The following is a 121896-nucleotide window of genomic DNA, read 5'->3' on the forward strand; positions in this document are numbered from 1 at the left end:
AGAAACATGCCACTGAGAACAAGGTTTGGATTTAACAATCTATCTTGTACATCAAGTTTCATCTAAACATTACCCTCAATAACAACGTATTTCTTGTAAATTTAGGTGAAGAACCTGACTGAGGAGATGGCCTCTCAGGATGAGAGCATTGCCAAGCTGACCAAGGAAAAGAAAGCCCTTCAGGAATCTCACCAACAGACTCTTGATGATCTGCAGGCTGAGGAAGACAAGGTCAACACTCTGACCAAGGCCAAAACCAAGCTTGAGCAGCAAGTGGATGATGTAAGTTCACAAGTCCTTAAAATTGGCAAATAACATTGGTGTTGAATCCTGATCATTAAGCCGTATACTATTGTTTAGCTTGAGGGTTCTCTGGAGCAAGAGAAGAAGCTGCGTATGGACCTTGAGAGATCCAAGAGGAAGCTTGAGGGTGATCTGAAACTGGCCCAGGAATCCATAATGGATCTTGAGAATGACAAGCAGCAGTCTGATGAGAAAATTAAAAAGTAACTTTTGCTTATTTTAACAAAAGCATACACAAACGTTACTTTAACAGCATGAACTCTTACTAAGAAATGTATCCATGATTCTCACAGGAAGGACTTTGAAACCAGCCAGCTCCTTAGCAAGATTGAGGATGAGCAGTCATTGGGTGCTCAGCTTCAGAAGAAGATCAAGGAGCTTCAGGTGAAATATTGAGTTAAATTAAACAGAATACATATTGTTTGTCAAGTGAAAGTTTACTGAAACACATCATATCTACATTCTACAGGCCCGTATTGAAGAACTGGAGGAGGAGATTGAGGCTGAGCGTGCAGCTCGTGCCAAGGTTGAGAAGCAGAGAGCTGACCTCTCCAGGGAACTTGAGGAGATCAGTGAGAGGCTGGAGGAGGCCGGTGGAGCCACTGCTGCCCAGATTGAGATGAACAAGAAACGTGAAGCAGAGTTCCAGAAGCTCCGCCGTGATCTTGAGGAGTCCACTCTGCAGCATGAAGCCACTGCTGCTGCTCTTCGCAAGAAGCAGGCTGACAGTGTTGCTGAGCTGGGAGAGCAGATTGACAACCTCCAGCGTGTCAAGCAGAAGCTTGAGAAGGAAAAGAGTGAATTCAAGATGGAGATTGATGACCTCTCCAGCAACATGGAGGCTGTTGCTAAAGCAAAGGTACACAATGCATTTCATGCTACTTTAATAACCAAGAGAGTTCAGTAAACAAGGTCATTTACATTTTAGAAAACAAATGATTACTGACATGATCTCTGTTTCACATCATCAGGGAAATCTTGAAAAGATGTGCCGTACTCTTGAGGACCAATACAGTGAACTGAAGACCAAGAATGATGAAAATGTCCGTCAAAACAATGACATGAGTGCACAGAAAGCACGTCTCCTGACAGAAAATGGTATGTTAAAGTTATCAATGAAAGGCTGCAGTTGATTATTTCACAATGTAACACAAACTAATGTTTCATTATATTTTTCTCTCAAGGTGAGTTTGGCCGTCAAATTGAAGAGAAAGAAGCTCTCGTCTCCCAGCTGACCAGAGGCAAACAGGCCTTCACTCAGCAGATTGAAGAGCTGAAGAGACAGATTGAAGAGGAGGTTAAGGTAAGAAAACTTTCAATTATTACTGAGAACTTTGTATGTGTGATTTATTACATTTTCACACTGACAGCAATTTCCTACATCAGGCCAAGAATGCCCTTGCCCATGGAATGCAATCAGCCCGCCATGACTGTGATCTGCTGAGGGAGCAGTTTGAGGAGGAGCAGGAGGCAAAGGCTGAGCTGCAGCGTGGAATGTCCAAGGCCAATAGTGAAGTGGCTCAGTGGAGATCCAAGTATGAAACTGATGCCATCCAGCGCACTGAGGAGCTTGAGGAATCCAAGTACGTACATTTTATACGGCTCAGCTTAAATAACAATGGTACCGCCTGAACGGGTCGCACTCTTTCATATGTGAATCTAGTTTAAAAGGTCAAACTGTTAGAAGATTTCTTAAACATGCAATATTATGTGGAGCAAACATAATCAGTGCCAAAATGGATTGTTAAAGTTTTCACAATCATACCCTTTTCAAACAGGAAAAAGCTTGCCCAACGCCTCCAGGAGGCTGAGGAACAGATTGAGGCTGTCAATTCCAAGTGTGCTTCTCTGGAGAAGACCAAACAGAGGCTCCAGAGTGAGGTGGAGGACCTCATGATTGATGTGGAGAGAGCTAATGGCCTGGCTGCCAACTTGGACAAGAAGCAGAGAAACTTTGACAAGGTAACGTTTCCTTCTGTCAACTGTACTCTGTAATCAAAGACACCCTCATTTGATTTGCCTTTGTACTGATAAACAACTAAGCAAATAAATGGCTTTTTAGGTGTTGGCAGAGTGGAAACAGAAGTATGAGGAGGGTCAGGCAGAGCTTGAGGGAGCTCAGAAGGAGGCTCGTTCTCTCAGCACTGAGCTGTTCAAGATGAAGAACTCATATGAGGAAGCTCTGGATCAGCTGGAGACCATGAAGCGTGAAAACAAGAACCTGCAACGTGAGTTCTTACTACATACTACAGAAGCATTGTATTACAGTTTTTATTTCTAACATATTTAATACTTACTAAACATTTAAGGCTTAACAATACAAAACACATGAATCTCTCTGCAGAGGAGATCTCAGATCTCACTGAACAGATTGGTGAGACTGGCAAGAGCATCCATGAGCTGGAGAAGTCCAAGAAGCAGGTGGAGACTGAGAAGTCTGAGATCCAGACAGCTCTTGAAGAGGCTGAGGTACAGTTGTTCATGGGAAATCCGCTGAAAGACAATTTAAATCATGGACAAATGTATTTTAAAGAATGAAGATTTATATATCAATTTTTTACTTTCATTAGGGAACTTTGGAACATGAAGAGTCCAAAATCCTGCGTGTCCAGCTTGAGCTCAACCAGATTAAGGGTGAGGTAGACAGGAAGCTGGCTGAGAAGGATGAGGAGATGGAGCAGATCAAGAGGAATAGCCAGAGGGTGATTGACTCCATGCAGACCACTCTGGACTCTGAGGTCAGGAGCAGGAATGATGCCCTGAGAATCAAGAAGAAGATGGAGGGAGACCTGAATGAGATGGAGATTCAGCTGAGCCACGCCAATCGCCAGGCTTCTGAGTCCCAGAAGCAGCTGAGGAATGTTCAGGCACAGTTGAAGGTATTGTAGCACACAGATTTTGTGCAAAGATTGTCAGTTCATTTAAACTCTGGCATTCAAGGGAATATTTTACATTTTTCACTAGGATGCACAACTGCACCTTGATGATGCTGTCAGAGCTCAGGAAGACCTCAAGGAACAGGCTGCTATGGTAGATCGCAGGAACGGTCTCATGGTTGCTGAAATTGAGGAACTTAGAGCTGCTCTGGAACAGACTGAGAGAAGTCGCAAAACTGCTGAGCAGGAGCTGGTGGACGCAAGTGAGCGTGTTGGACTTCTGCACTCTCAGGTGATTTTGGATTAATATATGTACTGATTATTTTTTTCCACAACTTTACAGATCAGTCTTTTAATCTAATGAAACTATTCCCTATTATTTTAGAATACAAGCCTTATGAACACCAAGAAGAAGCTTGAGTCTGAGCTGGTCCAGGTCCAGAGTGAAGTCGATGACACAGTTCAGGAAGCAAGGAATGCAGAGGAGAAGGCCAAGAAGGCCATCACTGATGTAGGTTTTAAAATAAATGCTTTTTTACTCCTGCTTAATGTGTCTTAATAAAGTAATTCTTCTCAACATTAAATGCTGTCTCCAATAGGCTGCTATGATGGCTGAGGAGCTGAAGAAGGAGCAGGATACCAGTGCTCACCTGGAGAGGATGAAGAAGAACCTTGAGGTTGCTGTCAAGGATCTGCAGCACCGCCTGGACGAGGCTGAGAATCTGGCCATGAAGGGTGGCAAGAAGCAGCTCCAAAAACTTGAGTCTAGGGTGAGAAAATCCTGTTAATAATTCTTACAACAGGGTCAAGACTTTGAAAAATGTATATTTACATTTAATGTTAGCTTTTAACATGTTAGCTTTTAATAAACATATGTGTTTATTAAATGTTTTACTGTTTTCTAAAGGTTCGTGAGCTGGAGTCAGAGGTTGAGGCTGAGCAGAGACGTGGAGCTGATGCTGTTAAGGGCGTTCGCAAATATGAGAGGAGGGTGAAGGAACTGACCTACCAGGTACAGTCATTCTAAATAACACTTAGCATATCAAAAACACTGCATATTCATCATGATATGATTTTTTTTCATGAAAATGTATCTTCTATCATAGACTGAAGAGGACAAGAAAAATGTTAACAGGCTGCAGGATCTGGTTGACAAGTTGCAGCTCAAGGTGAAGGCCTACAAGAGGCAGTCTGAGGAAGCGGTAAGAAGAACTTATACATTTTCAAACCTGAATCTTGAATGGTTTTATTTTCCACTAAGTGAATCTTTGCATTTCTAATATTTTAAAATGTCAATCTTTACTTTTCTTTTAGGAGGAGCAGGCCAATGCTCATCTGTCTAAGTGCAGGAAGATCCAGCATGAGCTGGAGGAAGCTGAGGAGCGTGCCGACATTGCAGAGACCCAGGTTAACAAGCTGAGAGCTAAGAGCCGTGACTCTGGCAAGGTATGTAACATTTTTATAATGTAAGCTTAGAAAAATATGATATAAATAAATAAAGGATCATACTGTATGCATTGATTGCTTTTTATTTTGTTTTGACAGGCAAAAGAGGCTGAGTAAAGCACTCCAGCGGATGGGCTGTTTCTAATCATATAATATGATGTGAAATGTACCATAATAAAATATTCTCTGATCTTTCATTGCTTTTTGTTATATTTTTTTTATCCTATTGTGTGCTCAAAGAGAGCAAAAGTGAAAATGTCAATCATTTGTGAAACAATATAATTCTCAATTGGAATGGGTGATTAGAAGGTCATAGGGTTAAAGGCTTCAACTCTTTTTAGGTCCTAAATTGTCAAAACACTTGGGGGGGTGTAAATCTCAAACATTTAAAGAATGAAGTTTAAAAAACTAGCAAAACTTACAAAAATATATATTTCAGAGAAAGCAAAGGTAAATCATAATTTTCCCACTGAAAATTTTATAGTTCAACAAACCACACTAGGGTGTCTACATATGTGAAGTTAAATTTAAGACATTTTAATACATTTTTAATACTGCTTTGAATGAAATTTAAGACCAAATTTGCAATGGAAATACACACCATAAGTGAAAATATACTTTCCAATTAATGCATAGATGGCAGTTCAAAATGGGCAGTAAGGTAAAATGACAATAAATGGTTCAGTTTAGGAAAATTGTGCAAATGTGTTTATTCATGTAAAAGGGAAACAAATAAATATCATTGTTGTCCTAAATCATATTACAATATTCTCAGAAAGTTTCATTTTAGTGGACAATAACTCAGAAATGAAAATTGACAGTTATGTGCAAACCTAAGGTGAAAGTGCTTTTCCAGATTGTTCACCATGTATTGCCATATGGGAAGCCTCGGCCTAAAATTAGGTCCTGTGAAAAAATGCTAATCACATTAAGTAACCAGAATAATACAGTTAAGACAAAAATATAGAAAATAAATAAAAGCAAATAAATTCCAGCAGCTTGTGGACTGAAAGAAGTCAGTGTACTACATTACTTTCTTATGAGTTGTTATTGACCAGCTCACAATAGCAGTTTGATTTATGTCCTGGCTAAAGTAACCTTGTATTTCTATTATAGGCCTACCTTAGACATTTTTAACAATGTGAATGCACAATTTTCATTTGAAAGGTTGTGGAAACAGGAATTCTGGGGTGGAAAAGGTAAGCAGAAGAGAGTAGACTGGACATTATGGCATATGCGGATAAATTTGTGGCTTGGTGTGACAAATCTTTTCTCCATTTAAACTTAAAACTTAAGACATGATCATCATGATTTTAGAAAGTCCCCACCAAGCCAAATACCAACTGGTATCAAATCAGCTAACATTGCAATTGTGGAAAGCTACAAATATCTGGTTGTTGTTCTGGACAATAGGTTGTTTTTTGAAAATCATGTTGACGCTTGTTAAATGCTGTTATTTGATTGCACCCTTTACACACTGTATTTACGGTAAATACTGCTATGACGTCATAACGTTTACAGCATGCAGCGCGTCAGTCGTCGGATGACGTGAATGTTGTTTCTTTTCAGTCTGCTTGAGTCTCATGCATGTGTTCATTGAATAAACAAGGCTAAAGGCTAAAGAGAAGACACAGACTCAAGTTTGCTTATTCTCCATACGCAAGTAGAAGACCGCGCATCACAGCTTCAAAACGTTACCTCCAAGAAGGTTCAGCAAAGACTGTTCTTTTTAAGAAAGATGAACTCTTAATGTTTCTACGGAGATGATGACTCTGTTTTATAAAAGTTTTATTGAATCTGTTTTACATTTTTGCATTGCTGCATGGTATGGAAGCCTGAACTTGTCAAACAAGAATAGACTTGGCAGACTTGTAAAAACAAGCAGCAGAATCTCAGGGAGGTGTCAGGTTGGGCTTTTGATCTTGTATAATCAGCAGGTCCTGAGGAAAGCTAGGGCCATACTTGTGATCCCAGATCATCCACTTCACAGGGAGTTTGACCTTTTACCCTCAGGTCGTCGTTTTAGAGCTCCTGTGAGGAAGACTAAAAGACTCCAGGTCTCATTTTTACCAAGTGCAATTAATAAGTTAAACAACAATTAGGTATTTGTTGCTGTTTTTTGCACTTGAATTGCACATTTGCACACCTCCACTTTGCACTTTAATAACTTGAATTTCCATTCTGGTATCAACTCTTGACTGATTATATTGCGCTGTTTTTATCTGGTTTTATATTTTGCTGTGTTGTCTGATTTTTTAAATTTGTTTTGGTTTATGTTTTATGGTGATGTTGTCCTTGTGTTACTTGTCTTCTGTGTGCTCCTGTTGCAACGCAAATTTCCCCTTGTGGGACAATAAAAACTCTGAATCCAAATCCTGAATGCCTGAATTCCAGGCTGTTTGCTACTTCACTCAGTGTCTTCTTCCTTTTGAGCTGCTCAAGTGGTGGTCCTCTGCGACTTTTCTCTTTGTGCATTGCTCGCCTTCTTTCTCTTTTCCTGGTCCAGGTGTAGGCGATAATGAGGAGCTCCTTTGTCAGAGGTACTTTGAGAGTCCCCACACAGACAGAGAAATAGTCACATATAATTTGCTGAGCAACAACTGTGTCCTCTTGCATGTTATCAGCCTCCACCTCCTTATTTACAGAAAAGCCCCTCTCAACTGTTTCTAAAATATTAATTTATCAGACAAACCAAACACTGCTTTAATGTGTTGAGACTGAACAAGCTTCAGGTAGTTGTGACAGTGTACATTGTGCTAACTTCTGTAAACGTAAGTACCAGCAGAGACACCTCCTGACAGCTGGTTGTTTTGCAGAAAGTTTTGCCATCTGCCTCACAACTGGGTACTTGAGTGTGCACTTGTCTGGCATTTTCTGGACCATGTTAGTCAAACCATCCATGCAGTCCCTTCTAAACACCAGCACACTGAGCTCTCCTATACTGCTTCTTGGGCTACTCTGGAGTTCCTAACAGGAAGGGTGAAGGAGGGGGTGTAAGACTGACTTGATGTTAAAAGCAAAAAAATAATTTCATTTCCTTTACCCTAACCATTACTTGACATTTCCCACAAGACCTTTAGGACGGCATCTGCTCCTAAGCCGATGTCCACATCCTTTAGGCGAACCCTTGATTTCTTATCAGTCATGTCCAGTCTGACCATCTGCAGTGTAGTGATGTCATTCTTTATATCTGCCTTAAATGAACCTCTTCAGCTCTGAGAACATTTACATGTACATATACAGTACAAAATAAACAACAATACAAACAAAAAAGTGTTAGATTTAGTGCTATACCATTGAATTCAAATGGAAATACACACTAATCATGGCATGTTATTCATTAGAGCTGAACAATTAATCAAAATATTATCTAAATTGCATGAGTACGATATCCAAATCACAGAAGCTAAAATAAAGTTTATAAAAAGTATAATGAAGACGAAAAAGTGGGTGCACGTACCCAGAATTCTTGCAGGGACGTGAAACCACTGTTGCTAAAACATTTAAGACCCAGCCAATCTGAATTTAAGAAAATTTAACACATTTAAAGGCCTTTTATTAGTAAATTTGTATTTAAGGCATTTTAAGACTTTTTAAGGAACTGTGACAACCCTGCTTTAGTGCTCATTTTTGGAGATGAGGGTTTCTGTTGTAGTTTATAACAGAGAGCACTACCTTTCAGAGAATAATTTACCTCAACAATCAGAGATCAGTTTTTCTCTCAAAAACAGGAGACTAACCTAGAAAAATGCAAATTTTGTGTCAATGTTTTTCACTGCCTTCATAACTAATTGATATTGTTTTATGTTTCTAATTAATTTTGTGTTTGTTCAGGGTTCTGGACTCAATAGAATAGAATAGAATTACTTTGTTGATCCCAAACTGGGAAATTGTGGTGTTACAGCAGCAGGTTATCCAAACACACAATATTAGCAAATTTAAACACAATATATACTCTGGTGTCAGTAGGACCAGGTTGTGGTCTGATCTGCACAGGGGGGTAAGGGCAGTGGTACTGTATGCTTCCTTTACAGTTAAATGAACAAAACGTGTTACAATATATTAATTTCTTAGTTCTACATAATACATGGACAGTGTTTTTGTAAAACATTATTTGGTATCTACTAGTAAGATAAAGATTTTCAGATAACTTTCGGTGTTGTAGTTTAGGTTACTACTACTACTAGGTTTTTTTTATGAAAAAAGTCCTTACCATAGTCCTGCTCAAAACGTACTGAAGTCTAGGTTTTCCTGTTGAGGTAGTGATTCATAGTTTATTTTTGGTCACTTAAGTGTAGCATGTCCTTGTAGAGCTTATAGGCTGCACATGAGTTGTGTTTGAATTCACATTTTCCATTTACAGAGATAACTGGTTGTCTTTTCCTGAAGACAAACTAGGGTCTTCAGGTCAAATTGACCCGTTTTAAAATTTCAACATCAAGGAAAAGTATGTAAAAGTAATTTTTTCTCTATGAAACTTCTTCTTGCCTTATTTACTGTACTAAACATGTGATATGAAAATGGTACATTTCATGAATTTGCTACCCCCCCTGCATCAACATATAACACCCAGGGTCTTCAGGTCAATTAGACCCGGCCATTGAAAGTGGAGGCTAAAAGGGGTCAGAAGACAAATTTGGACCATTTCTTTCTTTTAAAAATGTTAGCTATAGTAAACATTGCATTTTGACACACACACACACACACAGAGAAAACCTACGACGTCAAGACAACGACATGTGTGACATGTGCAAAACATACATTTTCATCTTTCATAAATACACACAAACACTTTCTCTAAATGGAAGTTTACTTTTCAATAGAATTTCTCTCATTTTAGTTGCAGTGAGCAACGTACTACGGGTATTGCATCATTTTCTGTTCTGTTCTCCTCTGTACTGTGTTACTGTGTACCTACTCTTAGCTTAGCTTAGCAGTTAGCTTTACAATGGCTTCTTTTTCTGTCCCTCCCTCTCCTGCTCTCTCCTGCTCTCTCCTGCTCTACGTGTCAGATGTTAAGTTACTCCTCGTCCTCCTTTAGTGATAATGATACATGTAAGAAACGTAGTTTATTTTTAGCTTTGGATGCGAGGGTGTCTGAGTTAGAGAGACGGCTCTGCACCATTGAGTCAGAGTCATCATTAGCAGTAGTTAGCCAGCAACCTGTAGCCATTGCGGACCGACATCGCTTGCCTTCCCCCCTGGTAGCTCCCGAGCAGCCGGGAGGCAGTGGCTGGGTTACTGTCCGAGGGAAGCATAGTCGAAAATCGAAGCACACGGTTCCCCACCAACCATTTCACGTTTCAAACAAATTTTCCCCACTCAGCGACACACCCGCTGAGAATAAAACTCAGATTATTGGAGACTCCATAGTCCGAAACGTGAAGCTAGCGAAGTCAGCGGGCATAGTTAGGTGTATACCCGGGGCCAGAGCGGGCGACATCGCATCTCATTTAAAGTTGCTGACAAAGACTAAAGGTCGATTTGATGCAATCGTAATTCATGTCGGCACTCATGACTCCCGACTACGCCAGTCGGAAGTCACTAAGGTTAATGTGGAGTCGGTGTGTACTTTTGCTAAGACGATGTCGGACTCCGTAGTGTTCTCTGGACCGCTCCCAAATCAGACCAGTGATGACACGTATAGCCGTATGTCATCACTCAACCGCTGGCTGTCGAGGTGGTGTCCAGCACACAATGTGGGCTTCATAGATAACTGGCAGTCTTTTTGGGGAAAACCTGGTCTGCTAGCTAGAGACGGCATCCATCCCACTTTGGACGGTGCAGCTCTATTATCTAGAAACATAGCAGAGGTTATTAGTCCAAAACCTTGACAACAGCACAGAGTTCAGACCAGGAGGCAGAGCTGCAGTCTTACACGCTTCTCTGTGCCTCCCTTAGATCTGTCTCCCAGTCACTATAGCTGTAATTCTGAATCGAACTGTAGTTATACTACAGGCCTATATCCAACCTTTCTTTTTTCTCAAAGATCCTGGAGAAGGTGGTAGCTAAACAGCTGTGTGACTTTCTCCATGACAACAGTTTATTTGAGGAGTTTCAGTCAGGATTTAGAGTCCACCATAGCACTGAGACTGCACTAGTTAAAGTTACAAACGATCTACTTCTAGCTTCAGACAGGGGACTTCTGTCTGTGCTCGTCTTGTTAGATCTTAGTGCTGCCTTTGACACCATTGACCATCGGATCCTGTTGTACAGACTGGAGCATTTGCTTGGAATTACAGGGACTGCTCTAAGTTGGTTTGAATCCTACTTATCAGACTGATCTCAGTTTGTACATGTTAATGATGAGTCCTCTATGCACACCAAAGTTTGCCATGGAGTGCCACAAGGTTCAGTGCTTGGACCAATTCTCTTTACATTATATATGCTTCCTCTGGGAAATATTATGAGGAAACACTCCATACAGTTTCATTGTTATGCAGATGATACTCAGCTTTATGTATCAATGAAGCTCGATGGCACCAGTCAGTTATGTCAGCTAGAAACGTGCCTTAAGGACGTTAGGACCTGGATGACCAGACTGTTAGGAATCTAGGAGTTCTATTTGATCAGGACATGTCCTTTAGCTCTCACATCAGGCAACTCTCTCTCTCTCTCTCTCTCTCTCTCTCTCTCTCTCTCTCTCTCTCTCTCTCTCTCTCTCTCTCTCTCTCTGTGTGCGTGTGCACACTTACAGTACATCATATTACTGCATGTATCTATCTGTAAATCTCAGTCACTAACCACCTACTTTCCTGGGAGCTCTTGAGCTCTCTTAGGCTCCTCAAGATCGTTGGTTGACAGCCTGCCAGAACAGATCTCTCCCCCTATCCCTTTCCAAGCCTGGCGCAGTCTAGGCCTGTGAAGGCTGTTTCGTCATGAGCCGGGGATCTGGCTGAAGATTTCTGCCTTTTAATAAGGCAGTTTTTTCTTACCACTGTAACTTTTGCTGCTTTGCTAAAGTGCTCATAATGGATAGGCCGGATCTTTGTAACATAACAATGAGTAAGGTCTTTTTACCTGCTCTTTTGTAATGTTAACAGACAAAGAGTAAGGTATTTTACCTGCTTTTGGTAAAGTGTCTCGAGATAACACTTGTTATGAGTTGACGCTATACAAATAAAAATTGATTGTTATTTTTGATAACACTTTACAATAAGGTACACATATTTTGCATAGTTAATGGGAAACTAGCAACCAGGTAACCACTAAGTAGTGGGTAGATAGTGAGTACTTACTCATCTTCTAGAGTAGCTAATGATTAGTTAGTTGTAAACGAATGGGGTACTGACAACTTGGTGACAATTAGGTAACCACTAGGTAATGTTGGGTCTCCCTCTCCTCTCTCTCACAGATACGCGCACACACACACTACATTCTTACACCTCATTTACAAGTTTTGCTAGATAATGTTTGATTGCTTTAAATTAGCTTGTAATAGTTATTTATTTGATTGAGTTAATAATATTAGTAATTAACTAATTCAAGATTGATTTTGGTGATATTTGGTTATTTGTTCTCTGTGGTGCCCCGCATCAATTAAACTTAGTCAATTATTAAATATTGTTAATTTATATCAATAACAGTAATTAAGGATAAATATTGTTATTATAATCATAAATGGTGCCCCGTGAGGTCCTTGATAGAACCAGTTTTATTGCACTGTTAAAGCACAGTAATCTGAACTTTCAATCCTAAAAGGAATTCTTCTTAAGAAAATTATCTTTTCTTTGGAACATTACATTTTTGTTTGTTGTTTAGGCAAAGCAGATATTCATCTGAGGCTTAGTTGTGTTGTATGTTGTTAGTTAATGGTTAAAGTAATAATTGTTGTCCTCTTTGTGTCCATACCACAATTGAACATAATGATGCAGCCAGTATGATTTTCTCAATGAACTAGCTTTGTTGCTTTAATCCTGAAGTAATTTATTAAAGGAATGTATTTATTGTGAAAATGTACTTCTCATTTCAAGCAGGGCAGACATGAAGTTGTTTGTTCTGGTGAGTTGAGTAGTTTTAATTTTTTTGTTTGCTCTTTGTTGTTTGAGACAACAATTTAGCCATTTTTCCAGTTGAGAGTGTAACCTAATAATTGTTTCATAGCCAGCTGTCTGAGAAGCATGACTTTCCCCAATCGTTGAGGTGTGAATCTCCTGTCCTAGCTTTCTGGATTGCCTAGAGTGGTCAGTTTGGAAAGATTGGCTCTCCTTTTGATATAGTTTTTAGCTTAGCAGCTTTGCTAACAGTAATCCACTGGGGTTCTGTTTTACCACATAAAATGTGTACCAATACCCTATGTGAGCCAGGAGCTGAGATTCCTTTTGGTTTAGACCAGGCAGCACCGCAAGAAACTGTTGCTGGTCTGTCACACTTCTCCTCAGAGGAGAGTGCCAACCTATATAGCTATTCAATTAGCATTTGTGATAAGAAGTTGAAGGAGCTAGTTGATCTGGTCAACCACCGAGCCAAGATCACCCCTAACAAAGACAGAATGTATGCAGAAGACATGCATCAACCAGGGGCCAAGGCTCGCTGCGGCTCAGATAATTCACCCCTTCAAGATGGAGTTGCTGGGCCTATCCACCTCCCTTTAGAGATCGACAGTCTCGGACGAAGGATGGGATACTGAACCAAGTCCCTGGAGGAAGGAGTAATACATGTTGCAAGACCTGGCGGAAGGGAGAAAGGGCCGCCAAGTCGACCACGGCACAAGGGCACACTCCTCCTATAATGACCAAGTAGATAGTCTGGGTGTTCGGGATAAATACCATCCAACCTCTCCAGACCATGAAGCCCTGTCACGCGACAATGCCCCATGGTCTAGACACTCCATATGCTTTGAGCAGGGATGACCCCCACCCCACAGGGGGAGGGATTTTTCGCTCCCTAGAAGCAGGGAGGAGTCTCGGACTACATCAGACACCAAGCATTACTTGTCCCGCAATAGACCACCACGTCTGAGCTGGACACTAACCCCGCCACGGTTGAGTCAGTCTTACTACCCTGACAACCATAGGGTTTATGAGTCTTCAGACGACTTGGAAAACCCTCACCAGCCTGGTCTGCAGACCAGACTGATACAATCTGTGGCCAATGATGTAGAGCGCAATGACACAAATAGCCCAGACTCAAGTATCGACTACTACCTTAGAGAAGTTGACTATTGTCTCCTTGACCTGCCTCACGCATCCTCAAGTGAAAAACTGAAGCTGATCTGGAAGACTACCGCTAGGAGTGTCCGTGCTTTCATGGGGACTGATCCTCGCAGAAAGAAAACAAATCTCTTCGTTACCACTTACAAACTGCCAAGCAGAAAGTGTTGGACGTGTATTAGCTAATTCAGGATGCAAGATATATGGTCAGGATATGACTCTGATCTTGGACAGAGCCCCTTAAGAGATCAAACAAACCTGCTGAAAAAGCTCAGTAAAGAACCGAGCAGCCAGGATAACCCAAGGACTGAGGAAATAAGTCTAGTTTTCCCTGATTTTGACTGTAGAGCCCCTCTCTTTGGGGAAACGCCCCAGTCAACTGACAGCTGTGACACCTTTTCACACCTTCACAGTTTTGAATCACCACATAGGAAGGGGGGTGACTTCTCCGCCCCCAGAGGCAGAGATAACACCAGGCCCCCTCCTGCGACCTGTAAATTCTCACCGCATGTTTCACAGCTGAGGAATATCAAAACAGCAGATGACTTCTGCATCGATGATTACCTCGGAGCGATCAACCTTTGCCTCCGTGATTTACCGGATGCATCCACAAGAGAAAAACTCAGGCTGATCTAGAAGACAACTTCCAGGAGTGTCCATGACCCCATTACTACCCTTCAGCCTGAGTTCAGAGACCAGTACCCTGAGCTCTGCCATGCTTTGCGCCAGGAATACTTCACCTACACTGACCCTGCATCTGCCCTTCTTAGTGCTTTCAGTGTCTTGCACCAGAAGCATGAGCCCCCAAAGATTATTACCAGTGCCTAAGATCTGCATATTTCCAGGGACTTAAAGGCTCCAGGTTTGGAAGAGAACCAAACTTTCAAGTCAATATTCATGCACAATCTGCATGGCTGCATGTGGTACAATCCCACCATGCATAGTCGTACAAATCAGCTTAGTATGCAAGAGATCAAGAAATTTGCAAAGGAGGTTTGGAAGACACGCTTACGCCCGGGGTTTGTGAGACACGATAGTTACCTAACACATGAAGGCAACAAATGGCCTCATGCTAGGAATAAGCCAAGAGACCACATCATCGGCAGAATAGACGACAGAATAGACGACCTCTTTTCTAAACTATGAGCAGGCAGGGAGACTGGCAGGAGCTGCTGACCTGCTCACCACATTGTTAACTGTGCCCTCATTACCACCCTCCAAATAGACAAGTAAAAGCCTGGATCACAGCTACTGCACCAAGACCAAGCCTGGGCTGAATTCTGAGAAGTTTGTACAAAAATCTGTTGTGTTAATTTACACGCTAGTGCTGCTGTTCCTCTCAACACGCTGCTGCTGGAACAACCAGCTGATGTGGTCGGAAAGAAATGCAACACTGTTGATACAACCAGTCTCGCTAAATCCATGGAGCCAGCTAACTTCATACACTGCTATCCTACGAGATGGTCGGGCAACTGCACCGTACAAACAAAGTAACATGGTGAGAGACAAAGCTACGCGATCCCACAGAAGGCTGCTCATTTACCTGTGGACAACTCTTCTTCTGGCTGGTGACGTGCAGCTGAATCAGGGGCCTGTCTCCGTACACAGCCTGCAGCTCAGGCACTCTCCTTTCGAGGTCACATTGACCCACAAGGACACTTTTCTCCTCTGTGAAACAGTCACGGACCACGACACCCGGTCATCAGAAAACACTTTAACATTGGCCTCTTTCAAACTGTCCAGCACTCTAAAATTATCTGGAATTATTTGAATATCCGGAGCATAAAACCAAAAAGCGAACAGGTAGAAAAACTCCTGACGGACTCAAATCTGGACTTCCTGTGTCTTTCTGAAACTTGGCTGAATAAATCATCATCTGAGGCGTCCTATACCATGCTTCTGTCTTTGCGTTTTCAGAAAAGACAGAAGCACAGGTGGGCGGGTCGGTGGGCTGCTGATGTACGTGAGAGAGGATATTAAATGTAAACAAATTGACCTGGCATGCGCAATTGAGATGGAATGCATTGCTGACACTATCATCCTTTCCCAGCAAATGTCTTTCAATGTGATTGGCATATATAGACCCCCCACGTCTGATACCACGTTTTATACACACTTTGATAACTTGTTAAAGGAACTAGATACTAAGAAAGAATGCATAGTTGTTGGTGATTTCAATGTAAACTGGGCAGAAAAAACAACTAGAAAGAAGCTTAAAGCACTTACAAATAAATTTGAACTAACCCAGTTAATAGAAGGACCAACAAGAATAACAAATTTGTCAAAAACTCAAATCAATCTTATCTTTAGTAATAAGCCAGAGAGAATTATCAAATCCTATAATCTACTTACTGGGTTGTCTGACCATAATATGACACTTATTGTGAGAAAACTAACAAAAAACAGGTTTATTTATCAACAACATATAAATAAATGTTCCCACAAAATACCAAAACAAGACATGAGTAGATTCAAGGACGACCTAGATCAAATCGATTGGAGTGATTTTTTTGCTCACCTCTGACCTTGAGACCTCATGTGAATCCTTTATTGGCACTATTAATAATATCAAAGAAAAATACACAAAAACATTTATGAACAGGCGCACTAAGAAGAATCTACCATGGTTTAATGCGCAACTCTGGGACTTGATGAAAAAACGTGACTTTGCTATAAAAACAGCACTAAAGTCTAAATCAAGTAACGACTGACGTGTTTTCCAAAACCTTCGTAACAAAGTAGTTAATGAAATTAGAAAGGCAAAGGCCAACTTTTTCATGGACATTATTAAAGAGGCAAAAGGAAATAGAAAATTGATATGGAAGAACATTAATAATTTAACTAAAATTGAGAAACAGAAGCAGTTAACGGGAAATTAACTTAAAATACAAGGAGTTTTATCTACTGATCCAAATGAAATTGCCTTGACCAACAAATACTTCATTGATTCAGTGCAGAATCTGACATCTACGTTTGGCACAAGAATAAAAAAAAATAATAATTCAGCTCCTAACCCCACCAAAACGGCCTTTAGCATAACTGAAGTCCCAGAGGAAAACATTTCTAAAGTCCTAAACTCTTTAAAAACCTCAAAAGCAAAAGATATCTTTCAATGGGACTCACTTTTAAAAAAAAAAACAATACAGGGCTCTTCAGCACTCCCATTGCACATCAGGTTAATTTGTCAATTAAAAAATTGATTTGAAAACATTGAAAATTGAAAACATTATTTCCTAATACATGGAAGTCTGCTGTTGTTTTCCCCATCTTTAAGACAGGAGATCCAACTGATGTAGTTAACTATAGACCCATCAGTATTTTGCCAATAGTATCCAAGATCGCTGAGAAAGTAGTTTCAGAACAACTAACTGACTTTTTAAACTCAGGACAAACCTCGCTTCATCCCCATGCAATTTGGCTTTAGGAAAAAATATTCTACTGAAATGGCTGCTGGCTACCTCATTGAAAAAATCAAATTAAAACTTGACAGTGGGAATGCTGTAGGGGCTGTATTTTTGGACTTGAGAAAAGCATTTGACACGGTAAATCACAATGTTCTCCTCTCAAAGTTATCCAATTTTAACTTCTCCCTAAATGCAATCAAATGGATGGAGTCATACCTAACGAGGAGGCAATGCACACGAGTTGGAGATAGGACTTCATCTTTTGTTGACTGCTGTGTTGGTGTCCCTCAAGGCTCAATCCTAGGACCTCTTTTATTCAGTTTATATTTCAATGATCTGCCACTTGTATGCCCAGAAGTTGAAATCCAAACGTATACAGATGAGACTGTCATTTACACACATGGTAAAGACAGGGAAGAAGTTGCAAGCAAATTAATGTCAGCAATGTCTAAGATTGCAGATTGGCTCACAGAATCTTGCCTCACACAGCTTGCATGTATTTTTATATAAGGAAAAATGGATTTCAACCAGATATCAGTGTAAACGGTAAAAGGATACAGACAGTCTCACATTATAAATACCTAGGAATCCTAATAGACTCGCAATTGTCTTTTAAGAAACACATGAAACAACTATGTAACACTATAAAATTGAACCTAAGGAACTTCAGGTTTATCCGAAACCAGTTACCCATGGTTTCGGCAAAGCTAATGCAGCAAAGCTATATGTGCACTCAATGATTTTCTCACACATGTCATATTGTATCACAAGCTGGTCGCAAGCAGGTAAAACAACACTCGCCCCTCTCCAAACCCTGTTTGGCAAATCAGCTGTCACTATTAGAGCTACACACTTTTGGAACTCCATACCGGCTAAAATCAGAGAGTGCTGTAGCTTTGCTGAATTTAAATTCAAAATCAAATCATGGCTCAAATCAACTCAATCATGTCCTCATCACAGGGCGCGCTGGTGGCGCAATGGTTAGGGCATGCGTCCCATGTACTGAGACTCTCGTCTCGAGCGGTAGGCCTGGGTTCGCTTCCACCCGAGGCCCCTTTCCGCATGTCATTCCCAGCTCTCTCTCCCTGGTTTCCGACTCTATCCACTGTCCCCTCTCTGCATTAAAGGCACGAAAAGCCCCCCCCCAAAAAAAATCTAATCATGTCCTCATCACACATAAACACTTTCTCATGAACTATGTTTGATAAAGTTGTAATGTATTGATACAGTATGTTATTATGTCTTTGTTGTTGTGCTGTATTGGAGATATACAGTATGTTGCCGTATGGCTGTGTTTTTTTAGTGTAGTTTTTAAAGTCAAGTGCTCTTAGCCTATGATTTTTTTAATATAATGTATGAATTTCACTGTAGACTAGTGTAATGCCACTGTTAAGTGGTTGTGTACGGTCTTACTGTTGTGAAGATGTTGTTAGTCTATGTTTTGTTTCTTCACAGAGACGTTGTCTCTGTTTCCTGCCCAGGGACTACAGATGTAAATTAGCTTATAGCTAACTCTGGTACAGCTAATCTGCTGTACACTGTCCCTGTCAAATAAATAAATAAATAAATCAACTTATTATTAATAAGGATGTTTTTTCAAACTCTGGTATCTGGGTGGTAGCCACAAAACCCTTCTTTTGTCTCCCTGAAACATATAAAACTAAATAAAAAAATATTGATTGAATTGTTAGTAATGCATAACAAACTAAGATTAGTGGGATTTTTTGGGTACTTGGAAAGGTTGAACATGAGCCGGGTCAAATTGACCAAAAGACCCTGGGTGTGACTAACAAACAAAGACCCTATGAGGGTTAAGCAGGTCCTAAGCCAACATCTTAAAAGGCATGATCTATACCCGATGTTCTTTTAAAATAAAAAAAAGTGTTTCTTAATATTTGTCACATCCAAGTTATATTTAAAATTGTTCTACGTGCTTTAAACTAAAGAGTTGGATCAACATTTCAACTCACTAAATATAGTAGCCTAAATTCTAAATATCTTAGTCGGATGGTGATTTTCCTGTTGTCATACATTTACAGCTTGTTCTCGACAAACATATGTATGGAATGCCATTTTATTCAATATGAAATAAATAAATACATAAATAAATATGCCTATGAAATAAATAAAGAAAAATATAAATAAACACATAAATAAATACATTTGCTTATGAAATTAATTTATATTTATTAATAAATTTGGCTATAATTTATTATTTATTTCCAGGGAGTTTTATTTTCGTAATGCTACATTTATTGATTTCCCTGTCTTTTTATTTCCATTTCTATATGCAAATGAGGAGGCGTTGTTATCTCGCAGATTCAGACCAGCCGTATTTCAGACCAAAGCAACAGCACAAGGACAGCACTGAATTGCAAGAATTCATACTCTTATGGAACTCTATCAACTGTCCTATCTCCTAAATAAAAGCACAAAAAAGCCAAAATAAAATCTTAAAAAATAAAAAGATAGTGTTGTCTAAATCTAAATATACCTGCCTTTAACCTAAACCCCAGAACACTAAAATTGACAGCTGATACTATCCTGAAGCTATCGTTAGCTAACGCTAACTAGCGAATGTTAGTTAATTAGCACTCACCAATGCTTGAATGATAAAGCATTTCTTGCCCTTAACTTTCAGCAGCATTATTGACCCAGACACATCAAAAATGCATCAAGCTGCCTGGTTGTAAAATGTAATCCTACCGCGGTGTAAGGAGAGGGATTCTCTTCAGCATATTTCAGTGAAGTGACTTTCTGGTGTTACGGTTACGAGCAGATTGACAACCTCCAGCGTGTCAAGCAGAAGCTTGAGAAGGAAAAGAGTGAATACAAGATGGAGATTGATGACCTCTCCAGCAACATGACGGCTGTTGCTAAAGCAAAGGTACACAATGCATTTCATGCTACTTTAATAACCAAGAGAGTTCAGTAAACAAAGTCATTTACGTTTTAGAAAACAAATGATTACTGACATGATCTCTGTTTCTCATCATCAGGGAAATCTTGAAAAGATGTGCCGTACTCTTGAGGACCAATACAGTGAACTGAAAAACAAGAATGATGAAAATGTCCGTCAAAACAATGACATGAGTGCACAGAAAGCACAACATTTTCACACTGACGGCAATTTCTTACATCAGGCCAAGAATGCCCTTGCCCATGGAATGCAATCAGCCCGCCATGACTGTGATCTGCTGAGGGAGCAGTTTGAGGAGGAGCAGGAGGCAAAGGCTGAGCTGCAGCGTGGAATGTCCAAGGCCAATAGTGAAGTGGCTCAGTGGAGAACCAAGTATGAAACTGATGCCATCCAGCGCACTGAGGAGCTTGAGGAATCCAAGTACGTACAGTTTAAAAGTTAACCATTCAAAAACATGAAGTGAGAACAAATAAATATCGAGAAGTAACGCAATACAGCAGTCAACATTATCAGCGCCAAAATGGGTTGTTGAAGTTTAACTGAGACCAAACACACCCTTTTCAAACAGGAAAAAGCTTGTCCAGCGCCTCCAGGAGGCTGAAGAGCAGATTGAGGCTGTCAATTCCAAGTGTGCTTCTCTGGAGAAGACCAAACAGAGGCTCCAGAGTGAGGTGGAGGACCTCATGATTGATGTGGAGACAGCTAATGGCCTGGCTGCCAACTTGGACAAGAAGCAGAGAAACTTTGACAAGGTAACGTGTCCTTCTGTCAACTGTACTCTGTAATCAAAGACACACTCATTTGATTTGCCATTGTACTGATAAACAACTATGAATGGCTTTTTAGGTGTTGGCAGAGTGGAAACAGAAGCATGAGGAGGGTCAGGCAGAGCTTGAGGGAGCTCAGAAGGAGGCTTGTTCTCTCAGCACTGAGCTGATCAAGATGAAGAACTCATATGAGGAAGCTCTGGATCAGCTGGAGACCATGAAGCGTGAAAACAAGAACCTGCAACGTGAGTTCTTACTACATACTACAGAAGCATTGTATTACAGTTTTTATATCTAACATATTTAATATTTACTAAACATTTAAGGCTTAACAATACAAAACACATGAATCTCTCTGCAGAGGAGATCTCAGATCTCACTGAACAGATTGGTGAGACTGGCAAGAGCATCCATGAGCTGGAGAAGTCCAAGAAGCAGGTGGAGACTGAGAAGTCTGAGATCCAGACAGCTCTTGAAGAGGCTGAGGTACAATTGTTCAGGGAAAATCCTCTGAAAGACAATTTAAATCATGGACAAATGTGTTTTAAAGAATGAATATTTATATATGAATTATTTACTTTCATTAGGGAACTTTGGAACATGAAGAGTCCAAAACCTTGCGTGTCCAGCTTGAGCTCAACCAGATTAAGGGTGAGGTAGACAGGAAGCTGGCTGAGAAGGACAAGGAGATGGAGCAGATCAAGAGGAAAGCCAGAAGGTGATTGACTCTGAGAATCAAGAAGAAGATGGAGGGAGACCTGAATGAGATGGAGATTCAGTTGAGCCACACCAATCGCCAGGCTGCTGAGTCCCAGAAGCAGCTGAGGAATGTTCAGGCCCAGTTGAAGGTATTGTAGCACACATATTTTGTGCAAAGATTGTCAGTTCACTTAATCTCTGGCATTCAAGGGAATATTTTCAATTTTTCACTAGGATGCACAACTGCACCTTGATGTCAGAGCTCAGAAAGACCTCAAGGAACAGGCTGCTATGGTAGATCGCAGGAACGGTCTCATGGTTGCTGAAATTGAGGAACTAAGAGCTGCTCTGGAACAGACTGAGAGAAGCCGCAAAACTGCTGAGCAGGAGCTGGTGGACGCAAGTGAGCGCGTTGGACTTCTGCACTCTCAGGTGATTTTGGATTAATATATGTACTGATTAATTTTTTCCACAACTTTACAAATCAGTCTTTTTATCTAATGAAACTATTCCCTATTCTTTTAGAATACAAGCCTTATAAACACCAAGAAGAAGCTTGAGTCTGAGCTGGTCCAGGTCCAGAGTGAAGTCGATGACACAGTTCAGGAAGCAAGGAATGCAGAGGAGAAGGCCAAGAAGGCCATCACTGATGTAGGTTTTTTTTAAAAATGCTTAATTTTCACTCCTGCTTAATGTGTCTTAATAAAGTAATTCTTATCAACATTAAATGCTGTCTCCTACAGGCTGCTATGATGGCTGAGGAGCTGAAGAAGGAGCAGGATACCAGTGCTCACCTGGAGAGGATGAAGAAGAACCTTGAGGTTGTTGTCAAGGATCTGCAGCACCGCCTGGACGAGGCTGAGAATCTGGCCATGAAGGGTGGCAAAAAGCAGCTCCAGAAACTTGAGTCTAGGGTGAGAAAATCCTGTTAATAATTCTTACAACAGGGTCAAAACTTTGAAAAATGTATATTTACATTTAATGTTTGCTTTTTTCTGAAGGTTCGTGAGCTGGAGTCAGAGGTTGAGGCTGAGCAGAGATGTGGAGCTGATGCTGTTAAGCAAATATGTGTGCAAATATGAGAGGAGAGTGAAAGAGCTGACCTACCAGGTACAATCAATTAGACATTTGGCATCAAATCATTATCACCTATCTATTGTGTAAAACATTAAAAAAATTAAAATATATCCATCTTTTATCAGACTGAAGAGAACAAGAAAAATGTTACCAGGCTGCAGGATCTGGTTGACAAGTTGCAGCTCAAGGTGAAGGCCTACAAGAGGCAGGCTGAGGAATCGGTAAGAGAGTTATTCATATTCATAATTAATATAGAGATAAAATGACAGAAGTCTTTCAAACTAATTTAGCTTTTTGTACAGATTATATTAGTTATGTATAAGTACAAGAAATGTAGATGAATGCAACATCTATCACACTAAGCCATCATGGCACACATATTGTACACACTAGTTATATACATAAGAAGGTCACTATCATGCACCAAAAGTCTATCATAGTATAATCAGTGATCCTCTGAGTAAAATATTAAATAATTGTCACTAAAAGATGAACTTACTCTTGTTAACAAAATATTCATTTAAAAAAACAAAACACATTTAATATAAAATTGTAAAATGTTCAATTAAACCTTGTAAATGGTTTTCCAGGAGGAGCAGGCCAATGTTCATCTGTCCAAGTGCAGGAAGGTCCAGCATGAGCTGGAGGAGGCTGAGGAGCGTGCTGACATTGCAGAGACCCAGGTTAACAAGCTGAGAGCTAAGAGCCGTGACTCTGGCAAGGTAAATCAAACTTGTATTGAATATTTGGAGATACTGTTACCTTAAGTTTAATGAAATGAACATGCCTCAACACTTTTGTTTTTGTCTTCAGGGAAAAGAGGCCGAGTAAAGTTCCCTGGCTGATCATCTACTGTACATCACATCGTATAATATGATGTGAAACATGAAAATAAAATACACAAGCACTGGAAAACTGCTTTCTGTCTGATCCTTTTCTTCTTATTGCTTCCCCTGATAGAAAAGTGTGAAGACTGGTAATATGTGCTATCCAGAAATCAAATACAAATGAGAAATAGTCATCTAGACAGCCTTATCAACAAATCAGAGTGATTGGATTTGATAATACTTGTCAGACATGGTCTGAAATGTTTCTTGAATCACAGCGGCTCCATTTGAAACAAAAAAATTAAAGACAAGATACAAAGATTTGACACAACATTCAAACACAAAACAGTCAAGACACAACACACTCAAGTCCTGCAAATGAATACTGTTGTGGATGAAGTCACCAGGCTTGAGCAGGAGCGCTTCCACAGAAAGGCAGCGTCTCAGGGCCGTCAAGGAGCGTGACCCGATGGGATGCTACTGTGAACAGGCGCATCAGCTGGGCAGACAGCTGGAGGACACCACAAGCCAGACTCAGCTTCCTGTGAAGGGCCGCCTACGACACCCTCCCATGCCCCCAGAACCTCACTCTCTGGTTTGGGAGCGAAGTCGGTTGCCCTTTGTGCAAAAACGGTAAGGCAAGCATCCAGCACGTTATCGGGGTGCAAGGTGGTACTGACTAGGGGTGCAAACGAGTACTCGGGTAGGCCTACCCATTACCGGTAAATAATAATCGGTTACAAAAAAAATTTAATCGATTATCGTTTTGTAGTCCACATTTTTGTAAATGTTTCTTGTTGCATTGTGGGTTCTTGGATAGGCCTAATTCAAAACAGAAAAAAAGGAGCACACTCAAACAGAAATAAAACTTCAGGTGCACGAGTGCAAAAAGAAAATAGATGATAAACAAAGCGCTGATAAAGGCTCTGTGCTGAAACATGTCCGTTGTTGATCCGTACGCTGCTACCCTAACAAAAATATCCCTTTAATTAACCCCCCAATGAATTCACAATGAACAAAAAGTCCCAAACAAGCGAAATATGCAATATGATCTAAGAAAGTTCAGTTGAAATTGTCTTTTTAGTCCACAGAAAAAGAAGGACTTTGCGATTACCGCTTTACCCAGCCAAATCAATGATGTTTGATCATCCAGGACAGAGCAGCATAACTACATGTTTTTCTATATTTTAAAATCTTTTAATGACTACAAAATGGAACAACCTTATAGGGAGAAATAGCTCATAGCGGACGGACGAGCGAGATTGAGCGAGTGTATCATTACGCACAGAGGAGAGAGATGAAACAGTTCACCTTTTCTATAGTAACTTAATTTACCAGAGTAAAGTGTGCTCTACACTACCGACTGTAGTCTTTGTTAACAGAATGTTGCTGTCAAAACAGCTTCAACGTGCGATGAGTGCACATTGATGTCTGCACGTCCGTTAATACAAAGTAAGCCTATTACTAACAATTATTAAAATCCAGAAGATTCAAATGAATCAATAGATACAGTCGGAATCGCGTCATAGTTGGGGCCTCCTGTGGATGAAAAGAATCACAGAAAAAAAAGAACTACAAAACGATTACTCGAGTACTCGCTTTTACAATGGGAATAGTAATCGATGACAGAAAACTTTGCATTTCTGCACCCCTAGTACTGACCCAGGGTCGCTTCAGGTGGCTTGCCTGGCTCAAGACCAGCCAAGCTGGCTGAGATCTTGGAGAGATGTAAGGTAGCAGCAAACCGTATTCCAGAAACATCAAAGGTCTACCCTAACTGCATTTGTCAAGCCAGGCAACACTCGTACATCAGGAACACCATACATAGACCTGGCAAAGAATGGCACATGATGGTATACCTCAGAAAGCAGCTGGTCTTGCCAAGAGAGATCACAATAACTACTCTCCAGCCCGACATCGTAGTCTGGTCCACTGTGGAGAAAAGGATCCTCATCATTGATCTTACCATCCCCTGGGAAGAAGGCATGACAGTAGCCCATGAAAGGAAATATGAAGTTCTCCAAGCTGGCAGCGGAGTGCAGCAAGGCACGCTGGAAGGCTAGGGTCTATCCTGTGGAGGTCGGATGCCGGGGCTTTGTCAGCAGCTTGGTTGTCCAACTTCGAACCTGCGCAAAGCAATGAGGAAGCAATGAGGGAGTTCATCTACAGCAGTAGAAAAAGTCAGTTGTGGGCTGCTCCCCCGCCAGGAGATGTTCTGGCTTAAAGGTTGAAACATGAGTGAATGGCGGTTTCCAGCTGACGACCCTACTACGGTGGCCAGTAGGGGTCAAACGCGCAGCAAATGATGAAACGACATACATTTAGAAAAACGCGCAGCATATATAGAAACGCTGCACATCCAAAAGCAAATGTAAGATACCACAACAAATGCAAAGTCTGAAACGCACTGCACAAGAAACAAACGCGCTGCAAATAGGCAAAACAACTGCATAAGCATCAAACGTGCTGCAAGTACAGAAACAAAACTTAAGTCAAAACACACACAACCAGAAAACAACTGCAAACACAGAAAAGCTGCAAGTTCAGCCTTAAACGTAGCCTGTAGGGGCGCTGTGGATCTGTTCATTTACAGGATAGAAGAGAGACAGCTAGGATCAGAAAGTTATGTTTAGATAGGGAAGTTGTATCATTGAAGACACAGGATAACTTCAGTGTTACTGAAATGCGGAGAAAAAGCGAGTCCGACCGGGATTTTGACATCAGGGACGAGAGCCGAGTGTGGTTCCGTGGCGGCAGCCCCGGGATGCCTGGAGCTAGTGCTAGCTCTGGGGCTATGAGCTCCAGCTGCAACTTATCCCTCTGCAACCGCTTTACCAGCCTGACACTTTGTGCTTTCGCCATCCCCGGTGTACGGGTTGAACTCACTACTCATCTCTTTGCAACAGTTTAACATTACTCCCTGTCATCAAACAGTACACTAAATCAACAGTTCCACAGCGCCCCTACAGGCCTGGAGCACTTCAGTTTAAGGCTGAACTTGCAGCGTTTCTGTGTTTGCAGTTGTTTTCTGGTTGTGTGTTTTGACTTAAGTTTCGTTTCTGTACTTGCAGTGCGTTTGATGCTTATGCAGTTGTTTTGCCTATTTACAGCGCGTTTGTTTCTTTTGCAGCGCGTTTGTGTCTTTGCAGTGCGTTTCAGACTTTGCATTTGTTGTGGTAGTTTGCATGTGCTTTTGAATATGCAGTGTTTCTATATATGCAGCGCATTTTTCTAAATGTATGTCGTTTCATCAGTTGCTGCACGTTTGACCCCTACCGGCCACCGTACCCTACAGCTGAACAAATGCACCGTAGGAGGTGCGACAGGCTGGAAAAGTCCAAGCAGAAACAACATCTGACCTGTACAACAATCTTGAAGGCATTTTATGTAGATGTTCTCTATCTAATGAGCCTCAGTCTATCATTGAATTAGATTGTATATGGCCTTATGTAGATCAAACATCTGACACAGGTTTAGAATGAAATAAACCTTCAGAGAAGGAATTATAATGAAAACCTTCACAAGCATGCAAGTATGATATAAATGAATTCAGGATTATATTGTATGTATTTATTGCTTTTTATTTTGTTTTGACAGGTAAAAGAGGCTGAGTAAAGCACTCCAGTGGATGAGCTGTTTCTAATCATATAATTTGATGTGAAATGTACCATAATAAAATATTTTCATTGCTTTTTATGATAGTTTTTTATTCTATTGTGTGCTCAAAGAAAGCAAATGTCAATCATTTGTGAAACACAATATTATTCTCAATTGGAATGCAGTGTTTTCCATACATTAATTAATCCATAGCTGCCAGCCAGATTATCGCCAAAAACCGCCACGGATTAATTTTTAATTTATTCATAAAACTGCTGCGTGCACGAGAGAGCGAGAGAGCAGGGGAGAGCAGGGGAGAGAGTGCGATACTATAAGTATTAAGCGCGTTATAGCTGCAGCCACTTTTCCCTGCTCCTCTCACTGCTGTCATGACTGTGAGCATAACGGGGCACGCTGAGTAACAACAACTGCGCACGCACACACACACACACACACACACACACACACACACACACACACACACACACACACACACACACACACACACACACACACACACACACACACACACACACACACACACACACACACACACACACACACAGAGCACCAGCCACCACACGCACTTGTTTACTTTTCTTGCAACAGCACACAGTTGATCCGTGATCTGTACTGACCTCTCTGACCGTGTCTGAAATAAAATGACTATCCCCTGCACCCCCCCCACCCAAAAAATAATAATATGACGATCACCTGCACCCCCCCCCCCCCCCCGCCCTGAACTTCACCACCCAGATATCGTGTCATTCTGTGGGAAACAATGGAATGGGTGACTACAAGGTCATAAAGCTAAAGGTTGAACTGTTTTTAGGTCCAAAAATGCCAAAACACTTGGGGGGTGTAAATCTCAAACATTTCAAGAATGAAGTTTATACAACTGGTAAGTGTGCCCCCACTTACAAAAAAATCTATTTCAGAGAAGGGAAAGATGAATCACTTTGTCTTCCTTAGAAGCCATCTATGGTGCCGGACACTACAATTACAAATGTAGATAGCTCAACATGCCACACCTTTGGTGCTCACTTTTGGAGACGAGGGTTTTTATTTTAGTTAACAGAGAGCACAAACTTTCAGAGAATAATTTACCTCAACAATCTGAGATCAGCTTTTCTCTCAAAAAAAGGAGACTAACCTAGAAAAACTCTGAATTGGTATCAAAGTTTTTCACTGCCTTTATGGGTTTCATACCTAATTGAAATTGCATTATGTTTGTTATCAATTTTGTTTTTGTTCAGGGTTCTGGACTGAAAACAACAGTTATAAATGAAAAAAACATGTTTCAATATATTCGTTTGTTTGTTACCTCTACAATACATTGACAAAGTTTTTGTAAAACATTATTTGGTATCTACTAGTAAGAGAAACATTTCCAGATAACTTTCAGTTTTAGTTTAGGTTTCATAAAAACAGTCTTTACCATAGTCCTGCTCAAAACTTACTGAAGTCTAGGTTTTCCTGATGAGGTAGTGATTCATAGTTTATTTTTGGTCACCACTAAAGTGTAGCATGTCCTTGTAGAGCTTATATGCTGCACATGATTGGTGTTTGAATTCAAATTTTCCATTTACAGAGATAACTGATTGTCTTTTCATGATGACAAACTATTAAGAAACTTCCTAAGTGATCAGTTTAAAAGGCATGATCTATACCAGGTATACTTTCTAAAGAAACAAAGTGTCTCTTAATATTTGTCACATTGGATCAACATTTTAACTAACTAAATATAGCAGCCTAACTTCTAAATATCTTAGTCGTATGGTAATTTTCGGGTTGTCATACATTTACAACTTGCTCTTAAAGAACATATGGAGAGTGAACACTTGAGCAATGCAACCCAGACATGGATTTTACAGCTGGAATAGAAGTGCTGACAGTTTTGGCTCAGTAGCGATTTATAAAAAGAGCTCTTGAGAGTATCAAGAAAAATAAAATGATATTATCACTTAAAAAATGTGCATACATTTCTATCATATTTAGGGATGTCAAAGACATGCTGAACCTACTCTGCCTTCACTGCTCAGTGAACTGTCCATTATTGCCCTACAGGGATCAGGAACGGGCATTACAGGCAACTGAAGCATTATCACATGGACCGTGATGTGAGAAAACATCATTAACGCTCCCGGCAGCGGGTTAGCTCAAAGTTAGCTGACCTCGTAGCTGCCGTCCAAAACACGACACGCTCTGACTTCAGAAATGTTTAAGATGATGTTTCGCTTGTCCAAAGCCCAAGATGATTAAAATATACGGGCTGTTGCAGTGACTCGTGTTCAAAGTGACGGCTAAAAGTGCTCTAACTCCCCTCAGTGTTATTGAAAATCACCCCCAAAGTGTAATACCGCTAAAGCGCAGTCAAATCGATGATAAACGCATTGTATTTCCGGAAGTTTCTTCACAATAAAAGTCCTCCTACGTTAAGTGTATAAAATGTTTTTATTTTGATGAAGTCATATCAGACAATTGTGTGTTTTCAGGAGTAGCAACTTAACACAACTAACACGAGAGAGAGAAACAACTTTCTCGAAGCACACAGATTCAGTTTGGAGCTACGACGTACTGACAACTGAACACACATTGACTTGTAAAAATATCTTCTTTGGTCTCATAAACTGAACACAGTGAACTATAAAAAACTTGTATAGAATTGTTCCTAATGACCTTCTGATATTTTAAAGATACAAGACAAATCTAATCTAATTGACATCATCAAAGTGAAGAATGATTATTTATTCTTCTCTTTGACTCTTCAATCATTCAATCATTTAAATGTTCAAGTTGATTAGTTGAAAGCAGAGGGTAGATTAGTTTGGAGAAAGTTTCATTCATATTGTAGTTGGGTAAGGTTTAATTTATGTGACTGTTTAAAATCACATAATAAATGTGATGTATTGTGAACTTTTAATTTTTTTAATTTAAGAGGAAATGTGTTGCTCAATTTGAAGTTCTAAGTTGACCTTTAAATCAAAAAAGTGTTCTTTTTAATGTTGTCAACCATCATCTTGATTTTTGTTATTGCTTTATCCTAAAAGTATAAATTCAAACACCATTTAGGCACTGGTACCGTTTTATAAGTATCGATTAAGCAATGGTATCGGAAAAAAAAAAAACGATACCCAACCCTAATTACATCATTTAAAATAAGACAATTTCAATAACAAAATACTGTACAACTTTAACTATGACAAAAATAATTACTGATTAATAGTGATTAAATTATAGACTGTGTTCCTTTAGAGTACAAATGTATTTATCAATTTCCTTTTTTAACACCAGGAAAATACACAGGCCTATTTCTAAATAAATGAATTGACTTCTGTAGAGCATACAAGAGGCTGGAGAGCCTGTAGCTAATCTAAAGTAATGATCAAACAATAATCCAATGCTGGCCATACTAATGACACCTGAAACATTCGACCTATTCTTCCAACACATGCTTTAAGTGATCTCCTCCACATCACTGAGAACATTGCCATACCATATTTGGAATGCATTCCACATTTAACTTTGGAGGTGTCAACACCTCCCCATTCAATATAAGCAGTTGTTCAGGAACGGGTAGTTCACAGAAGACCTTGGAGTTCCTGCTTGTGGTACATCTATGTTCTGCAATGCTTCAGAAATTGATTCTGTGATGCTGTGATTTTTCATCTCTAACATATGTTAAACTGTTTTGAACAGGATTGGTGAATACTACCTACTGACAGAGAAGGGAGTCAGGTAAGTAATCTATCATTGATGTGTGAGACATATTAGTGATGCATATAATGAAAGCAGTTAGTTATAAAATGACTGTGTTGTAAATTTAAACTGTATCCTAGAAGTGTATCCTGTATTCTATAGATAGACAGATAGATAGATAGATAGATAGATAGATAGATAGATAAATACTTTATTAATTCCCTGGGGGAAATTCAGGAGTGTCCCATCGCTCACAAGTTAGGTAGATAGATAGATAGATAGATAGATAGATAGATAGATAGATAGATAGATAGATAGATAGAAAAAACAATAAAACAAACAGGGAAAACAAAACACCAATATTAGTTTAGCACAAATCACTAGGGTGTTAGAAAGACAAACAAGAAAAAGGCAGACAGTAATGTTCCACCTGCAGCTTTAGTCTTTGGTCTGTGTGTTAAAAAGCCTCATGGCTGTGGGGACAAAGGATCTCCTGAACCTCTCGGTCCTGCAGCGCAGTGAAATTAACCTTCCACTGCAGCTATAAATATAGCTATGAATCCACTTATTCTGAAATTACACAGAACTGAATATAGAAATGTGGTTTCAATGTGGATATGATTAATTCTCAGGAATATTTTAAGTTCAATTATTGTTTACTAACATGAACTTAAAACTCAGTCTGAGATGTCATTTCATTTATTGTATTAGATACAAACCGCCACCATGAGTACGGACGCAGAGATGGCCGCTTACGGCAAGGCTGCCATTTACCTCCGTAAGCCTGAGAAGGAAAGACTCGAGGCTCAAAGCAAACCTTTTGATGCCAAGAGTGCCTGCTATGTGACTGATGTGAAGGAGCTGTATGTGAAGGGAACAATCCTTAAGAGGGAAGGTGGCAAAGTCACCGTCAAAACCCTGGACACTCAGGAGGTTAGTATTATAAAGTCAGAGTACAATTCTTTAATGTGAACAGTCCTCATTGTAACAAGTGTCCTGTTGCAGGAGAAAACAGTTAAAGAAGATGACGTCACTCCAATGAACCCTCCCAAGTACGACAAAATTGAGGACATGGCCATGATGACCCATCTCAATGAAGCCTCTGTGCTTTATAACCTCAAAGAGCGTTATGCAGCATGGATGATCTATGTAAGAAAATGTGCCCTAATAAGAAACAAGATGTTGTTTAACATGGATTTACTTGTTTGAAATATTGAGGTAACTGTTGAATCTCTGTGCTTTCAGACCTACTCTGGGTTGTTCTGTGCCACTGTGAACCCCTACAAATGGCTCCCAGTGTATGACCAAGAGGTTGTAAATGCCTACAGAGGCAAGAAGCGTATGGAGGCTCCACCCCACATCTTCTCCGTCTCTGACAACGCTTTTCAGTTCATGGCTACTGGTAAGTCATAATGATACAGATCATTTATCAGTATATGATGTTTCTGATGCAAGAAAACAGAGTTAACTGTTTTATTTTTGAATGTCTATATCAACAGATAGGGAGAACCAGTCTGTCTTGATCACGTAAGTTTAAAATGTGTTTAACATATTGCTTATATACTTATACTTAAATATATCAAACAAGTTCTTAAATGTCTTTTCTATATCTAGTGGAGAATCTGGTGCTGGAAAGACTGTGAACACAAAGCGTGTCATCCAGTACTTTGCAACCATCTCAGTTGGTGGCCCGAAGAGGGACACATCAAAAGTGGGATAAATTACTATTTTAACAATTAAGCATTCTGCATGTATGCAATATTTTTACATTGGAAAAACTATTTTTATATCAACTCTAAACCTTCATTACAGGGTTCCCTTGAGGATCAGATTATTGCAGCTAATCCTCTGTTGGAGGCCTATGGTAACGCCAAAACTGTGAGGAATGACAACTCATCTCGTTTTGTAAGTATGGAGGGATTTCTGCATATCAGATGTCTTGCTACACATTGTCCATGTTCATTGATGTTAAAAAAAAATTGCCTTTGTTCCAAATAGGGTAAATTTATCAGAATCCATTTCGGCACAACTGGCAAACTGGCTAGTGCTGATATTGAGACATGTAAGTAACAATACTATTAGAATAGACAAATAACTAGAATGAAGAATTGGACAGTGTGATTTATGAACATTATTCATAGATCTGCTGGAGAAGTCTAGAGTGACATTCCAGCTTCCTGCTGAGAGAGGCTACCATATCTTCTACCAGATGATGACCAACCACAAACCTGAGATTATTGGTAAACACATTGACTTGTTCCTCAATGTTAAACTGCTTCGTACATTTTATTCATGACAATACATTGAACTTCTTACCCTGTTGATCTCCAGAAATGACACTCATCACAACCAACCCCTACGACTTCCCCATGTGCAGCATGGGTCAGATCACTGTTGCCAGCATTGATGACAAAGTTGAGCTGGAAGCCACTGATGTGAGTGAACTTCACAATAAAATATTTACATACTGTATGTTTTGTGAATAATTGCAACATTAAAAGTAATCTATCTACTCTTTGTAAATTGACAACATCTGGTTTGGACACCTCTTTCAAACACAGAACGCTATTGATATCCTGGGCTTCAGTGGTGAAGAGAAAGTCAGCATCTACAAGATGACTGGTGCTGTGCTCCACCATGGTAGCATGAAGTTCAAGCAGAAGCAGCGTGAGGAACAGGCTGAGCCTGACGGCACAGAAGGTGAGATCTCAATATTTATAAATGTATTTATTTATTATAGGTCAGGAACAACAAAAATATTACATAGAATATTTAACTGTGAATCACTTCACTTTTGTCAGATGCTGACAAGGTTGCTTACTTGCTGGGTCTGAACTCTGCTGACATGCTGAAGGCTCTGTGCTATCCCAGAGTGAAGGTCGGAAATGAGTATGTGACCAAGGGACAGACCGTACCTCAGGTAAATATAAAACGTAAAGAAATGTAAAAAATTGCACTTCAGTAAAGTAGTAACGACTCTAATATGACATTAGAATGGTAGCGTTCTATTTAAAGCTACTTTTTAGGAGTTGGATTTAGCACTATGTGAAAACCATCTTCAAAGTGGATATATTATGAGAAGAAGTTTACTTCATACCTCACTGACTTTAATCAAACTGTATTTGTGTTTTTATTTAGGTAATGAACTCAGTGACTGCCCTGGCCAAGTCTATCTATGAGAGGATGTTCTTGTGGATGGTCGTCCGTATCAACCAGATGTTGGACACCAAACAGCCAAGGCAGTTCTACATTGGAGTGCTGGATATTGCTGGCTTTGAAATCTTTGATGTAAGCTTAATTTCCAACAGTTCAGTACCTGACTGACTTTCAATGATAAAAACATTCTTTTTGTCTGCAAAAACTCATGCTGGTTTTATGTCTCCTTACAGTTCAACACTTTGGAGCAGCTCTGCATCAACTTCACCAATGAGAAACTGCAACAGTTTTTCAACCATCACATGTTTGTCCTGGAGCAGGAGGAGTACAAGAAGGAGGGTATTATCTGGGAGTTTATTGACTTTGGCATGGACTTGGCTGCCTGTATTGAGCTGATTGAGAAGGTAAAGATTCCATGAAATTGCTCTTAGTTATATTCAATGTACATATGTATGAAATGTATGAAATTGTAAATATTATAAACATATGTCTTTCCCTCTTCTAAAGCCCATGGGTATCTTCTCCATCCTTGAAGAGGAGTGCATGTTCCCCAAGGCAACAGACACATCTTTCAAGAACAAGCTGTATGACCAGCATCTTGGCAAAAACAAAGCATTTGAGAAGCCCAAGCCCGCAAAGGGCAAGGCTGAGGCCCACTTCTCCCTGGTGCACTATGCTGGTACAGTGGACTACAACATCGCTGGCTGGCTGGACAAGAACAAGGATCCACTGAATGACTCCGTTATTCAGCTGTACCAAAAGTCCTCAGTTAAACTGCTGGCTGCTCTGTATCCTCCTGTTGTTGAAGGTAAGAAAGCCAAATGTTTATTTACAGTATGAAATGTATTTTTATGTTCTACAAAATGTACATTATTCAAAAAACTGTAGCATTGGTTTATGTGAATTGTATTTTGAGTTCTAACAAAACGTCTCTACTTAAACATATCAACAGAGGCTGGCAAGAAGGGAGGCAAGAAGAAGGGTGGTTCTATGCAGACTGTGTCGTCACAGTTTAGGGTAAGGTTTAAAATGGAAGACTTTGCTATAAAATCACCTCTCACTCATACTCCAAACTGATATACATTTAATGACATCACTTTAAATCCTGGATCTACAGGAGAACTTGGGCAAGCTGATGACTAACTTGAGGAGCACTCATCCTCACTTTGTGCGTTGCCTGATTCCCAATGAGTCAAAGACTCCAGGTACATAAAAAAGATCAATTGTCAAAGAGTCTTTGAGGAATGGTTATATTTTGTGTTTACATGTTTCATAACTACAATGAATGTCTTTTTACAGGTCTGATGGAGAACTTCCTGGTCATCCACCAGCTCAGGTGTAACGGTGTACTGGAGGGTATCAGAATCTGCAGGAAAGGTTTCCCCAGCAGAATCCTCTATGCTGACTTCAAGCAGAGGTATCTATACATATTGTATATTATTTGATAAAAAAGGTTCAAAGGCAACACTCACACTGACAATGAACTCTCTCATAAAAGATACAAGGTGCTGAATGCAAGTGTCATCCCTGAGGGCCAGTTCATTGATAACAAGAAGGCTTCAGAGAAGCTGCTTGGATCAATTGATGTTCCTCATGACGAGTATAAATTTGGACACACCAAGGTAAGACACTACTTTTTTTCTAAGGTGTTCTACTACAAGGGATATGATGTTAAATCCATTGTGTGATAATGTTACATAACTTAAAGATGTCTTAACTGTATATGAGTTTCTGCAACATTAATTTTCATTTTTGTACGATTGTTTAGGTGTTCTTCAAGGCTGGTCTTCTGGGTACTCTTGAGGAGATGAGAGATGAAAAGCTGGCACATCTGGTCGGCATGACTCAGGCTCTCTGCCGTGGTTTTCTCTCGAGAGTGGAGTTTGTGAAGATGACAGAGAGGAGGCATGTTGAAAAAAGCTAGTTTTGAATGAGAATAATTTTTAAATAATCACACAACAAACTTGTAAATTATACCTTCTTCTTCTCTGCAGGGAAGCCATCTATACCATCCAGTACAACGTCCGCTCATTCATGAATGTCAAACACTGGCCATGGATGAAAGTGTACTACAAGATCAAGCCTCTGCTCAAGAGCGCTGAAACTGAAAAGGAGCTGCAGCAGATGAAGGAGAACTATGACAAGATGAAGACAGATTTGGCTGCTGCCCTATCCAAAAAAAAGGAGCTGGAGGAGAAGTTTGTGTCCCTTCTGCAGGAGAAGAATGATCTGCAGCTGCAAGTCGCATCTGTAAGTACACATTGACGAACTGATATGCTGTTTCAAAATGTACTATGTAGATTTGTTAACATCCTTTTTCAAACAACAAACTAGGAAACAGAGAATCTGTCAGATGCTGAGGAGAGATGTGAGGGTCTTATCAAGAGCAAAATTCAGCTGGAAGCCAAACTCAAAGAGACTACTGAGAGGCTGGAGGATGAAGAGGAAATCAATGCTGAGCTCACTGCCAAAAAGAGAAAACTGGAGGATGAATGCTCTGAGCTCAAGAAGGATATTGATGATCTGGAGCTTACCCTGGCCAAAGTGGAGAAGGAGAAACATGCCACTGAGAACAAGGTTTGGATTTAACAATCTATCTCGTATATCAAGTTTCATCTAAAAATTAACCTCAATAACAACGTCTTTCTTGTAAATTTAGGTGAAGAACCTGACTGAGGAGATGGCCTCTCAGGATGAGAGCATTGCCAAGCTGACCAAGGAAAAGAAAGCCCTTCAGGAAGCTCACCAACAGACTCTTGATGATCTGCAGGCTGAGGAAGACAAGGTCAACACTCTGACCAAGGCCAAGACCAAGCTTGAGCAACAAGTGGATGATGTAAGTTCACAAGTCCTTAAAATTGGCAAATAACATTAGTGTTGAATCCTGATCATTAAGCCGTATACTATTGTTTAGCTTGAGGGTTCTCTGGAGCAAGAGAAGAAGCTGCGTATGGACCTTGAGAGATCCAAGAGGAAGCTTGAGGGTGATCTGAAACTGGCACAGGAATCCATAATGGATCTTGAGAATGACAAGCAGCAGTCTGATGAGAAAATTAAAAAGTAACTTTTGTTTATTTTAACAAAAGCATACACAAACGTTACTTTAACAGCATGAACTCTTACTAAGAAATGTATCCATGATTCTCACAGGAAGGACTTTGAAGTCAGCCAGCTCCTTAGCAAGATTGAGGATGAGCAGTCAATGGGTGCTCAGCTTCAGAAGAAGATCAAGGAGCTTCAGGTGAAATATTGAGTTAAATTAAACAGAATACATATTGTTTGTCAAGTGAAAGTTTACTGAAACACATCATATCTACATTCTACAGGCCCGTATTGAAGAACTGGAGGAGGAGATTGAGGCTGAGCGTGCAGCTCGTGCCAAGGTTGAGAAGCAGAGAGCTGACCTCTCCAGGGAACTTGAGGAGATCAGTGAGAGGCTGGAGGAGGCCGGTGGAGCCACTGCTGCCCAGATTGAGATGAACAAGAAACGTGAAGCAGAGTTCCAGAAGCTCCGCCGTGATCTTGAGGAGTCCACTCTGCAGCATGAAGCCACTGCTGCTGCTCTTCGCAAGAAGCAGGCTGATAGCGTTGCTGAGCTGGGAGAGCAGATTGACAACCTCCAGCGTGTCAAGCAGAAGCTTGAGAAGGAAAAGAGTGAATACAAGATGGAGATTGATGACCTCTCCAGCAACATGGAGGCTGTTGCTAAAGCAAAGGTACACAATGCATTTCATGCTACTTTAATAACCAAGAGAGTTCAGTAAACAAGGTCATTTACATTTTTGAAAACAAATGATTACTGACATAATTTTTGTTTCTCATCATCAGGGAAATCTTGAAAAGATGTGCCGTACTCTTGAGGACCAACTTAGTGAACTGAAGACCAAGAATGATGAAAATGTCCGTCAAAACAATGACATGAGTGCACAGAAAGCACGTCTCCTGACAGAAAATGGTATGTTAAAGTTATCAATGAAAGATCTGAAGTTGATTATTTCACAATGTAACACAAACTAATGTTTCATGATATTTTTCTCTCAAGGTGAGTTCAGTCGTCAAATTGAAGAGAAAGAAGCTCTCGTCTCCCAGCTGACCAGAGGCAAACAGGCCTTCACTCAGCAGATTGAAGAGCTGAAGAGACAGATTGAAGAGGAGGTTAAGGTAAGAAAACTTTCAATTATTACTGAGAACTTTGCATGTGTGATTTATTACATTTTCACACTGATGGCAATTTCTTACATCAGGCCAAGAATGCCCTTGCCCATGGACTTCAATCAGCCCGCCATGACTGTGACCTGCTGAGGGAGCAGTTTGAGGAGGAGCAGGAGGCAAAGGCTGAGCTGCAGCGTGGAATGTCCAAGGCCAATAGTGAAGTGGCTCAGTGGAGAACCAAGTATGAAACTGATGCCATCCAGCGCACTGAGGAGCTTGAGGAATCCAAGTACGTACAGTTTAAAGGTTTACCATGAAAAAAACATTAAGTGAGAATAAATAAATGTCTAGAAGTAAAGCCAGTTGTACTACTTGAACTGACACATCTTTCAAATAATTTATATAAATATTATTTATTTATTTTTTTCATAAACTCATCAGGTCGCATTGTTTCATATTTGGGTCTAGTTTCAAAAGCCACCATGTTACAGGATTTCATAAATATGCTATATTATGTGGAGAAAACATTATCAGTACCAAATGTACGGTGGCCCTGAAGGTCAACTGTCTAAATATTTCACCTGCTGCAAATATATTTCACAAACCGGAAAGGGTATGCCCATATTACTTGTTTGTGATTTGACTGATGTCACGTCAGTACAGTCATGTGACCTATCTTCTGCTGTACTGCTAAGCAGGAGGGTAGGAAGTGAAAAATTTAGACAGTTGACCTTCATGGCCACCGTACAAATGGGTTGTTGAAGTTTTCACTGAGACCAATCACACCCTTTTCAAACAGGAAAAAGCTTGCCCAGCGCCTCCAGGAGGCTGAGGAGCAGATTGAGGCTGTCAATTCCAAGTGTGCTTCTCTGGAGAAGACCAAACAGAGGCTCCAGAGTGAGGTGGAGGACCTCATGATTGATGTGGAGAGAGCTAATGGCCTGGCTGCCAACTTGGACAAGAAGCAGAGAAACTTTGACAAGGTAACGTTTCCTTCTGTCAACTGTACTCTGTAATCAAAGACACACTCATTTTTTTTTTGCCATTGTACTGATAAACAACTAAGCAAATAAATGGCTTTTTAGGTGTTGGCAGAGTGGAAACAGAAGTATGAGGAGGGTCAGGCAGAGCTTGAGGGAGCTCAGAAGGAGGCTCGTTCTCTCAGCACTGAGCTGTTCAAGATGAAGAACTCATATGAGGAAGCTCTGGATCAGCTGGAGACCATGAAGCGTGAAAACAAGAACCTGCAACGTGAGTTCTTACTACATACTACAGAAGCATTGTATTACAGTTTTTATTTCTAACATATTTAATACTTACTAAACATTTAAGGCTTAACAATACAAAACACACAAATCTCTCTGCAGAGGAGATCTCAGATCTCACTGAACAGATTGGTGAGACTGGCAAGAGCATCCATGAGCTGGAGAAGTCCAAGAAGCAGGTGGAGACTGAGAAGTCTGAGATCCAGACAGCTCTTGAAGAGGCTGAGGTACAATTGTTCAGGGAAAATCCTCTGAAAGACAATTTAAATCATGGACAAATGTATTTTAAAGAATGAATATTTATATATGAATTATTTACTTTCATTAGGGAACTTTGGAACATGAAGAGTCCAAAATCCTGCGTGTCCAGCTTGAGCTCAACCAGATTAAAGGTGAGGTAGACAGGAAGCTGGCTGAGAAGGATGAGGAGATGGAGCAGATCAAGAGGAATAGCCAGAGGGTAATTGACTCCATGCAGAGCAATCTGGACTCTGAGGTCAGGAGCAGGAATGATGCCCTGAGAATCAAGAAGAAGATGGAGGGAGACCTGAATGAGATGGAGATTCAGCTGAGCCACGCCAATCGCCAGGCTTCTGAGTCCCAGAAGCAGCTGAGGAATGTTCAGGCACAGTTGAAGGTATTGTAGCACACAGATTTTTTGCAAAGATTGTCAGTCCAATTTTTTTTGGCATTCAAGGGAATATTTTCCTGACATATTTCACTAGGATGCACAACTGCACCTTGATGATGCTGTCAGAGCTCAGGAAGACCTCAAGGAACAGGCTGCTATGGTAGATCGCAGGAATGGTCTCATGATTGCTGAAATTGAGGAACTTAGAGCTGCTCTGGAACAGACTGAGAGAAGCCGCAAAGTTGCTGAACAGGAGCTGGTGGACGCAAGTGAGCGCGTTGGTCTCCTGCACTCTCAGGTGAATTTTCTTTGACTTTCTCCACTATCTAACTAATCTTGATCAATATTAAGGGAAAATAATAACCTATATAATTTTAATACTTTCAGAACACAAGTCTTCTGAACACCAAGAAGAAGCTTGAGTCTGATCTAGTCCAGGTCCAGAGTGAGGTCGATGACACAGTTCAGGAAGCAAGGAATGCAGAGGAGAAGGCCAAGAAGGCCATCACTGATGTAGGTTTTAAAAGAAATGCTTTTTTACTCCTGCTTAATGTGTCTTAATAAAGTAATTCTTATCAACATTAAATGCTGTCTCCTACAGGCTGCTATGATGGCTGAGGAGCTGAAGAAGGAGCAGGATACCAGTGCTCACCTGGAGAGGATGAAGAAGAACCTTGAGGTTGCTGTCAAGGATCTGCAGCATCGCCTGGACGAGGCTGAGAATCTGGCTATGAAGGGTGGCAAGAAGCAGCTCCAGAAACTTGAGTCTAGGGTGAGAAAATCCTGTTAATAATTCTTACAACAGGGTCAAGACTTTGAAAAATCTATATTTACATTTAATGTTTGCTTTTTTCTGAAGGTTCGTGAGCTGGAGTCAGAGGTTGAGGCTGAGCAGAGACGTGGAGCTGATGCTGTTAAGGGTGTGCGCAAATATGAGAGGAGGGTAAAAGAGCTGACCTACCAGGTACAGTCAATTAGACATTTGGCATCAAATCATTATCACCTATCTATTGTTTAAAACATTTTAAAAATTTAAATATATCCAATCTTTTATCAGACTGAAGAGGACAAGAAAAATGTTACCAGGCTGCAGGATCTGGTTGACAAGTTGCAGCTCAAGGTGAAGGCCTACAAGAGGCAGGCTGAGGAATCGGTAAGAGAGTTATTCATATTCATAATTAATATAGAGATAAAATGACAGAAGTCTTTCAAACTAATTTAGCTTTTTGTACAGATTATATTATTTATGTATAAGTACAAGAAATGTAGATGAATGCAACATCTATCACACTAAGCCATCATGGCACAAATATTGTACAATATAATATATATACAGTATTTACAAGTTATATACATAAGAAGGTCACTATCATGCACCAAAAGTCTATCATACTAAAATCAGTGATCCTCTGGTTAAAATATTAAATCATTTTCACTAAAAGATGAACTTATTCCTGTCAACAAAATATTTATTTAAAAAACAAAACACATTTAATATACAAGTGTAAAATTTTCAATACCTTTAAACCTTGTAAACGGTTTTCCAGGAGGAGCAGGCCAATGTTCATCTGTCCAAGTTCAGGAAGGTCCAGCATGAGCTGGAGGAGGCTGAGGAGCGTGCTGACATTGCAGAGACCCAGGTTAACAAGCTGAGAGCTAAGAGCCGTGACTCTGGCAAGGTAAATCAAACTTGTATTGAAAATTTGGAGATACTGTTACCTTAAGTTTAATGAAATGAACATGCCTCAACACTTGTTTTTGTCTTCAGGGAAAAGAGGCCGAGTAAAGTTCCCTGGCTGATCATCTACTGTACATCTCATCATATAATATGATGTGAAACATGAAAATAAAATACACAAGCACTGGAAAACTGCTTTCTGTCTGATCCTTTTCTTTTTATTGCTTCCCCTGATAAAAAAAGTGTAAAGACTGGTAATATGTGCTATCCAGAAATCTAATACAAATGATAAATAACCATCTAGACAGCCTTATCAACAAATCAGAGTGATTGGATTTGATAATACTTGACATGGTCTGAAATGTTTCTTCAATCACAGCGGCTCCATTTGCAACAAAAAAATTAAAGACAAGCTACAAAGATTTGACAAAACATTCAAACACCAAACAGATATGCAGAGACTTTAAATGAGCTTTGATCTGGGATTCAGCTCTACATTAAATTTTAGTATTGACTGGTGTACAAAAGAATGTTTCAGTCTGACCTTATTAAAATGTGGGACCCTGTATCTCCAGTTTGATGGTATAGTCCCTCATTTATTTCTTCAATGTCTGGTACTCTAACAAACATAAAGTCCTGCATATTAATCCTTTACTTTGAAGCCTTTTTTGTAGATGTTCTCTATCTAATGAGCCTCAATCTATCATTGAATAAGATTGCATATTAGACAGTTAAGATAAGAGTATGTCAAAAAAAAAAAATGTTGTTTTATGCTGAACGTTTTTTTTTTATATTGTGGAGATTTCTTTGCAAACCACCACAGGGAGCCCCATAGTTTGAGAACCACTGCTATAGACAGTTTAAGGGCCCACTAATGGTCCCCGCCCCCTCTGCAATGAGCCATAGGCTCCGTGCATGATATGGCCTTATGTAGATCAAACATCTGATGCAGGTTTAGAATTAAATAAAACTTCAGAAAAGGAATTATAATAAAACCCTTCACAAGCATGCAAGTATGATATAAATGAATTCAGGATTATATTGTATGTATTTATTGCTTTTTATTTTGTTTTGACAGGTAAAAGAGGCTGAGTAAAGCACTCCAGTGGATGAGCTGTTTCTAATTACCGTATATATGATGTCAAATGTACTATAATAAAACATTCTCTGATCTTCCAATGCTCTTTGTGATATTTTTTTTTTCACTGACTTTATGGGTTTCCTACCTAATTGATATTGTATTATGTTTGTAATCAAGTTTGTTTTTGTTCAGAGTTCTGGGCTCAAACTGAAAACAACAGTTATAAATGAAAAAAACATGTTTCAATATATTCGTTTGTTTGTTACCTTTACAATACATTGACAATGTTTTTGTTAAAGATTATTTGGTATCTACTAGTAAGAGAAACATTTCCAGATAACTTTCAGTTTTAGTTTAGGTTTCATAAAAACAGTCTTTACCATAGTCCTGCTCAAAACTTACTGAAGTCTAGGTTTTCCTGATGAGGTAGTGATTCATAGTTTATTTTTGGTCACCACTAAAGTGTAGCATGTCCTTGTAGAGCTTATATGCTGCACATGATTGGTGTTTGAATTCAAATTTTCCATTTACAGAGATAACTGATTGTCTTTTCATGATGACAAACTATTAAGAAACTTCCTAAGTGATCAGTTTAAAAGGCATGATCTATACCAGGTATACTTTCTAAAGAAACAAAGTGTCTCTTAATATTTGTCACATTGGATCAACATTTTAACTAACTAAATATAGCAGCCTAACTTCTAAATATCTTAGTCGTATGGTAATTTTCGGGTTGTCATACATTTACAACTTGCTCTTAAAGAACATATGGAGACTGAACACTTGAGCCATGCAACCCAGACATGGATTTTACAGCTGGAATAGAAGTGCTGACAGTTTTGGCTCAGTAGCGATTTATAAAAAGAGCTCTTGAGAGTATCAAGAAAAATAAAATGATATTATCACTTAAAAAATGTGCATACATTTCTATCATATTTAGGGATGTCAAAGACATGCTGAACCTACTCTGCCTTCACTGCTCAGTGAACTGTCCATTATTGCCCTACAGGGATCAGGAACGGGCATTACAGGCAACTGAAGCATTATCACATGGACCGTGATGTGAGAAAACATCATTAACGCTCCCGGCAGCGGGTTAGCTCAAAGTTAGCTGACCTCGTAGCTGCCGTCCAAAACACGACACGCTCTGACTTCAGAAATGTTTAAGATGATGTTTCGCTTGTCCAAAGCCCAAGATGATTAAAATATACGGGCTGTTGCAGTGACTCGTGTTCAAAGTGACGGCTAAAAGTGCTCTAACTCCCCTCAGTGTTATTGAAAATCACCCCCAAAGTGTAATACCGCTAAAGCGCAGTCAAATCGATGATAAACGCATTGTATTTCCGGAAGTTTCTTCACAATAAAAGTCCTCCTACGTTAAGTGTATGGAATGCTTTTATTTTGATGATGTCATATCAGACAATTGTGTGTTTTCAGGAGTAGCAACTTAACACAACTAACACGAGAGAATTAACTTTCTCATAGCACACAGATTCAGTTTGGAGCTACGACGTACTGACAACTGAACACACATTGACTTGTAAAAATATCTTCTTTGGTCTCATAAACTGAACACAGTGAACTATAAAAAAAACTTGTATAGAATTGTTCCTCATGACCTTCTGATATTTTAAAGATACAAGACAAATCTAATCTAATTGACATCATCAAAGAGACAAATATTCATTTATTCTTCTCTTTGCCTCTTCAATCATTTAAATGTTCAAGTTGATTAGTTGAAAGTAGAGGGTAGAGTAGTTTTTAGAAAGTTGCATTGATATTGTTGTTGGGTAAGGTTTAATTTATGTGACTTTTTAAAATCACATAATAATGTGATGTATTGTGAACTTATTGTGAATGTGTTGCTCAATTTGAAGTTCTAAGTTGACCTTTACATCAAAAAAGTGTTCCTTTTAATGTTGTCAACCATCATCTTGATTTTTGTTATTACTTTATCCTAAAAGTATAAATTCAGACACCATTTAGGCACTGGTACCATTTTATAAGTATCGATTAAGCAATGGTATCGGAAAAAGCCCAAACGATACCCAACCCTAATTACATCATTTAAAATAAGACAATTTCAATAACAAAATACTGTACAACTTTAACAATGACAAAAATAATTACTGATTAATGGTGATTAAAGTGTAGACTGTGTTCCTTTAGAGTACAAAATGTATTTATCAATTTCCTTTTTTAACCCCAGGAAAAAACACAGGCCTATTTCTAAATAAATGAATTGACTTCTGTAGAGCATACAAGAGGCTGGAGAGCCTGTAGCTAATCTAAAGTAATGATCAAATAATATTCCAATGCTGGCCATACTAATAAAACCTGAAACATTAGACGTATACATTCAACACATGCTTTTAATGATCTCCTCCACATCACTGACAAAATTGCCATACCACATTTGGAATGCATTCCACATTTAACTTTGGAGGTGTCAGCACTGCCCCATTCAATAAAAGTAGTCGTTCAGGAACGGGTAGTTCACAGAAGACCTTGGAGTTCCTGCTTGTGGTACATGTTCTGCAATGCTTCAGAAATTGATTCTGTGATGCTGTGATTTTTCATCTCCTCTAACATATGTTAAACTGTTTTGAACAGGATTGGTGAATACTACCTACTGACAGAGAAGGGAGTCAGGTAAGTAATCTATCATTTATGTGTGAGACATATTAGTGATGCATATAATGAAAGCAGTTAGTTATAAAATGACTGTGTTGTAAATTTAAACTGTATCCTAGAATGTATTCTATAAATAAACTTATTCTGAAATTAAACAGAAAAACTTTATATAAGGATATGGAAACATGGTTTCAATATGGATATGATTCATTCTCAAGAATATTTTAAGTTCAATTATTGTTTACTAACATGAACTTAAAACTCAGTCTAAGATGTAATTTCATTTATTATCTATTAGATACAAGCCGCCACCATGAGTACGGACGCAGAGATGGCCGTTTACGGCAAGGCTGCCATTTACCTCCGTAAGCCTGAGAAGGAGAGAATCGAGGCTCAAAACAAACCTTTTGATGCCAAGAGTGCCTGCTATGTGGCTGATGCGAAGGAGCTGTATGTGAAGGGAACAATCCTCAAGAAGGAAGGTGGCAAAGTCACCGTCAAAACCCTGGACACTCAGGAGGTTAGTATTATAAAGTCAGAGTACAATTCTTTAATGTGAACAGTCCTCATTGTAACAAGTGTCCTGTTGCAGGAGAAAACAGTTAAAGAAGATGACGTCACTCCAATGAACCCTCCCAAGTACGACAAAATTGAGGACATGGCCATGATGACCCATCTCAATGAAGCCTCTGTGCTTTATAACCTCAAAGAGCGTTATGCAGCATGGATGATCTACGTAAGAAAATGTGCCCTAATAAGAAACAAGATGTTGTTTAACATGGATTTACTTGTTTGAAACATTGAGGTAACTGTTGAATCTCTGTGCTTTCAGACCTACTCTGGGTTGTTCTGTGCCACTGTGAACCCCTACAAATGGCTCCCAGTGTATGACCAAGAGGTTGTAAATGCCTACAGAGGCAAGAAGCGTATGGAGGCTCCACCCCACATCTTCTCCGTCTCTGACAACGCTTTTCAGTTCATGGCTACTGGTAAGTCATAATGATACAGATCATTTATCAGTATATGATGTTTCTGATGCAAGAAAACAGAGTTAACTGTTTTATTTTTGAATGTCTATATCAACAGATAGGGAGAACCAGTCCGTCTTGATCACGTAAGTTTAAAATGTGTTTAACATATTGCTTATATACTTCAAAAAATATATCAAACAAGTTCTTAAATGTCTTTTCTATACCTAGTGGAGAATCTGGTGCTGGAAAGACTGTGAACACAAAGCGTGTCATCCAGTACTTTGCAACCATCTCAGTTGGTGGCCCGAAGAGGGATGCTTCAAAGGTGGGATAAATTACTATTTTAACTATTGAGCATTCTGCATGTATGCAATATTTTTTAATTGGAAAAAAAACAAAATATTTTTATATCAACTCTAAACCTTCATTACAGGGTTCCCTTGAGGATCAGATTATTGCAGCTAATCCTCTGCTGGAGGCCTATGGTAACGCCAAAACTGTGAGGAATGACAACTCATCTCGTTTTGTAAGTATGGAGGTATTTCTGCATATCAGATGTCTTGCTACACATTGTCCATGTTCATTGATGTTAAAAAAAAACTGCCTTTGTTCTAAATAGGGTAAATTCATCAGAATCCATTTCGGCACAACTGGCAAACTGGCTAGTGCTGACATTGAGACATGTAAGTAACAATACTATTAGAATAGACAAATAACTACAATGAAGAATTGGACAGTGTGACTTATGAACATTATTCATAGATCTGCTGGAGAAGTCTAGAGTGACATTCCAGCTTCCTGATGAGAGAGGCTACCATATCTTCTACCAGATGATGACCAACCACAAACCTGAGATCATTGGTAAACACATTGAATTGTTCCTCAATGTTAAACTGCTTTATACATTTTATACATGACAATGCATTGAACTTCTCACCCTTTTGATCTCCAGAAATGACACTCATCACAAGCAACCCCTACGACTTCCCCATGTGCAGCATGGGTCAGATCACTGTTGCCAGCATTGATGACAAAGTTGAGCTGGAAGCCACTGATGTGAGTGAACTTCACAATAAAATATTTACATACTGTATGTTTTGTGAATAATTGCAACATTAAAAGTAATCTATTTACTCTTTGTAAATTGACAAAATCTGGTTTGGACACCTCTTTCAAACATAGAATGCTATTGATATCCTGGGCTTCAGTGGTGAAGAGAAAGTCAGCATCTACAAGATGACTGGTGCTGTGCTCCACCATGGTAGCATGAAGTTCAAACAGAAACAGCGTGAGGAACAGGCTGAGCCTGACGGCACAGAAGGTGAGATCTCAATATTTATAAATGTATTTATCTATTATAGTTCAGGAACAACAAAAATATTACATAGAATATTTAACTGTGAATCACTGCACTTTTGTCAGATGCTGACAAGGTTGCTTACTTGCTGGGTCTGAACTCTGCTGACATGCTGAAGGCAATGTGCTATCCCAGAGTGAAGGTCGGAAATGAGTATGTGACCAAGGGACAGACCGTACCTCAGGTAAACATAAAACGTAAAGAAATGCAAAAAATTGCACTTCAGTAAAGTAGTAACGACTCTAATATGACAATGAAATGGTAGCGTTCTATTTAAAGCTACTTTTTAGGAGTTGGATTTAGCACTATGTGAAAACCATCTTCAAAGTGGATATATTATGAGAAGAAGTTTACTTCATACCTCACTGACTTTAATCAAACTGTATTTGTGTTTTTATTTAGGTAATGAACTCAGTGACTGCCCTGGCCAAGTCTATCTATGAGAGGATGTTCTTGTGGATGGTCGTCCGTATCAACCAGATGTTGGACACCAAACAGCCAAGGCAGTTCTACATTGGAGTGCTGGATATTGCTGGCTTTGAAATCTTTGATGTAAGCTTAATTTCCAACAGTTCAGTACCTGACTGACTTTTATTGATAGAAAAACTCTTTTGTCTCCAAGAACTCATGCTGGTTTTATGTCTCCTTGCAGTTCAACACTTTGGAGCAGCTCTGCATCAACTTCACCAATGAGAAACTGCAACAGTTTTTCAACCACCACATGTTTGTCCTGGAGCAGGAGGAGTACAAGAAGGAGGGTATTATCTGGGAGTTCATTGACTTTGGCATGGACTTGGCTGCCTGTATTGAGCTGATTGAGAAGGTAACGATTCCATGAAATTGCTCTTAATTATATTCAATGTGCATATGTATGAAATGTATGAAAATGTAAAGATTATAACATATGTCTTTCCCTCTTCTAAAGCCCATGGGTATCTTCTCCATCCTTGAAGAGGAGTGCATGTTCCCCAAGGCAACAGACACATCTTTCAAGAACAAGCTGTATGACCAGCATCTCGGCAAAAACAAAGCATTTGAGAAGCCCAAGCCCGCAAAGGGCAAGGCTGAGGCCCACTTCTCCATGGTGCACTATGCTGGTACAGTGGACTACAACATTGGTGGCTGGCTGGACAAGAACAAGGATCCACTGAATGACTCAGTTATTCAGCTGTACCAAAAGTCCTCAGTTAAACTGCTGGCTGCTCTGTATCCTCCTGTTGTTGAAGGTAAGAAAGCCAAACGTTTATATACAGTATAAAATGAATTTTTATGTTCTACAAAATGTACATTATTCAAAAAACTGTAGCCTTGGTTTATGTGAATTGTATGTTGAATTCTAACAAAACATGTCAACTTAAACAATATCAACAGAGGTTGGCAAGAAGGGAGGCAAGAAGAAGGGTGGTTCTATGCAGACTGTGTCTTCACAGTTTAGGGTAAGGTTTTAAATGGAAGACTTTGCTATAAAATCACCTCTCACTCATACTCCAAACTGATATATATTTAAAGACATCACTTTAAATCTACAGGAGAACTTGGGCAAGCTGATGACTAACTTGAGGAGCACTCATCCTCACTTTGTGCGTTGCCTGATTCCCAATGAGTCAAAGACTCCAGGTACATAAAAAAGATCAATTGAATAGAGTCTTTGAGGAATAGTTATATTTTGTTGTTACATGTTTCATAACTACAATGAATGTCTTTTTACAGGTCTGATGGAGAACTTCCTGGTCATCCACCAGCTCAGGTGTAACGGTGTACTGGAGGGTATCAGAATCTGCAGGAAAGGTTTCCCCAGCAGAATCCTCTATGCTGACTTCAAGCAGAGGTATATAAACATATTGTATATTTTTTGATAAAGATGATTCAAAGGCAACACTCACACTAACAATGAACTCTCTCATAAAAGATACAAGGTTCTGAATGCAAGTGTCATCCCTGAGGGCCAGTTCATTGATAACAAGAAGGCTTCAGAGAAGCTGCTTGGATCAATTGATGTTCCTCATGACGAGTATAAATTTGGACACACCAAGGTAGGATACTTTCAGGACTTTTTTTCTGAGGTGTTATACTACAAGGGATATGTATATGTATATGATATGATGTTTCATCCATTGTGTGATAATGTTACATAACTTAAAGATGTCTTTACTGTATATGAGTTTCTACAACATTCATTTTCATTTTTGTATGATTGTTTAGGTGTTCTTCAAGGCTGGTCTCCTGGGTCTCCTTGAGGAGATGAGAGATGAAAAGCTGGCATCTCTGGTCACCATGACTCAGGCTCTCTGCCGTGGTTACGTCATGAGAAAGGAGTTTGTGAAGATGACAGAGAGGAGGCATGTTAAAAAAAAAAAAACTAGTTTTGAATGAGACTCTTTTTTTAAATCACAAAAGAAACTTGTCAGTTACATCTTTTTTTTCTTCTCTGCAGGGAAGCCATCTATACCATCCAATATAACGTCCGCTCATTCATGAATGTCAAACACTGGCCATGGATGAAAGTGTACTACAAGATCAAGCCTCTGCTCAAGAGCGCTGAAACTGAGAAGGAGCTGCAGCAGATGAAGGAGAACTATGACAAGATGAAGACAGATTTGGCCACTGCCCTGGCCAAGAAAAAGGAGCTGGAGGAGAAGTTTGTGTCCCTTCTGCAGGAGAAGAATGATCTGCAGCTGCAAGTCGCATCTGTAAGTACACATTGAGGGACTGATATGCCGTTTCATAATGTATGTAGATTTGTTAACATCCTTTTTCAAACAACAAACTAGGAAACAGAGAATCTGTCAGATGCTGAGGAGAGATGTGAGGGTCTTATCAAGAGCAAAATTCAGCTAGAGGCCAAACTCAAAGAGACCACTGAGAGGCTGGAAGATGAAGAGGAAATCAATGCTGAGCTCACTGCCAAGAAGAGAAAACTGGAGGATGAATGCTCTGAGCTCAAGAAGGATATTGATGACCTGGAGCTTACCCTGGCCAAAGTGGAGAAGGAGAAACATGCCACTGAGAACAAGGTTTGGATTAAACAGTCTATCTCGTACATGAAGTTTCCTCTAAACATTACCCTCAATAACAACGTCTTTCTTGTAAATTTAGGTGAAGAACCTGACTGAGGAGATGGCCTCTCAGGATGAGAGCATTGCCAAGCTGACCAAGGAAAAGAAAGCCCTTCAGGAATCTCACCAACAGACTCTTGATGATCTGCAGGCTGAGGAAGACAAGGTCAACACTCTGACCAAGGCCAAGACCAAGCTTGAGCAGCAAGTGGATGATGTAAGTTCACAAGTCCTTAAAATTGGCAAATAACATTGGTGTTGAATCCTGATCATTAAGCCGTATACTATTGTTTAGCTTGAGGGTTCTCTGGAGCAAGAGAAGAAGCTGCGTATGGACCTTGAGAGAGCCAAGAGGAAGCTTGAGGGTGATCTGAAACTGGCCCAGGAATCCATAATGGATCTTGAGAATGACAAGCAGCAGTCTGATGAGAAAATTAAAAAGTAACTTTTGTTTATTTTAATAAAAGCATACACAAACGTTACTGTAACAGCATGAACTCTTACTAAGAAATGTATCCATGATTCTCACAGGAAGGACTTTGAAGTCAGCCAGCTCCTTAGCAAGATTGAGGATGAGCAGTCAATGGGTGCTCAGCTTCAGAAGAAGATCAAGGAGCTTCAGGTGAAATATTGAGTTAAATTTAACAGAATACATATTGTTTGTCAAGTGAAAGTTTACTGAAACACATCATATCTACATTCTACAGGCCCGTATTGAAGAACTGGAGGAGGAGATTGAGGCTGAGCGTGCAGCTCGTGCCAAGGTTGAGAAGCAGAGAGCTGACCTCTCCAGGGAACTTGAGGAGATCAGTGAGAGGCTGGAGGAGGCCGGTGGAGCCACTGCTGCCCAGATTGAGATGAACAAGAAACGTGAAGCAGAGTTCCAGAAGCTCCGCCGTGATCTTGAGGAGTCCACTCTGCAGCATGAAGCCACTGCTGCTGCTCTTCGCAAGAAGCAGGCTGACAGTGTTGCTGAGCTGGGAGAGCAGATTGACAACCTCCAGCGTGTCAAGCAGAAGCTTGAGAAGGAAAAGAGTGAATACAAGATGGAGATTGATGACCTCTCCAGCAACATGGAGGCTGTTGCTAAAGCAAAGGTACACAATGCATTTCATGCTACTTTAATAACCAAGAGAGTTCAGTAAACAAGGTCATTTACATTTTAGAAAACAAATGATTACTGACATAATTTTTGTTTCTCATCATCAGGGAAATCTTGAAAAGATGTGCCGTACTCTTGAGGACCAACTTAGTGAACTAAAGACCAAGAATGATGAAAATGTCCGTCAAAACAATGACATGAGTGCGCAGAAAGCACGTCTCCTGACGGAAAATGGTACGTCAACTACGTGACTGCGCCGTAGTTGAATATTTTAAATTGTAACACAAACTAATGTTTCATGATATGTTTCTCTCAAGGTGAGTTTGGCCGTCAAATTGAAGAGAAAGAAGCTCTCGTCTCCCAGCTGACCAGAGGCAAACAGGCCTTCACTCAGCAGATTGAAGAGCTGAAGAGACAGATTGAAGAGGAGGTTAAGGTAAGAAAACTTTCAATTATTACTGAGAACTTTGTATGTGTGATTTATTACATTTTCACACTGACAGCAATTTCTTACATCAGGCCAAGAATGCCCTTGCCCATGGAATGCAATCAGCCCGCCATGACTGTGATCTGCTGAGGGAGCAGTTTGAGGAGGAGCAGGAGGCAAAGGCTGAGCTGCAGCGTGGAATGTCCAAGGCCAATAGTGAAGTGGCTCAGTGGAGAACCAAGTATGAAACTGATGCCATCCAGCGCACTGAGGAGCTTGAGGAATCCAAGTACGTACATTTTATACGGCTCAGCTTAAATAACAATGGTACCGCCTGAACGGGTCGCACTCCTTTCATATGTGAATCTAGTTTAAAAGGTCAAAATGTTAGAAGATTTCTTAAACATGCAATATTATGTGGAGAAAACATAATCAGTGCCAACATGGATTGTTAAAGTTTTCACTGAGACCAATCACACCCTTTTAAACAGGAAAAAGCTTGCCCAGCGCCTCCAGGAGGCTGAGGAGCAGATTGAGGCTGTCAATTCCAAGTGTGCTTCTCTGGAGAAGACCAAACAGAGGCTCCAGAGTGAGGTGGAGGACCTCATGATTGATGTGGAGAGAGCTAATGGCCTGGCTGCCAACTTGGACAAGAAGCAGAGAAACTTTGACAAGGTAACGTTTCCTTCTGTCAACTGTACTCTGTAATCAAAGACACACTCATTTGATTCGCCATTGTACTGATAAACAACTATGAATGGCTTTTTAGGTGTTGGCAGAGTGGAAACAGAAGCATGAGGAGGGTCAGGCAGAGCTTGAGGGAGCTCAGAAGGAGGCTCGTTCTCTCAGCACTGAGCTGTTCAAGATGAAGAACTCATATGAGGAAGCTCTGGATCAGCTGGAGACCATGAAGCGTGAAAACAAGAACCTGCAACGTGAGTTCTTACTACATACTACAGAAGCATTGTATTACAGTTTTTATTTCTAACATATTTAATACTTACATTGCATTTAAGGCTTAACAATACAAAACACATGAATCTCTCTGCAGAGGAGATCTCAGATCTCACTGAACAGATTGGTGAGACTGGCAAGAGCATCCATGAGCTGGAGAAGTCCAAGAAGCAGGTGGAGACTGAGAAGTCTGAGATCCAGACAGCTCTTGAAGAGGCTGAGGTACAGTTGTTCATGGGAAATCCTCTGAAAGACAATTTAAATCATGGACAAATGTATTTTAAAGAATGAATATTTATGTATCAATTTTTTACTTTCATTAGGGAACTTTGGAACATGAAGAGTCCAAAATCCTGCGTGTCCAGCTTGAGCTCAACCAGATTAAGGGTGAGGTAGACAGGAAGCTGGCTGAGAAGGACGAGGAGATGGAGCAGATCAAGAGGAATAGCCAGAGGGTGATTGACTCCATGCAGAGCAATCTGGACTCTGAGGTCAGGAGCAGGAATGATGCCCTGAGAATCAAGAAGAAGATGGAGGGAGACCTGAATGAGATGGAGATTCAGCTGAGCCATGCCAATCGCCAGGCTGCTGAGTCCCAGAAGCAGCTGAGGAATGTTCAGGCACAGTTGAAGGTATTGTAGCCCACATATTTTTTGCAAAGATTGTCAGTCCAATTTTTTTGGCATTCAAGGGAATATTTTCCTGACATATTTCACTAGGATGCACAACTGCACCTTGATGATGCTGTCAGAGCTCAGGAAGACCTCAAGGAACAGGCTGCTATGGTAGATCGCAGGAATGGTCTCATGGTTGCTGAAATTGAGGAACTTAGAGCTGCTCTGGAACAGACTGAGAGAAGCCGCAAAGTTGCTGAACAGGAGCTGGTGGACGCAAGTGAGCGCGTTGGTCTCCTGCACTCTCAGGTGAATTTTCCTTGATTTTCTCCACTATGTAACTGATCTTGATCAGCATTAAGGGAAAACAATGACTTTGATTGACACTAATTATTTTATACTTTCAGAACACAAGCCTTATGAACACCAAGAAGAAGCTTGAGACTGATCTAGTCCAGGTCCAGAGTGAAGTCGATGACACAGTTCAGGAAGCAAGGAATGCAGAGGAGAAGGCCAAGAAGGCCATCACTGATGTAGGTTTTAAAAGAAATGCTTTTTTACTCCTGCTTAATGTGTCTTAATAAAGTAATTCTTAGCAACATTAAATGCTGTCTCCTACAGGCTGCTATGATGGCTGAGGAGCTGAAGAAGGAGCAGGATACCAGTGCTCACCTGGAGAGGATGAAGAAGAACCTTGAGGTTGCTGTCAAGGATCTGCAGCATCGCCTGGATGAGGCTGAGAATCTGGCCATGAAGGGTGGCAAGAAGCAGCTCCAGAAACTTGAGTCTAGGGTGAGAAAATCCTGTTAATAATTCTTACAACAGGGTCAAAACTTTGAAAAATCTATATTTAAATTTAATGTTTGCTTTTTTCTGAAGGTTCGTGAGCTGGAGTCAGAGGTTGAGGCTGAGCAGAGACGTGGAGCTGATGCTGTTAAGGGTGTGCGCAAATATGAGAGGAGAGTAAAAGAGCTGACCTACCAGGTACAGTCAATTAGACATTTGGCATCAAATCATTATCACCTATCTATTATGTAAAACATTTACAAAATTTAAATATATCCAATCTTTTTTCATAGACTGAAGAGGACAAGAAAAATGTTACCAGGCTGCAGGATCTGGTTGACAAGTTGCAGCTCAAGGTGAAGGGCTACAAGAGGCAGGCTGAGGAATCGGTAAGAGAGTTATTCATATTCATAATTAATATAGAGATAAAATGACAGAAGTCTTTCAAACTAATTTAGCTTTTTGTACAGATTATATTATTTATGTATAAGTACAAGAAATGTAGATGAATGCAACATCTATCACACTAAGCCATCATGGGACAAATATTGTACACACAAGTTATATACAATAAGAAGGTCACTATCATGCACCAAAAGTCTATCATAGTATAATCAGTAATCCTCTGAGTAAAATATTAAATAATTGTCACTAAAAGATGAACTTACTCTTGTTAACCAAATAAGTATATATATATAGATATATATATCTATATATATATAAAAAAAGACATTTAATATAAAATTGTAAAATGTTCAATACCTTTAAACCTTGTAAATGTTTTTCCAGGAGGAGCAGGCCAATGTTCATCTGTCCAAGTGCAGGAAGGTCCAGCATGAGCTGGAGGAGGCTGAGGAGCGTGCTGACATTGCAGAGACCCAGGTTAACAAGCTGAGAGCTAAGAGCCGTGACTCTGGCAAGGTAAATCAAACTTGTATTGAAAATTTGGAGATACTGTTACCTTAAGTTTAATGAAATGAACATGCCTCAACACTTTTGTTTTTGTCTTCAGGGAAAAGAGGCCGAGTAAAGTTCCCTGGCTGATCATCTACTGTACATCTCATCATATAATATGATGTGAAACATGAAAATAAAATACACAAGCACTGGAAAACTGCTTTCTGTCTGATCCTTTTCTTCTTATTGCTTAAGACTGGTAATATGTGCTATCCAGAAATCAAATACAAATGAGAAAAAAATCATCTAGACAGCCTTATCAACAAATCAGAGTAATTGGATTTGATAATACTTTATTGTCAGACATGGTCTGAAATGTTTCTTCAATCACAGCGGCTCCATTTGCAACAAAAAAATTAAAGACAAGATACAAAGATTTGACAAAACATTCAAACACCAAACAGATATGCAGAGACTTTAAATGAGCTTTGATCTGGGATTCAGCTCTACATTAAATTTTAGTATTGACTGGTGTACAAAAGAATGTTTCAGTCTGACCTTATTAAAATGTGGGACCCTGTATCTCCAGTTTGATGGTATAGTCCCTCATTTATTTCTTCAATGTCTGGTACTCTAACAAACATAAAGTCCTGCATATTAATCCTTTACTTTGAAGCCTTTTTTGTAGATGTTCTCTATCTAATGAGCCTCAATCTATCATTGAATTAGATTGTATATGGCCTTATTTAGATCAAACATCTGACGCAGGTTTAGAATGAAATAAACCTTCAGAGAAGGAATTATAATAAAAACCTTCACAAGCATGCAAGTATGATATAAATGAATTCAGGATTATATTGTATGTATTTATTGCTTTTTATTTTGTTTTGACAGGTAAAAGAGGATGAGTAAAGCACTCCAGTGGATGAGCTGTTTCTAATTACCGTATATATGATGTCAAATGTACTATAATAAAACATTCTCTGATCTTCCAATGCTTTTTGTGATATTTTTTTTTTCACTGACTTTATGGGTTTCCTACCTAATTGATATTGTATTATGTTTGTAATCAAGTTTGTTTTTGTTCAGAGTTCTGGGTTCAAACTGAAAACAACAGTTATAAATGAAAAAAACGTGTTACAAACTAATTTGTTAGTTCTAATCAAAAAAACCTCTACAATACATTGACAATGTTTTTGTTAAAGATTATTTGGTATCTACTATTAAGAGAAACATTTCCAGATAACTTTCAGTTTCAGTGTTTTAGTTTAGATTTCATGTTGAACTGTAAGGAGACACAAAACCCGCATGAGTTTTTGCAGACAAAAGAGGGGATAAGACACGCCCACTTACTCCTTTCGCACCGTTATCAGCAGCAACATGATACAATGTTTGCCCCACACACACAGTGGCCCTTTCCGAATAGCCACAGTTCAGTATGCAGTATGTACTATTTAGTAGGGAGTATCAGTATACTGAACTTTCGTGGTCATTCAGTATGTATTTTTTGGGTCCGCGCAGTATACTGAACTAACTTCCGGGTTTCATGCAGTATGGATCGGATGCGTGCTTTCAGGAAATGAATTGTATTCTAACTCCCACAATGCTGTGCGAGAAACGTAAATATAAAACGTCACTTCCTATGGTCACTTCACGTGCGATTCACGTGGATGCAGCTGGTTTGGGCAACGTGCCTTTCAAATGTGAAGTTGTTAAATTGTTTATATGCAATGTGACGTTTTGTATTATTCACTGAGCCACAGTGCATATCACGTAAAGTCTCTGCAATGAGTCATCAGTAGCTCAAAAACATTTACTCATGATTATTGTATGGATGTTGAAAACAAGTGCTTTTGCTGTACAGGGACAGATGACCACACGCAACAGCTGATCCGGTGGAGAGCCCGGAACGTCAATCTGTTCACCGCAAGGGTTTCGAGTAAGTTATACCATTTGCATCTGTAGATTTCATGGGTAGGTGCTGTCATGAGCTATGACAGGCTATATGGGCTCACAATCTATACTATTTTGCCTTAAACGTCGATGTCAGTGCTATGTTGTGTGATGATCTAACTCGAAGATAAGCTTAAAGGTGATTTTATCCTGGTATTAACCCATTACAATTACACTACACTTCTCATTAGAGCATGTGCAAAAGAGATGGGGGTGGAGGGGATAGTCCCCGTCCTCGCCCTGAAGAAGAGGTGGGAGAATTTGAAGCAGAAGTACAAAGTATGTAACTCATACAACTTGCACATTACATGATCAAGACTGACATGCTGTTTATTTGACCATTCATGCTACTGGTCCAGGAGGCTCTGCCAACTGTGGCAATTTTTGCTGCACACAGGATTCCTGTGACACATTTCACACTGTGCAACATTGAGAATATTCAATATGCCAATAGAATTTGAACTGAACAACATAAAATATACCTCATTGCTTAACATTACAATGGAAACATGTGGTTGTGTATTTGAATGGATATTGTTCACTAAAATATTGTGTTTTTCTCATGTTTCTTCAGGAGCTGTGGATCCCTAAAACAGAGGGGTCAGTACAGAGGGAGGGGAGATGACAGCTGCTTCCTGGAAGTGGTACAATTTAATGGATGAGGTGCTTGGGGCCAGCCACATCATCACCCCACTGGCCCTGGCATCTTCATCCTCCCAGGGAGCAGCTGTACTTTCCCTCTGAAGAGTGAGTTGCTGCCTCTGCCTCCACCTCTGCCTCCACCTCAGCCTCCATCTCCTCTCCTGCCACTGGCTCTCCTCCCAGACCCAGCACCTCCTCTCTTTCATCCTTCTCCCACTCCTCCACCTCCTCTCCATCTGCCAAAAGACGCAGGAGACCACCACCGTGGATGAGACTGTTTGAGCAGATGGAGAGGAGGGACGAGGAAAAGGAGAGGAAAGCAGAAGAGGGAGAGGAGAGGCTGCTCAATGAGATGAGGGAAAGGGAGGAGAGATTAGAGAGGGAGAGGAGAGAGGAGCAGGCGAGGAGGGATAGGGATGAGCGGTTTGCGCGAGAAGCGGCTGCCCGGGAGGAGCGCTTCTTATTTTGTCTAGATTTTTTAAACAATGTTTATGTTGGCAAGTTTGTTTGTTTGTTATTTGTGCATTTAAAGCCACTTTGTGTTATTTATTCATCCAATGAAACTGAAGAATTTATTTTGTCATTTTTTAAATAAATAATTTATTTTGTACACATTTTATTTGTATATTTGCATTGTATATTATAAATAACATCTCCAATAATGAAAGATATTGTACAAATGTAGAACATGCCAGTATTAGACTTTATGGTGAATCTCATTCTTTATCTTTGCTGGGGCATTTGTTCATTTACAGTAATGAAAGCAAATGTGTCAATTCATCTGGCACATTCATTCTTAACATGACATTTCTGAACAATGGTTGAACAGTGTTTCTGGACTGGTTATTATATCATTTGGGAGATATGTCAGGACCCTTTAAATCATTTTTGGAACTCAAGTTGGCTTTTTCTCCCCACAAAATCTTCATGTAGGAAGTAACACCTCTTGCATAGCACATGAAAAGTTGAGCTTTTGCTGTAGAGCTAAGCAAATCACCAACGTTCTTAATACAGACAGAATTCCTGCTGCCCAACAACCCAATCAGCATAATTAGATTCAATCTTTAAACAAAGGTCAATCCATGGTCCTTGTGATTAAGGTTAAGGTAAGTGGAATGCAAACTCCACATGATGAATGTCATCCTTGAGGAGGTAGATGACAATTGTAAATTAGGTTACACTGAAAATACACAATGACCATAAACTTTAAATGATTAACAGCAACACTCCATTCATGCAATTTCCTGAAAAAAAGTCTTTATTATCGCCCAGCCATGTTTTGTTTTGTTTACATACAATGTTAATTGTGTTGGATCATTAGCTTCCCTGTTGACAGGTACTGACAGGAGGCGCGACAAGAATGCTGATCCAGGGCCTCCCAAAAAAAATAAATAAATACAATGAAAATGTTGTGACAGTGATAAGTGGAGGGTGAATAGTGAATTGTGTAAATGTGTCAGGTGTAATGTGTTTACTGACAAACAATGTGCATGCGAGGTTCAGGTGTCATGGAGGTGCTCTTCAAGTGGTGTAGTCGTGATCACACAGTGCAGGAACACAGACTACAGGTGCTGAGACTGCAGCTGCAAGCCGATCTCGAAGGCCATCAGCCACCTGAGGATGAGCAGGAGCATCAGGGTCAGCCTCATCCACGTCCTGATCAGAAGGGGATTCCAGGTCCTCTGTACCCAGGCACAGGTTGTGCAGAACAGCACAGCACAGCAGGTTATCACCTCCACGGCAAATGGAATTCTCACTGCCATAGCCTTGAGGAAGATGGTCCGCCACCTTGTTTTCATGACCCCAAAGGCCTGCTCTACAACAAGCCTGGCTCTGGAGCGCTTGCTATTGAACCTGTGGTGTACAGGGCTCTGCACTGGCTCCCGATAGGGTGTGATGAGGGTGATGTGGTCTTGGATGCAGGGGTATCCAACGTCTCCAATGAGGAACCATGCCTGAGGGGGGTACAGCTGATGAACATACACATCAGAGTGCCTGAGGACATGTGCATCATGGACTGATCCAGGGTAACCCACAAAGACGTCCAGGAACTTCCCCCTGTGGTCACAGATGGCCTGGAACTGGATCGAGTGGAAGAGTCTGCGGTTTAAATATGCCTGCTCGTGTGCTGCTGGGGCAACCACTCTCACATGGCAGCCATCAATGCTGCCAGCCGCACGAGCAAACACTGCCGACCCCGCAAGGCGAGCAAAACCAGCACCAACTCCGTCCATCTCTGCAGCAGTGGGGAAACGGATCACCCGCTTCACAATGGCAAGGACCCTCTTACTGGCCTTGTGCACCAAGTCAAAGACTGTTGGCGTTGGAATTGCAAAAGCCTCTTCCACGACACGGTATGATGTGGCACTAGCCAGCCAGTAGAGGAACACCAGCATCTCCACTTCACTGCCCCAGCTGTGGGTAGAGTGGTCCTCCTCCAAAGTACCTCAGGAGTGGTACCTGGAGGTTTAATTGGCAGTATATGCCTCTAGCTCCCCTGGTATTCTGTGGGGAAAAGAAGGTTCTGAGTTAGAATCTGTGTAGTAATTCAGTTTACAATAGGCTGTTCAGTTAATGCAAGTATATCATATCAATGGCAAAACCAAATAACTTAAAACATTACATGGCTGGACTCACTCAGACAATAATTGCACATTGCGTTATTTTCCATTCTCTGTCAATTGCAAACAATTAATAACTAGAAACAGTTTTTCCCAATGCCACAGTATTAATGTGCATTTGGTGTGCATTACATGCATGTATGTATTTGGTAGCTACATGTATGTATGGTCAAGTACAAGATAAACACTATATAACTAACTGCATTATGGTTAATAATAAGATAACGAACTTTAATCAGCTGACTATATAGCTAACATGTGATTAGCTTCATGATACTTTATTTATATTCATTCTTATGTAAACTCATTGTATTGCATCTTCACTCACTCTAAACTCCCCCACTCACTCCTTTCGCGCCATTATCAGCCACAACATGATACAATGTTTGCCCCACACACACAAATACACACATACTCTCGAGTCCCCACAGTTCACCGAGTCGGGTGACGAGGCTTTTATAGGTTTGGTGACGTAGTAATTCACTCCTACGTAATAATGTACTCCACACAGCCGTTGAGTTTTTCAAACGGAAGGGCAGACACTATACACATTTCTAACACAATATTTCAAATTTCAATACTTTGTACTCAAATGTCGAGATTGCGACTTGGATTGATCCATAACACTACTTAATACTCAAATACAGAGGTTTAGAGTTGAAAAAAGTGGTTTTAGGGTTTAGTTACTCCTTAAGCTCACATCAAAGATTTCAAAGCCAGCAATATCCAGCACTCCAATGTAGAACTGCCTTGGCTGTTTGGTGTCCAACATCTGGTTGATATTTCAAAAACAGTCTTTACCATAGTCCTGCTCAAAACTTACTGAAGTCTAGGTTTTCCTGATGAGGTAGTGATTCATAGTTTATTTTTGGTCACCACTAAAGTGTAGCATGTCCTTGTAGAGCTTATATGCTGCACATGATTGGTGTTTGAATTCAAATTTTCCATTTACAGAGATAACTGATTGTCTTTTCATGATGACAAACTATTAAGAAACTTCCTAAGTGATCAGTTTAAAAGGCATGATCTATACCAGGTATACTTTCTAAAGAAACAAAGTGTCTCTTAATATTTGTCACATTGGATCAACATTTTAACTAACTAAATATAGCAGCCTAACTTCTAAATATCTTAGTCGTATGGTAATTTTCGGGTTGTCATACATTTACAACTTGCTCTTAAAGAACATATGGAGACTGAACACTTGAGCAATGCAACCCAGACATGGATTTTACAGCTGGAATAGAAGTGCTGACAGTTTTGGCTCAGTAGCGATTTATAAAAAGAGCTCTTGAGAGTATCAAGAAAAATAAAATGATATTATCACTTAAAAAATGTGCATAAATTTCTATCATATTTAGGGATGTCAAAGACATGCTGAACCTACTCTGCCTTCACTGCTCAGTGAACTGTCCAATATTGCCCTACAGGGATCAGGAACGGGCATTACAGGCAACTGAAGCATTATCACATGGACCGTGATGTGAGAAAACATCATTAACGCTCCCGGCAGCGGGTTAGCTCAAAGTTAGCTGACCTCGTAGCTGCCGTCCAAAACACGACACGCTCTGACTTCAGAAATGTTTAAGATGATGTTTCGCTTGTCCAAAGCCCAAGATGATTAAAATATACGGGTTGTTGCAGTGACTCGTGTTCAAAGTGACGGCTAAAAGTGCTCTAACTCCCCTCAGTGTTATTGAAAATCACCCCCAAAGTGTAATACCGCTAAAGCGCAGTCAAATCGATGATAAACGCATTGTATTTCCGGAAGTTTCTTCACAATAAAAGTCCTCCTACGTTAAGTGTATAAAATGTTTTTATTTTGATGAAGTCATATCAGACAATTGTGTGTTTTCAGGAGTAGCAACTTAACACAACTAACACGAGAGAGAGAAACAACTTTCTCGAAGCACACAGATTCAGTTTGGAGCTACGACGTACTGACAACTGAACACACATTGACTTGTAAAAATATCTTCTTTGGTCTCATAAACTGAACACAGTGAACTATGATAAAATCGTGTATAAGCTTGTAGAATTGTTTCATAATAATGGCCTTATGTGACATTTTAAAGAGAAGTTAAATCAAATCTAATTGATATCATAAAAGAGAAGAAAAAAATAATTATTATTCTCTTCAATCATTTAAATGTTCAAGTTGGTTAGTTGATGAGAGTAGAGGGTAGAATAGTTTGTAGAAAGTTTCATTCATATTCTAGTTGGGTAAGGTTTATTTATGTAATCTTTGAAAACCACATAATAAATGTGGTGTATTTTATGAACTTAAAGTGTTTTTTAATTTAAGAGGAAATGTGTTGCTCAATTTGAAGTTCTAAGTTGCCTTTAAATCAAAAAAGTATTCCTTTTAATGTCTTCAACCATCATCTTGATTTACCCAACCCTAATTACATCATTTAAAATAAGATGATTTTAATAACAAAATACTGTACAACTTTAACAATGAAAAAAATAATTACTGATTAATGGTGATTAAAGTGTAGACTGTCTTCCTTTAGAGTACAAATGTATTTATCAATTTCCTTTTCTAATTGGATTTTAACCCCAGGAAAAAACACAGGCCTATTTCTAAATATATTAATTGACTTCTGTAGAGCATACAAGAGGCTGGAGAGCCTGTAGCTAATCTAAAGTAAAGTAATGATCAAGCAATAATTCAATACTGGCCATACTAATGAAACCTGAAACATTAGACGTATTCTTCCAACAGATGCTTTAAGTGATCTCCTCCATATCACTGACTACATTTAACTTTGGAGGTGTCAGCACTGCCCCACTCAATATAAACAGTTGTTCAGGAACGGGAAGTTCACAGAAGACCTTGGAGTTCCTGCTTGTGGTACATCTATGTTCTGCAATGCTTCAGAAATTGATTCTGTGATGCTGTGATTTTTCATCTCCTCTAACATATGTTAAACTGTTTTGAACAGGATTGGTGAATACTACCTACTGACAGAGAAGGGAGTCAGGTAAGTAATCTATCATTGATGTGTGAGACATATTAGTGATGCATATAATGAAAGCAGTTAGTTATAAAATGACTGTGTTGTAAATTTAAACTGTATCCTAGAATGTATTCTATAAATAAACTTATTCTGAAATTACACAGAAAAACTTTATATAAGGATATGGAAACATGGTTTCAATGTGGATATGATTCATTCTCATGAATATTTTAAGTCCAATTATTGTTTACTAACATGAACTTAAAACTCAGTCTAAGATGTAATTTCAATTATGATATTAGATACAAGCCGCCACCATGAGTACGGACGCAGAGATGGCCATTTATGGCAAGGCTGCCATTTACCTCCGTAAGCCTGAGAAGGAGAGAATCGAGGCTCAAAACAAACCTTTTGATGCCAAGAGTGCCTGCTATGTGACTGATGTGAAGGAGCTGTATGTGAAGGGAACAATCCTTAAGAAGGATGGTGGCAAAGTCACCGTCAAAACCCTGGACACTCAGGAGGTTAGTATCTTTAAATCAGAGTCAAATTGTTCAATATGATGATTGCTCATTGTAACAAGTGTCCTATTGCAGGAGAAAACAGTTAAAGAAGATGACGTCACTCCAATGAACCCTCCCAAGTACGACAAAATTGAGGACATGGCCATGATGACCCATCTCAATGAAGCCTCTGTGCTTTATAACCTCAAAGAGCGTTATGCAGCATGGATGATCTATGTAAGAAAATGTGCCCTAATAAGAAACAAGATGTTGTTTAACATGGATTTACTTGTTTGAAACATTGAGGTAACTGTTGAATCTCTGTGCTTTCAGACCTACTCTGGGTTGTTCTGTGCCACTGTGAACCCCTACAAATGGCTCCCAGTGTATGACCAAGAGGTTGTAAATGCCTACAGAGGCAAGAAGCGTATGGAGGCTCCACCCCACATCTTCTCCGTCTCTGACAACGCTTTTCAGTTCATGGCTACTGGTAAGTCATAATGATACAGATCATTTATCAGTATATGATGTTTCTGATGGAAGAAAACAGAGTTAACTGTTTTTGAATGTCTATATCAACAGATAGGGAGAACCAGTCCGTCTTGATCACGTAAGTTTAAAATGTGTTTAACATATTGCTTATATACTTCAAAAAGTATATCAAACAAGTTCTTAAAAGTATTTTTTATACCTAGTGGAGAATCTGGTGCTGGAAAGACTGTGAACACAAAGCGTGTCATCCAGTACTTTGCAACCATCTCAGTTGGTGGCCCAAAGAGGGACGCATCAAAGGTGGGATAAATTACTATTTTAACTATTGAGCATTCTGCATGTATGCAATATTTTTACATTGGAAAATAAAATATTTTAATATCAACTCTAAACCTTCATTACAGGGTTCCCTTGAGGATCAGATTATTGCAGCTAATCCTCTGCTGGAGGCCTATGGTAACGCCAAAACTGTGAGGAATGACAACTCATCTCGTTTCGTAAGTATGGAGGGATTTCTGCAAATCAGATGTCTTGCTACACATTGTCCATGTTCATTGATGTTAAAAAAAACTGCCTTTGTTCCAAAAAGGGTAAATTCATCAGAATCCATTTCGGCACAACTGGCAAACTGGCTAGTGCTGATATTGAGACGTGTAAGTAACAATACTATTAGAATAGGCAAATAACTAGAATGAAGAATTGGACAGTGTGACTTATGAACATTATTCATAGATCTGCTGGAGAAGTCTAGAGTGACATTCCAGCTTCCTGATGAGAGAGGCTACCATATCTTCTACCAGATGATGACCAACCACAAACCTGAGATTATTGGTAAACACATTGACTTGTTCCTCAATGTTAAACTGCTTTATGCATTTTATACATGACAATGCATTGAACTTCTCACCCTTTTGATCTCCAGAAATGACACTCATCACAAGCAACCCCTACGACTTCCCCATGTGCAGCATGGGTCAGATCACTGTTGCCAGCATTGATGACAAAGTTGAGCTGGAAGCCACTGATGTGAGTGAACTTCACTATAAAATATTTGCATACTGTATGTTTTGTGAATAATTGCAACATTAAAAGTAATCTATCTACAAATTGACAACATCTGGTTTGGACACCTCTTTCAAACATAGAATGCTATTGATATCCTGGGCTTCAGTGGTGAAGAGAAAGTCAGCATCTACAAGATGACTGGTGCTGTGCTCCACCATGGTAGCATGAAGTTCAAACAGAAACAGCGTGAGGAACAGGCTGAGCCTGACGGCACAGAAGGTGAGATCTCAATATTTATAAATGTATTTATTTATCATAGTTCAGGAACAACAAAAATATTACATAGAATATTTAACTGTGAATCACTGCACTTTTGTCAGATGCTGACAAGGTTGCATACTTGCTGGGTCTGAACTCTGCTGACATGCTGAAGGCTCTGTGCTATCCCAGAGTGAAGGTCGGAAATGAGTTTGTGACCAAGGGACAGACTGTACCTCAGGTAAATATAAAACGTAAAGAAATGCAAAAAATTGCACTTCAGTAAAGTAGTAACGACTCTAATATGACAATGAAATGGTAGCGTTTTATTTAAAGCTACTTTTCAGGAGTTGGATTTAGCACTATGTGAAAACCATCTTCAAAGTGGATATATTATGAGAAGAAGTTTACTTGATACCTCACTGACTTTAATCAAACTGTATTTGTGTTTTTATTTAGGTAATGAACTCAGTGACTGCCCTGGCCAAGTCTATCTATGAGAAAATGTTCTTGTGGATGGTAGTCCGTATCAACCAGATGTTGGACACCAAACAGCCAAGGCAGTTCTACATTGGAGTGCTGGATATTGCTGGCTTTGAAATCTTTGATGTGAGCTAAATTTCCAACAGTTCAGTACCTGACTGACTTTTCTTGATAGAAAAACTCTTTTTGTCTGCAAAAACTCATGCTGGTTTTATGTCTCCTTACAGTTCAACACTTTGGAGCAGCTCTGCATCAACTTCACCAATGAGAAACTGCAACAGTTTTTCAACCACCACATGTTTGTCCTGGAGCAGGAGGAGTACAAGAAGGAGGGTATTATCTGGGAGTTCATTGACTTTGGCATGGACTTGGCTGCCTGTATTGAGCTGATTGAGAAGGTAAAGAGTCCATGAAATTGCTCTTAGTTATATTCAATGTACATATGTATGAAATGTATGAAAATGTAAAGATTATAACATATGTCTTTCCCTCTTCTAAAGCCCATGGGTATCTTCTCCATCCTTGAAGAGGAGTGCATGTTCCCCAAGGCAACAGACACATCTTTCAAGAACAAGCTGTATGACCAGCATCTCGGCAAAAACAAAGCATTTGAGAAGCCCAAGCCCGCAAAGGGCAAGGCTGAGGCCCACTTCTCCCTGGTGCACTATGCTGGTACAGTGGACTACAACATCGGTGGCTGGCTGGACAAGAACAAGGATCCACTGAATGAGTCTGTTCTGCAGCTGTACCAAAAGTCCTCAGTTAAACTGCTGGCTGCTCTGTATCCTCCTGTTGTTGAAGGTAAGAAAGCCAAAGATTTATATACAGTATATAATGTATTTTTATGTTCTACAAAATGTACATTATTCAAAAAACTGTAGCATTGGTTTATGTGAATTATATTTTGAGTTAACAAACGTCTCTACTTGAACATATCAACAGAGGTTGGCAAGAAGGGAGGCAAGAAGAAGGGTGGTTCTATGCAGACTGTGTCTTCACAGTTTAGGGTAAGGTTTTACATGGAAGACTTTGATATAAAATCACCTCTCACTCATACTCCAAACTGATATATATTTAAAGACATCACTTTAAATCTACAGGAGAACTTGGGCAAGCTGATGACTAACTTGAGGAGCACTCATCCTCACTTTGTGCGTTGCCTGATTCCCAATGAGTCAAAGACTCCAGGTACATAAAAAAGATCAATTGAATAGAGTGTTTGAGGAATGGTTATATTTTGTTGTTACATGTTTCATAACTACAATGAATGTCTTTTTACAGGTCTGATGGAGAACTTCCTGGTCATCCACCAGCTCAGGTGTAACGGTGTACTGGAGGGTATCAGAATCTGCAGGAAAGGTTTCCCCAGCAGAATCCTCTATGCTGACTTCAAGCAGAGGTATCTATCCACATGGTATATTTCTGATAAAGATTCAAAGGCAACACTCACACTGACAATAAACTCTCTCATAAAAGATACAAGGTGCTGAATGCCAGTGTCATCCCTGAGGGCCAGTTCATTGATAACAAGAAGGCTTCAGAGAAGCTGCTTGGATCAATTGATGTTCCTCATGACGAGTATAAATTTGGACACACCAAGGTAAGATACTACTTTCTAAGGTGTTCTACTACAAGGGATATGATGTTTCATCCATTGTGTGGGTATGTTACATAACTTAAAGATGTCTTTACTGTATATGAGTTTCTGCAACATTCATTTTCATTTTTGTATGATTGTTTAGGTGTTCTTCAAGGCTGGTCTTCTGGGTACTCTTGAGGAGATGAGAGATGAAAAGCTGGCATCTCTGGTCACCATGACTCAGGCTCTCTGCCGTGGTTACGTCATGAGAAAGGAGTTTGTGAAGATGACAGAGAGGAGGCATGTTAAAAAAAAAAAAACTAGTTTTGAATGAGACTCTTTTTTTAAATCACAAAAGAAAATTGTCAGTTACACCTTCTTCTTCTCTGCAGGGAAGCCATTTATTCCATCCAGTACAACATCCGCTCATTCATGAATGTCAAACACTGGCCATGGATGAAAGTGTACTACAAGATCAAGCCTCTGCTCAAGAGCGCTGAAACTGAGAAGGAGCTGCAGCAGATGAAAGAGAACTATGACAAGATGAAGACAGATTTGGCTGCTGCCCTAGCCAAGAAAAAGGAGCTGGAGGAGAAGTTTGTGTCCCTTCTGCAGGAGAAGAATGATCTGCAGCTGCAAGTCGCATCTGTAAGTACACATTGACTGACTGATATGCCGTTTCATAATGTATGTAGATTTGTTAACATCCTTTTTCAAACAAAAAACTAGGAATCAGAGAATCTGTCAGATGCTGAGGAGAGATGTGAGGGTCTTATCAAGAGCAAAATTCAGATGGAGGCCAAATGCAAAGAGATCACTGAGAGGCTGGAGGATGAAGAGGAAATCAATGCTGAGCTCACTGCCAAAAAGAGAAAACTGGAGGATGAATGCTCTGAGCTCAAGAAGGATATTGATGATCTGGAGCTTACCCTGGCCAAAGTGGAGAAGGAGAAACACGCCACTGAGAACAAGGTTTGGATTTAACAATCTCGTACATCAAGTTTAATTTAAACATTACCCTCAATAACAACGTCTTTCTTGTAAATTTAGGTGAAGAACCTGACTGAGGAGATGGCCTCTCAGGATGAGAGCATTGCCAAGCTGACCAAGGAAAAGAAAGCCCTTCAGGAATCTCACCAACAGACTCTTGATGATCTGCAGGCTGAGGAAGACAAGGTCAACACTCTGACCAAGGCCAAGACCAAGCTTGAGCAGCAAGTGGATGATGTAAGTTCACAAGTCCTTAAAATTGGCAAATAACATTGGTGTTGAATCCTGATCATTAAGCCGTATACTATTGTTTAGCTTGAGGGTTCTCTGGAGCAAGAGAAGAAGCTGCGTATGGACCTTGAGAGATCCAAGAGGAAGCTTGAGGGTGATCTGAAACTGGCCCAGGAATCCATAATGGATCTTGAGAATGACAAGCAGCAGTCTGATGAGAAAATTAAAAAGTAACTTTTGTTTATTTTAACAAAAGCATACACAAACGTTACTGTAACAGCATGAACTCTTACTAAGAAATGTATCCATGATTCTCACAGGAAGGACTTTGAAGTCAGCCAGCTCCTTAGCAAGATTGAGGATGAGCAGTCAATGGGTGCTCAGCTTCAGAAGAAGATCAAGGAGCTTCAGGTGAAATATTGAGTTAAATTAAACAGAATACATATTGTTTGTCAAGTGAAAGTTTACTGAAACACACCATATCTACATTCTACAGGCCCGTATTGAAGAACTGGAGGAGGAGATTGAGGCTGAGCGTGCAGCTCGTGCCAAAGTTGAGAAGCAGAGAGCTGACCTCTCCAGGGAACTTGAGGAGATCAGTGAGAGGCTGGAGGAGGCCGGTGGAGCCACTGCTGCCCAGATTGAGATGAACAAGAAACGTGAAGCAGAGTTCCAGAAGCTCCGCCGTGATCTTGAGGAATCCACTCTGCAGCATGAAGCCACTGCTGCTGCTCTTCGCAAGAAGCAGGCTGACAGCGTTGCTGAGCTGGGAGAGCAGATTGACAACCTCCAGCGTGTCAAGCAGAAGCTTGAGAAGGAAAAGAGTGAATTCAAGATGGAGATTGATGACCTCTCCAGCAACATGGAGGCTGTTGCTAAAGCAAAGGTACACAATGCATTTCATGCTACTTTGAAAACCAAGAGAGTTCAGTAAACAAGGTCATTTACGTTTTCGAAAAGAAATGATTACTGACATGATCTCTGTTTCTCATCATCAGGGAAATCTTGAAAAGATGTGCCGTACTCTTGAGGACCAACTTAGTGAACTGAAGACCAAGAATGATGAAAATGTCCGTCAAAACAATGACATGAGTGCACAGAAAGCACGTCTCCTGACAGAAAATGGTATGTTAAAGTAATCGGTGATTGCTCCATAGTTGAATATTTTAAATTGTAACACAAACTAATGTTTCATGATATGTTTCTCTCAAGGTGAGTTTGGCCGTCAAATTGAAGAGAAAGAAGCTCTCGTCTCCCAGCTGACCAGAGGCAAACAGGCCTTCACTCAGCAGATTGAAGAGCTGAAGAGACAGATTGAAGAGGAGGTTAAGGTAAGAAAACTTTCAATTATTACTGAGATCTTTGTATGTGTGATTTATTACATTTTCACACTGACGGCAATTTCTTACATCAGGCCAAGAATGCCCTTGCCCATGGAATGCAATCAGCCCGCCATGACTGTGACCTGCTGAGGGAGCAGTTTGAGGAGGAGCAGGAGGCAAAGGCTGAGCTGCAGCGTGGAATGTCCAAGGCCAATAGTGAAGTGGCTCAGTGGAGAACCAAGTATGAAACTGATGCCATCCAGCGCACTGAGGAGCTTGAGGAATCCAAGTACGTACAGTTTAAAAGTTTACCATTCAACAAAACAGAAAATGAGAACAATTAAATGTATACAAGTAACGCAATACAGGAGAAAAAATCATCAGTGCCAATATCGATTGTTCAAGTTTTCACTGAGACCAATCACACCCTTTTCAAACAGGAAAAAGCTTGCCCAGCGCCTCCAGGAGGCTGAGGAGCAGATTGAGGCTGTCAATTCCAAGTGTGCTTCTCTGGAGAAGACCAAACAGAGGCTCCAGAGTGAGGTGGAGGACCTCATGATTGATGTGGAGAGAGCTAATGGTCTGGCTGCCAACTTGGACAAGAAGCAGAGAAACTTTGACAAGGTAACGTTTCCTTCTGTCAACTGTACTCTGTAATCAAAGACACCCTCATTTGATTCGCCATTGTACTGATAAACAACTATGAATGGCTTTTTAGGTGTTGGCAGAGTGGAAACAGAAGTATGAGGAGGGTCAGGCAGAGCTTGAGGGAGCTCAGAAGGAGGCTCGTTCTCTCAGCACTGAGCTGTTCAAGATGAAGAACTCATATGAGGAAGCTCTGGATCAGCTGGAGACCATGAAGCGTGAAAACAAGAACCTGCAACGTGAGTTCTTACTACATACTACAGAAGCATTGTATTACAGTTTTTATTTCTAACATATTTAATACTTACTAAACATTTAAGGCTTAACAATACAAAACACACGAATCTCTCTGCAGAGGAGATCTCAGATCTCACTGAACAGATTGGTGAGACTGGCAAGAGCATCCATGAGCTGGAGAAGTCCAAGAAGCAGGTGGAGACTGAGAAGTCTGAGATCCAGACAGCTCTTGAAGAGGCTGAGGTACAATTGTTCAGGGAAAATCCTCTGAAAAACAATTTAAATCATGGACAAATGTATTTTAAAGAATGAAGATTTATACATTAATTCTTTACTTTCATTAGGGAACTTTGGAACATGAAGAGTCCAAAATCCTGCGTGTCCAGCTTGAGCTCAACCAGATTAAGGGTGAGGTAGACAGGAAGCTGGCTGAGAAGGATGAGGAGATGGAGCAGATCAAGAGGAATAGCCAGAGGGTGATTGACTCCATGCAGAGCAATCTGGACTCTGAGGTCAGGAGCAGGAATGATGCCCTGAGAATCAAGAAGAAGATGGAGGGAGACCTGAATGAGATGGAGATTCAGCTGAGCCACGCCAATCGCCAGGCTGCTGAGTCCCAGAAGCAGCTGAGGAATGTTCAGGCACAGTTGAAGGTATTGTAGTCCACAGATTTTGTGCAGAGATTGTCAGTTCACTTAATCTCTGGCATTCAAGGGAATATTTTCAATTTTTCACTAGGATGCACAACTGCACCTTGATGATGCTGTCAGAGCTCAGGAAGACCTCAAGGAACAGGCTGCTATGGTAGATCGCAGGAACGGTCTCATGGTTGCTGAAATTGAGGAACTTAGAGCTGCTCTGGAACAGACTGAGAGAAGCCGCAAAACTGCTGAGCAGGAGCTGGTGGACGCAAGTGAGCGTGTTGGACTTCTGCATTCTCAGGTGATTTTGGATTAATATATGTACTGATTAATTTTTTCCACAAATTTACAAATCAGTCTTTTTATCGAATGAAACTATTCCCTATTCTTTTAGAATACAAGCCTTATGAACACCAAGAAGAAGCTTGAGTCTGAGCTGGTCCAAGTCCAGAGTGAAGTCGATGACACAGTTCAGGAAGCAAGGAATGCAGAGGAGAAGGCCAAGAAGGCCATCACTGATGTAGGTTTTAAAAGAAATGCTTTTTTACTCCTGCTTAATGTGTCTTAATAAAGTAATTCTTATCAACATTAAATGCTGTCTCCTACAGGCTGCTATGATGGCTGAGGAGCTGAAGAAGGAGCAGGATACCAGTGCTCACCTGGAGAGGATGAAAAAGAACCTTGAGGTTGCTGTCAAGGATCTGCAGCACCGCCTGGACGAGGCTGAGAATCTGGCCATGAAGGGTGGCAAGAAGCAGCTCCAGAAACTTGAGTCTAGGGTGAGAAAATCCTGTTTATAATTCTTACAACAGGGTCAAGATTTTGAAAAATCTATATTTAAATTTAATGTTTGCTTTTTTCTGAAGGTTCGTGAGCTGGAGTCAGAGGTTGAGGCTGAGCAGAGACGTGGAGCTGATGCTGTTAAGGGTGTGCGCAAATATGAGAGGAGAGTAAAAGAGCTGACCTACCAGGTACAGTCAATTAGACATTTGGCATCAAATCATTATCACCTATCTATTGTGTAAAACATTTAAAAAATTTAAATATATCCAATCTTTTTTCATAGACTGAAGAGGACAAGAAAAATGTTACCAGGCTGCAGGATCTGGTTGACAAGTTGCAGCTCAAGGTGAAGGCCTACAAGAGGCAGGCTGAGGAATCGGTAAGAGAGTTATTCATATTCATAATTAATATAGAGATAAAATGACAGAAGTCTTTCAAACTAATTTAGCTTTTTGTACAGATTATATTATTTATGTATAAGTACAAGAAATGTAGATGAATGCAACATCTATCACACTAAGCCATCATGGCACAAATATTGTACACACAAGTTATATACATAAGAAGGTCACTATCATGCACCAAAAGTCTATCATATTAAAATCAGTAATCCTCTGAGTAAAATATTAAATAATTGTCACTAAAAGATGAACTTACTCTAGTTAACCAAATAATTATATATATATATAAAAAGACCTTTAATATAAAATTGTAAAATGTTCAATACCTTTAAACCTTGTAAATGGTTTTCCAGGAGGAGCAGGCCAATGTTCATCTGTCCAAGTGCAGGAAGGTCCAGCATGAGCTGGAGGAGGCTGAGGAGCGTGCTGACATTGCAGAGACCCAGGTTAACAAGCTGAGAGCTAAGAGCCGTGACTCTGGCAAGGTAAATCAAACTTGTATTGAAAATTTGAAATTTGAAATTTCATTGTATGAAATGAACATGCCTCAACACTTTTGTTTTTGTCTTCAGGGAAAAGAGGCCGAGTAAAGTTCCCTGGCTGATCATCTACTGTACATCACATCGTATAATATGATGTGAAACATGAAAATAAAATACACAAGCACTGGAAAACTGCTTTCTGTCTGATCCTTTTCTTCTTATTGCTTCCCCTGATAAAAAAAAGTGTAAAGACTGGTAATATGTGCTGTCCAGAAATCAAATACAAATGAGAAATAATCATCTAGACAGCCTTATCAACAAATCAGAGTGATTGGATTTGATAATACTTTCAGGGGTGCAAACTCATCAGGGATGAAAAAGGTGACATGGATCCAAACCTTCTAGGGGGATCTGGGGGCATGCTCCCCTGGGAAGATTTTTTTTAAATATCAGCTTTAAAATGTGAATTTACAGACGATTTTAGCATTCAGACTAAAGAAGCAAACAATAAGAAAAACACAATTGCTTGTCCATATCTATGTTCTGTTTTAACTTTTTGATAAAGCTTCAGTGAAACATGAAGAACACATGCTCCTAACCTTGAGTGAGGGTTGAGAATGAATTTGCAGAACAGGGCTTACCATGTTCCACTAAGGGCTGATGTGAAGGACAGTCACTATGCAGGTAGCTCTCAGAGTCTGAGAGAGCATAATAATACAGTCATCAAGTATGACAATATTTTATCTTCTATCATTAAATATGTAACATTATCAATATATTAACCTGATGTTTAGCTCCTGCTGATTTTCATTACGTTTATATTCCCTCTCTTATTACATGTGTTGACCAGCTGTCACTTGAATGTTGCCTGAGATAATAATGAACCAGAAAGCTGTATGAAGTTACCTTCAGCTAGCACACATTCCTCTCATCATCTTTACCTATGGCTACTAAACAGTAAATATGATCAGACAGGATGCTTAACAGAAATCTTTCCACAGTGTTTTCACGAAGAAATAACGTTATGTAAATGAGCCATGTGCTGCACATTGAGACTCATTGAGTCAGGTTTCATGCTTCTGGTCGGCGCGACGATATTGCGCAATCGCGAGAGGAGGGTCTGCGGAGGGTCTGAGGACCCAGCTGTGCACCTCCAAGATTCTGTCCCTCATTTATTTCTTCAATGTCTGGTACTCTAACAAACATAAAGTCCTGCATATTAATCCTTTACTTTGAAGGCATTTTATGTAGATGTTCTCTATCTAATGAGCCTCAGTCTATCATTGAATTAGATTGTATATGGCCTTATGTAGATCAAACATCTGACGCAGGTTTAGAATGAAATAAACCTTCAGAGAAGGAATTATAATAAAAACGTACATCAAATGTACCATAATAAAATATTCTCTGATCTTCCAATGTTTTTTGTAATTTTTTTTTTTTCACTGACTTTATGGGTTTCCTACCTAATTGATATTGTATTATGTTTGTAATCAAGTTCGTTTTTGTTCAGAGTTCTGGGCTCAAACTGAAAACAACAGTTATAAATTAAAAAAACGTGTTACAAACTAATTTGTTAGTTCTAATCAAAAAACTCTACAATACATTGACAATGTTTTTGTAAAACATTATTTGGTATCTATGAGTAAGAGAAACATTTCCAGATAACTTTCAGTTTTAGTTTAGGTTTCATAAAAAAAGTCTTTACCATAGTCCTGCTCAAAACTTAAGTCTAGGTTTTCCTGATGAGGTAGTGATTCATAGTTTATTTTTGGTCACCACTAAAGTGTAGCATGTCCTTGTAGAGCTTATATGCTGCACATGATTGGTGTTTGAATTCAAATTTTCCATTTACAGAGATAACTGATTGTCTTTTCATGATGACAAACTATTAAGAAACTTCCTAAGTGATCAGTTTAAAAGGCATGATCTATACCAGGTATACTTTCTAAAGAAACAAAGTGTCTCTTAATATTTGTCACATTGGATCAACATTTTAACTAACTAAATATAGCAGCCTAACTTCTAAATATCTTAGTCGTATGGTAATTTTCGGGTTGTCATACATTTACAACTTGCTCTTAAAGAACATATGGAGACTGAACACTTGAGCAATGCAACCCAGACATGGATTTTACAGCTGGAATAGAAGTGCTGACAGTTTTGGCTCAGTAGCGATTTATAAAAAGAGCTCTTGAGAGTATCAAGAAAAATAAAATGATATTATCACTTAAAAAATGTGCATACATTTCTATCATATTTAGGGATGTCAAAGACATGCTGAACCTACTCTGCCTTCACTGCTCAGTGAACTGTCCATTATTGCCCTACAGGGATCAGGAACGGGCATTACAGGCAACTGAAGCATTATCACATGGATCGTGATGTGAGAAAACATCATTAACGCTCCCGGCAGCGGGTTAGCTCAAAGTTAGCTGACCTCGTAGCTGCCGTCCAAAACACGACACGCTCTGACTTCAGAAATGTTTAAGATGATGTTTCGCTTGTCCAAAGCCCAAGATGATTAAAATATACGGGCTGTTGCAGTGACTCGTGTTCAAAGTGACGGCTAAAAGTGCTCTAACTCCCCTCAGTGTTATTGAAAATCACCCCCAAAGTGTAATACCGCTAAAGCGCAGTCAAATCGATGATAAACGCATTGTATTTCCGGAAGTTTCTTCACAATAAAAGTCCTCCTACGTTAAGTGTATAAAATGCTTTTATTTTGATGAAGTCATATCAGACAATTGTGTGTTTTCAGGAGTAGCAACTTAACACAACTAACACGAGAGAGAAACAACTTTCTCGAAGCACACAGATTCAGTTTGGAGCTACGACGTACTGACAACTGAACACACATTGACTTGTAAAAATATCTTCTTTGGTCTCATAAACTGAACACAGTGAACTATGATAAAATCGTGTATAAGCTTGTAGAATTGTTTCATAATAATGGCCTTATGTGACATTTTAAAGATAGAAGTTAAATCAAATCTAATTGACAAAATAAAAGAGAAGAAAATAATAATAATTATTCTCTTCAATCATTTAAATATTCAAGTTAAATAGTTGAGAGTAGAGTGTAGATTAGTTTGTAGAAAGTTTCATTCATATTCTAGTTGGGTAAGGTTTATTTATGTAATCTTTGAAAACCACATAATAAATGTGGTGTATTTTATGAACTTAAAGTGTTTTTTAATTTAAGAGGAAATGTGTTGCTCAATTTGAAGTTCTAAGTTGCCTTTAAATCAAAAAAGTATTCCTTTTAATGTCTTCAACCATCATCTTGATTTACCCAACCCTAATTACATCATTTAAAATAAGATGATTTTAATAACAAAATACTGTACAACTTTAACAATGAAGAAAATAATTACTGATTAATGGTGATTAAAGTGTAGACTGTCTTCCTTTAGAGTACAAATGTATTTATCAATTTCTTTTTCTAATTGGATTTTAACCCCAGGAAAAAACACAGGCCTATTTCTAAATATATTAATTGACTTCTGTAGAGCATACAAGAGGCTGGAGAGCCTGTAGCTAATCTAAAGTAAAGTAATGATCAAGCAATAATTCAATACTGGCCATACTAATGAAACCTGAAACATTAGACGTATACTTCCAACAGATGCTTTAAGTGATCTCCTCCATATCACTGACTACATTACCAAACTACATTTAACTTTGGAGGTGTCAGCACTGCCCCACTCATTATAAGCAGTTGTTCAGGAACGGGTAGTTCACAGAAGACCTTGGAGTTCCTGCTTGTGGTACATCTATGTTCTGCAATGCTTCAGAAATTGATTCTGTGATGCTGTGATTTTTCATCTCCTCTAACATATGTTAAACTGTTTTGAACAGGATTGGTGAATACTACCTACTGACAGAGAAGGGAGTCAGGTAAGTAATCTATCATTTATGTGTGAGACATATTAGTGATGCATATAATGAAAGCAGTTAGTCATACAATGACTGTGTTGTAAATTTAAACTGTATCCTAGAATGTATTCTATAAATAAACTTATTCTGAAATTACACAGAAAAACTTTATATAAGGATATGGAAACATGGTTTCAATGTGGATATGATTCATTCTCATGAATATTTTAAGTCCAATTATTGTTTACTAACATGAACTTAAAACTCAGTCTAAGATGTAATTTCAATTATGATATTAGATACAAGCCGCCACCATGAGTACGGACGCAGAGATGGCCGTTTACGGCAAGGCTGCCATTTACCTCCGTAAGCCTGAGAAGGAGAGAATCGAGGCTCAAAACAAACCTTTTGATGCCAAGAGTGCCTGCTATGTGACTGATGTGAAGGAGCTGTATGTGAAGGGAACGATCCTCAAGAAGGAAGGTGGCAAAGTCACCGTCAAAACCCTGGACACTCAGGAGGTTAGTATTATAAAGTCAGAGTATAATTCTTTAATGTGAACAGTCCTCATTGTAACAAGTGTCCTATTGCAGGAGAAAACAGTTAAAGAAGATGACGTCACTCCAATGAACCCTCCCAAGTACGACAAAATTGAGGACATGGCCATGATGACCCATCTCAATGAAGCCTCTGTGCTTTATAACCTCAAAGAGCGTTATGCAGCATGGATGATCTATGTAAGAAAATGTGCCCTAATAAGAAACAAGATGTTGTTTAACATGGATTTACTTGTTTGAAACATTGAGGTAACTGTTGAATCTCTGTGCTTTCAGACCTACTCTGGGTTGTTCTGTGCCACTGTGAACCCCTACAAATGGCTCCCAGTGTATGACCAAGAGGTTGTAAATGCCTACAGAGGCAAGAAGCGTATGGAGGCTCCACCCCACATCTTCTCCGTCTCTGACAACGCTTTTCAGTTCATGGCTACTGGTAAGTCATAATGATACAGATCATTTATCAGTATATGATGTTTCTGATGGAAGAAAACAGAGTTAACTGTTTTTGAATGTCTATATCAACAGATAGGGAGAACCAGTCCGTCTTGATCACGTAAGTTTAAAATGTGTTTAACATATTGCTTATATACTTCAAAAAGTATATCAAACAAGTTCTTAAAAGTATTTTTTATACCTAGTGGAGAATCTGGTGCTGGAAAGACTGTGAACACAAAGCGTGTCATCCAGTACTTTGCAACCATCTCAGTTGGTGGCCCAAAGAGGGACGCATCAAAGGTGGGATAAATTACTATTTTAACTATTGAGCATTCTGCATGTATGCAATATTTTTACATTGGAAAAAAAATGAACTAATTTTATATCAACTCTAAACCTTCATTACAGGGTTCCCTTGAGGATCAGATTATTGCAGCTAATCCTCTGCTGGAGGCCTATGGTAACGCCAAAACTGTGAGGAATGACAACTCATCTCGTTTCGTAAGTATGGAGGGATTTCTGCAAATCTGCAATTCTGCAAGTCTTGCTACACATTGTCCATGTTCATTGATGTTAAAAAAACTGCCTTTGTTCCAAAAAGGGTAAATTCATCAGAATCCATTTCGGCACAACTGGCAAACTGGCTAGTGCTGATATTGAGACATGTAAGTAACAATACTATTAGAATAGACAAATAACTAGAGTGAAGAATTGGACAGTGTGACTTATGAGCGTTATTCATAGATCTGCTGGAGAAGTCTAGAGTGACATTCCAGCTTCCTGATGAGAGAGGCTACCATATCTTCTACCAGATGATGACCAACCACAAACCTGAGATTATTGGTAAACACATTGACTTGTTCCTCAATGTTAAACTGCTTTATGCATTTTATACATGACAATGCATTGAACTTCTCACCCTTTTGATCTCCAGAAATGACACTCATCACAAGCAACCCCTACGACTTCCCCATGTGCAGCATGGGTCAGATCACTGTTGCCAGCATTGATGACAAAGTTGAGCTGGAAGCCACTGATGTGAGTGAACTTCACTATAAAATATTTACATACTGTATGTTTTGTGAATAATTGCAACATTAAAAGTAATCTATCTACACTTTGTAAATTGACAACATCTGGTTTGGACACCTCTTTCAAACATAGAACGCTATTGATATCCTGGGCTTCAGTGGTGAAGAGAAAGTCAGCATCTACAAGATGACTGGTGCTGTGCTCCACCATGGTAGCATGAAGTTCAAGCAGAAGCAGCGTGAGGAACAGGCTGAGCCTGACGGCACAGAAGGTGAGATATGTCAATATTTATAAATTTAGTTATTTATTATAGTTCAGGAACAACAAAAATATTACATAGAATATTTAACTGTGAATCACTGCACTTTTGTCAGATGCTGACAAGGTTGCATACTTGCTGGGTCTGAACTCTGCTGACATGCTGAAGGCTCTGTGCTATCCCAGAGTGAAGGTCGGAAATGAGTTTGTGACCAAGGGACAGACTGTACCTCAGGTAAATATAAAACGTAAAGAAATGCAAAAAATTGCACTTCAGTAAAGTAGTCACGACTCTAATATGACAATGAAATGGTAGCGTTCTATTTAAAGCTACTTTTTAGGAGTTGGATTTAGCACTATGTGAAAACCATCTTCAAAGTGGATATATTATGAGAAGAAGTTTACTTCATACCTCACTGACTTTAATCAAACTGTATTTGTGTTTTTATTTAGGTAATGAACTCAGTGACTGCCCTGGCCAAGTCTATCTATGAGAAAATGTTCTTGTGGATGGTCGTCCGTATCAACCAGATGTTGGACACCAAACAGCCAAGGCAGTTCTACATTGGAGTGCTGGATATTGCTGGCTTTGAAATCTTTGATGTAAGCTTAATTTCCAACAGTTCAGTACCTGACTGACTTTTCTTGATAAAAAAACTCTTTTTGTCTGCAAAAACTCATGCTGGTTTTATGTCTCCTTACAGTTCAACACTTTGGAGCAGCTCTGCATCAACTTCACCAATGAGAAACTGCAACAGTTTTTCAACCACCACATGTTTGTCCTGGAGCAGGAGGAGTACAAGAAGGAGGGTATTATCTGGGAGTTCATTGACTTTGGCATGGACTTGGCTGCCTGTATTGAGCTGATTGAGAAGGTAAAGAGTCCATGAAATTGCTCTTAGTTATATTCAATGTACATATGTATGAAATGTATGAAAATGTAAAGATTATAACATATGTCTTTCCCTCTTCTAAAGCCCATGGGTATCTTCTCCATCCTTGAAGAGGAGTGCATGTTCCCCAAGGCAACAGACACATCTTTCAAGAACAAGCTGTATGACCAGCATCTCGGCAAAAACAAAGCATTTGAGAAGCCCAAGCCCGCAAAGGGCAAGGCTGAGGCCCACTTCTCCCTGGTGCACTATGCTGGTACAGTGGACTACAACATCGGTGGCTGGCTGGACAAGAACAAGGATCCACTGAATGAGTCTGTTCTGCAGCTGTACCAAAAGTCCTCAGTTAAACTGCTGGCTGCTCTGTATCCTCCTGTTGTTGAAGGTGAGAAAGCCAAAGATTGATATACAGTATATAATGTATTTTTATGTTCTACAAAATGTACATTATTCAAAAAACTGTAGCATTGGTTTATGTGAATTATATTTTGAGTTAACAAACGTCTCTACTTGAACATATCAACAGAGGTTGGCAAGAAGGGAGGCAAGAAGAAGGGTGGTTCTATGCAGACTGTGTCTTCACAGTTTAGGGTAAGGTTTTACATGGAAGACTTTGCTATAAAATCACCTCTCACTCATACTCCAAACTGATATATATTTAAAGACATCACTTTAAATCTACAGGAGAACTTGGGCAAGCTGATGACTAACTTGAGGAGCACTCATCCTCACTTTGTGCGTTGCCTGATTCCCAATGAGTCAAAGACTCCAGGTACATAAAAAAGATCAATTGAATAGAGTGTTTGAGGAATGGTTATATTTTGTTGTTACATGTTTCATAACTACAATGAATGTCTTTTTACAGGTCTGATGGAGAACTTCCTGGTCATCCACCAGCTCAGGTGTAACGGTGTACTGGAGGGTATCAGAATCTGCAGGAAAGGTTTCCCCAGCAGAATCCTCTATGCTGACTTCAAGCAGAGGTATCTATACATATTGTATATTTCTGATAAAGAAGATTCAAAGGCAACACTCACACTGACAATGAACTCTCTCATAAAAGATACAAGGTGCTGAATGCCAGTGTCATCCCTGAGGGCCAGTTCATTGATAACAAGAAGGCTTCAGAGAAGCTGCTTGGATCAATTGATGTTCCTCATGACGAGTATAAATTTGGACACACCAAGGTAAGATACTACTTTCTAAGGTGTTCTACTACAAGGGATATGATGTTTCATCCATTGTGTGGGTATGTTACATAACTTAAAGATGTCTTTACTGTATATTAGTTTCTACAACATTAATTTTCATTTTTGTATGATTGTTTAGGTGTTCTTCAAGGCTGGTCTTCTGGGTACTCTTGAGGAGATGAGAGATGAAAAGCTGGCATCTCTGGTCACCATGACTCAGGCTCTCTGCCGTGGTTACGTCATGAGAAAGGAGTTTGTGAAGATGACAGAGAGGAGGCATGTTAAAAAAAAAAAAACTAGTTTTGAATGAGACTCTTTTTTTAAATCACAAAAGAAAATTGTCAGTTACACCTTCTTCTTCTCTGCAGGGAAGCCATTTATTCCATCCAGTACAACATCCGCTCATTCATGAATGTCAAACACTGGCCATGGATGAAAGTGTACTACAAGATCAAGCCTCTGCTCAAGAGCGCTGAAACTGAGAAGGAGCTGCAGCAGATGAAAGAGAACTATGACAAGATGAAGACAGATTTGGCTGCTGCCCTGGCCAAGAAAAAGGAGCTGGAGGAGAAGTTTGTGTCCCTTCTGCAGGAGAAGAATGATCTGCAGCTGCAAGTCGCATCTGTAAGTACACATTGACTGACTGATATGCCGTTTCATAATGTATGTAAATTTGTTAACATCCTTTTTCAAACAAAAAACTAGGAATCAGAGAATCTGTCAGATGCTGAGGAGAGATGTGAGGGTCTTATCAAGAGCAAAATTCAGATGGAGGCCAAATGCAAAGAGATCACTGAGAGGCTGGAAGATGAAGAGGAAATCAATGCTGAGCTCACTGCCAAAAAGAGAAAACTGGAGGATGAATGCTCTGAGCTCAAGAAGGATATTGATGATCTGGAGCTTACCCTGGCCAAAGTGGAGAAGGAGAAACACGCCACTGAGAACAAGGTTTGGATTTAACAATCTCGTACATCAACTTTAATCTCAACATTACCCTCAATAACAACGTCTTTCTTGTAAATTTAGGTGAAGAACCTGACTGAGGAGATGGCCTCTCAGGATGAGAGCATTGCCAAGCTGACCAAGGAAAAGAAAGCCCTTCAGGAATCTCACCAACAGACTCTTGATGATCTGCAGGCTGAGGAAGACAAGGTCAACACTCTGACCAAGGCCAAGACCAAGCTTGAGCAGCAAGTGGATGATGTAAGTTCACAAGTCCTTAAAATTGGCAAATAACATTGGTGTTGAATCCTGATCATTAAGCCGTATACTATTGTTTAGCTTGAGGGTTCTCTGGAGCAAGAGAAGAAGCTGCGTATGGACCTTGAGAGATCCAAGAGGAAGCTTGAGGGTGATCTGAAACTGGCCCAGGAATCCATAATGGATCTTGAGAATGACAAGCAGCAGTCTGATGAGAAAATTAAAAAGTAACTTTTGTTTATTTTAACAAAAGCATACACAAACGTCACTGTAACAGCATGAACTCTTACTAAGAAATGTATCCATGATTCTCACAGGAAGGACTTTGAAGTCAGCCAGCTCCTTAGCAAGATTGAGGATGAGCAGTCAATGGGTGCTCAGCTTCAGAAGAAGATCAAGGAGCTTCAGGTGAAATATTGAGTTAAATTAAACAGAATACATATTGTTTGTCAAGTGAAAGTTTACTGAAACACACCTTATCTACATTCTACAGGCCCGTATTGAGGAACTGGAGGAGGAGATTGAGGCTGAGCGTGCAGCTCGTGCCAAGGTTGAGAAGCAGAGAGCTGACCTCTCCAGGGAACTTGAGGAGATCAGTGAGAGGCTGGAGGAGGCCGGTGGAGCCACTGCTGCCCAGATTGAGATGAACAAGAAACGTGAAGCAGAGTTCCAGAAGCTCCGCCGTGATCTTGAGGAGTCCACTCTGCAGCATGAAGCCACTGCTGCTGCTCTTCGCAAGAAGCAGGCTGACAGCGTTGCTGAGCTGGGAGAGCAGATTGACAACCTCCAGCGTGTCAAGCAGAAGCTTGAGAAGGAAAAGAGTGAATACAAGATGGAGATTGATGACCTCTCCAGCAACATGGAGGCTGTTGCTAAAGCAAAGGTACACAATGCATTTCATGCTACTTTGAAAACCAAGAGAGTTCAGTAAACAAGGTCATTTACGTTTTCGAAAACAAATGATTACTGACATGATCTCTGTTTCTCATCATCAGGGAAATCTTGAAAAGATGTGCCGTACTCTTGAGGACCAACTTAGTGAACTGAAGACCAAGAATGATGAAAATGTCCGTCAAAACAATGACATGAGTGCACAGAAAGCACGTCTCCTGACAGAAAATGGTATGTTAAAGTAATCGGTGATTGCTCCGCAGTTGAATATTTTAAATTGTAACACAAACTAATGTTTCATGATATGTTTCTCTCAAGGTGAGTTTGGCCGTCAAATTGAAGAGAAAGAAGCTCTCGTCTCCCAGCTGACCAGAGGCAAACAGGCCTTCACTCAGCAGACTGAAGAGCTGAAGAGACAGATTGAAGAGGAGGTTAAGGTAAGAAAACTTTCAATTATTACTGAGAACTTTGCATGTGTGATTTATTACATTTTCACACTGACGGCAATTTCTTACATCAGGCCAAGAATGCCCTTGCCCATGGAATGCAATCAGCCCGCCATGACTGTGACCTGCTGAGGGAGCAGTTTGAGGAGGAGCAGGAGGCAAAGGCTGAGCTGCAGCGTGGAATGTCCAAGGCCAATAGTGAAGTGGCTCAGTGGAGAACCAAGTATGAAACTGATGCCATCCAGCGCACTGAGGAGCTTGAGGAATCCAAGTACGTACAGTTTAAAAGTTTACCATTCAACAAAACAGAAAATGAGAACAATTAAATGTATACAAGTAACGCAATACAGGAGAAAAAATCATCAGTGCCAATATCGATTGTTCAAGTTTTCACTGAGACCAATCACACCCTTTTCAAACAGGAAAAAGCTTGCCCAGCGCCTCCAGGAGGCTGAGGAGCAGATTGAGGCTGTCAATTCCAAGTGTGCTTCTCTGGAGAAGACCAAACAGAGGCTCCAGAGTGAGGTGGAGGACCTCATGATTGATGTGGAGAGAGCTAATGGCCTGGCTGCCAACTTGGACAAGAAGCAGAGAAACTTTGACAAGGTAACGTTTCCTTCTGTCAACTGTACTCTGTAATCAAAGACACCCTCATTTGATTCGCCATTGTACTGATAAACAACTATGAATGGCTTTTTAGGTGTTGGCAGAGTGGAAACAGAAGTATGAGGAGGGTCAGGCAGAGCTTGAGGGAGCTCAGAAGGAGGCTCGTTCTCTCAGCACTGAGCTGTTCAAGATGAAGAACTCATATGAGGAAGCTCTGGATCAGCTGGAGACCATGAAGCGTGAAAACAAGAACCTGCAACGTGAGTTCTTACTACATACTACAGAAGCATTGTATTACAGTTTTTATTTCTAACATATTTAATACTTACTAAACATTTAAGGCTTAACAATACAAAACACACAAATCTCTCTGCAGAGGAGATCTCAGATCTCACTGAACAGATTGGTGAGACTGGCAAGAGCATCCATGAGCTGGAGAAGTCCAAGAAGCAGGTGGAGACTGAGAAGTCTGAGATCCAGACAGCTCTTGAAGAGGCTGAGGTACAATTGTTCAGGGAAAATCCTCTGAAAGACAATTTAAATCATGGACAAATGTATTTTAAAGAATGAAGATTTATACATTCTTTACATTCATTAGGGAACTTTGGAACATGAAGAGTCCAAAATCCTGCGTGTCCAGCTTGAGCTCAACCAGATTAAGGGTGAAGTAGACAGGAAGCTGGCTGAGAAGGATGAGGAGATGGAGCAGATCAAGAGGAATAGCCAGAGGGTGATTGACTCCATGCAGACCACTCTGGACTCTGAGGTCAGGAGCAGGAATGATGCCCTGAGAATCAAGAAGAAGATGGAGGGAGACCTGAATGAGATGGAGATTCAGCTGAGCCATGCCAATCGCCAGGCTGCTGAGTCCCAGAAGCAGCTGAGGAATGTTCAGGCCCAGTTGAAGGTATTGTAGTCCACAGATTTTGTGCAGAGATTGTCAGTTCACTTAATCTCTGGCATTCAAGGGAATATTTTCAATTTTTCACTAGGATGCACAACTGCACCTTGATGACGCTGTCAGAGCTCAGGAAGACCTCAAGGAACAGGCTGCTATGGTAGATCGCAGGAACGGTCTCATGGTTGCTGAAATTGAGGAACTTAGAGCTGCTCTGGAACAGACTGAGAGAAGCCGCAAAACTGCTGAGCAGGAGCTGGTGGACGCAAGTGAGCGTGTTGGACTTCTGCATTCTCAGGTGATTTTGGATTAATATATGTACTGATTAATTTTTTCCACAAATTTACAAATCAGTCTTTTTATCGAATGAAACTATTCCCTATTCTTTTAGAATACAAGCCTTATGAACACCAAGAAGAAGCTTGAGTCTGAGCTGGTCCAAGTCCAGAGTGAAGTCGATGACACAGTTCAGGAAGCAAGGAATGCAGAGGAGAAGGCCAAGAAGGCCATCACTGATGTAGGTTTTAAAATAAATGCTTTTTTACTCCTGCTTAATGTGTCTTAATAAAGTAATTCTTATCAACATTAAATGCTGTCTCCTACAGGCTGCTATGATGGCTGAGGAGCTGAAGAAGGAGCAGGATACCAGTGCTCACCTGGAGAGGATGAAGAAGAACCTTGAGGTTGCTGTCAAGGATCTGCAGCACCGCCTGGACGAGGCTGAGAATCTGGCCATGAAGGGTGGCAAGAAGCAGCTCCAGAAACTTGAGTCTAGGGTGAGAAAATCCTGTTAATAATTCTTACAACAGGGTCAAGATTTTGAAAAATCTATATTTAAATTTAATGTTTGCTTTTTTCTGAAGGTTCGTGAGCTGGAGTCAGAGGTTGAGGCTGAGCAGAGACGTGGAGCTGATGCTGTTAAGGGTGTGCGCAAATATGAGAGGAGAGTAAAAGAGCTGACCTACCAGGTACAGTCAATTAGACATTTGGCATCAAATCATTATCACCTATCTATTGTGTAAAACATTTAAAAAATTTAAATATATCCAATCTTTTTTCATAGACTGAAGAGGACAAGAAAAATGTTACCAGGCTGCAGGATCTGGTTGACAAGTTGCAGCTCAAGGTGAAGGGCTACAAGAGGCAGGCTGAGGAATCGGTAAGAGAGTTATTCATATTCATAATTAATATAGAGATAAAATGACAGAAGTCTTTCAAACTAATTTAGCTTTTTGTACAGATTATATTATTTATGTATAAGTACAAGAAATGTAGATGAATGCAACATCTATCACACTAAGCCATCATGGCACAAATATTGTACAATATAATATATATACAGTATTTACAAGTTATTTACATAAGAAGGTCACTATCATGCACCAAAAGTCTATCATATTAAAATCAGTGATCCTCTGAGTAAAATATTAAATAATTGTTACTAAAAGATGAACTTACTCTAGTTAACCAAATAATTATATATATAAAAAAAGACCTTTAATATAAAATTGTAAAATGTTCAATACCTTTAAACCTTGTAAATGGTTTTCCAGGAGGAGCAGGCCAATGTTCATCTGTCCAAGTGCAGGAAGGTCCAGCATGAGCTGGAGGAGGCTGAGGAGCGTGCTGACATTGCAGAGACCCAGGTTAACAAGCTGAGAGCTAAGAGCCGTGACTCTGGCAAGGTAAATCAAACTTGTATTGAAAATTTGGAGACAGTGTTACCTTAAGTTTAATGAAATGAACATGCCTCAACACTTTTGTTTTTGTCTTCAGGGAAAAGAGGCCGAGTAAAGTTCCCTGGCTGATCATCTACTGTACATCACATCGTATAATATGATGTGAAACATGAAAATAAAATACACAAGCACTGGAAAACTGCTTTCTGTCTGATCCTTTTCTTCTTATTGCTTCCCCTGATAAAAAAAAGTGTAAAGACTGGTAATATGTGCTGTCCAGAAATCAAATACAAATGAGAAATAATCATCTAGACAACCTTATCAACAAATCAGAGTGATTGGATTTGATAATACTTTCAGGGGTGCAAACTCATCAGGGATGAAAAAGGTGACATGGATCCAAACCTTCTAGGGGGATCTGGGGGCATGCTCCCCTGGGAAGATTTTTTTTAAATATCAGCTTTAAAATGTGAATTTACAGACGATTTTAGCATTCAGACTAAAGAAGCAAACAATAAGAAAAACACAATTGCTTGTCCATATCTATGTTCTGTTTTAACTTTTTGATAAAGCTTCAGTGAAACATGAAGAACACATGCTCCTAACCTTGAGTGAGGGTTGAGAATGAATTTGCAGAACAGGGCTTACCATGTTCCACTAAGGGCTGATGTGAAGGACAGTCACTATGCAGGTAGCTCTCAGAGTCTGAGAGAGCATAATAATACAGTCATCAAGTATGACAATATTTTATCTTCTATCATTAAATATGTAACATTATCAATATATTAACCTGATGTTTAGCTCCTGCTGATTTTCATTATGTTTATATTCCCTCTCTTATTACATGTGTTGACCAGCTGTCACTTGAATGTTGCCTGAGATAATAATGAACCAGAAAGCTGTATGAAGTTACCTTCAGCTAGCACACATTCCTCTCATCATCTTTACCTATGGCTACTAAACAGTAAATATGATCAGACAGGATGCTTAACAGAAATCTTTCCACAGTGTTTTCACGAAGAAATAACGTTATGTAAATGAGCCATGTGCTGCACATTGAGACTCATTGAGTCAGGTTTCATGCTTCTGGTCGGCGCGACGATATTGCGCAATCGCGAGAGGAGGGTCTGCGGAGGGTCTGAGGACCCAGCTGTGCACCTCCAAGATTCTGTCCCTCATTTATTTCTTCAATGTCTGGTACTCTAACAAACATAAAGTCCTGCATATTAATCCTTTACTTTGAAGGCATTTTATGTAGATGTTCTCTATCTAATGAGCCTCAGTCTATCATTGAATTAGATTGTATATGGCCTTATGTAGATCAAACATCTGACGCAGGTTTAGAATGAAATAAACCTTCAGAGAAGGAATTATAATAAAAACGTACGTCAAATGTACCATAATAAAATATTCTCTGATCTTCCAATGTTTTTTGTAATATTTTTTTTTTCACTGACTTCATGGGTTTCCTACCTAATTGATATTGTATTATGTTTGTAATCAAGTTTGTTTTTGTTCAGAGTTCTGGCAATGTTTTTGTAAAACATTATTTGGTATCTACGAGTAAGAGAAACATTTCCAGATAACTTTCAGTTTCAGTTTAGGTTTCATAAAAACAGTCTTTGCCATAGTCCTGCTCAAAACTTACTGAAGTCTAGGTTTTCCCGATGAGGTAGTGATTCATAGTTTATTTTTGGTCACCACTACAGTGTAGCATGTCCTTGTAGAGCTTATATGCTGCACATGATTGGTGTTTGAATTCAAATTTTCCATTTACAGAGATAACTGATTGTCTTTTCATGATGACAAACTATTAAGAAACTTCCTAAGTGATCAGTTTAAAAGGCATGATCTATACCAGGTATACTTTCTAAAGAAACAAAGTGTCTCTTAATATTTGTCACATTGGATCAACATTTTAACTAACTAAATATAGCAGCCTAACTTCTAAATATCTTAGTCGTATGGTAATTTTCGGGTTGTCATACATTTACAACTTGCTCTTAAAGAACATATGGCGACCATAGACTGTAAAAATAATGGACGGGACAAGGTCCCCGGTCTAGTGAAGCTTTTATTTTTAGAGCTCCCCCTACTGACTGGCTGCAGTATAATAAACCCCGCCTCCTCAATGATAACAGACGGGATGTGGGTCAAACTGTAAAGTTAAAATACTCGTCACATAATTTTTTTCCAAACCTAAACTCTGCTGTGATTATTAGTTATTATCACCCTACATTGTGTTCAAGTGCTCATTTTTCTGTGAAGTTTGTTTTAAATAAGTTATTTGAGGTTGAAAAACGGGATTTTACGTTATATTTGACGATGATTGACAGCCGCGGATCTTGCGTAGCTCTCTTTGTGAATAGCAAAAGTTACGTAGTGAAGGAAAGCCGAGACGCCATTGAATATTTCCGTTCAGTTTTTTCGTCTTTTTTGAGTTGGAAAATGAGTTGTTCTGCAGTAAACTGTTCTAACCGACCTGTGGGAGATAAGGGATCTTTGCAGTTTTTTCGGTAAGTAAAAAAGTGTTATTCATGTGTCATTGGTTAAAGTCGTTATCTAGCTAGCTAACACATAAGCAGTCTAAGGTTAGCTGAAATGTTGTAAAGCTAGGTTACTTATCCGGCATGATTTATCTTTTTATTTTATTTTATGAAATGAGCAAACCTAATAACTGACATGCTATGTTTCTTGATATTGTTAAGTCGTTATTGTGAATGAAATTGTATTTAAAACCAAGAATCGTAATATAAAATCCGCTCATAGATGCGGTTCATTGACTGTACAGTTATTTTACAGCAAAAATAAAAACATCTGGTAAAGTCTCGAAAGTATCGAGGGCAAAAACAAAGTCACGTAATTGTAATCTGGCCTGCATCATTACTAATGTGTACATGTTTACAGTCTGAGTGATAAGTGGGCTAAACCGAGAGTAACAGGTTTTACTTTCACCGTGCAGGCTGAAATTCATAGGACTATATACGAGGGTAGAATATTTCTCTATGTATCCAGATAAAACTAAAGGTAAGATCTGATTTAATATAACTGTTACTGATTTAAGATCCAGATAAAACTAAAGGTAAGATCTGATTTAATATAACTGTTACTGATTTAAGAGACTAACCGAAACGTGAACGCAAACATCAACAACCGGCGGTGGTGTAATGTAATATTAACCGAGCATCATGCTGCTTAAACGTGATAAATATTCTGCATTGTCTTCCACACACACCAATTCAACAGTCACAAGTTGATCAAATTGTAAATTTAATGACACTCATTCAGAAATTGTTCTAAAAACTGACCAAACCTGACAAACATTGAGGTGATTGTGACTGTGTCTGTATTTAACACCTTTGAAAGGAAGGTGTTAATGCAGAAGACCAGTGTTACACACAACATGCTGCTGTTATTGTAGTTAGGAGGAGACATGGGCACAATAAAAGAAGACATAAAGATCGCGTTTTTCCCCACACATGTTAATATGTTTTAAATGTCATGCATTTATTTTTGATTTCGCTTCAATAATCATTAAGGAAGAGAAACACCATGATTAAACTACAGGCTATTGTTGCCTTTTTATAGTCAAAGAAAACTGAACATTCACAGCCTCTGTATTCAAAAGAATTTCAACATTGATATTTATTTCTTCCTATTTCCCTCTTTTCACCAACATTATATTTTAAACTGGGGATTTCCTTTTTCTCTGGTCGCTCGTCTCTCCTCCAGCTCGCCCCCTGCGGTGCGCTCCTCTCCATAATGCTCTCGTCTCCTCCCTCTAAAGCTGCTGCTACTCTGTAGGACGCTTTGATTGAGGCACCTCACCAATAAAATACTATTTTATATTTTATAAGCAGTTTGCCACCACAATGCACTGTTACTCTCCAAAGGCATATGAGTATGTGCGTGACAACTTTAACAAAGCTTTACCACACAGTCACACCATCCACACAGCTGATCCAGGATTTACTGTAGCATCTTTTACAGCACTAAAAGGTCATGTACAGGCCAACAGAGACAAGGGAAAAGAAACAATCTGTGCTCTCAAGTAACAAAGCAGTCTCAAATCTTTTTGAGGAATTACAGCGATTTTTTTTAAAACTTTACATACAGTACATCCTCTGATAAATAAAGTGAAGTACTTTGATTGCATTTCTGTGCTGTTCCTGTAGGTGACCATGATGCAGCCAGACTGAAGCAGCAGGTTGTGAAGGTGGACGCCATCATCTTGTCTTTGCAGTGTTGATTCTGAAGAGAACGCCTTCACATAGGACTCAAAGGTAAAATGATCTCTCATATGATTGGACCGTGTTATTGTAACCGCTATCGGCATCAAAGTAATTTTAGTAACAATTTATAATCCTTCCTAAAATGTAAGGAAGACTAGCAGAAGATTTTAACAGCCTCTATGGTTCTGCAAGAAGTTCATGTTTAAATTGTTCTTCTCTCTGTCTTCAAGGAAATCAATGCTCAAAGGAAACAGCAGTCCAGACTCTGATTCCAGCTCCGGTGAGGTTCAGCACACAAACTGGCTGTCTGATTATATGAGAATATTTAACATTAGTTTAATTTATCAGGCTGGCCCATGTGATGAGTTTAAAATAATCTTTAATAGAAAGTGGCAGGAACACTTTTGTCTTTAAACATAAATTCAGAAAGCTGATCATATTATTGAATTCATGTCTTATTATATATTTTGTTTTTCCTCTTTAATAGTTCTCCTGTCTTTAAAGTAAACTTTAGAAGCTGAAGTTTAGCAGAACCTGAGGACAGATCTGATTTCAGGTCTGAGACATAAACATCACAGTAAAATTCATTATACTTTACATTTAACTCCATGATTGTTTTTCTCTATTACAGAAGATTCCCTCAGATTCAGATCCATCAGCAACCCCTGACAACATGGAGGATTCGTCCCCTGAGCGTTTCCTGTCCTCTCTCGATGGACTTCTTCTCTTCAGTTATTCAGTAACTCTTGAAAACAGCAGCACATCATGCCAGACTGTTTGACAAGTCTGTGATTGAATAAATTGAAATGGAATCTCATACGTATCTTGCTATGCTTATTGGCTTTAAATGTTTAATATTAAATAAGTTTGAAGGCCATTTATCTCAGATGAGACCAGCTGAGCTCGTCTGTTAGCTTTGCTGTTGTCTTAGCTGTTGTTGGTCAAGAAGAAATTAATGTCAGTTCAAGGCCTTTTCAAATGTGAGCTATAAACTTAACTGCTAAATGATTTTACTGTGACCAACACTTTGTTGTGCTCCAGTTAATCAGAGACAGTCATGTCAGATTTAAAAAAAGTTTATTTAAACATTTTATGAAAAGAAATCTTCAATAAACAACCCCTGGCTTCATTAACCATGTGGAAAATAAGTATGGGAGACAATCAGGACCAACTGCTGGGACATAGGAGAAAGTATAAAAAATAATTTAACAAAGGAATCCAAACAAAAATCAAATAAAGTATAGAGATCCTGGATGATTGTTTGACTGTTAAAATATGATGGAGAAGCAAATCCAACACAACCCTCCAGCAGCTGGCCTTTCAAACACAGGGCAACATCATGTTAAGAAAAATAAATTAAATATTGACCTGGATCTGTGTGTTTTATCTGAGGATGACTATGGTAGCCTTCTCACTGTTCACTGTCACAGAGCACCAGACTCTGTCCACCTTCTTCAGACGTCGATCAGCTCCTCTGGGTGATGGCAGAGAGGACTCCTCATCTGGGAGAGCTGCTGGTGTAAGGTCATTTCTACCACAGTGGATGAGCAGGGCATCTGGCACAGGTGAAAAAAGGAGGAGGTTCCTTCAAACTATGTGACCCCAGCCTGACAGGTGTGCAGATGAAGGTTGAAATGAGTCATTTTTAGGTTCTGTTGATTGTAAAATGGAAAAGAAAACATCACCTTTCTATTTAACATTTAGCTGGTGTATGACTCAGTGTGATTTTTATTTTTAGAAGACTGTATTGTTAACAATAGCTTGTTTTGACAATCCTCTTATGAAACTTAAAAACAATCATAGGATATAAACTTTTAACAGATGATTTTAACTTACACTTCACCTCTGTGGAAGATGTCAGACCAGCTGCTTTTATCTCTTCTTTGTCTAAATGAAAATACAAAAAACAATTGATTTACTGTTCACTTAAATATATTAGAAAAGCAGACATGAATCACATTGCAGACTATCAGTTTGTAACAAAATACAACATGTCTTACCACCTGTAGTCTACGGTCTGTGGTGCTAACCTATCTTAAATATAGCTTAAATATAGAACGATTTCGTTAAAAACAGAGGACCCAGCAGCCCACGTATTTTCAGTACTGATCAAAATAACTGGATTTTTAAAAACACAGTGTGTTTAAACTTTAGACTTTGAATACGGTGGTTTGTTGTACTTACACATTTTTTCATCGTAGACCGGCAGAGCGGTTTCAGCGTAGCTGGTTCTGCGTAAGTCATCAGGGCAGTACGCTAAGTGGGCGGGGCGTGTTACCAGGGCTCCTGCCCCCGGACCCTACTGCGCAGACTCTGGCTCCAGATGACGTCAAAATCGCAAGATGGAAGCGCCCCTAAGCGGCGTAATTTGGCTTCAAGAACGTTGAGTGGGAACAGCTACAGTGCGCGCCCACTGATGGAGACTGAACACTTGAGCAATGCAACCCAGACATGGATTTTACAGCTGGAATAGAAGTGCTGACAGTTTTGGCTCAGTAGCGATTTATAAAAAGAGCTCTTGAGAGTATCAAGAAAAATAAAATGATATTATCACTTAAAAAATGTGCATACATTTCTATCATATTTAGGGATGTCAAAGACATGCTGAACCTACTCTGCCTTCACTGCTCAGTGAACTGTCCATTATTGCCCTACAGGGATCAGGAACGGGCATTACAGGCAACTGAAGCATTATCACATGGACCGTGATGTGAGAAAACATCATTAACGCTCCCGACAGCGGGTTAGCTCAAAGTTAGCTGACCTCGTAGCTGCCGTCCAAAACACGACACGCTCTGACTTCAGAAATGTTTAAGATGATGTTTCGCTTGTCCAAAGCCCAAGATGATTAAAATATACGGGCTGTTGCAGTGACTCGTGTTCAAAGTGACGGCTAAAAGTGCTCTAACTCCCCTCAGTGTTATTGAAAATCACCCCCAAAGTGTAATACCGCTAAAGCGCAGTCAAATCGATGATAAACGCATTGTATTTCCGGATGTTTCTTCACAATAAAAGTCCTCCTACGTTAAGTGTATGGAATGCTTTTATTTTGATGATGTCATATCAGTCAATTGTGTGTTTTCAGGAGTAGCAACTTAACACAACTAACACATGAGCGAAACAACTTTCTCGAAGCACACAGATTCAGTTTGGAGCTACGACGTACTGACAACTGAACACACATTGACTTGTAAAAATATCTTCTTTGGTCTCATAAACTGAACACAGTGAACTATGATAAAATCGTGTATAAGCTTGTAGAATTGTTTCATAATAATGGCCTTATGTGACATTTTAAAGAGAAGTTAAATCAAATCTAATTGACATCATAAAAGAGAAGAAAATAATAATAATTATTCTCTTCAATCATTTAAATATTCAAGTTAAATAGTTGAGAGTAGAGTGTAGAGTCGTTAGAAAGTTTCATTCATATTGTTGTTGGGTAAGGTTTAATTTATGTGACTGTTTAAAATCACATAATAAATGTGATGTATTGTTAAGTTTTTATTTTCTTAATTTAAGTCTAGTTGAAAGCAGAGGGTAGATTAGTTTGGAGAAAGTTTCATTCATATTGTAGTTGGGTAAGGTTTAATTTATGTGACTGTTTAAAATCACATAATAAATGTGATGTATTGTGAACTTTTAATTTTTTTAATTTAAAAGGAAATGTGTTGCTCAATTTGAAGTTCTAAGTTGCCCTTCAAATCAAAAAAGTGTTCTTTTTAATGTTGTCAACCATCATCTTGATTTTTGTTATTGCTTTATCCTAAAAGTATAAATTCAGACACCATTTAGGCACTTGTACCGTTTTATAAGTATCGATTAAGCAATGGTATCGGGAAAAAAAAAAAAAACGATACCCAACCCTAATTACATAATTTAAAATAAGACAATTTCAATAACAAAATACTGTACAACTTTCACAATGACAAAAATAATTACTGATTAAATTATACTGTAGACTGTGTTCCTTTAGAGTACAAATATATTCATCAATTTCCTTTTTTAACCTATAAGGCGATTTTTAAATAAATGAATTGACTTCTGTAGAGCATACAAGAGGCTGGAGAGCCTATAGCTAATCTAAAGTAATGATCAAAAAATGATCCAATGCTGGCCATACTAATGACACCTGAAACATTAGATGTAAAACTTCCAACAGATGCTTTTAATGATCTCCTCCTCTTCACTGACAAAATTGCCATACCACATTTGGAATGCATTCCACATTTAACTTTGGAGGTGTCAGCACTGCCCCATTCAATAAAAGCAGTTGTTCAGGAACGGGTAGTTCACAGAAGACCTTGGAGTTCCTGCTTGTGGTACATCTATGTTCTGCAATGCTTCAGAAATTGATTCTGTGATGCTGTGATTTTTCATCTCCTCTAACATATGTTAAACTGTTTTGAACAGGATTGGTGAATACTACCTACTGACAGAGAAGGGAGTCAGGTAAGTAATCTATCATTGATGTGTGAGACATATTAGTGATGCATATAATGAAAGCAGTTAGTCATACAATGACTGTGTTGTAAATTTAAATTGTTTCCTAGAATGTATTCTATGAATCCACTTATTCTGAAATTACACAGAAAAACTTTATATAAGGATATGGAAACATGGTTTCATATGGATATGATTCATTCTCAAGAATATTTTAAGTTCAATTATTGTTTACTAACATGAACTTAAAACTCAGTCTGAAATGTCATTTCATTTATTATCTATTAGATACAAGCCGCCACCATGAGTACGGACGCAGAGATGGCCGTTTACGGCAAGGCTGCCATTTACCTCCGTAAGCCTGAGAAGGAGAGAATCGAGGCTCAAAACAAACCTTTTGATGCCAAGAGTGCCTGCTATGTGGCTGATGCGAAGGAGCTGTATGTGAAGGGAACAATCCTCAAGAAGGAAGGTGGCAAAGTCACCGTCAAAACCCTGGACACTCAGGAGGTTAGTATTATAAAGTCAGAGTATAATTCTTTAATGTGAACAGTCCTCATTGTAACAAGTGTCCTGTTGCAGGAGAAAACAGTTAAAGAAGATGACGTCACTCCAATGAACCCTCCCAAGTACGACAAAATTGAGGACATGGCCATGATGACCCATCTCAATGAAGCCTCTGTGCTTTATAACCTCAAAGAGCGTTATGCAGCATGGATGATCTACGTAAGAAAATGGGCCAAGATGTTGTTTAACATGGATTTACTTGTTTGAAACATTGAGGTAACTGTTGAATCTCTGTGCTTTCAGACCTACTCTGGGTTGTTCTGTGCCACTGTGAACCCCTACAAATGGCTCCCAGTGTATGACCAAGAGGTTGTAAATGCCTACAGAGGCAAGAAGCGTATGGAGGCTCCACCCCACATCTTCTCCGTCTCTGACAACGCTTTTCAGTTCATGGCTACTGGTAAGTCATAATGATACAGATCATTTATCAGTATATGATGTTTCTGATGCAAGAAAACAGAGTTAACTGTTTTATTTTTGAATGTCTATATCAACAGATAGGGAGAACCAGTCTGTCTTGATCACGTAAGTTTAAAATGTGTTTAACATATTGCTTATATACTTCAAAAAATATATCAAACAAGTTCTTAAATGTCTTTTCTATATCTAGTGGAGAATCTGGTGCTGGAAAGACTGTGAACACCAAGCGTGTCATCCAGTACTTTGCAACCATCTCAGTTGGTGGCCCGAAGAGGGATGCATCAAAGGTGGGATAAATTACTATTTTAACTATTGAGCATTCTGCATGTATGCAATATTTTTACATTAGAAAAAAAATGAACTATTTTTATATCAACTCTAAACCTTCATTACAGGGTTCCCTTGAGGATCAGATTATTGCAGCTAATCCTCTGCTGGAGGCCTATGGTAACGCCAAAACTGTGAGGAATGACAACTCATCTCGTTTTGTAAGTATGGAGGGATTTCTGCAAATCAGATGTCTTGCTACACATTGTCCATGTTCATTGATGTTAAAAAAAACTGCCTTTGTTCTAAATAGGGTAAATTCATCAGAATCCATTTCGGCACAACTGGCAAACTGTCTAGTGCTGATATTGAGACATGTAAGTAACAATACTATTAGAATAGACAAATAACTAGAATGAAGAATTGGACAGTGTGACTTATGAACATTATTCATAGATCTGCTGGAGAAGTCTAGAGTGACATTCCAGCTTCCTGATGAGAGAGGCTACCATATCTTCTACCAGATGATGACCAACCACAAACCTGAGATTATTGGTAAACACATTGACTTGTTCCTCAATGTTAAACTGCTTTATACTTTTATTAAAAACAATGCATTGAACTTCTCACCCTTTTTGATTTCCAGATTTGGCACTTATCACAACCAACCCCTACGACTTCCCCATGTGCAGCATGGGTCAGATCACTGTTGCCAGCATTGATGACAAAGTTGAGCTGGAAGCGACTGATGTGAGTGAACTTCACTGCAAGATATTAACATATATACTGTATAAATTATGCTTTTGAATGCAAAATCATTACCACATTTTCTTATGTGACAATTTTCTGGTTGGACACCTCTTTAAAACATAGAACGCTATTGATATCTTGGGCTTCAATAATGAAGAGAAAATGAGCATCTACAAGATGACTGGTGCTGTGCTCCACCATGGTAGCATGAAGTTCAAGCAAAAGCAGCGTGAGGAACAGGCTGAGCCTGACGGCACAGAAGGTGAGATCTCAATATTTAAACATTTATTATAGTTCAGGAACAACAAAAATAGGATTTCTTTCAGACTGTGTTTTCTTGTCAGAATTTCAGTTTACAATCAGATGCTGAAAATTTAACTGTGAATCACTGCACTTTTGTCAGATGCTGACAAGGTTGCTTACTTGCTGGGTCTGAACTCTGCTGACATGCTGAAGGCTCTGTGCTATCCCAGAGTGAAGGTCGGAAATGAGTATGTGACCAAGGGACAGACCGTACCTCAGGTAAATATACAACGTCAAGAAATATAAAAACTGCACTTCAGTAAGGTGGTATTGAGTCTAACATGACAATGAAATGGTAGCGTTCTATTTAAAGCTACGTTTTAGGAGTTGGCTAAAACACTACGTGAAAACCATCTTCAAATTGGATCTATGGTGTCATTTTAAATCATGAGAAGAAGTTTACTTGATACCTCACTGACTTTAATCAAACTGTATTTGTGTTTTTATTTAGGTGCTGAACTCAGTGACTGCCCTGGCCAAGTCTATCTATGAGAGGATGTTCTTGTGGATGGTCGTCCGTATCAACCAGATGTTGGACACCAAACAGCCAAGGCAGTTCTACATTGGAGTGCTGGATATTGCTGGCTTCGAAATCTTTGATGTGAGCTTAATTTCCAACAGTTCAGTACCTGACTGACTTTTCTTGATAGAAAAACTCTTTTTGTCTGCAAAAACTCATGCTGGTTTTATGTCTCCTTACAGTTCAACACTTTGGAGCAGCTCTGCATCAACTTCACCAATGAGAAACTGCAACAGTTTTTCAACCACCACATGTTTGTCCTGGAGCAGGAGGAGTACAAGAAGGAGGGTATTATCTGGGAGTTCATTGACTTTGGCATGGACTTGGCTGCCTGTATTGAGCTGATTGAGAAGGTAAAGATTCCATGAAATTGCTCTTAGTTATATTCAATGTACATATGTATGAAATGTATGAAAATGTAAAGATTATAACATATGTCTTTCCCTCTTCTAAAGCCCATGGGTATCTTCTCCATCCTTGAAGAGGAGTGCATGTTCCCCAAGGCAACAGACACATCTTTCAAGAACAAGCTGTATGACCAGCATCTCGGCAAAAACAAAGCATTTGAGAAGCCCAAGCCCGCAAAGGGCAAGGCTGAGGCCCACTTCTCCCTGGTGCACTATGCTGGTACAGTGGACTACAACATCGCTGGCTGGCTGGACAAGAACAAGGATCCACTGAATGACTCAGTTATTCAGCTGTACCAAAAGTCCTCAGTTAAACTGCTGGCTGCTCTGTATCCTCCTGTTGTTGAAGGTGAGAAAGCCAAACATTTATAGACAGTATAAAATGAATTTTTATATTCTACAAAATGTACATTCTTCAAAAAACTGTAGCCTTGGTTTACGTGACTTGTATGTTGAATTCTAACAAAACATGTCAACTTAAACAATATCAACAGAGGTCGGCAAGAAGGGAGGCAAGAAGAAGGGTGGTTCTATGCAGACTGTGTCTTCACAGTTTAGGGTAAGGTTTTAAACGGAAGACTTTGCTATAAAATCACCTCTCACTCATACTCCAAACTGATATACATTTAATGACATCACTTTAAATCTACAGGAGAACTTGGGCAAGCTGATGACTAACTTGAGGAGCACTCATCCTCACTTTGTGCGTTGCCTGATTCCCAATGAGTCAAAGACTCCAGGTACATAAAAAAGATCAATTGAATAGAGTCTTTGAGGAATGGTTATATTTTGTTGTTACATGTTTCATAACTACAATGAATGTCTTTTTACAGGTCTGATGGAGAACTTCCTGGTCATCCACCAGCTCAGGTGTAACGGTGTACTGGAGGGTATCAGAATCTGCAGGAAAGGTTTCCCCAGCAGAATCCTCTATGCTGACTTCAAGCAGAGGTATATAAACATATTGTATATTTTTTGATAAAGATGATTCAAAGGCAACACTCACACTAACAATGAACTCTCTCATAAAAGATACAAGGTTCTGAATGCAAGTGTCATCCCTGAGGGCCAGTTCATTGATAACAAGAAGGCTTCAGAGAAGCTGCTTGGATCAATTGATGTTCCTCATGACGAGTATAAATTTGGACACACCAAGGTAAGATATTACTTTTTTTTGAAGGTGTTCTACTACAAGGGATATGATGTTTCATCCATTGTGTGTGTATGTTACATAACTTAAAGATGTCTTTACTGTATATGAGTTTCTACAACATTCATTTTCATTTTTGTATGATTGTTTAGGTGTTCTTCAAGGCTGGTCTTCTGGGTACTCTTGAGGAGATGAGAGATGAAAAGCTGGCATCTCTGGTTGGCATGACTCAGGCTCTCTGCCGTGGTTACCTCATGAGAAAGGAGTTTGTGAAGATGACAGAGAGGAGGCATGTTGAAAAAAGCTAGTTTTGAATGAGAATAATTTTTAAATAATCACACAACAAACTTGTAAGTTACACCTTCTTCTTCTCTGCAGGGAAGCCATCTATACCATCCAGTACAACGTCCGCTCATTCATGAATGTCAAACACTGGCCATGGATGAAAGTGTACTACAAGATCAAGCCTCTGCTCAAGAGCGCTGAAACTGAGAAGGAGCTGCAGCAGATGAAGGAGAACTATGACAAGATGAAGACAGATTTGGCCGCTGCCCTGGCCAAGAAAAAGGAGCTGGAGGAGAAGTTTGTGTCCCTTCTGCAGGAGAAGAATGATCTGCAGCTGCAAGTCGCATCTGTAAGTACACATTGACGGACTGATATGCTGTTTCATAATGTACTGTGTAGATTTGTTAACATCCTTTTCAAACAACAAACTAGGAAACAGAGAATCTGTCAGATGCTGAGGAGAGATGTGAGGGTCTTATCAAGAGCAAAATTCAGCTGGAGGCCAAACTCAAAGAGACCACTGAGAGGCTGGAGGATGAAGAGGAAATCAATGCTGAGCTCACTGCCAAAAAGAGAAAACTGGAGGATGAATGCTCTGAGCTCAAGAAGGATATTGATGATCTGGAGCTTACCCTGGCCAAAGTGGAGAAGGAAAAACATGCCACTGAGAACAAGGTTTGGATTTAACAATCTCGTACATCAACTTTAATCTCAACATTACCCTCAATAACAACGTCTTTCTTGTAAATTTAGGTGAAGAACCTGACTGAGGAGATGGCCTCTCAGGATGAGAGCATTGCCAAGCTGACCAAGGAAAAGAAAGCCCTTCAGGAATCTCACCAACAGACTCTTGATGATCTGCAGGCTGAGGAAGACAAGGTCAACACTCTGACCAAGGCCAAAACCAAGCTTGAGCAGCAAGTGGATGATGTAAGTTCACAAGTCCTTAAAATTGGCAAATAACATTGGTGTTGAATCCTGATCATTAAGCCGTATACTATTGTTTAGCTTGAGGGTTCTCTGGAGCAAGAGAAGAAGCTGCGTATGGACCTTGAGAGAGCCAAGAGGAAGCTTGAGGGTGATCTGAAACTGGCCCAGGAATCCATAATGGATCTTGAGAATGACAAGCAGCAGTCTGATGAGAAAATTAAAAAGTAACTTTTGTTTATTTTAATAAAAGCATAAAGAAATGTTACTGTAACAGCATGAACTCTTACTAAGAAATGTATCCATGATTCTCACAGGAAGGACTTTGAAGTCAGCCAGCTCCTTAGCAAGATTGAGGATGAGCAGTCAATGGGTGCTCAGCTTCAGAAGAAGATCAAGGAGCTTCAGGTGAGATATTGTGTTACAGTAAACAGAATAGCTCATTTTTGTTTGTCAAGTGAAAGTTTACTGAAACACACCATATCTACATTCTACAGGCCCGTATTGAAGAACTGGAGGAGGAGATTGAGGCTGAGCGTGCAGCTCGTGCCAAGGTTGAGAAGCAGAGAGCTGACCTCTCCAGGGAACTTGAGGAGATCAGTGAGAGGCTGGAGGAGGCCGGTGGAGCCACTGCTGCCCAGATTGAGATGAACAAGAAACGTGAAGCAGAGTTCCAGAAGCTCCGCCGTGATCTTGAGGAGTCCACTCTGCAGCATGAAGCCACTGCTGCTGCTCTTCGCAAGAAGCAGGCTGACAGCGTTGCTGAGCTGGGAGAGCAGATTGACAACCTCCAGCGCGTCAAACAGAAGCTTGAGAAGGAAAAGAGTGAATACAAGATGGAGATTGATGACCTCTCCAGCAACATGGAGGCTGTTGCTAAAGCAAAGGTACACAATGCATTTCATGTTACTTTAATAACCAAGAGAGTTCAGTAAACAAGGTCATTTACATTTTTGAAAACAAATGATTACTGACATGATCTCTGTTTCTCATCATCAGGGAAATCTTGAAAAGATGTGTCGTACTCTTGAGGACCAACTTAGTGAACTGAAGACCAAGAATGATGAAAATGTCCGTCAAAACAATGACATGAGTGCACAGAAAGCACGTCTCCTGACAGAAAATGGTATGTTAAAGTTATCAATGAAAGGCTGAAGTTGATTATTTAACAATGTAACACAAACTAATGTTTCATTTTTATGTTTCTCCCAAGGTGAGTTCAGTCGTCAAATTGAAGAGAAAGAAGCTCTCGTCTCCCAGCTGACCAGAGGCAAACAGGCCTTCACTCAGCAGATTGAAGAGCTGAAGAGACAGATTGAAGAGGAGGTTAAGGTAAGAAAACTTTCAATTATTACTGAGATCTTTGTATGTGTGATTTATTACATTTTCACACTGACGGCAATTTCTTACATCAGGCCAAGAATGCCCTTGCCCATGGAATGCAATCAGCCCGCCATGACTGTGACCTGCTGAGGGAGCAGTTTGAGGAGGAGCAGGAGGCAAAGGCTGAGCTGCAGCGTGGAATGTCCAAGGCCAATAGTGAAGTGGCTCAGTGGAGAACCAAGTATGAAACTGATGCCATCCAGCGCACTGAGGAGCTTGAGGAATCCAAGTACGTACATTTTATACGGCTCAGCTTAAATAACAATGGTACCGCCTGAACGGGTCGCACTCTTTCATATGTGAATTTAGTTTAAAAGGTCAAAATGTTAGAAGATTTCTTAAACATGCAATATTATGTGGAGAAAACATAATCAGTGCCAACATGGATTGTTAAAGTTTTTACTGAGACCAATCACACCCTTTTCAAACAGGAAAAAGCTTGCCCAGCGCCTCCAGGAGGCTGAGGAGCAGATTGAGGCTGTCAATTCCAAGTGTGCTTCTCTGGAGAAGACCAAACAGAGGCTCCAGAGTGAGGTGGAGGACCTCATGATTGATGTGGAGAGAGCTAATGGCCTGGCTGCCAACTTGGACAAGAAGCAGAGAAACTTTGACAAGGTAACGTTTCCTTCTGTCAACTGTACTCTGTAATCAAAGACACACTCATTTGATTTGCCATTGTACTGATAAACAATTATGAATGGCTTTTTAGGTGTTGGCAGAGTGGAAACAGAAGCATGAGGAGGGTCAGGCAGAGCTTGAGGGAGCTCAGAAGGAGGCTCGTTCTCTCAGCACTGAGCTGTTCAAGATGAAGAACTCATATGAGGAAGCTCTGGATCAGCTGGAGACCATGAAGCGTGAAAACAAGAACCTGCAACGTGAGTTCTTACTACATACTACAGAAGCATTGTATTACAGTTTTTATTTCTAACATATTTAATACTTACTAAACATTTAAGGCTTAACAATACAAAACACATGAATCTCTCTGCAGAGGAGATCTCAGATCTCACTGAACAGATTGGTGAGACTGGCAAGAGCATCCATGAGCTGGAGAAGTCCAAGAAGCAGGTGGAGACTGAGAAGTCTGAGATCCAGACAGCTCTTGAAGAGGCTGAGGTACAATTGTTCAGGGAAAATCCTCTGAAAAACAATTTAAATCATGGACAAATGTATTTTAAAGAATGAATATTTATATGTGAATTATTTACTTTCATTAGGGAACTTTGGAACATGAAGAGTCCAAAATCCTGCGTGTCCAGCTTGAGCTCAACCAGATTAAGGGTGAGGTAGACAGGAAGCTGGCTGAGAAGGACGAGGAGATGGAGCAGATCAAGAGGAATAGCCAGAGGGTGATTGACTCCATGCAGAGCAATCTGGACTCTGAGGTCAGGAGCAGGAATGATGCCCTGAGAATCAAGAAGAAGATGGAGGGAGACCTGAATGAGATGGAGATTCAGCTGAGCCACGCCAATCGCCAGGCTTCTGAGTCCCAGAAGCAGCTGAGGAATGTTCAGGCCCAGTTGAAGGTATTGTAGTCCACAGATTTTGTGCAAAGATTGTCAGTGCAATTTTTTTTGGCATTCAAGGGAATATTTTCCTGACATATTTCACTAGGATGCACAACTGCACCTTGATGATGCTGTCAGAGCTCAGGAAGACCTCAAGGAACAGGCTGCTATGGTAGATCGCAGGAACGGTCTCATGGTTGCTGAAATTGAGGAACTTAGAGCTGCTCTGGAACAGACTGAGAGAAGCCGCAAAACTGCTGAACAGGAGCTGGTGGACGCAAGTGAGCGTGTTGGTCTCCTGCACTCTCAGGTGAATTTTCTTTGATTTCCTCCACTATCTCACTAATCTTGATCAGTATTAAAGGAAAATAATGACTTAAATCTTTTTTTTTATACTTTCAGAACACAAGTCTTCTGAACACCAAGAAGAAGCTTGAGACTGATCTAGTCCAGGTCCAGAGTGAAGTCGATGACACAGTTCAGGAAGCAAGGAATGCAGAGGAGAAGGCCAAGAAGGCCATCACTGATGTAGGTTTTAAAAGAAATGCTTTTTTACTCCTGCTTAATGTGTCTTAATAAAGTAATTCTTATCAACATTAAATGCGGTCTCCAATAGGCTGCTATGATGGCTGAGGAGCTGAAGAAGGAGCAGGATACCAGTGCTCACCTGGAGAGGATGAAGAAGAACCTTGAGGTTGCTGTCAAGGATCTGCAGCATCGCCTGGACGAGGCTGAGAATCTGGCCATGAAGGGTGGCAAGAAGCAGCTCCAGAAACTTGAGTCTAGGGTGAGAAAATCCTGTTAATAATTCTTACAACAGGGTCAAAACTTTGAAAAATCTATATTTAAATTTAATGTTTGCTTTTTTCTGAAGGTTCGTGAGCTGGAGTCAGAGGTTGAGGCTGAGCAGAGACGTGGAGCTGATGCTGTTAAGGGTGTGCGCAAATATGAGAGGAGAGTAAAAGAGCTGACCTACCAGGTACAGTCAATTAGACATTTGGCACCAAATCATTATCACCTATCTATTGTGTAAAATATTTACAAAATTTAAATATATCCAATCTTTTTTCATAGACTGAAGAGGACAAGAAAAATGTTACCAGGCTGCAGGATCTGGTTGACAAGTTGCAGCTCAAGGTGAAGGGCTACAAGAGGCAGGCTGAGGAATCGGTAAGAGAGTTATTCATATTCATAATTAATATAGAGATAAAATGACAGAAGTCTTTCAAACTAATTTAGCTTTTTGTACAGATTATATTATTTATGTAGAAGTACAAGAAATGTAGATGAATGCAACATCTATCACAGTAAGCCTAAATATTGTACACACAAGTTATATACAATAAGAAGGTCACTATCATGCACCAAAAGTCTATCATATTAAAATCAGTAATCCTCTGAGTAAAATATTAAATAATTGTCACTAAAAGATGAACTTACTCTTTTTAACCAAATAAGTATATATATATATATATATATAAAGACATTTAATATAAAATTGTAAAATTTTCAATACCTTTAAACCTTGTAAATGGTTTTCCAGGAGGAGCAGGCCAATGTTCATCTGTCCAAGTGCAGGAAGGTCCAGCATGAGCTGGAGGAGGCTGAGGAGCGTGCTGACATTGCAGAGACCCAGGTTAACAAGCTGAGAGCTAAGAGCCGTGACTCTGGCAAGGTAAATCAAACTTGTATTGAAAATATGGAGATACTGTTACCTTAAGTTTAATGAAATGAACATGCCTCAACACTTTTGTTGTTGTCTTCAGGGAAAAGAGGCCGAGTAAAGTTCCCTGGCTGATCATCTACTGTACATCACATCGTATAATATGATGTGAAACATGAAAATAAAATACACAAGCACTGGAAAACTGCTTTCTGTCTGATCTTTTTCTTCTTATTGCTTCCCCTGATAGAAAAGTGTCAAGACTGGTAATATGTGCTGTCCAGAAATCAAATACAAATGATAAATAACCATCTAGACAGCCTTATCAACAAATCAGAGTAATTGGATTTGATAATACTTTATTGTCAGACATGGTCTGAAATGTTTCTTGCATCACAGCGGCTCCATTTGCAACAAAAAAATTAAAGACAAGATACAAAGATTTGACAAAACATTCAAACACCAAACAGATATGCAGAGACTTTAAATGAGCTTTGATCTGGGATTCAGCTCTACATTAAATTTTAGTATTGACTGGTGTACAAAAAATGTTTTCAGTCTGACCTGCATATGGCCTTATGTAGATCAAACATCTGACGCAGGTTTAGAATTAAATAAACCTTCAGAGAAGGAATTATAATGAAAACCTTCACAAGCATGCAAGTATGATATAAATGAATTCAGGATTATATTGTATGTATTTATTGCTTTTTATTTTGTTTTGACAGGTAAAAGAGGCTGAGTAAAGCACTCCAGTGGATGAGCTGTTTCTAATCATATAATTTGATGTGAAATGTACCATAATAAAATATTCTCTGATCTTCCAATGCTTTTTGTGATATTTTCTTTATGCTCAAAGAGAGCAAAAGTCAAAATGTCAATCATTTGTGAAAGAAAATATAATTCTCAACTGGACTGGGTGACAAGGTCATGGGGCTAAAGGTTTGAACTCTTATTAGGTCCTAAAATGCCAAAACATATACTTGGTGTAAAAGCCATATTCATGTTTTTGGGTCAAGCTGCAAGTCATTTTCACTATTGTGCCACTGGGTGTTGCTGTCCTATTGTTTAAGTCACAGGTATATATGTACGTCACTTGTCAAGGTACAGGAGGTGTTTGACCCTGGAAGGGCTTATGGTTTTTGACTGCTGAGGCGGCAGGCGGCATGGAGAACCCGCAGCTGTATTTTTTGTTTGTTTGTTTAGTTCAAATGAATGGAAACTGATGGACGCTGTATTCACTTCACATGGTGCTGCAATAAATGGATTGTATTATGCTGCAAACCAAAGACACGCCTGCAGAAATGTTATTGATCAACATACAGCAAACGGTATCGTATTGACCTACATACGTACAGCGCGTCAGCCATGTCCCTCCTGGGAGTCAAAGCACATCGGCAGCTTTAGTGTTGGACTAAATTCCTATATTGTCAAAAACCATGAGCCCTTCCGGGGTCAAACACCTCCTGTACCTTCACAAGTGACGTACATATATACCTGTGACTTAAACAATAGGACAGTGACACCCAGTGGCACAATAGTAAAAATGATTTACAGCTTGACCCAAAAACATGAATAAGGATCTTACACTTGGGGAGTGTAAATCTCAAACATTTAAAGAATGAAGTTTAGAAAACTAGTAAGTGTGCCCCCAAATATATATTTCAGAGAAGGGAAAGGTAAATCATAATTTTCCCACTGAAAATGAGCATGAGTGAAAAAGTGACTATATATAAGACGACGTCTTCCTTAGAAGCCATATGTGGTGCCAGAGACTAATCATTTAGATAGTTCAACAAACCACACCTTTAGTGTTGACTTTTGGAGACAAAGATTTTTGTTGTAGTTTTTAACAGAGAGCACAAACTTTCAGAGAATAATTTACCTCAACAATCTGAGATCAGCTTTTCTCTCAAAAAAAGGAGACTAACCTAGAAAAACTCTGAATTGGTATCAAAGTTTTTCACTGCCTTTATGGGTTTCATACCTAATTGAAATTGTATTATGTTTGTTATCAATTTTGTTTTTGTTCAGGGTTCTGGACTGAAAACAACAGTTATAAATGAAAAAAAAACGTGTTACAAATTAATTTGTTAGTTCTAATCAAAAAACTCTACAATACATTGACAATGTTTTTGTAAAACATTATTTGGTATCTACTATTAAGATAAACATTTCCAGATAACTTTCAGTTTTAGTTTAGGTTTCATAAAAAAAGTCTTTACCATAGTCCTGCTCAAAACTTACTGAAGTCTAGGTTTTCCTGATGAGGTAGTGATTCATAGTTTATTTTTGGTCACCACTAAAGTGTAGCATGTCCTTGTAGAGCTTATATGCTGCACATGATTGGTGTTTGAATTCAAATTTTCCATTTACAGAGATAACTGATTGTCTTTTCATGATGACAAACTATTAAGAAACTTCCTAAGTGATCAGTTTAAAAGGCATGATCTATACCAGGTATACTTTCTAAAGAAACAAAGTGTCTCTTAATATTTGTCACATTGGATCAACATTTTAACTAACTAAATATAGCAGCCTAACTTCTAAATATCTTAGTCGTATGGTAATTTTCGGGTTGTCATACATTTACAACTTGCTCTTAAAGAACATATGGAGACTGAACACTTGAGCAATGCAACCCAGACATGGATTTTACAGCTGGAATAGAAGTGCTGACAGTTTTGGCTCAGTAGCGATTTATAAAAAGAGCTCTTGAGAGTATCAAGAAAAATAAAATGATATTATCACTTAAAAAATGTGCATACATTTCTATCATATTTAGGGATGTCAAAGACATGCTGAACCTACTCTGCCTTCACTGCTCAGTGAACTGTCCAATATTGCCCTACAGGGATCAGGAACGGGCATTACAGGCAACTGAAGCATTATCACATGGACCGTGATGTGAGAAAACATCATTAACGCTCCCGGCAGCGGGTTAGCTCAAAGTTAGCTGACCTCGTAGCTGCCGTCCAAAACACGACACGCTCTGACTTCAGAAATGTTTAAGATGATGTTTCGCTTGTCCAAAGCCCAAGATGATTAAAATATACGGGCTGTTGCAGTGACTCGTGTTCAAAGTGACGGCTAAAAGTGCTCTAACTCCCTTCAGTGTTATTGAAAATCACCCCCAAAGTGTAATACCGCTAAAGCGCAGTCAAATCGATGATAAACGCATTGTATTTCCGGAAGTTTCTTCACAATAAAAGTCCTCCTACGTTAAGTGTATAAAATGTTTTTATTTTGATGACGTCATATCAGACAATTGTGTGTTTTCAGGAGTAGCAACTTAACACAACTAACACGAGAGAGAAACAACTTTCTCGAAGCACACAGATTCAGTTTGGAGCTACGACGTACTGACAACTGAACACACATTGACTTGTAAAAATATCTTCTTTGGTCTCATAAACTGAACACAGTGAACTATGATAAAATCGTGTATAAGCTTGTAGAATTGTTTCATAATAATGGCCTTATGTGACATTTTAAAGATAGAAGTTAAATCAAATCTAATTGACATCATAAAAGAGAAGAAAAAAATAATAATTATTCTCTTCAATCATTTAAATATTCAAGTTAATTAGTTTAGAGTAGAGTGTAGAGTCGTTAGAAAGTTTCATTCATATTGTTGTTGGGTAAGGTTTAATTTATGTGACTGTTTAAAATCACAATAAATGTGATGTATTGTGAACTTTTAATTTTTTTAATTTAAAAGGAAATGTGTTGCTCAATTTGAAGTTCTAAGTTGCCCTTCAAATCAAAAAAGTGTTCTTTTTAATGTTGTCAACCATCATCTTGATTTTTGTTATTGCTTTATCCTAAAAGTATAAATTCAGACACCATTTAGGCACTGGTACCGTTTTATAAGTATCGATTAAGCAATGGTATCGGAAAAAAACCAAACGATACCCAACCCTAATTACATAATTTGAAATGAGACAATTTCAATAACAAAATACTGTACAACTTTAACAATGACAAAAATAATTACTGATTAATAGTGATTAAATTATACTGTAGACTGTGTTCCTTTAGAGTACAAATGTATTTATCAATTTCCTTTTTTAACCAATAAGCCTATTTTTAAATAAATGAATTGACTTCTGTAGAGCATACAAGAGGCTGGAGAGCCTGTAGCTAATCTAAAGTAATGATCAAAAAATGATCCAATACTGGCCATACTAATGAAACCTGAAACATTAGACGTATACTTCCAACACATGCTTTAAGTGATCTCCTCCATATCACTGACTACATTGCCATACCAGATTTGGAATGCATTCCACATTTAACTTTGGAGGTGTCAGCACTGCCCCATTCAATATAAGTAGTTGTTCAGGAACGGGTAGTTCACAGAAGACCTTGGAGTTCCTGCTTGTGGTACATCTATGTTCTGCAATGCTTCAGAAATTGATTCTGTGATGCTGTGATTTTTCATCTCCTCTAACATATGTTAAACTGTTTTGAACAGGATTGGTGAATACTACCTACTGACAGAGAAGGGAGTCAGGTAAGTAATCTTTCATTTATGTGTGAGACATATTAGTGACGCATATAATGAAAGCAGTTAGTCATACAATGACTGTGTTGTAAATTTAAATTGTTTCCTAGAATGTATTCTATGAATCCAGTTATTCTGAAATTACACAGAAAAACTTTATATAAGGATATGGAAACGTGGTTTCAATATGGATATGATTCATTCTCAAGAATATTTTAAGTTCAATTATTGTTTACTAACATGAACTTAAAACTCAGTCTGAGATGTAATTTCATTTATTATCTATTAGATACAAGCCGCCACCATGAGTACGGACGCAGAGATGGCCGTTTACGGCAAGGCTGCCATTTACCTCCGTAAGCCTGAGAAGGAGAGAATCGAGGCTCAAAACAAACCTTTTGATGCCAAGAGTGCCTGCTATGTGGCTGATGCGAAGGAGCTGTATGTGAAGGGAACGATCCTCAAGAAGGAAGGTGGCAAAGTCACCGTCAAAACCCTGGACACTCAGGAGGTTAGTATTATAAAGTCAGAGTATAATTCTTTAATGTGAACAGTCCTCATTGTAACAAGTGTCCTGTTGCAGGAGAAAACAGTTAAAGAAGATGACGTCACTCCAATGAACCCTCCCAAGTACGACAAAATTGAGGACATGGCCATGATGACCCATCTCAATGAAGCCTCTGTGCTTTATAACCTCAAAGAGCGTTATGCAGCATGGATGATCTACGTAAGAAAATGGGCCAAGATGTTGTTTAACATGGATTTACTTGTTTGAAACATTGAGGTAACTGTTGAATCTCTGTGCTTTCAGACCTACTCTGGGTTGTTCTGTGCCACTGTGAACCCCTACAAATGGCTCCCAGTGTATGACCAAGAGGTTGTAAATGCCTACAGAGGCAAGAAGCGTATGGAGGCTCCACCCCACATCTTCTCCGTCTCTGACAACGCTTTTCAGTTCATGGCTACTGGTAAGACATAATGATACAGATCATTTATCAGTATATGATGTTTCTGATGGAAGAAAACAGAGTTAACTGTTTTATTTTTGAATGTCTATATCAACAGATAGGGAGAACCAGTCCGTCTTGATCACGTAAGTTTAAAATGTGTTTAACATATTGCTTATATACTTCAAAAAATATATCAAACAAGTTCTTAAATGTCTTTTCTATACCTAGTGGAGAATCTGGTGCTGGAAAGACTGTGAACACAAAGCGTGTCATCCAGTATTTTGCAACCATCTCAGTTGGTGGCCCGAAGAGGGATGCATCAAAGGTGGGATAAATTACTATTTTAACTATTGAGCATTCTGCATGTATGCAATATTTTTACATTAGAAAAAAAATGAACTATTTTTATATCAACTCTAAACCTTCATTACAGGGTTCCCTTGAGGATCAGATTATTGCAGCTAATCCTCTGCTGGAGGCCTATGGTAACGCCAAAACTGTGAGGAATGACAACTCATCTCGTTTCGTAAGTATGGAGGGATTTCTGCAAATCAGATGTCTTGCTACACATTGTCCATGTTCATTGATGTTAAAAAAAACTGCCTTTGTTCCAAAAAGGGTAAATTCATCAGAATCCATTTCGGCACAACTGGCAAACTGTCTAGTGCTGATATTGAGACATGTAAGTAACAATACTATTAGAATAGGCAAATAACTAGAATGAAGAATTGGACAGTGTGACTTATGAACATTATTCATAGATCTGCTGGAGAAGTCTAGAGTGACATTCCAGCTTCCTGATGAGAGAGGCTACCATATCTTCTACCAGATGATGACCAACCACAAACCTGAGATTATTGGTAAACACATTGACTTGTTCCTCAATGTTAAACTGCTTTATACTTTTCTTAAAAACAATGGATTCAGCTTCTGACCCTTTTTGATTTCCAGATTTGGCACTTATCACAACCAACCCCTACGACTTCCCCATGTGCAGCATGGGTCAGATCACTGTTGCCAGTATTGATGACAAAGTTGAGCTGGAAGCCACTGATGTGAGTGAACTTCACTGCAAGACATTAACATATATACTGTATTTATGCTTTTGAATGCAAAATCATTACCACATTTTCTTATGTGACAATTTTCTGGTTGGACACCTCTTTAAAACATAGAACGCTATTGATATCTTGGGCTTCAATAATGAAGAGAAAATGAGCATCTACAAGATGACTGGTGCTGTGCTCCACCATGGTAGCATGAAGTTCAAGCAAAAGCAGCGTGAGGAACAGGCTGAGCCTGACGGCACAGAAGGTGAGATCTCAATATTTAAACATTTATTATAGTTCAGGAACAACAAAAATAGGATTTCTTTCAGACTGTGTTTTCTTGTCAGAATTTCAGTTTACAATCAGATGCTGAATATTTAACTGTGAATCACTGCACTTTTGTCAGATGCTGACAAGGTTGCTTACTTGCTGGGTCTGAACTCTGCTGACATGCTGAAGGCTCTGTGCTATCCCAGAGTGAAGGTCGGAAATGAGTATGTGACCAAGGGACAGACCGTACCTCAGGTAAATATACAACGTCAAGAAATATAAAAACTGCACTTCAGTAAGGTGGTATTGAGTCTAACATGACAATGAAATGGTAGCGTTCTATTTAAAGCTAAGTTTTAGGAGTTGGCTAAAACACTACGTGAAAACCATCTTCAAATTGGATCTATGGTGTCATTTTAAATCATGAGAAGAAGTTTACTTGATACCTCACTGACTTTAATCAAACTGTATTTGTGTTTTTATTTAGGTGCTGAACTCAGTGACTGCCCTGGCCAAGTCTATCTATGAGAGGATGTTCTTGTGGATGGTCGTCCGTATCAACCAGATGTTGGACACCAAACAGCCAAGGCAGTTCTACATTGGAGTGCTGGATATTGCTGGCTTTGAAATCTTTGATGTGAGCTTAATTTCCAACAGTTCAGTACCTGACTGACTTTTCTTGATAGAAACACTCTTTTTGTCTGCAAAAACTCATGCTGGTTTTATGTCTCCTTACAGTTCAACACTTTGGAGCAGCTCTGCATCAACTTCACCAATGAGAAACTGCAACAGTTTTTCAACCACCACATGTTTGTCCTGGAGCAGGAGGAGTACAAGAAGGAGGGTATTATCTGGGAGTTCATTGACTTTGGCATGGACTTGGCTGCCTGTATTGAGCTGATTGAGAAGGTAAAGAGTCCATGAAATTGCTCTTAGTTATATTCAATGTACATATGTATGAAATGTATGAAAATGTAAAGATTATAACATATGTCTTTCCCTCTTCTAAAGCCCATGGGTATCTTCTCCATCCTTGAAGAGGAGTGCATGTTCCCCAAGGCAACAGACACATCTTTCAAGAACAAGCTGTATGACCAGCATCTAGGCAAAAACAAAGCATTTGAGAAGCCCAAGCCCGCAAAGGGCAAGGCTGAGGCCCACTTCTCCCTGGTGCACTATGCTGGTACAGTGGACTACAACATCGCTGGCTGGCTGGACAAGAACAAGGATCCACTGAATGACTCAGTTATTCAGCTGTACCAAAAGTCCTCAGTTAAACTGCTGGCTGCTCTGTATCCTCCTGTTGTTGAAGGTAAGAAAAAAATACATTTATATACAGTATAAAATGAATTTTTATGTTCTACAAAATGTACATTATTCAAAAAACTGTAGCCTTGGTTTACGTGAATTGTATTTTGAGTTCTAACAAAACATGTCAACTTAAACATATCAACAGATAATACCAAGAAGGGAGGCAAGAAGAAGGGTGGTTCTATGCAGACTGTGTCTTCACAGTTTAGGGTAAGGTTTTACATGGAAGACTTTGCTATAAAATCACCTCTCACTCATACTCCAAACTAATATACATTTATTGACATCACTTTAAATCTATAGGAGAACTTGGGCAAGCTGATGACTAACTTGAGGAGCACTCATCCTCACTTTGTGCGTTGCCTGATTCCCAATGAGTCAAAGACTCCAGGTACATAGAAAAAATCAATTGAATAGAGTCTTTGAGGAATGGTTATGTTTTGTTTTTACATGTTTCATAACTACAATGAATGTCTTTTTACAGGTCTGATGGAGAACTTCCTGGTCATCCACCAGCTCAGGTGTAACGGTGTACTGGAGGGTATCAGAATCTGCAGGAAAGGTTTCCCCAGCAGAATCCTCTATGCTGACTTCAAGCAGAGGTATATAAACATATTGTATATTTTTTGATAAAGATGATTCAAAGGCAACACTCACACTAACAATGAACTCTCTCATAAAAGATACAAGGTGCTGAATGCCGGTGTCATCCCTGAGGGCCAGTTCATTGATAACAAGAAGGCTTCAGAGAAGCTGCTTGGATCAATTGATGTTCCTCATGACGAGTATAAATTTGGACACACCAAGGTAAGATATTACTTTCTAAGGTGTTCTACTACAAGGGATATGATGTTTCATCCATTTTGTGTGTATGTTACATAACTTAAAGATGTCTTTACTGTATATGAGTTTCTACAACATTCATTTTCATTTTTGTATGATTGTTTAGGTGTTCTTCAAGGCTGGTCTTCTGGGTACTCTTGAGGAGATGAGAGATGAAAAGCTGGCATCTCTGGTTGGCATGACTCAGGCTCTCTGCCGTGGTTACCTCATGAGAAAGGAGTTTGTGAAGATGACAGAGAGGAGGCATGTTGAAAAAAGCTAGTTTTGAATGAGAATAATTTTTAAATAATCACACAACAAACTTGTAAGTTACACCTTCTTCTTCTCTGCAGGGAAGCCATCTATACCATCCAGTACAACGTCCGCTCATTCATGAATGTCAAACACTGGCCATGGATGAAAGTGTACTACAAGATCAAGCCTCTGCTCAAGAGCGCTGAAACTGAGAAGGAGCTGCAGCAGATGAAGGAGAACTATGACAAGATGAAGACAGATTTGGCTGCTGCCCTAGCCAAGAAAAAGGAGCTGGAGGAGAAGTTTGTGTCCCTTCTGCAGGAGAAGAATGATCTGCAGCTGCAAGTCGCATCTGTAAGTACACATTGACGGACTGATATGCTGTTTCAAAATGTACTATGTAGATTTGTTAACATCCTTTTTCAAACAACAAACTAGGAAACAGAGAATCTGTCAGATGCTGAGGAGAGATGTGAGGGTCTTATCAAGAGCAAAATTCAGCTGGAGGCCAAACTCAAAGAGACCACGGAGAGGCTGGAAGATGAAGAGGAAATCAATGCTGAGCTCACTGCCAAGAAGAGAAAACTGGAGGATGAATGCTCTGAGCTCAAGAAGGATATTGATGATCTGGAGCTTACCCTGGCCAAAGTGGAGAAGGAGAAACATGCCACTGAGAACAAGGTTTGGATTTAACAATCTATCTCGTATATCAAGTTTCATCTAAAAATTAACCTCAATAACAACGTCTTTCTTGTAAATTTAGGTGAAGAACCTGACTGAGGAGATGGCCTCTCAGGATGAGAGCATTGCCAAGCTGACCAAGGAAAAGAAAGCCCTTCAGGAATCTCACCAACAGACTCTTGATGATCTGCAGGCTGAGGAAGACAAGGTCAACACTCTGACCAAGGCCAAGACCAAGCTTGAGCAGCAAGTGGATGATGTAAGTTCACAAGTCCTTAAAATTGGCAAATAACATTGGTGTTGAATCCTGATCATTAAGCCGTATACTATTGTTTAGCTTGAGGGTTCTCTGGAGCAAGAGAAGAAGCTGCGTATGGACCTTGAGAGAGCCAAGAGGAAGCTTGAGGGTGATCTGAAACTGGCCCAGGAATCCATAATGGATCTTGAGAATGACAAGCAGCAGTCTGATGAGAAAATTAAAAAGTAACTTTTGTTTATTTTAGCAAAAGCATACACAAACGTCACTGTAACAGCATGCACTCTTACTAAGAAATGTATCCATGATTCTCACAGGAAGGACTTTGAAGTCAGCCAGCTCCTTAGCAAGATTGAGGATGAGCAGTCAATGGGTGCTCAGCTTCAGAAGAAGATCAAGGAGCTTCAGGTGAGATATTGTGTTACAGTAAACAGAATAGCTAATTTTTATTTGTCAAGTGAAAGTTTACTGAAACACATCATATCTACATTCTACAGGCCCGTATTGAAGAACTGGAGGAGGAGATTGAGGCTGAGCGTGCAGCTCGTGCCAAGGTTGAGAAGCAGAGAGCTGACCTCTCCAGGGAACTTGAGGAGATCAGTGAGAGGCTGGAGGAGGCCGGTGGAGCCACTGCTGCCCAGATTGAGATGAACAAGAAACGTGAAGCAGAGTTCCAGAAACTCCGCCGTGATCTTGAGGAGTCCACTCTGCAGCATGAAGCCACTGCTGCTGCTCTTCGCAAGAAGCAGGCTGACAGCGTTGCTGAGCTGGGAGAGCAGATTGACAACCTCCAGCGTGTCAAGCAGAAGCTTGAGAAGGAAAAGAGTGAATACAAGATGGAGATTGATGACCTCTCCAGCAACATGGAGGCTGTTGCTAAAGCAAAGGTACACAATGCATTTCATGCTACTTTAATAACCAAGAGAGTTCAGTAAACAAGGTCATTCACATTTTTGAAAACAAATGATTACTGACATGATCTCTGTTTCTCATCATCAGGGAAATCTGGAAAAGATGTGTCGTACTCTTGAGGACCAACTTAGTGAACTGAAGACCAAGAATGATGAAAATGTCCGTCAAAACAATGACATGAGTGCACAGAAAGCACGTCTCCTGACAGAAAATGGTATGTTAAAGTTATCAATGAAAGATCTCAAGTTGATTATTTCACAATGTAACACAAACTAATGTTTCATTTTTATGTTTCTCCCAAGGTGAGTTTAGTCGTCAAATTGAAGAGAAAGAAGCTCTCGTCTCCCAGCTGACCAGAGGCAAACAGGCCTTCACTCAGCAGATTGAAGAGCTGAAGAGACAGATTGAAGAGGAGGTTAAGGTAAGAAAACTTCCAGTTCTTACTGAGAACTTTGTATGTGTGATTTATTACATTTTCACACTGACGGCAATTTCCTACATCAGGCCAAGAATGCCCTTGCCCATGGAATGCAATCAGCCCGCCATGACTGTGACCTGCTGAGGGAGCAGTTTGAGGAGGAGCAGGAGGCAAAGGCTGAGCTGCAGCGTGGAATGTCCAAGGCCAATAGTGAAGTGGCTCAGTGGAGAACCAAGTATGAAACTGATGCCATCCAGCGCACTGAGGAGCTTGAGGAATCCAAGTACGTACATTTTATACGGCTCAGCTTAAATAACAATGGTACCGCCTGAACGGGTCGCACTCCTTTCATATGTGAATCTAGTTTAAAAGGTCAAAATGTTAGAAGATTTCTTAAACATGCAATATTATGTGGAGAAAACATAATCAGTGCCAACATGGATTGTTAAAGTTTTTACTGAGACCAATCACACCCTTTTCAAACAGGAAAAAGCTTGCCCAGCGCCTCCAGGAGGCTGAGGAGCAGATTGAGGCTGTCAATTCCAAGTGTGCTTCTCTGGAGAAGACCAAACAGAGGCTCCAGAGTGAGGTGGAGGACCTCATGATTGATGTGGAGAGAGCTAATGGCCTGGCTGCCAACTTGGACAAGAAGCAGAGAAACTTTGACAAGGTAACGTTTCCTTCTGTCAACTGTACTCTGTAATCAAAGACACACTCATTTGATTCGCCATTGTACTGATAAACAACTATGAATGGCTTTTTAGGTGTTGGCAGAGTGGAAACAGAAGCATGAGGAGGGTCAGGCAGAGCTTGAGGGAGCTCAGAAGGAGGCTCGTTCTCTCAGCACTGAGCTGTTCAAGATGAAGAACTCATATGAGGAAGCTCTGGATCAGCTGGAGACCATGAAGCGTGAAAACAAGAACCTGCAACGTGAGTTCTTACTACATACTACAGAAGCATTGTATTACAGTTTTTATTTCTAACATATTTAATACTTACTAAACATTCAAGGCTTAACAATACAAAACACACAAATCTCTCTGCAGAGGAGATCTCAGATCTCACTGAACAGATTGGTGAGACTGGCAAGAGCATCCATGAGCTGGAGAAGTCCAAGAAGCAGGTGGAGACTGAGAAGTCTGAGATCCAGACAGCTCTTGAAGAGGCTGAGGTACAATTGTTCAGGAAAAATCCTCTGAAAAACAATTTAAATCATGGACAAATGTATTTTAAAGAATGAATATTTATATATGAATTATTTACTTTCATTAGGGAACTTTGGAACATGAAGAGTCCAAAATCCTGCGTGTCCAGCTTGAGCTCAACCAGATTAAGGGTGAGGTAGACAGGAAGCTGGCTGAGAAGGACGAGGAGATGGAGCAGATCAAGAGGAATAGCCAGAGGGTGATTGACTCCATGCAGAGCAATCTGGACTCTGAGGTCAGGAGCAGGAATGATGCCCTGAGAATCAAGAAGAAGATGGAGGGAGACCTGAATGAGATGGAGATTCAGCTGAGCCACGCCAATCGCCAGGCTGCTGAGTCCCAGAAGCAGCTGAGGAATGTTCAGGCACAGTTGAAGGTATTGTAGTCCACATATTTTTTGCAAAGATTGTCAGTCCAATTTTTTTGGCATTCAAGGGAATATTTTCCTGACATATTTCACTAGGATGCACAACTGCACCTTGATGATGCTGTCAGAGCTCAGGAAGACCTCAAAGAACAGGCTGCCATGGTAGATCGCAGGAACGGTCTCATGGTTGCTGAAATTGAGGAACTTAGAGCTGCTCTGGAACAGACTGAGAGAAGCCGCAAAGTTGCTGAACAGGAGCTGGTGGACGCAAGTGAGCGTGTTGGTCTCCTGCACTCTCAGGTGAATTTTCTTTGATTTTCTCCACTATGTAACTGATCTTGATCAGTATTAAGGGAAAATAATGACTTAAATCATTTTTTTTATACTTTCAGAACACAAGTCTTCTGAACACCAAGAAGAAGCTTGAGACTGATCTGGTCCAGGTCCAGAGTGAAGTTGATGACACAGTTCAGGAAGCAAGGAATGCAGAGGAGAAGGCCAAGAAGGCCATCACTGATGTAGGTTTAAAAAAAAATGCTTTTTTACTCTTGCTTAATGTGTCTTAATAAAGTAATTCTTATCAACATTTGATGCTGTCTCCTACAGGCTGCTATGATGGCTGAGGAGCTGAAGAAGGAGCAGGATACCAGTGCTCATCTGGAGAGGATGAAAAAGAACCTTGAGGTTGCTGTCAAGGATCTGCAGCACCGCCTGGATGAGGCTGAGAATCTGGCCATGAAGGGTGGCAAGAAGCAGCTCCAGAAACTTGAGTCTAGGGTAAGAAAATCCTGTTAATAATTCTTACAACAGGGTCAAGATTTTGAAAAATCTATATTTAAATTTAATGTTTGCTTTTTTCTGAAGGTTCGTGAGCTGGAGTCAGAGGTTGAGGCTGAGCAGAGACGTGGAGCTGATGCTGTTAAGGGTGTGCGCAAATATGAGAGGAGAGTAAAAGAGCTGACCTACCAGGTACAGTCAATTAGACATTTGGCATCAAATCATTATACCTATCTATTGTGTAAAATATTTACAAAATTTAAATATATCCAATCTTTTTTCATAGACTGAAGAGGACAAGAAAAATGTTACCAGGCTGCAGGATCTGGTTGACAAGTTGCAGCTCAAGGTGAAGGCCTACAAGAGGCAGGCTGAGGAATCGGTAAGAGAGTTATTCATATTCATAAATAATATAGAGATAAAATGACAGAAGTCTTTCAAACTAATTCAGCTTTTTGTACAGATTATATTATTTATGTATAAGTACAAGAAAAGTACATGAATGCAACATCTATCACAGTAAGCCTAAATATTGTACACACAAGTTATATACAATAAGAAGGTCACTATCATGCACCAAAAGTCTATCATATTATAATCAGTAATCCTCTGAGTAAAATATTAAATAATTGTCACTAAAAGATTAACTTACTTTTGTTAAACAAATAATTATATATATAAAAAAAGACCTTTAATATAAAATTGTAAAATTTTCAATACCTTTAAACCTTGTAAATGGTTTTCCAGGAGGAGCAGGCCAATGTTCATCTGTCCAAGTGCAGGAAGGTCCAGCATGAGCTGGAGGAGGCTGAGGAGCGTGCTGACATTGCAGAGACCCAGGTTAACAAGCTGAGAGCTAAGAGCCGTGACTCTGGCAAGGTAAATCAAACTTGTATTGAAAATATGGAGATACTGTTGCCTTAAGTTTAATGAAATGAACATGCCTCAACACTTGTTTTTGTCTTCAGGGAAAAGAGGCCGAGTAAAGTTCCCTGGCTGATCATCTACTGTACATCTCATCATATAATATGATGTGAAACATGAAAATAAAATACACAAGCACTGGAAAACTGCTTTCTGTCTGAACCTTTTCTTCTTATTGCTTCCCCTGATAAAAAAGTGTAAAGACTGGTAATATGTGCTATCCAGAAATCAAATACAAATGAGAACTCATCATCTAGACAGCCTTATCAACAAATCAGAGTGATTGGATTTGATATTACCTTATTGTCAGACATGGTCTGAATAGTTTTTTGCATCACAGCGGCTCCATTTGCAACAAAAAAAATAAAGACAAGATACAAAGATACAAACATTTGACACAACATTCAAACTAGTGCTGGGCAATATGACCTCAAATCAATACCACGATTAATTGAACATATTACCTCGATTACAATTAATGAATGATTATTTTGTTTTTGTTTTTTGCCCTCATAGTTCACTGACATGGTCTCTACTGTAAATATGCTCTACTTTTAAAGCTGGGATATTTTTTTCTAATGAAAGAGTTCATATCTGATGAACTATTTGGTGGTTATTTATTGAATATTTTGAAATGAAATCAA

General features: G+C 39.6%; 8 protein-coding genes, 3 long non-coding RNA genes and 1 pseudogene across 13 annotated transcripts in view; 9 read left to right on the forward strand and 3 right to left on the reverse strand.

Annotated features, from left to right (window-relative positions):
* LOC109988870 (myosin heavy chain, fast skeletal muscle) overlaps positions 1 to 4820 on the forward strand; it is a 10477-nt gene extending 5657 nt beyond the window's left edge. The window contains exons 23-41 of the mRNA XM_020640466.2: positions 1 to 23; positions 106 to 282; positions 361 to 506; positions 597 to 687; positions 773 to 1162; positions 1275 to 1401; positions 1488 to 1606; positions 1690 to 1886; positions 2082 to 2265; positions 2366 to 2531; positions 2648 to 2772; positions 2874 to 3182; positions 3268 to 3471; positions 3565 to 3690; positions 3779 to 3949; positions 4087 to 4191; positions 4286 to 4381; positions 4494 to 4625; positions 4725 to 4820. The exon at positions 1 to 23 is cut by the window's left edge and continues 220 nt beyond it. Of these exons, the coding sequence (XP_020496122.2) occupies positions 1 to 23; positions 106 to 282; positions 361 to 506; positions 597 to 687; positions 773 to 1162; positions 1275 to 1401; positions 1488 to 1606; positions 1690 to 1886; positions 2082 to 2265; positions 2366 to 2531; positions 2648 to 2772; positions 2874 to 3182; positions 3268 to 3471; positions 3565 to 3690; positions 3779 to 3949; positions 4087 to 4191; positions 4286 to 4381; positions 4494 to 4625; positions 4725 to 4742 (2906 nt within the window). The 3' untranslated portion in view covers positions 4743 to 4820. The remainder of the gene's footprint in view (positions 24 to 105; positions 283 to 360; positions 507 to 596; positions 688 to 772; positions 1163 to 1274; positions 1402 to 1487; positions 1607 to 1689; positions 1887 to 2081; positions 2266 to 2365; positions 2532 to 2647; positions 2773 to 2873; positions 3183 to 3267; positions 3472 to 3564; positions 3691 to 3778; positions 3950 to 4086; positions 4192 to 4285; positions 4382 to 4493; positions 4626 to 4724) is intronic.
* A 15360-nt stretch (positions 4821 to 20180) lies between these two features.
* On the forward strand, positions 20181 to 23562 carry LOC109988874 (myosin heavy chain, fast skeletal muscle-like; annotated as a pseudogene).
* LOC136179644 (uncharacterized) lies at positions 23440 to 30190 on the reverse strand. Its single transcript, XR_010666618.1, has 2 exons — positions 29093 to 30190; positions 23440 to 25597 (listed from the first exon to the last, which is right to left on the reverse strand). It is a non-coding gene; the product is annotated as an uncharacterized lncRNA (long non-coding RNA).
* Positions 30191 to 30768: 578 nt separating this feature from the next.
* On the forward strand, positions 30769 to 41844 carry LOC109988873 (myosin heavy chain, fast skeletal muscle-like). The gene is made up of 40 exons (XM_020640468.3): positions 30769 to 30806; positions 31479 to 31700; positions 31773 to 31916; positions 32013 to 32169; positions 32267 to 32294; positions 32382 to 32478; positions 32580 to 32672; positions 32766 to 32829; positions 32909 to 33007; positions 33099 to 33202; positions 33329 to 33467; positions 33569 to 33687; positions 33906 to 34055; positions 34157 to 34327; positions 34431 to 34731; positions 34876 to 34940; positions 35041 to 35128; positions 35223 to 35340; positions 35422 to 35545; positions 35692 to 35828; positions 35918 to 36173; positions 36258 to 36500; positions 36583 to 36759; positions 36838 to 36983; positions 37074 to 37164; positions 37250 to 37639; positions 37752 to 37878; positions 37966 to 38084; positions 38168 to 38364; positions 38875 to 39058; positions 39161 to 39326; positions 39443 to 39567; positions 39669 to 39977; positions 40066 to 40269; positions 40359 to 40484; positions 40573 to 40743; positions 40831 to 40935; positions 41029 to 41124; positions 41519 to 41650; positions 41740 to 41844. The coding sequence occupies exons 2-40, from the start codon at positions 31494 to 31496 to the stop codon at positions 41755 to 41757; spliced, it is 5787 nt and encodes a 1928-aa protein (XP_020496124.2). The 5' UTR covers positions 30769 to 30806; positions 31479 to 31493; the 3' UTR covers positions 41758 to 41844.
* Positions 41845 to 45200: 3356 nt separating this feature from the next.
* LOC110005229 (myosin heavy chain, fast skeletal muscle-like) lies at positions 45201 to 55748 on the forward strand. The gene is made up of 41 exons (XM_065956479.1): positions 45201 to 45256; positions 45344 to 45382; positions 45663 to 45884; positions 45957 to 46100; positions 46197 to 46353; positions 46451 to 46478; positions 46564 to 46660; positions 46769 to 46861; positions 46955 to 47018; positions 47098 to 47196; positions 47288 to 47391; positions 47518 to 47656; positions 47758 to 47876; positions 48095 to 48244; positions 48345 to 48515; positions 48618 to 48918; positions 49064 to 49128; positions 49222 to 49309; positions 49403 to 49520; positions 49602 to 49725; positions 49895 to 50031; positions 50127 to 50382; positions 50464 to 50706; positions 50789 to 50965; positions 51044 to 51189; positions 51280 to 51370; positions 51456 to 51845; positions 51958 to 52084; positions 52168 to 52286; positions 52370 to 52566; positions 52769 to 52952; positions 53047 to 53212; positions 53329 to 53453; positions 53555 to 53863; positions 53951 to 54154; positions 54253 to 54378; positions 54467 to 54637; positions 54725 to 54829; positions 54925 to 55020; positions 55421 to 55552; positions 55644 to 55748. Exons 3-41 carry the CDS (start codon positions 45678 to 45680, stop codon positions 55659 to 55661), a joined length of 5787 nt encoding a protein of 1928 aa, XP_065812551.1. The 5' UTR covers positions 45201 to 45256; positions 45344 to 45382; positions 45663 to 45677; the 3' UTR covers positions 55662 to 55748.
* A 2934-nt stretch (positions 55749 to 58682) lies between these two features.
* Positions 58683 to 62518, reverse strand: LOC110005230 (putative nuclease HARBI1). 3 transcript variants are annotated; one of them, XM_065956481.1, is made up of 2 exons: positions 62132 to 62518; positions 58683 to 60628 (listed from the first exon to the last, which is right to left on the reverse strand). In XM_065956481.1, the coding sequence occupies exon 2, from the start codon at positions 60517 to 60519 to the stop codon at positions 59686 to 59688; it is 834 nt and encodes a 277-aa protein (XP_065812553.1). In that variant the 5' UTR covers positions 60520 to 60628; positions 62132 to 62518; the 3' UTR covers positions 58683 to 59685. The 3 variants fall into 3 exon arrangements, with proteins under 3 accessions (XP_065812553.1, XP_020516318.1, XP_065812554.1); XM_020660662.3 differs by having other exon boundaries at positions 62282 to 62517; XM_065956482.1 differs by lacking the exon at positions 62132 to 62518 and adding an exon at positions 61445 to 62069.
* Positions 62519 to 63530: 1012 nt separating this feature from the next.
* LOC110005228 (myosin heavy chain, fast skeletal muscle-like) lies at positions 63531 to 73954 on the forward strand. The gene is made up of 41 exons (XM_065956478.1): positions 63531 to 63601; positions 63693 to 63731; positions 64010 to 64231; positions 64304 to 64447; positions 64544 to 64700; positions 64793 to 64820; positions 64906 to 65002; positions 65107 to 65199; positions 65292 to 65355; positions 65435 to 65533; positions 65625 to 65728; positions 65848 to 65986; positions 66088 to 66206; positions 66425 to 66574; positions 66676 to 66846; positions 66949 to 67249; positions 67391 to 67455; positions 67549 to 67636; positions 67730 to 67847; positions 67925 to 68048; positions 68191 to 68327; positions 68420 to 68675; positions 68757 to 68999; positions 69078 to 69254; positions 69333 to 69478; positions 69569 to 69659; positions 69745 to 70134; positions 70247 to 70373; positions 70461 to 70579; positions 70663 to 70859; positions 71011 to 71194; positions 71289 to 71454; positions 71571 to 71695; positions 71797 to 72105; positions 72191 to 72394; positions 72488 to 72613; positions 72702 to 72872; positions 72960 to 73064; positions 73160 to 73255; positions 73631 to 73762; positions 73850 to 73954. Exons 3-41 carry the CDS (start codon positions 64025 to 64027, stop codon positions 73865 to 73867), a joined length of 5787 nt encoding a protein of 1928 aa, XP_065812550.1. The 5' UTR covers positions 63531 to 63601; positions 63693 to 63731; positions 64010 to 64024; the 3' UTR covers positions 73868 to 73954.
* Positions 73955 to 77455: 3501 nt separating this feature from the next.
* Positions 77456 to 87925, forward strand: LOC110005211 (myosin heavy chain, fast skeletal muscle-like). The gene is made up of 41 exons (XM_065956483.1): positions 77456 to 77529; positions 77621 to 77659; positions 77938 to 78159; positions 78232 to 78375; positions 78472 to 78628; positions 78721 to 78748; positions 78834 to 78930; positions 79039 to 79131; positions 79232 to 79295; positions 79375 to 79473; positions 79565 to 79668; positions 79795 to 79933; positions 80037 to 80155; positions 80374 to 80523; positions 80625 to 80795; positions 80898 to 81198; positions 81340 to 81404; positions 81498 to 81585; positions 81679 to 81796; positions 81877 to 82000; positions 82143 to 82279; positions 82372 to 82627; positions 82709 to 82951; positions 83030 to 83206; positions 83285 to 83430; positions 83521 to 83611; positions 83697 to 84086; positions 84199 to 84325; positions 84413 to 84531; positions 84615 to 84811; positions 84963 to 85146; positions 85241 to 85406; positions 85523 to 85647; positions 85745 to 86053; positions 86139 to 86342; positions 86436 to 86561; positions 86650 to 86820; positions 86908 to 87012; positions 87108 to 87203; positions 87598 to 87729; positions 87821 to 87925. Exons 3-41 carry the CDS (start codon positions 77953 to 77955, stop codon positions 87836 to 87838), a joined length of 5787 nt encoding a protein of 1928 aa, XP_065812555.1. The 5' UTR covers positions 77456 to 77529; positions 77621 to 77659; positions 77938 to 77952; the 3' UTR covers positions 87839 to 87925.
* A 2166-nt stretch (positions 87926 to 90091) lies between these two features.
* LOC136179646 (uncharacterized) lies at positions 90092 to 92772 on the forward strand. The gene is made up of 4 exons (XR_010666620.1): positions 90092 to 90239; positions 91899 to 92006; positions 92186 to 92235; positions 92587 to 92772. It is a non-coding gene; the product is annotated as an uncharacterized lncRNA (long non-coding RNA).
* Positions 92773 to 93015: 243 nt separating this feature from the next.
* On the reverse strand, positions 93016 to 94922 carry LOC136179645 (uncharacterized). Its single transcript, XR_010666619.1, has 3 exons — positions 94140 to 94922; positions 93792 to 93842; positions 93016 to 93607 (listed from the first exon to the last, which is right to left on the reverse strand). It is a non-coding gene; the product is annotated as an uncharacterized lncRNA (long non-coding RNA).
* Positions 94923 to 96196: 1274 nt separating this feature from the next.
* On the forward strand, positions 96197 to 106756 carry LOC110005210 (myosin heavy chain, fast skeletal muscle-like). The gene is made up of 41 exons (XM_065956484.1): positions 96197 to 96277; positions 96369 to 96407; positions 96687 to 96908; positions 96981 to 97124; positions 97209 to 97365; positions 97463 to 97490; positions 97576 to 97672; positions 97781 to 97873; positions 97966 to 98029; positions 98109 to 98207; positions 98299 to 98402; positions 98526 to 98664; positions 98806 to 98924; positions 99157 to 99306; positions 99408 to 99578; positions 99681 to 99981; positions 100127 to 100191; positions 100285 to 100372; positions 100466 to 100583; positions 100665 to 100788; positions 100935 to 101071; positions 101161 to 101416; positions 101500 to 101742; positions 101821 to 101997; positions 102076 to 102221; positions 102312 to 102402; positions 102492 to 102881; positions 102994 to 103120; positions 103208 to 103326; positions 103410 to 103606; positions 103809 to 103992; positions 104087 to 104252; positions 104369 to 104493; positions 104595 to 104903; positions 104992 to 105195; positions 105288 to 105413; positions 105502 to 105672; positions 105760 to 105864; positions 105960 to 106055; positions 106429 to 106560; positions 106652 to 106756. Exons 3-41 carry the CDS (start codon positions 96702 to 96704, stop codon positions 106667 to 106669), a joined length of 5787 nt encoding a protein of 1928 aa, XP_065812556.1. The 5' UTR covers positions 96197 to 96277; positions 96369 to 96407; positions 96687 to 96701; the 3' UTR covers positions 106670 to 106756.
* Positions 106757 to 110897: 4141 nt separating this feature from the next.
* On the forward strand, positions 110898 to 121401 carry LOC109988879 (myosin heavy chain, fast skeletal muscle-like). The gene is made up of 41 exons (XM_065956611.1): positions 110898 to 110934; positions 111026 to 111064; positions 111345 to 111566; positions 111639 to 111782; positions 111867 to 112023; positions 112121 to 112148; positions 112234 to 112330; positions 112439 to 112531; positions 112624 to 112687; positions 112767 to 112865; positions 112957 to 113060; positions 113181 to 113319; positions 113461 to 113579; positions 113812 to 113961; positions 114063 to 114233; positions 114336 to 114636; positions 114781 to 114845; positions 114939 to 115026; positions 115120 to 115237; positions 115319 to 115442; positions 115585 to 115721; positions 115811 to 116066; positions 116151 to 116393; positions 116476 to 116652; positions 116731 to 116876; positions 116967 to 117057; positions 117147 to 117536; positions 117649 to 117775; positions 117864 to 117982; positions 118066 to 118262; positions 118466 to 118649; positions 118744 to 118909; positions 119026 to 119150; positions 119252 to 119560; positions 119648 to 119851; positions 119944 to 120069; positions 120158 to 120328; positions 120416 to 120520; positions 120615 to 120710; positions 121076 to 121207; positions 121297 to 121401. Exons 3-41 carry the CDS (start codon positions 111360 to 111362, stop codon positions 121312 to 121314), a joined length of 5787 nt encoding a protein of 1928 aa, XP_065812683.1. The 5' UTR covers positions 110898 to 110934; positions 111026 to 111064; positions 111345 to 111359; the 3' UTR covers positions 121315 to 121401.
* Positions 121402 to 121896: the final 495 nt, after the last annotated feature.

The sequence above is a fragment of the Labrus bergylta genome, chromosome 7, assembly GCF_963930695.1.
Source record: "Labrus bergylta chromosome 7, fLabBer1.1, whole genome shotgun sequence".
NCBI classification, from domain to species: Eukaryota; Metazoa; Chordata; class Actinopteri; order Labriformes; family Labridae; genus Labrus; species Labrus bergylta.

Coding starts and splice junctions, on each gene's coding strand:
- LOC109988879 (XM_065956611.1), top strand. CDS start 111,360: ATGAGTACGGACGCAGAGATGGCCGTTTACGGCAAGGCTGCCATTTAC. Junction 116,067..116,150: donor TGCAGCTGCAAGTCGCATCT/GTAAGTACACAT, acceptor ACAACAAACTAG/GAAACAGAGAATCTGTCAGA. Junction 120,711..121,075: donor AGAGGCAGGCTGAGGAATCG/GTAAGAGAGTTA, acceptor ATGGTTTTCCAG/GAGGAGCAGGCCAATGTTCA.
- LOC110005229 (XM_065956479.1), top strand. CDS start 45,678: ATGAGTACGGACGCAGAGATGGCCGTTTACGGCAAGGCTGCCATTTAC. Junction 47,657..47,757: donor TGAGCCTGACGGCACAGAAG/GTGAGATCTCAA, acceptor CACTTTTGTCAG/ATGCTGACAAGGTTGCTTAC. Junction 49,129..49,221: donor CTGTGTCTTCACAGTTTAGG/GTAAGGTTTTAA, acceptor TTAAATCTACAG/GAGAACTTGGGCAAGCTGAT.
- LOC110005228 (XM_065956478.1), top strand. CDS start 64,025: ATGAGTACGGACGCAGAGATGGCCATTTATGGCAAGGCTGCCATTTAC. Junction 66,847..66,948: donor GTATTGAGCTGATTGAGAAG/GTAAAGAGTCCA, acceptor CCTCTTCTAAAG/CCCATGGGTATCTTCTCCAT. Junction 67,250..67,390: donor GTATCCTCCTGTTGTTGAAG/GTAAGAAAGCCA, acceptor ACATATCAACAG/AGGTTGGCAAGAAGGGAGGC.
- LOC110005211 (XM_065956483.1), top strand. CDS start 77,953: ATGAGTACGGACGCAGAGATGGCCGTTTACGGCAAGGCTGCCATTTAC. Junction 85,147..85,240: donor AGCAGAGAAACTTTGACAAG/GTAACGTTTCCT, acceptor ATGGCTTTTTAG/GTGTTGGCAGAGTGGAAACA. Junction 85,648..85,744: donor CAGCTCTTGAAGAGGCTGAG/GTACAATTGTTC, acceptor TACATTCATTAG/GGAACTTTGGAACATGAAGA.
- LOC109988873 (XM_020640468.3), top strand. CDS start 31,494: ATGAGTACGGACGCAGAGATGGCCGCTTACGGCAAGGCTGCCATTTAC. Junction 34,941..35,040: donor CTGTGTCGTCACAGTTTAGG/GTAAGGTTTAAA, acceptor CTGGATCTACAG/GAGAACTTGGGCAAGCTGAT. Junction 39,059..39,160: donor AGCAGAGAAACTTTGACAAG/GTAACGTTTCCT, acceptor ATGGCTTTTTAG/GTGTTGGCAGAGTGGAAACA.
- LOC110005210 (XM_065956484.1), top strand. CDS start 96,702: ATGAGTACGGACGCAGAGATGGCCGTTTACGGCAAGGCTGCCATTTAC. Junction 98,030..98,108: donor TAGTGCTGATATTGAGACAT/GTAAGTAACAAT, acceptor CATTATTCATAG/ATCTGCTGGAGAAGTCTAGA. Junction 105,196..105,287: donor TTGGTCTCCTGCACTCTCAG/GTGAATTTTCTT, acceptor TTATACTTTCAG/AACACAAGTCTTCTGAACAC.
- LOC110005230 (XM_065956481.1), bottom strand. CDS start 60,519: ATGCTGGTGTTCCTCTACTGGCTGGCTAGTGCCACATCATACCGTGTC.